We start from the raw sequence: 144179 nt of genomic DNA on the forward strand, positions 1-144179 counted from the left end.
TGTAGTACCTCATGACCTATTGCTAAATGTTAAAACACCACTTCGATATTTGGCTCCGTTTTCGAGTTATTAGGTTTTAAGTGTCATACAAAGGGCGTATCCCACATAAACTATCAGACCTAGATAAAAATAGGTATAATATTTGTAATCAGCATGTCCGAAAACCCTCATATACAGAGTTTCATCCAAATCGGTTAAAATTGTCATAAAAAGGGCATATGCCACATAAACTATAGGACCCAGGTAAAAATAAGTATGATATTCGTACTCAGCATGGTCGAAAACCCCCATAAGCCGAGTTCCATCCAAATCGGTTCAACGAGCGTATCCAATCGCTATGTTACATAGGTATTCATTGTCTTAAAATAGGGGTTGGAAAAGTAATTATAAAAGAGAACGAGTCCACCCCTAAAAGGGAGTTTTTGTGTGATACGTACTCTCAGTGTAATTTCTGCTATGTTCAATTAGGGGTGGAGAAAATGAATACACCCCCTGTGCTATGTCCGCCATGTTTCGTAGTCTCTGTCGTGTTGAAATAGGGGTTGGAAAATATGCTCATAAAAGGGAATAAATTCACCCCTAAAATGGAGGTTGTTGTGTTTATTATCTGCTCTACTATGTGTTCGTAACTGCTATGTTGCATAGTCTTATGCTAAGGAGTTGAAAACGAATACACCTCTGCTATGTATTCGTAAGGGTTGAAAAATATGATCATAAAAAGAACGAGTCCACGCCTAAAATGGAGGCTGTTTTGTGTTACGTAGTCTTATGCTCTGCTATGTGTTCATAGTCTCAGTGTAATTTCTTTTATGTTAAAATAAGGGTTAAAATATAAGCCATGTTCTTTTATTAGCTGTGCTATGTATTATCTGTTCTGCTGTGTGTTCATAGTCTCAGTGTAATTTCTGCTATGTCAAAATAAGGGTTAAAAAATAAGCCATGTTCTTTTATTAGCTGTGCTATGTATTATCTGTTCTTCTCTGTGTTCATAGTCTCAGTGTAATTTCTGCTATGTTAAAATAGGGGTTGAAAAATATGCTCATAAAAGGGAACGAGTTCACCCTTGTTATGTTACGTACTCTTATGTGTTATCTGTTCTGTTGTGTGTTACGTAGTGTCAGTGTAATTTCTGCTATGTTAAAATAGGGGTTGAAAAATATGCTCATAAAAGAGAACGAGTACACCCTTGTTATGTCATGTACTCTTGTGTGTTATCTGTTCTGCTGTGTGTTACGTACTCTTATGTGTTATCTACTCTTCTATGTGTTCGTAGAGGTTGGAAAAGTGCTCATAAAAGGGAACGAGTTCACCCCTAAAAATGTGCTCGTAAAAAAGAACGAATAAACCCCCTAAAATGTGGTCATAAAAGGGAATAAATTCACCCCTAAAATGGAGGTCGTAAAAGACCGTGGGCTCACGGTGCACGTTGGTCATTTTCCCAGGGGATTGTGAGTTGTTCTCTTATGTTCTATGTTGTTCTATTATGGCCCAGATCGATCCATTTTCTACTACTAACCTCAATTCGTTTTACAGATGCTTTGACTTTTCATTGTAAATTTAATATATCTCTTTTATGATTAATTTGAGATAGAATATCAACCACATGTTAATAGTGGCCTGGTTAGATTTGAGTTAAGTTCCAGGTTTTGTATTCATGATACGGTAATAAATATTATTTGTATGTTTGGAAACATTCTGAAATGAACTTGTATAATGTACTTCAACAACAGCTGTTTCCCACACTCCCTTCTGCAGTACAATAGGATGATATAATTTAGTAGTATAACAAGCAAGAGTATTTTGACGAAAATATTCCATAGAATTATTGCTAGGAAGTGTGAGATAAAAACTATCACTTTTCTCCATAATCAATCAAAAATATCTTTGGATCATTTTATCCGCTTCACACCACAACCGCTAAAATGAACTTTCTTTCTTTTTCTTCGAGATCCTACCAACACCGGATTTAATTTATTTTGAGCTTTGTTTTTTAAATTTGTTTTAGCTTCTTGCCACTGATCTTGTAAAGGCTCTTCAATAGGTCTATTATTATCTTGTACATCTCCTGCTATATTAATTCCTGTACGTATCAATTCTTTACCAACAGTTTTTGCACCTTGTTTTAATAACGGAAATACAGTACTGAATAATCCTCCTAGAAAACTATCAATGCCATAACCTTCTTGATATGCTGTACTTTTATACACGATATAACCACCTCCTGCTTGATGCGTGTAATAATTGAAGTACGGATTATTCATCTGTCTTTCTATATACTCAAAAATATCAATAGATTACAATAGAATATTAATATTATTGCTTATAAGTAAGCCATTTGCGTTTACGGGGTGGAGGACCATCCTCTTCGTTCTCATCATCATCCTCTTCGTCCTCTATTAGTTTTCTAATATAATCTATTCGTTGAGGATTACAAATGTACACTAAGGGTATATTGGCTTTTGCTAATAATGTAGCAAAAGGTTTCCAACCGCCAACTGAAATATATTTCTTACGACATGTAACACAATCGGATATCAAATCCACTATGTTTGCACCTGGAATTAATTTATTATTAATATTCACATTTCCATTATCGTCCCATTGAATATTTGGACTTTGTTTCAATTTACTTAATAAAGGTCTTGCTTTACGTTTACAAATTTCAGGGAGAGTAGATATTATTTTATCATCCTCCAATTCTTGTTCTTCCTCCTCCTCTTTATCAATAGTAGTAAAGTAGTAGTTTGTGTTGTTGTAACTGCTGCCGGTTTTTAAATTATATTTAAATATTTTTGTAAGATTTCAACACTTGTAAGACTTCAACACAACAAAATTGTATCTTATCCATTTTTCTTCTGCATTTGAACTTTTATTATTTAAAATTTCTTTCATTTCATCATCAAGATTAAATATCGTTTGATAATAATGTAATTTTTCTGGTGAGATTAAAATAGGTTTTTGTGCATTTTGCATAAATATTTAATTAAACTAGATAGTATACCTCCTAAAATAGGTGCAAGCAATGCAGTAAGAAAACCACATTTTTGTATAATTATTCGTTTTTTTCTTTTGTTTTAATGACGGACCTTTTTTCACCAAATATCTCAGTTCCTTTTTATATTTTTTAAATTTATTTATCTCTGTTTTATTTAATGGAACATTTTCCTGTAATACGTTATAGGAACATTCCCAAATAGAGCGAATTAAATCAGGATCTGAATTTTGTAAAATTGCCTTACGTGCTTTTGGTTTTGACTTTGCTAAAAGTTTTAACAAATGCGCATTTTCCTTACTTATCATTTTTTACGCCTACTAAAACACAAATAGTTATTAGAATATAAACCATATTGCAATTATTTTTTACAGGCACATAAACATAATTAAAAGAATCTGTTGGAAAGATATTTGTTCGAAGTCGTTGCTCATCAGGATTATTTTGTTTTAAAACAAAAAGTAAATAACCATGTGCAATTTGTGTTGCATCTTAATATGCTTTTTGAATAAATTTTGTATTACCTGGATACAATTGTCGTGAGAGATAATTAATTTGTGTTTGGACTCTAGGATTTTTAAAACAAACAATATAATGGCAATTTATCGAAAAATCCCGCATTCCTTTTTGTTGATGAAAAATATTCTGTGTTTTAAATATTACACTTAGCCCTATATTTCTATGATGGCTACCCTTAGTAAAAATATCTACAATCCGATGGTCACACTCACGCATTAAATCATCAATAATTACAAGATACGGACCTTCGTGTGCTTGAAATTCATCATTTTGAGGTAAACCTTCTTTAAACGTGCAGTCTGATACAGTATCATACAACGGCTGCCATTTACCATAACACCATACAATATTTTTAAATAACTGACTATAATGGCCAAGAAATGTTTTGACAAAATATGATTTTCCACAGCCTGTAGGACCTGCTACCACACATGTAAAAGGAATTTTCCATTCCATATTTTTTTCTCGATCTCTATTACATTTATTACATTTATTTCACAGATATATTACATTTATTTTAAATAGCGTTTTTAAATATTTTGCTTTCTTTTCTCCTTTACACAGTGTTTGTTGAAGAAAAAAATGATTTCATATACTGTTTACTTGTGATACTGATAGACCTCGTGATGGTGATGATGATGACAATTTAACTAAGCAACTAAAATTTACAGTGTTGCTAGAATTTAAAATATGAAATTCACCTTTTGAAATAACTGTGACGACATGCTTCACCTATAAATTCTTAACTTTTCTTTTTTTACAATATAGTGTGCTTTAAATCAATCCAAGAATTTTCACTTTTTGGCAGACCCAACCATTTCATATAGGCCTTATTATTTTTCTTTCGCAAAACTTTTTCAATTAAATAAGTTTTTGGAAATTTCGTTAATTGTAATTCGTGTCCGTAAAATCTCCCTTCAATAGGTTTATTATTTGAGTCTGCTAAGTGATATGTTCGAGGATTAATGAAGAAAACTTTAGCAATTCGAAAAATTTCTGTACTCCAATTGCGTGTAAAACCTTTATCAAAACTAGAACCTTTAAGTTTACTAATTCTTACATATTCACCTATCTTAAATTTACTTTTTCTTTTTATCACAGAAAACTTTTTGCAATAAATGTTTGTCAATAGATGTTTTTCATTTTCTTTTTTAATAGCGTCGATAGGTTTCATTTTAATAGTAGAATGAATAGTATTATTATATTTATGTAGTAATTCCGGCAGAATGCCAATCCATTTATACTTTCCTTGCAGTGTAAATTGTCTCCACATTAAATTACGTAATGTTCTATTACATCTTTCAATAATACTTGCTTGTTTTCATGTCACACTATTCATTGCACCTTTGTGTATTTCTGGAACTATTTGTTCTCGAACTCATTGTGACATTTTTTTTGTTTGTCAATACTATATATATATATACAAAAATTAAAATATATTTATAATATACAAATCTCACATGTTAAATTTTTATTATGATACCCTCAAGGAACAGTATGTATATTACAATTTAAATTTTTTTTAGTCATCATACGGATCTAGCGCTAATTTTGTTACCTGATTTTTTTGTTAAATTGTGATATTTGCTTTTAAATTCAAATTGTGTTTTATGAACAGTTTCGTTTTGAAATAGACATGATTTATAATCGTCAAACGTAATTCGTTCTTTAACTACATTTTTCTTGACCCCTTTACATTTTTTTCAATTCTTTATTTTCATCAGTTTTTATTGCATAATATTTTGCTCGTAAACCACCATATTCAACGATAGGAACTCCACTTAATTCATCTTTCATTTTACCCAAAACGAGTTTATTTTTGTGTTATGTAAAACATGATTTTCCGCATAATTAGAAGTATCAAAATACTCGTTCATGTCTTTTATATCTTTATAAATACCGTTGGTCTTAATGTAGTAAATGAAAGAGTCAGTATCCATGTAAGTAATACTACCTTATCTCCATATCGAGGTTTCATTATACTGTAATGGAATTCATACATTGCTAATTTTGTTAATTCTAAAACTGTAGCTCCTACACAGATCGGTCTATTTAGAGTTACAGATTTTTTTAACATATGGAATAATGCAAGATTATCTCCTAATTTTACCAAATTTTGAAAGAGATCTTACGCTACTTATTTTTTTACACATTTTTCATTATTAATTAATTTTATATCAATTCGTTTTCGTACATTCTCCATTGTCTTTCCGTAAAAGGAATTATTTAATAACTTATAGAAATCTTTTTCAAATTCAATTGTAGCATTTGCGCGACGCTGAGTATTTTCTTGTATATAAGATGCAAGCCATTTACATTGACGAAACCATAATATTTTATGTACTTCTACCAATATTAAACCTTGTTTTACATAAAATTGTAATACTCTATAATGCTAGATATAATTTGATTTCGATTTAAGTGTTAATAGTAATTTTGAGTATTTACCATTCGGTGGAACTTCATTAGTGGGAAATCAGAATGGTATTCCTGTAAATAATTTGGATACTCTAAGTCCACTTCTAGAATAAAAAAACAATCTCTATCAGTGGGCCAATTGATAATTTTATTCTTGTCTTGCCAATTGTCAATTTTGTCCTCTCACCGAAAACCACCATATTGTAAATTATCAATCATTGAGAGTCCGTACAGATTGTTCATACAGTAAATAAGATTTTTCTTTCTCCGCATCAAAATCATGTATGTATTGATTATTAGCTTTGGTATACCTAAATACAGCTTGTGTGACGCCTCCACGAATCGATGTTTCTACAAACATATACATATTGATATCTGTTAAAAGTTCAAGTTCAATTTTTGTTTTATATATTATGGCTTGCCATGCCAAACCAGGTGCTGTGAAACAATTAATTGGATCAATACTAAAAGCATTTAAACACGTCTTTCGAAAATTTTCCAATACATCTGCTGTGAGAAGTACATCACATTTTAAATATAGATCATGGTAGTCCCCTAAATTTTGACACTTAAACACACGCCAAATCAGTTTTGCATATATATAGCCGGTCTCGGAAAGTTGTGTTCCATTCAATTTGCTATCAAATGCCTCTCTTTCAGGAAATTCAGTTTATTTAAATATATCTAAATTTGTTATGTATTCATAAAAACAAATTCCCTTACGGGGAGATAAAGTAAAGTTATCATCAAAAAAATATAACCTTGTAAATACGAATTGCTCAGGTTTTAATTTTGACACCAAATTAAAAAAAATATATAAGTCTACAAAACGTAACTCGATAGGTCTACCATTAAAATTAAAATGTTTGAAGAATGTGATGTATTTCTCAGTGCTTTCAGCAATTACAGATATATTGCCAGGTGCGCAATCTAGTTCTTTCACAAATAAATGTGCATCATAGGCAGATAAATTATGGAAGAATACAGGGATAAAATTACTCTGACGTTTAATTTGCAAATTGCAATTATTGCACACCGTGGCAATATATGTTCTAGTTAAATGGTTATGATGTTTAACTTTTCTATTGTTACTCATATATTTACTATCGCAAACAGAGCATTCAGTGGATAGATTATACTTCTGTAACTGAGAACTATTTAATGGTATTATTTGTTTTTGTTGATCTAATATGTTTATTATTTTTCTTAATTCATTCTCCATAGAAGACATAAACTTAATCGATACATTTTCCCCCCGATAAATAACTAGATCTGATTTTATATATTTGTTACTACAACACACAATATAACCAAAACTGCATGGTATATGTTCATGAACTTGTATCGTATTAGATCCAATTTGTTTATTTATACGTTTTAATAAACTTTCGAAATCTGCAATTATTATGACATCATTCTGTAATAACAATTTCAGATTTCGAAATTTTAATACATCTTGTTTCGGCATGTTAATTTTGGTTGGAGTGTGTTCTTTACATGATTTCACATCCTCATCTAATTTTGATTTGTTATAAAAAGATACTAAACATCGTCTACAAATAAATATTTGATGAGTACCTAATTGATGTCTAACTAAACCATTTAAGTTTGTAATTAAACAATAGTGAGAGTTTAAAAATAATGAATCTATATGGTTACATACAGCTGTGTTTTCGCTTATACGTAACGGAAAAAATGTTTCATTATCATAATTAATGCCATATATATTAATAGAAATTTGTTCCTTAGTAAATACGGAATTATACATATGTTCAAATTTGCATATGTGTGCTTTTATATTCGTTTTTTCAAATAACCTTAATAAAGTATTAATATATTGTATGTAATTATTTACACGCAGTGGATTACCTTTTGCGGGATGTAATGCAGCTATAATGCAATACATAAACATTTATTATCGTTATTTTGAATATTTAAAACACCTTTTTAGATAAAATCCATTGAGGCAATTTTATAAAAGATGATGCGATCAGATCATGTTTACTAATTTTAATTTCTAAGAGAGGGTTTAGTTCAGAACATCACACCCTGATTTCTTAATTGCTCCCGTTTTTTGTTCAACTAAAATTTTATTAAAACTTTTTCAATTATAGCATGCACATCTGTACTCGGTAAAATAAATTCGTTACCACTATTTACAAAGAATCTACATGTTTCTAAATCTATTGGTTTTCAAAAGTTATAGCCAAAGAAAAAATTACTTTAAAAGATGTATTTTGTTGTCCCTGTTTTACTATATCGAAACAGTCTTTTCTTTTATTATTTAAAAAGCATCCATTATCCTCATTTAAAACAGTATCACATTTTAAAATGATTTTTTTTTCAAATTTTTATTAAATAGAGTATCAGTTGGTAAATCGATAGTATTTGGTTTAACCTTTTTCCTTGCCAATTTTTTTAAAATAACGTAACGTTACTATAATAATTCAGAAGTGAGTTTTTAAAATATGATATTGTTGTTATAAGATGTCTAACCTATAGACAACTAAAAAACAAAACCACACTAATATAAACACACAAAAAATCAGAACTTTACACCTGAAACACCAACAAGGAATTGAAAAAAGAAATAATCGATCAGCCTTTTATATCTTTGTAATTTGCATTGCGCAGTATTGCGCAATAGGGATGATGTCACCGAGTCACGGTCAAGGTTTAAATGACAAGACAAATCGCGAGCGATCAACATATACCTGTGTGATTGCATTACGTAATATTGCGCATTAGAGATGATATCATCAAGTCACGGTCGGGGATTCCCCCTTTTTTAATCCTATCGTTGAATGACAAGTTCAACTAGCTCAATGTTTTTAAAATTCGGATCAATGACGTAATGAGAATTATCCACATATGGCGGAAGTTATTATGTAACTGATAACAAAACACGGAAGTTTGCATTCCTTTGTAATCTTTAAGTAATCTCTGCTATGTTCAAATAGAGGTTAGAACAAGTTCACTCCTAAAATGACTATATTTGCTACTGCGGTTGAAACGAGTGCACCCCCTAAAATATGCTCATAAAAGAGAACGAGTTCACCACTAAAAATGTACTATGCTCAAATATGCCAACTGCTATGTTACATTGGAACGAGTACACCCAAGCTATTTCTGCTATGTTAAAATAAGGGTTGAAAAAAGGAACAAGTCTAAATCTATGTTATGTTCAATTAGGGGTGGAAATGAATACACCCTTTAATCTTCACTATGTTTCGTAGTCTCTTTGAAAAACAAGTCATACAGACTGATGTTTTGCTATGTGTTCGTAATTAAAATAGAGGTTGGAAAATATGCTCATAAAAAGGAACTAGTACACCCTCATTATTGTCTTAGTAGTCTTTGCTATGTAAGATATTAAAATAGGGGTGGAACGAATACATCCCTGCTATGTTAAATAGTTGAGTGTTTGTACCCCTTTGCTATGTTTATTGTCTGCTATGTTGAAATAGGTGTTGGAAAATATGCTCACAAAAGGAAACGAGTACACCCCTGTAATGTTTCGTAGTCTTAAGTATTATCTTCTATGTGTTCGTAATTTCTGCTATGTTGAAATAAGGGTTGGAAAATATGCTCATAAAAGGGAACGAGTTCACCCCTAAAATATGCTCATAAAAGAGAACGAGTACACCCCCTAAAAAGTGTTCATAAAAGGGAATAAATTCACCCGTAATATGGAGGTCGTAAAAGACCGTGGGTTCACGGTGTAAGGTGTTGAATTTTCCAGGGGCTTCTGAGTGGGCCGATATTGGCCCAGATCGATCCATTTTCTACTACTGACACATTTTCCGCTTTGAAAGCGGCGTAAGAGGAAAGAACGCAGGTGTAACTTAACATATGTATTGTCGAGTATATTAGTTAAAAATTGAATCGTATAGTTTATTCAATGTACGTGGACCGATGTTTTATCTTTCAATACTGTTAACGTTCTACTACTAAAGTGAGAAGCATTTTCATCCTTATGCATTTCTCTTAAATATATCCACATGCATTGTTGGGCAAATTTCAATTGAATTAGCAATTAACAATTAATCTGTAAATGTAATTGTTAATTGCAATTAACAATTGAAGTAAGTAATGGTTAGTTGTTAATTGCAGTTGGCCATTAATGATGGGGAATCAATTGCAATTAATAAATCCATTGAAAGTAATTTCAGTGGAAAGTAATTGCAGTTGAATTCAGTCATTCAATTGCAAGTACTTTCAACTGATTGATCAATTACAATTGATTGTCACTGATTAATTTTGAACACTGTAGTTCAGAGAGGCCGTGGGGCAATGAAAACTTAAGCCACGACCAATTGACTCACCACCCGTCGTGATCCACGACCCACCGTGACCCACTATGATCCATTACCCTCCATGAACCACTCTCATCCACTTTGACCCACAGACCCACGAAAACCCCTTGCCATCAACTCTGACCCATGATTCTCGCCCTCTTATCTGCTTAAAAAAGAGTTTAAACTTGTAACAAAAAGCCTATGAAATTATCACTCATCGGATTTCTACAATCAATCGCTCAAGCACCACTCTATTAAAATAACGATGGATCTGACCTTTCTAATATAAATAAAATAAAGAGTTTGTTCGTGTGTCTGTCTGTCTACCCTTGTGCGGCTTCTGGATCAGCCGAGTGGACCGAAACTTTTCAAAATTTGGTCACGAATAGCTTGGTCTAGGCCCCAGATCAAGAAGAAAAGCTTTTTTTTTTTTTAAATTTCGAACTAGGAGGTTCATGGGGACGTTTACCGGGACCGGCCTGGGGACCAGACAACTTGACCGAGAGTTACCAAATTTTGGTCTAAGATACGTTGGTCCAGGTCCCACACCAGGGCAAAGCGTTTTTGACAAAATTCGAACCAGGGTGTCTCAGGAGGTGTTTACCGGGACATGTAAAATTAGTGGAAAATGACCTATATCAGTGTCGATCTCATAGTTTTCGCGCTCGCTCAGATCAATGGTGAAACTCCGATTGCATTAACTTCCAAATTCACCCTAATTGGCTGTAGGCCGTGCGTCAACAGGGGGGGATACCGAAACGTAAAAGTAATCCAAAATGACCGATCTTAGTGTCAAATCCATAGTTTTCGCGCTTGTTTATATCAATGATGACACTACCCTTAGCGATGACTTTCAAATTCATCTTGCGGGCCTTGGGTCACCAGAGGGGTTAATTCCGAGACATGTAAAAATAATCGAAAATGTCCGACATTAATGTCAAATCCATAGTTTTCGGGGTCGATGAGCTCAATAGTGAAACTCAAGACCGCGTTTACTTTCACATTTAGCCCCATCAGCTAAGGAACGAGAGCATTATAAAGGGGATCACGAAGCATGTAAAAATAATCCAAATGACCGGTGTCATATCCGTAGTTTTCACGGTCGCTGAGATCAATGGTTATACTTTCGTTAACGTTAATTTTCGAATTTAGCCACCATTGTATGCGGGCCGGGAATCACCGGGGGTGGGGAATTACGAGACATGTAAAAATATTACAAAATGACCGATATTACTGTCAAATACATAGTTTTCGCTGTCGCTGAGATGAATGGTGATACATCCACAGGCTTTGACTTCCAAATACAGCCCCCATCTGCTGCGGGCCAGAAGCGTTGTTTTTTTCAAAATTGGAACCAGAGGATCATAGGGGCTTTTACCGGGATAGGTAAAAAGTATTGGAAAATGGCAGATGTTAGTGTCACATTCATAGTTTTCGCGGTATTGGTTGGGGGTCAGGGGATATTTTTTTCATAATTCGAAACAAGGGGGTCTGAGGGGGCGTTCACCGGGACATGTAAAAGTAGTAGAAAATGATCAATATTTGTGTCGAATCCATATTTATCGGAGTTGCTCAGATGTATAGTGACATTTCCAATAGTATTTACGTTCAAATGAAGCCCTATCGGCCTTCCCAATGAAACAGATTTACGTTGTTGGGTATATATTCACACAAAATATATCCCTTTTTAGAAAAGTTTCTTAATTGTTCTCCCGTGTTTCAGTTTGTTTACATTGATATTTTATCTGATCAGTGCGAAGAACGGGCATAACCGCTAGTACGAAATGGTAAATTGTTTGTTATGGATCAAATTACAATGAATTCAATTATATAGATAATTATTATAACTATAATTAATATTTATTTCCTTGTTGAATTATAGATACTTTTCAGTAGAAAAACGAATAAAACTTGAAAGTCCCAAATCAACGTAAAGTAAATCAACGTAAAGTAGACAAACGTAAAGGAAAAATGTATTAAATTTTCCATATAACTAAGCGTACCGTACATACTTAAAATTTCCATGTAATTAAGCTAAATTTCCATTTTTGTGTCGTTTTGTGCGCCTATTTCCTCGTTTTCAGCGTCAACGGAAGTGGGTCAATTTGACAAATATGACGGAACAAGCTAATGCTGTTCCGCTAGAAACGATTTCGAGGTCGTTTCCTTTACATCGTCTTGTGCGTGTTTTCTTCCGTTTTGTAAGCCTATTTCCACGTTTTGTGAATCAATGGTAGTAGATCAAAATGGCATTCAATGTGGGAAGAAAGGTGACCCACTCTCCCACCACTATCGAATTTCGAGGTCGCTTTTTTCGCATTGTTTAATGCATGTTTTTACCGTTTCTGCGCATATTTTTAGCGCATAACAGCTAGTACGAAATGGTAAAGTGTTTGCTATGGACCAAGTAACAATAAATTCAATTATATATATAATTATAATAATTATAATATTTATTTCCTTGTTGAATTATAGATACTTTTCAGTAGAAAAAAGAATAAAATTTGAAAGTCCCAAATCAACGTAATGTAGATCAACGTAAAGTAAACTAACGAAAAAGAAAAATGTAGAAACTTTTCCATATAATTAAGCTTACAAACTTAAAATTTCCATTTTTGTGTCGTTTTGTGCGCCAATTTCCTCGTTTTCTGCACCAACGAAAGTGGGTCAAAGACGACCTACAAATATGGCAGAAAAAGACATATGCATTCCACTTTCAAGGTTCATTTTGACCCACTTCCACTGATGCACAAAGCTACACAATTATGCATAAAAATGTGAAGAAAACGACCTCGACATTCGATGGTGACAGAACAGCCTTAAGTTATTTTGCTACTTGTAGGCCATTTTGACCCATTTTCGTTGTCGCACTAAAGTGGAAATAGGAGCACAAGACGGTACAAAGCAGGTACTATACGATGCGAAAGAAACGGCCTCCAAATTCGATAGTGGCGGATCAATGGCTCTTTCCTCACACCTTGATGGACCATTTTGACACATTTCTGGTGATGCTAAAAACGTGGAGGTAGGCGAATAAAACGGTACAAAATACACTCTAAACGAGGTGAAGGAAACGTCCTCCAAATTCGTTTGTGGCGGAACAGCATTAACTTTTTACATTATATTCGTAGATTCATTTTGACCCACTTCCGGTAACGCACCAACCTTTCAAAACAGGGACTAAACGATGCGAAAGAACCAACCCCGAAATTCGATAGTGGCGGAACAGTGAGCCATTTAACTCCCACTTTAAAGGCCCGTTTGACTCACCTCGGGTGATGCACAAGACAAGAAATAGGTGCAGAAAACATTTTTAGAAAGGCAATAAACGATTCGAAAGTAACGATCTAAAAATTCGATAATGGCGGAACAGTGGGTCATTTTCGTCCCATTTTGGAAGCCCATTTTGACCCACTTCCGGTGTCACACAAAACGTGGAAATAGGGGCACGAAACGACACGAAAATTCACTAGTCGATGCAAAAGGAAGGACCTTGAAATTTGGTAGTGGCGGAGCAGTGGGTCATTTTGGTCCCACCTTTGAGGCCCATTTTGATCGTCTTTCAGTGACGCACAAAACGTCGAAATAGACGCACAAATGCATTCGCGATATGAGATTAACGACCTCAAAATTCGATAGTAGCAGAACTCTTACACATTTCCGTCCCACTTTGGAAGCCCATTTTGACCCACTTCCGGTGATGCACAAAATGTGGGAATAGGCGCATAAAGCGACACAAATCACACACAAAAGATGAAAAACAAAGTATCCCGAAATCCGGTGGTGGCGGAAAAAGATAATGACGTCGTTAGCACCAATATAAGTATATACTATAGTTCTTACCAAGGGGCGCGGTGGCTCAGTGCTAGAGCGTTCACCTCCGGTCCTTGAGGTCTCTGGTTCGATCCCAGCTCGCGCTGTGTGGACTTCGTTGTGGACAAACACCGTGCTTGTGGGTTTTCTCGGGGATCTCCCGTTTCTTCCACTTTCTTCATTCCACCATTTCATTCATTTCCCATCACCACGGTCTCCTTTAGCATAACCGTGGGACGTAAAACTTAAGATTTCATTTCATCTTTTGTAGTTCTTACGATCAACGTTGAGAACTGCACGGTTCCATTTTTTTAGCCAAAGTATGATAGAAGCCCAACCGGGATAGTGATGTCAACCTGCTCGGCTCGGTTCAACTGAGCGTACAGCTTGATCTGGCTTGGTTTGGATGACCCATCGAGTGGGCTCAATTGAGCAAATTGCTTGAACCGGCTCGGTAGAGAGGAGTCATCGACTCGGCTCGATTGAAGCCAATGGCTCGAACCAGTCCATTGGTTCTAGTCAGCTCAACTGAGAAATGGCTCGAACCGGCTCAGTTGGGATAAGGAATCATCTCGGTTCGCTTTGGCTCGTGTGAGAAATTGGCTCGAGCTGCCTCGGTTGGATGAGCTGTTGGCTCGGCCCACTTCTCGGTTCGGCTTGATAAGTGAATGAGCTTAGAGTGAGCCGCTTAAGTCGTTGATAACCCTAAACTCGGGTAGAGCAGTTTTGAACATGTTTGGCTGGAGTCCTATAACTTTTAACAATTTTTGGCTCGAGCCCGAACACTTGTTCCTCCTGAACCCAAATCTAGAACCTCGTGACCGATGTCCTTTCCTCCTAAAGATTTCTTGACGGCCGAGATCGACAGTCAACTAATTTCTAGTAGTCAGATACAAACCGCATATATTCAATGTTTATAAAGGTACACGGTGTTATAATAATAATTAGTTATAGTAGTAGTAGTATCATTGATAATTATATTGTCTATGTAGGATACTTGAAGATAGTAGTACTTGGAACTACACAAAGGATTTAACTCGAATTGGCTCAACGCGACTGGAAACTCGGTACGAATTCGAGTCGAATTGGGGGAAATTTTTCGAGCCGAGTTTTCGAGTCGAGCTCAAAGATGTCTGCTTTGAGTCGAGTCGAGTTTGAAAGAAAATTTCCTCGAACTCTCTCGTGCTTATTCCTATTGTATGCATGACGGGCATATAGACTTCCTTCGAGGGGATAGAACCATAAGCATAATACATTTAAAAAAAGTACTTAGTTTCACGGCTTTCTTCCCAGGGGGCGAAGGGACGGTAGTTATCTAGGATTTCTTGGAAGTACCTTATTTGAAATATGTAAAGTGGACAACACAATATACACACATCTCCTTACCTTCAGTTCTAATTGATGATTTCAATTGCAATTAAAAATTACAATTAACAATTACAAGTTTCAATTGTCAATTGCAATTAACAATTAAATGTTTCAATTTTATCCTTTCCGATTGACAATTAACAATTAAAAGTTTCAATTACCTGGTGAACAATTAACAATTGACAAAAAATTAATTCCAAATTTTATGATTGAATTCAAAAGCAATTAAAATTAATTGTCAATTAGAAATTGAAATCAATTGCAATGAATTTTCAGAGCAATTACTTTCAATTGATTGATCAATTGCAATTGATTTAAATTGATCTTGCCCAACACTCTCCACATGGAATAGTGGACATGTTTCGTTATGAAGTTAAAAATATGTTCATTAACTTTTTTGCCTACACACATATTATTAAAGGTACTCATACTTACTGTTCATATATTACATTTGAGGACAAAAACAAAATAATGTAATTGTTATAAAATGCTTTGTAGAATATCATAGTACCACAAACTGGCTCAATTTTCGTATCTTAATTCCAAACGTTCATATCTTCGCTGCGACTGGAATAACCGCTATGTGATAAAATGCAACTTTCCAGGAGAAGCAAAAAACATTCCACTCTTAAAATTTTGTAAAATGTACACGGGAACACTTGAAAATATAATAAAATTGATTCTCGGTATATTGCGCACTGGACATCGTTGTAGTTTGCTTCAATAATATTATATAAGTGTTTTTCGTATTTACATAGTACATGTCGGTTTAACTTCTGTGTTTTTATAGGGGCACAGAAAACCAATAAGTACCTGGATAAAACTTGAAGCTTTTCTATTATTTTTTTCATTGTTGTGACAAAAGAATGGAATATTCAATTATGAAATTATGACACCTCTGCCTGGCAGTTTTGAGGCTTATTTGCACGGCATAACTCATTTTAACACTAATGTAACATAGCGGTTTTTCGAGAGGCAGAGATGATATGACATACAAGTGTAATGCAAAAGTTTGTTCTGTTACCGTACCCATATTATGATTATCAACATTAAGTGAAACACATGGATTGTAAATATCTTCTAAGATTCCGGAACATGTTTTCGCATTCGCTCTCGGAACCGGATTTTGTCTGAAAGCTTAAAATATGTTGACTACTAGCTCAAAACTAAATTTATACTGCTCGGGATGCAAATATTTAAATAGTAATTTGGAACTTGAAATATTGATTCCAGAATATTGGTTTCATTATCAACACTACTCGACCAAGAAATAAGAGAATGGCAAGAAATTTACACACTTTGACCCTGTTTCTTCGACGATTCACATCAAGAAATATGTGATTGTGATAGTATTATATATTGTCAATTATATATGTCAACAGTGACATTTATTACAGGAACCTAGTAGGTCTAATTCATAATGTTAAGATTTTATTGTTTGGAAAATGCTACTACCATGTTCTGTTTTGAAGATATAATGGTAGTTTATTAGATTCTACTTTAATATTACTATATGCTCAAAATATAGGAACTCACTTCACGCAAGTTAATAATTCAATTAAATGGATGAAATCAACATTTTTATGGAAAAAAATAGCTTATCTTTTTATCGTAGTTATTTTGTTATCAATGTATTCAAATATTATATATTTGACAACTTTCATGTAAGAAACAGCTGTACTAAGTGTACAATTTTCGCAATTTCAGGTCGCAGACCAAGAGGAAAGTCAGGTAAGAATTGTTTAAGAACACTTTCTCTTGCATGAATATGATAACTGCATCATCAGAATATACGACGACAACTAACGCGACATTCCGTTCGACTGATAACCGTGTACTTTCAGGTAATAAAGATAACTAACAAAAAAAACTTCTTCATGCTTCTCAAGTTCGAATGGTTACACAATTTGTTATTCTAGAAGAATGGTTACACAATTTGTTATTCAAAGTTCATTCCTTTGAGATATTCTTTTGATACATGTAATTCTTCTTTTATAATTTATTACACTAGTAGGGTATGTATGAAAGTTCTAGGACAGTTTTTCCCTCCCAATATTTTTTGAATAGCACACAGGAAAAAACAAATCATTTTACAAAAGGGTCAAACTAACTATACATAGCGCAAATACTTCCATAACAACAATGCTGAAGTGAGACTGAATAGACTTTTATGACATTTAAAAATCATAAAAACTTACAATCTAAAACTTATAACTTATAGTACTGTTTTTGATTGAAAAATTGTTTTTGTTTTATCCAAATCGATCCAAATCGGCTAAATGATGAGAAGTTAAAGTTAAGTATGCTGACTCGCTGATACATACATATATACACTTTCGCCTCACGCACACACATGCATTCAGTTAAAAGCAAGTTTCAGTTGAGAGAAAAGCAATAACATACATGTACATGAGATTTATGATCATTCTCTTTCTTTCTTTTTTTGAAGCGTGATTAACAATCCATTTTCATTTTTGTCTCCTCACGCCAACATACATATATACATTATTCTTTTCCTCTAACAGACCTTTTAGCTAGAAACCGTGAGAGGACGCTGTATCAATGACGTAGTCTCCATGGTCAAAAGAACGAAATACAGAGGCGTCTTTGAATCCATGACGAAATATCTCTTGGGTCTCTTTCTCTCTTTCGTTCCCATCAACTTTCAGTAATACTAGAATATTAGAATTAAATCCTAAGTTGTAAGACCATTTCTAAAAACATGGTTGGAAAATAATTCTTTGTAACAGGATTTTCCAGAATTGTTAAAATTACGAATTAAGGTTTGAAACCAATGAATTACCACCAAATAAGGTAAAAATGTTAACTTTTGAACACGAAAACCAGCCCTGTCATCAGTGGCGTATTGCGGGGTGCTATGTTTTTAAATTCTTATATTTCCGTTGTTTATTAACCGATTTTAAAAATTCAGTCAATAGAGAAATAAAATTAATATTTTTTGAATGTATTGCAGGTTCCATAACTCTAAAATACTATTTTAAATTTGTTATATCTCCGTTGTTTATTAACCGATTTTCAAAATTCAAACGACAATCACTAGAGAAATAAACTTGCTATCTACTGAATGTATTGTAGTTTGCACATCTCTAAGGACGTTATTACTAAAACTCAAATAACACTCTTATTTATATACGGATCTTTAAAATTCAAATGGCACTGCGTTCTGTATATCTAATGGACTTAGTTTTATAGCTTTGTAACCATGAAACTCTTAAAACCAATTAACTATAATTTAAAACACTTACAATTACAAGTTTGGATACTGATAATGGAATCTTCTGCTAACTTCGTTCTCTATGAGAAACAATGATTTCTTAAACTCTGTCCACTGATCATAATTCAAGATGAATAGGCAGCCGTTAATATCAAAAACTACATGGACTTCGGTTTGCACATTTTTCACAATTACATTGAAATTATTAGTAAGTATAAACTTATTATGGGAATCCATATTAACCGCTCCATTTTTTACTTTGGAAAAATTTAAATCATTTCTGTTACGTATTAGATTCATTTTAAAGTAAAACTGATGTATTTTATAACCATTATCTAAATCTTTCAAACCTTCATACTTAACAAACACCTTATATTTTTTCATATCTTTCAACATTGACTCAGTATCATCATTATATCCTTGTGGTAATAACGTCTTACATTTCTCATCAAAATTTACTAAAACTCTTTGACCATAACGTTGTGTTTGAATCCATTTCCATAATGTTATCTCGTTCGGTTTAGCTTTTTCTAACTCATCTATGCGAAGGAATCTCAATGCTTTAACGTAATTTTTCTTATTCAAATAATTAGCAATAGCTTATTTGTTATAAAGAAAATGTTCGTTTTATGAAAATTTCATAAAACCGTTTCCCGTTCGAAATTCACGTACAGAACTCAACAATTGGATAATAATCTTTTAGACCAGTGTATTTGATTTTTAATCCATCTTTAATGATCAATTTAGCATTTTATCTGTTTGTAAGAGTTTTGTAAGGCTAGGTGGAAGAAATACCTTAAACTCTTCGCATTCAACTAAAATGCTTTTTCCAAACTTCCTTTTCCATTAGCTTTTCCTTTTTCACAATCTTATATTCTGTATCTAATTCCAATTCTCTCAATCTAATAACTTTTTTGCTCAAGACTTCCAAGTTTATTTAAAGGCTCAATATGACTCGCCATCGTATTTATTATATAGAAAATCAATGACCACTCTTCAATTTTTATCTTTAGCAAAAAACGTTTTAGTCATTTTTGCTAATTTCGTTTACGGAAAACCTCCAAAAACATTACAAAAAATACATTTAGCTATCTAAAATTATTCTACTACTTTCTCATTTTTAGGGTGATATGTTAAGTTCTTTTGTGCAATTAAAATTGCATAACATATAGTATGATTAGCTACAGCTTCTGCAAAGTCTACTACAATCATTATGTTTGTTCTCTCATTTACCGATACATTCTTTCTCTTACTACAATTAACCACATACATTGGTCTGTTATCTATAAACTCTTTAGGATCATAGTACGTTTCGGTATTGCCACATGTTATTCTCTACAATGCAGTCTAATCTTCATACATCTTAAAGTAATCTCTGTTAGCAATATCTAAGTTTCTTGATTCTTTTGGAAATATCTCATTCCTTCCATTCTTAAGATATACACTCTTTACCTTATAATGATCGAACTTACTTGTATCTGCTGTTTGTTTACCACTTCTATCAGCTTGGAACATTACAACTACGAAATCAGGCATATCAAATTTTCTAGAATTAAATTGAGTAGTAACATCTAACTCCAAGAAAGAACAAACAACAGTCTTCTGAATACACTCATAAGTATGGAATGAAAACATGATTTTAGATTCTCTAAGAATATTCAGCTTTAACTTGTTTTCGTAATTATATTCTTATTCAATAATAGGCATTCTTATCTGCATATTCTTTATTGATATTTCTCCATCATGAGGAGCTGTTGCACCTGCTACTGTTCCAACCCATTTGTACAAGACATCGTTATTGTTATTAGCTTTTGTAAATGTTGCTCTCAATCCACCTTTCCACATAACCTCTTTATAATCACTCAAAAAGCCTGGAATTAATAATAATGGGTACAAAACGCTAATATTCTTCGTAGACCAAGTTTATAATCTGTTTGTAATCCTGCTTGTTTTAGATATTCATCTTCTGGTTTGGTAATCTTTAGTGTTCCGATAGCTGTAGGTGTTATTCCAGGTAGTTCAATCTTACCTATAACAACTCCATCTTTTCTAATCTCAATTTGAGAAAAGAAGAATGGTAAGAAGTTATCTACATGTTTTATAGTATCATTTGCACCAAATGTTCTTCCAGCTGATGCACCAACAACTTCAAAAGTCATAAGACAATCTGATTTTTGTGGATCTATAAACACATCCCCCACATAGAAATCAAACTAAATATCTTTGTTAGCTTCATTCAAATTGTTAAATATTCTTGTGTTAGGTTTAAAACTCTGTAACTCATAACTCTGAATACTATCCATTTATTATAATGAAAATCTTGAAACAACGCTTTTATGGGATGTACTCATAAAAGAATAAAACATAATAGCATTTAAAAACAAATAATCCACATCCTAACTTAACCTTAGCATTCATAACAGTACCAACTCCAAAAGCAGGAAATCGTTCTCCAGTTGATACATCACTTCTAAATGCTGTATTCTATGCTTTAGTTTCTTGTTCCTTATCTGCAATGTCTTAACTCTGTATCTTTATTGTCTCTATAGTATATATCGTGTTCTTTACAAGCCTCATTTAATTGGTTAATACCTTTATCGCCTCTTTCTAATCTATCTTGAAGCTTAGTGCCCGGACCACAGTACGAAAATCCTGGAATATGTGATTCGAATGAAAGTTTAGTAATCAAATCGTTTACTACTCCTTTTCGAAGCTTCTCATCATTCCAATATCGTGGTGGTAATGTATTTAAGATCTTGATCAAATAACCTATACCTTTCGGATCATTAGGAATACATTGCGAAAGCTTATTATTAATCATACTCACTATACCTACCTTATCATTATAAAAAATATTATTACCAGCCTTTTCTTCTCCATCTATAACTATTAACCGATCAATTAACTTTCTCATATCGTCCATCCATATGTATTCTTTAGGTAATTCGTTGTATATTTTTATTCATTCCCCAGGCTTTGATGTTTTCTTTCTTGTTGGTGTTGGAGGTAATGGCTTAATATAATCATTCCAAATAGGTTTGATAATATTATCGTATATAGAACCTCTATTACATGCTACTTTTTATCTTGATTATATTTTTGAAAGGCAGCATCTGATTCTATTATTATTTCCTTGTACTGTTCAAAATCATCATCATTATAATCTTCAATGGTTTTATTAGTATTCATCGTTAACAATTCCCATAGACCACCTGTTCCTTTTTAAGTTTTACCATTAATTATCAAATCATCACCACTCACTTTAACTTCAGAATTTCCTATCTTATTTATTATTTTTCCATCTCCTTCAACAGCTCTTATTCCAAATACACTATCATTTCTTCTACTATATAATTTTTTTGTTGCAATCTTACCAAATGATTGTGCTGTTGTTAAAGGTTCTACTCCTTCGACATTGTCTTTAATTTGTTTTTTAATTGTTTTATTTCTCATGTTATAGGTGTATCACTACATCTTGGAGGACTATCATAAGTTATCTTTTTAGGTGTTTCTAGTACACCAGGATCTATTGAAACCGTCTTATGTAGAGCTGGAACAAGTTCAGTTATAAGATTTTATTTTTTTCTGCTACTTCTTAGATCTCACTTACTAAATTTTGGATAGCATGAATTACATGTTGTTCTTGTGTCTTAAATTTATCGTATATACCTGCTCTTTCTTCCAAGATTTGAAGCCCTTTGTCAAGATCTCCTTTAACTTAATATTCTTATTAATTTCTTTCTCATCCATTTATTATATAGAAAACGAACAAACGTCAATAAACTTCAATAAACGTCAATAAACGTGAATAAAACGTCAAAAAACGAAAACCGTTAGAAGGTAAAAACGTGAAAAAAACGTCAAACGTTTAGGAGCTGTTTTATCTTGTTCCTATACTTACCATTGTTTACCTTCCTTGTCATATCAATTACTATAAAACCATAATCTTCTTGCCAACATTTTGAACATATATCTTTAAATTGATCATAAGACATATCTCCTCCAACAAACTTGTTATACACATGTTTAAGATTAGTATCATCTTGTCTAAATACGCATAGGAAATTAACGTTATCTCTTATAAGCTGTTTAGATACTTTTGAATATGTCTGTGTAAGACAGAAGCAGTCTAAATGTCTATGCCTACCTCTCGTAAAGTAATTTCTAAAAGTATCTTGGTTCTCCAAAATTTAATCATCAAATACAACAACAGAGTATTTTTGACATTCATCAATTGGTACAATACAGTCATTACTGCTTAAGAACGTTGCTATTTGCTTCTTGAACTTTAGTTCTGCTTTTTCAAATCGATCTTTTAATTGTTTATACTTTGGCTGATTCATGCTTTTAGAATACATGTAGATGTAATTATTGTTTAAGTAACCTGGCTGTAACAAGAAGTGAAATAACAGAAAAATCTTACGACAAGAAGATGGACCCACAATAAGACATCGAATATCACCAGGTATAAGTCTCCATTTCTTTTCTTAGCTGTTGTTTCTTTTATCATCTCTTTTAAATCCCAATTAATAGTTTTCTTACTCATTTATTATAAAGAAAATTTTGATTCAAACCCAATAAATCGCCGGATCCCTGGGTGTCAGCACCTTTTATGATCTTATATCTTTAAGTTGTTCTCTGATCTTATGCAACGTATCTTTTATATATTCTTCATCCATTTTGCCATTGAATGTTATTATCATCTCTAAGTGTTCTTTAAATGAGTTAATACAAGTGACAATGGTTTTATATTCATCTTTTCTTTTGGTTATGTTGAACTTAGAAGCCAAACCTGTTATAATAGCACTTCCAGTTGCAGGAGGCGTCGTTAGTATTAAGTAAATAGTTACAGGTATAAAAATATTAATAAACCCAGTTTTTGTAGAAAGTATAACCGATAACGTAATCAAAGTGTAGTATGCATATCTAACAATTCGTAGTTTTTTTCTATTTCTTCTTTAAGCTGTATTCTAACTTTTGAATGATATCTTCTATTAACTTGATCACTTTCTCTCTTGGAATATCTGTAGGTAAATCAAACTCGTTCATTTATTATATAATAAATGGCTAAGGTATTTAAGTAAACTTCTGTTTTAAGGAAGAAACTCGATTACGAATTAGACAACAGTAACAACTATTTAAGTATAGGAATAGTTGGGTTTTACAGCACATATCTAACACCAAACATCACAGAGAAAAATAATAAGTTAACAATTTGTAGTAACACTCCTGACTATCCTTAACTTACAAACCAACTTATAGTTCAACCTGGTCAATATAGTTTAAAAGAATTAGAAGAACATATTATATCAATTCTTCCATACACCGATGATTTTAGTCGCATTTTAAATATTAAATTCACCGAGGAGAAAAAAAAAGAGTTAAAATATTTAGCAGATTGTATGAGATAACCTTAGATACCATTAACACTATATTAAGTTTTATCGAATGAAACTTGACCAAAAACTCAGAACATGTTGGAGATAAGCCGCCTAGGTTCCACCCATTTGATAGTATATATATTCACTGTGATTTAGCAGAAGGTATGTTTGTTAAAGATACGGAGTACACACATAGAGAAACAGGAATTATAGTGTTAAAAATATATAGTGTAAAAAACGACATACTAAAATGTTGAAAATTGAATGGATTTGTTTGATAAGTACCATTGAAAGCAGTATTAGTAAAAAAACAATAATAATACGTTTAGGCACTATGCCTGAAAACAGATCTGGAAGTGTACTATCCATAATTCCTTGTGGCAGAGTTTCTGTCTTCACCTGCACTTTTGTTATATGATATTTTATTCTAAATTTAGGATTTTGTAATACTTTATTTTGTGCTATTTTAACTGCTGGTAATACATCAACATTTTTCACAAGCAATGTTGCATCTGTAATTACAACTTTTCCAACAGCATCTGCGTCACTCATTAGACAAAATGTAGGTTTAGCTGGAATTAGTTTAATACGCAGTTGTACACCATTCAGTAAAAATTTCTCCTGATTTAAAATATCAGCATGAATATAACCCAATAATTCAAATGACTGACTTAAAGTAGTGAGACGAAAACGTTGTTTAAATCCTACATTGCTATCGGCCACACTGTCCATATGCCCTGCAGTATCTTTAAACCACATTGATGTTTGAAGATGCGTTGATTTAGCATCAGCATTATAATTTAGTAGTTTTTCAATATACGATCGATATGGATAGGTATCTGAAGAGTAGGAAATAAGTTGATTATTCAAACATAATTGCACTTCACTGAACATTGCATTGAGAAAATTATTTACAGGACCAATTTTCTTATCGGCAGAAGTTAAATTAGAACCATCTGATTTAGTAATTTTACCTTTAATAAATAACATTGTGTGCGGTAAGTCTATATAGTCATCCCCATGACCGGGGACAACAAATTATATTGGTGCATTATCAGATATCGAAGCCACAGGCTTATATGCAACTATTTTATTACCTAAAATACTGGTTTGAGTGGGTAAACCAGCAAATAAATCTAATTCTGATTTCATACACTCACACTGCATTTTTTCTCTTTTTCTTACTATTAATATTCACACACGGGAAAATTTATAATACCGTATTACGTCTACAAAAATGTAATTTTACACATACACTGCCATATTGGAAAGGAAGTGGATTACCTTTACTATCTCTTAAATCAATAATAATTTGATCAAATTGTTTACGTTGCACGGGCACATAATGAGGATTATCAAAAATTTGTACATTATTAATACCATGCTCTGTAATATTTGTATTTATAATACGTAACAATGGAGCTATGGTGTCCCCTACCATTTGTGGTTGTATAATATTATTGTAAATATACATAAGTGTAGGTAGCGCTTTTTGTAAATCAGGTGGATAACGAGCATGATGAACAACATCTATATCTTCCTGCTGTATATGATCAAATCCTAGTATTCTGGCTAGTTCAGGAGATAGGCGTACTTCTATATGCTTCTCTTGATCTTTTATTACTCTATTAACCTCAATTCGTTTTACAGATGCTTTGGCTTTTCATTGTAAATTTAATATATCACTTTTATGATTAATTTGAGATAGAATATCATCAACATGTTAATAGTGGCCTGGTTAGATTTGAGTTAAGTTCCAGGTTTTGTATTCATGATACGATAATAAATATTATTTGTATGTTTGGAAGCATTCTGAAATGAACTTGTATAATGTACTTTAACAACAGCTGTTTTCCACACTTCCTTCTCCAGTACAATAGGATGATATAATTTAGTAGTATAACAAGCAAGAGTATTTTGAGGAAAATATTCCATAGAACTATTGCTAGGAAGTGTGAGATAAAAACTATCACTTTTCTCCATAATCAATCAAAAATATCTTTGGATCATTTTATCCGCTTCACACCACAACCGCTAAAATGAACTTTCTTTCTTTTTCTTCGAGATCCTACCAACACCGGATTTAATTTATTTTGAGATTTGTTTTTTTAAATTTGTTTTAGCTTCTTGCCACTGATCTTGTAAAGGCTCTTCAATAGGTCTATAATTATCTTGTACATCTCCTGCTATATTAATTCCTGTACGTATCAATTCTTTACCAACAGTTTTTGCACCTTGTTTTAATAAAGGAAATACAGTACTGAATAATCCTCCTAGAAAACTATCAATGCCATAACCTTCTTGATATGCTGCACTTTTATACAGGCTATAACCACCTCCTGCTTGATGCGTGTAATAATTAAAGTACGGATTATTCATCTGTCTTTCTATATACTCAAAAATATCAATAAATTACAATAGAATATTAATATTATTGCTTATAAGTAAGCCATTTGCGGTTACGGGGTGGAGGACCATCCTCTTCGTTCTCATCATCATCCTCTTCGTCCTCTATTAGTTTTCTAATATAATCTATTCGTTGAGGATTACAAATGTACTCTAAGGGTATATTGGCTTTTGCTAATAATGTAGCAAAAGGTTTCCAACCGCCAACTGAAATATATTTCTTACGACATCTAACACAATCGGATATCAAATCCACTATGTTTGCACCTGGAATTAATTTATTATTAATATTCACATTTCCATTATCGTCCCATTGAATATTTGGACTTTGTTTCAATTTACGTAATAAAGGTCTTGCTTTACGTTTACAAATTTCAGGGAGAGTAGGTACTATTTTATCATCCTCTTCTTCTTGTTCTTCCTCCTCCTCTTTATCAATAGTAGTAAAGTAGTAGTTTGTGTTGTTGTAACTGCTGCCGGTTTTTAAATTATATTTAAATATTTTTGTAAGACTTCAACACTTGTAAGACTTCAACACAACAAAATTGTATCTTATCCATTTTTCTTCTGCATTCAAACTTTTATTATTTAAAATTTCTTTCATTTCATCATCAAGATTAAATATCGTTTGATAATAATGTAATTTTTCTGGTGAGATTAAAATAGGTTTTTGTGCGTTTTGCATAAATATTTAATTAAACTAGATAGTATACCTCCTAAAATAGGTGCAAGCAATGCAGTAAGAAAACCACATTTTTGTATAATTATTCGTTTTTTCTTTTGTTTTAATGACGGACCTTTTTCACCAAATATCTCAGTTCCTTTTTATATTTTTTTAAATATATTTATCTGTGTTTTATTTAATGGAACATTTCCCTGTAATACGTTATAGGAACATTCACAAATAGAGCGAATTAAATCAGGATCTGAATTTTGTAAAATTGCCTTACGTGCTTTCGGTTTTGAATTTGCTAAAAGTTTTAACAAATGCGCATTTTCCTTACTTATCATTTTTTACGCCTGCTGAAACACAAATAGTTATTAGAATATAAACCATATTGCAATTATTTTTTACAGGCACATAAACATAATTAAAAGAATCTGTTGGAAAGATATTTGTTCGAAGTCGTTGCTCATCAGGAGTATTTTGTTTCAAAACAAAAATTAAATAACCATGTGCAATTCGTGTTGCATCTTAATATGCTTTTTGAATAAATTTTGTATTACCTGGATACAGTTGTCGTGAGAAATAATTAATTTGTGTTTGGTCTCTAGGATTTTTAAAACAAACAATATAATGGCAATTTAACAAAATATCCCGCAGTCTGAAACAGTATAATACAACGGCTGCCATTCACCATAACACCATACAATATTTTTAAATAACTGACTATAATGGCCAAGAAATGTTTTGACAAAATATGATTTTCCACAGCCTGTAGGACCTGCTACCATACATGTAAAAGGAATTTTCCATTCCATATTTTCTTTCTCGATATCTATTACAGATATATTACATTTATTTTAAATAGCGTTTTTAAATATTTTGCTTTCTTTTCTCCTTTACATATAAACACAGCGTTTGTTGAAGAGAAAATGATTTAATATACTTTTTACTTGTGATACTGATAGACCTCGTGATGATGATGATGATGACAATTTAACTAAGCAACGAAAATTTACAGTGTTGCTAGAATTTAAAATATAAAATTCATCTTTTGAAATACTTGTGACGACATGCTTCACCTATAAATTCTTAACTTTTCTTTTTTTACAATATAGTATGCTTTAAATGAATCCAAGAATTTTCACTTTTTGGCAGACCCAACCATTTCATATAGGCCTTATTATTTTTCTTTCGCAAAACTTTTTCAATTAAATAGGTTTTTGGAAATTTCGTTAATTGTAATTCGTGTCCGTAAAATCTACCTTCAATAGGTTTATTATTTGAGTCTGCTAAGTGATATGTTGGAGGATTAGTGAAGAAAACTTTAGCAATTAGTGTATAACCTTTATCAAAACTAGAACCTTTAAGTTTACTAATTCTTACATATTCACCTATCTTAAATTTACTTTTTCTTTTCATCACAGAAAACTTTTTGCAATAAATGTTTGTCAATAGATGTTTTTCATTTTCTTTTTTAATAGCGTCGATAGGTTTCATTTTAATAGTAGAATGAATAGTATTATTATATTTATGTAGTAATTCCGGCAGAATGCCAATCCATTTATACTTTCCTTGCAGTGTAAATTGTCTCCACATTAAATTACGTAATGTTCTATTACATCTTTCAATAATACTTGCTTTCACATCACTGTACGTGGAATAATGTTTAATGTTATTTTGGTTCATCGCCTTCTGAAACTCTGAATTATAAAATTCTCGATCCCTGTCAGTTGGTAAAAATTTAGGATTTTGTTTGCTTTTCTCAGTACTGTTATAAATGCTTGTGTAATTTCTTTCCCAGTTTTATTTTTTACAGGAATAGCCCAAGCATATTTAGAGAATGTGTCTATCACAGTTAATAAATATTTGAAATTTCGATTAATGTTTGCTAGACCTTTCAATTTTCCATTATTCATTTCAACTAAATCAGCTTGCCATAAATCATAAATACCTTTCGTTATAAGGGCGAGGATAGTTTCGCCTTGCACCTTTATGTATTTCTGCAACTATTTGTTCTCGAACTCATCGTGACATATTTTTTTTTGTTTGTCAATACTATATATATATATATACAAAAATTAAAATATCATATTTATAATATACAAATCTCACATGTTAAATTTTTATTATGATACCCTCAAGGAACAGTATGTATATTACAATTTAAAATTTTTCTTAGTCATCATACGGATCTAGCGCTAATTTTGTTACCTGATTTTTTGTTAAATTGTGATATTTGCTTTCAAATTCAAATTGTGTTTTATGAACAGTTTCGTTTTAAAATAGACATGATTTATAATCGTCAAACGTAATTCGTTCTTTAACTACATTTTTCTTGATCCCTTTACATTTTTTCAACTCTTTATTTTCATCAGTTTTATTGCATAATTTTTTGCTCGTAAACCAACATATTCAACGATAGGAACTCCACTTAATTCATCTTTCATTTTACCCAAAACGTGTTCATTTTTGTGTTATGTAAAACATGATTTTCCGCATAATGAGAAGTATCAAAATACTCGTTCATGTCTTTTATATCTTTATAAATATCGTTGATCTTAATGTAGTAAATGAAAGAGTCAGTATCCATGTAAGTAATACTAACCTTATCTCCATATCGAGGTTTCATTATATTGTAATGGAATTCATACATTGCTAATTTTGTTAATTCTAAAACTGTAGCTCCTACACAGATCGATCTATTTAGAGTTACAAATTTTTTAACATATGGAATAATGCAAGATTATCTCCTAATTTTACCAAATTTTGAAACTGATCTTACGCTACTAATTTTTTACACATTTTCTATTATTAATTAATTTTATATCAATTCGTTTTCGTACATTCTCCATTGTCTTTCCGTACACATAATTATTTAATAACTTATAGAAATCTTTTTCAAATTCAATTGTAACATTTGCGCGACGCTGAGTATTTTCTTGTATATAAGATGCAAGCCATTTACATTGACGAAACCATAATATTTTATGTACTTCTACCAATATTAAACCTTGTTTTACATAAAATTGTAATACTCTATAATGCCTGATATAATTTGATTTCGATTTAAGTGTTAATAGTAATTTTGAGTATTTACCATTCGGTGGAACTTCATTAGTGGGAGCACACGGAAAATCAGAATGGTATTCGTGTAAATAATTTGGATACTCTAAGTCCACTTCTAGAAAAAAAAACAATCTCTATCAGTGGGCCAATTGATAATTTTATTCTTGTCTTGCCAATTGTCAATTTTGTCTTCTCACCGAAAACCACCATATTGTAAATTATCAATCATTGATAGTCCGTACAGATCGTTCATACAGTAAATAAGATTTTTCTTTCTCCGCATCAAAATCATGTATGTAGGGATTATTAGCTTTGGTATACCCAAATACAGCTTGTGTGACGCCTCCACGAATCGATTTTTCTACAAACATATACATATTGATATCTGATAAAAGTTCAAGTTCAGTTTTTGTTTTATATAACATGGCTTGCCATGCCAAACCAGGTGCTGTGAAACAATTAATTGGATCAATACTAAAAGCATTTAAACACGTCTTTCGAAAATTTTCCAATACATCTGCTGTGAGAAGTACATCACATTTTAAATATAGATCATGGTAGTCCCCTAAATTTTGACACTTAAACACACGCCAAATCAGTTTTGCATATTGATAGTCGGTCTCGGAAATTTGTGTTCCATTCAATTTGCTATTAAATGCCTCTCTTTCAGGAAATTGAGTTTCTTTAAATATATCTAAATTTGTTATGTATTCATAAAAACAAATTCCCTTACGGAGAATAAAAGGAAACTTATCATCGAAAAAATATAGCTTTGTAAATACGAATTGCTCAGGTTTTAATTTTGACACCAAATTGTCGAGACTGTTCGGAAGAAATTTATATAAGTCTACAAAACGTAACTCGATAGGTCTACAATTAAAATTAAGATGTTTGAAGAATGTGGTGTATTTCTCAGTGCTTTCAGCAATTACAGATATATTGCCAGGTGTGCAACCTAGTTCTTTCACAAATAAATGTGCATCATAGGCAGATAAATTATGGAAGAATACAGGAATAAAATTAATCTGACGTTTAATTTGCAAATTGTAAATATTGCACACCGTGGCAATATATGTTCCAGTTAAATGGTTATGATGTTTAACTTTTCTATTGTTACTCATATATTTACTATCGCAAACAGAGCATTCAGTGGATAGATTATACTTCTGTAACTAAGAACTATTTAATGGTATTATTGGTTTTTGTTGATCTAATATGTTTATTATTTTTCTTAATTCATTCTCCATAGAAGACATAAACTTAATCGATACATTTTCTCCCCGATAAATAACTAGATCTGATTTTATATATTTGTTACTCCAACACACAATATAACCAAAACTGCATGGTATATGTTCATGAACTTGTATCGTATTAGATCCAATTTGTTTATTTATACGTTTTAATAAACTTTCGAAATCTGCAATTATTATGACATCATTCTGTAATAACAATTTCAGATTTCGAAATTTTAATACATCTCCTTGTTTCGGCATGTTAATTTTGGTTGGAGTGTGTTCTTTACATACTTTCTCATCCTCATCTAATTTTGTTTGTTATAAAAAGATACTAAACATCGTCTACAAATAAATATTTGATGAATACCTAATAAATGTCTAACTAAACCATTTAAATTTGTAATTAAACAATAGTGAGAGTTTAAATATAATGAATCTATATGGTTACATACAGCTGTGTTTTCGCTTATACGTAATGGAAAAAATGTTTCATTATCATAATTAATCCCATATATATTAATAGAAATTTGTTCCTTAGTAAATACGGAATTATACATATGTTCAAATTTGCTTATGTGTGCTACTTCAACAGGGAATTTTATATTCGTTTTTTCAAATAACGTTAATAAACAATTAATATAATGTATGTAATTATTAACACGATGTGGATTATCTTTTGCGGGATGCAATGCAGCTATAATGCAATACATAAAACATCTATTATCGTTGTTTTGTATATTTAGAACACATTTCTTTTTAGATAAAATGCATTGAGGTAATTTTACACAAGTTTTCTTTTTTATGACTTTTCAATAAGGCATTGAGATTTTTTAAAAGACAATAATGACTATTGTAATTTTCTTCACAATACAGTAAATCTATATGTTTGAATACAGATGTGTTTTCGTTTATACGTAACGGAAAAATTGTTTCATTATCATAATCAATGCCGTATATATTAAGAGAAATTTGTTCCTTAGTAAAGACGGAATTATACATATGTTCAAACTTGTTTATGTGTGATACTTCAACAGGGAATTTTATATTCGTTTTTTCAAATAACCTTAATAAAGTATTAATATATTGTATGTAATTATTTACACGCAGTGGATTACCTTTTGCTGGATGTAATGCAGCTATAATGCAATACATAAACATTTATTATTGTTATTTTGAATATTTAGAACACTTTTTTAGATAAAATCCATTGAGGCATTTTTATAAAAGATGATGCGATCAGGAGATCATGTTTACTAATTTTAATTTCTAAGAGATGGTTTGATTCAGAACATCACACCCTGATTTCTTAATTGCTCCCGTTTTCTTGTTCAACTAAAATTTTATTAAAACTTTTTCAATTATAGCATGCACATCTGTACTCGGTAAAATAATTTCGTTACCACTATTTACAAAGAATCTACATGTTTCTAAATCTATTGGTTTTCAGAAGTTATAGCCAAAGAAAAATTTACTTTAAAAGATGTATTTTGTTGTTCCTGTTTTACTATATCGAAACAGTCTTTTCTTTTATTATTTAAAAAGCATCCATTATCCTCATTTAAAACAGTATCACATTTTAAAATGATTTTTTTAAAATTTTTATTAAATAGAGTATCAGTTGGTAAATCGATAGTATTTGGTTTAACCTTTTTCCTTGCCGTTTTTTTAAATAACGCAATGTTAGTATAATAATTCAAAAGTAAGTTTTTAAAATATGATATTATTGTTATAAGATGTCTAACCTATAGACAACTAAAAAACAAAACCACATTAATATAAACACACAAAAAAACAGAACTTTACACCTGAAACACCAACAAGGAACTGAAAAAAGAAATACTCGATCAGTCTTTTATACCTTTGTAATTTGCATTGCGCAGTATTGCGCATTAGAGATGATATCATCAAGTCACGGTCGGGGATTCCCCCTTTCTTTAATCCTATCGTTGAATGACAAGTTCAACTAGCTCAATGTTTTTAAAATTCGGATGAATGACGTAATGAGAATTATCCACATATGGCGGAAGTTATTATGTAACTGATAACAAAACACGGAAGTTTGCATTCCTTTGCAATCTTTAAGTAATCTCTGCTATGTTCAAATAGAGGTTAGAACAAGCTCACTCCTAAAATGACTGTATTTGCTATAGCGGTTGAAACGAGTACACCCCCTAAAATATGCTCATAAAAGAGAACGAGTTCACCACTAAAAATGTACTATGCTCAAATAGGCTAACTGCTATGTTACATTGGAACGAGTACATCCTTGCTATTTCTGTTATGTTAAAATAGGGGTTGGAAAAGGGAACGAGTCTAAATCTATGCTATGTTCAATTAGGGGTGGAAACGAATACATCCCTGCTATAGTAAAATAAGTGTGATCCGCTCTGCTGTGTGTTCGTAATTAAAATAGGGGGTGAAAAATATGCTCATAAAAGGGAACGAGTTCACCACTAAAAATGTACTATGCTCAAATATGCCAACTGCTATGTTACATTGGAACGAGTACACCCATGCTATTTCTGCTATGTTAAAATAAGGGTTGAAAAAGGGAACAAGTCTAAATCTATGTTATGTTCAATTAGGGGTGGAAATGAATACACCCTTTAATCTTCACTATGTTTCGTAGTCTCTTTGAAAAACAAATCATACAGTCTGATGTTTTGCTATGTGTTCGTAATTAAAATAGGGGTTGGAAAATATGCTCATAAAAAGGAACTAGTACACCCTCATTATTGTCTTAGTAGTCTTTGCTATGTAAGATGTTAAAATAGGGGTGGAACGAATACATCCCTGCTATGTTAAACAGTTGTGTGTTCGTACCCCTTTGCTATGTTCATTGTCTGCTATGTTGAAATAGGGGTTGGAAAATATGCTCATAAAAGGAAACGAGTACACCCCTGTCATGTTTCGTAGTCTTAAGTATTATCTTCTATGTGTTCGTAATTTCTGCTATGTTGAAATAAGGGTTGGAAAATATGCTCATAAAAGGGAACGAGTTCACCCCTAAAATATGCTCATAAAAGAGAACGAGTACACCCCCTAAAAAGTGTTCATAAAAGGGAATAAATTCACCCGTAATATGGAGGTCGTAAAAGACCGTGGGTTCACGGTGTAAGGTGTTGAATTTCCCAGGGGCTTCTGAGTTGAGCGATATTGGCCCAGATCGATCCATTTTCTACTACTGAAACATTTTCCGTTTTGAAAGCGGCGTAAGAGGAAAGAACGCAGGTGTAACTTAACAAATGTATTGTCGAGTATATTAGTTAAAAATTGAATCGTATAGTTTATTCAATGTACGTGGACCGATGTTTTGTCTTTCAATACTGTTAACGTTCTACTACTAAAGTGAGAAGCATTTTCATCCTTATGCATTTCTCTTAAATATATCCACATGCATTGTTGGGCAAATTTCAATTGAATTAGCAATTAACAATTAATCTGTAAACGTAATTGTTAATTGCAATTAACAATTGAAGTAAATAATGGTTAATTGTTAATTGCACTTGGCCATTAATGATGGGGAATCAATTGCAATTAATAAATTTATTGAAAGTAATTTGAGTGGAAAATAATTGCAATTGAATTCAGTCATTCAATTGCAATTGAAATTAATTGACAATTAATTCAATTGCAATTGATTTCCATAGCAATTATTTTCAACTGATTGACCAATTACAATTAATTTTCACTGATTAATTTTCAACACTGTAGTTCAGAGAGGGCGTGGGGCAACGAAAACTTAAACCACGACCAATTGACTCACCACCCGTCGTGATCCACGACCCACCGTGACCCACTATGATCCATCACCCACATTAAACCACTCTCATCCACTTTGACCCACAGACCCAGCAAAACCCATTGCCATCAACTCTGACCCATGATTCACGCCCTCTTCTCTACTTAAAAAGAGTTTAAACTTGTAATAAAAAAAGCCTATGAAATTATCACTCATCGAAGTTTGAATTTCTACAATCAATCGCTCAAGCACCATTCAATTAAAATAACGATGGATCTGACCTTTCTAATATAAATAAAATAAAGAGTTTGTTCGTGTGTCTGTCTGTCTGCCTTTGTGCGGCTTCTGGACCAGACGAGTGGACCGAAACTTTTCAAAATTTGGTCACGAGTAGCTTGGTCTAGGCCCCAGATCAAGACGAAAAGTTTTTTTTTTTAAAATTTCGAACTAGGGGGTTCATGTGGACGTTTACCGGGACCGGCCTGGGGACCAGACAACTTGACCGAGAGTTACCAAATTTTGGTCTAAGATACCTTGGTCCAGATCCCACATCAAGGCAAAGCGTTTTTGACAAAATTCGAACCAGGGTGTCTCAGGAGGTGTTTACCGGGACATGTAAAAGTAGTGGAAAATGAACGATATCAGTGTCAATCTTATAGTTTTCGCGGTCGCTCAGATCAATGGTGAAACTCCGATCGCATTAACTTCCAAATACACCCTAATTGGCTGTAGGCCGTGCGTCAACAGGGGGGGATACCGAAACGTAAAAGTAATCCAAAATGACCGATCTTAGTGTCAAATCCATAGTTTTCGCGCTTGTTTATATCAATGATGACACTACCATTAGCAATGATTTTCAAGATCATCCATCGTTGTACGCGGGCCTTGGGTCACCAGAGGGGTTAATTCCGAGACATGTAAAAATAATCGAAAATGTCCGACATTAATGTCAAATCCATAGTTTTCGGGGTCGATGAGCTCAATAGTGAAACTCAAGACCGCATTTACTTTCAGATTTTGCCCCATCAGCTAAGGAACGGGAGCATTATAAAGGGGATCACGAAGCATGTAAAAATAATCCATATGACCGGTGTCATATCCGTAGTTTTCACGGTCGCTGAGATCAATGGTTATACTTTCGTTAACGATAATTTTCGAATTTAGCCACCATTGTATGCGGGCCGGGAATCACCGGGGGTGGGGAATTACGAGACATGTAAAAATATTACAAAATGACCGATATTACTGTCAAATCCATAGTTTTCGCTATCGCTGAGATGAATGGTGATACATCCACAGGCTTTGACTTCCAAATTCAGCACCCATCTGCTGCGGGCCAGAGGCGTTGTTTTTTTCAAAATTGGAACCAGAGGATCATAGGGGCTTTTACCGGGATAGGTAAAAAGTATTAGAAAATGGCAGATGTTAGTTCACATTCATAGTTTTCGCGGTATTGGTTGGGGGTCAGGGGATATTTTTTTCATAATTCGAAACAAGGGGGTCTGAGGAGGCGTTCACCGGGATATGTAAAAGTAGTAGAAAATGACCAATATTTGTGTCGAATCCATATTTATCGGAGTTGCTCAGATGTATAGTGACATTTCCAATAGTATTTACGTTCAAATGAAGCCCTATCGGCCTTCCCAATGAAACAGATTTACGTTGTTGGGTATATATTCACAAAAAATATATCCCTTTTCAGAAAAGTTTCTTAATTGTTCTCCCGTGTTTCAGTTTGTTTACATTGATATTTTATCTGATCAGTGCGAAGAACGGGCATAACCGCTAGTACGAAATGGTAAATTGTTTCTTATGGATCAAATTACAATGAATTCAATTATATAGATAATTATTATAACTATAATTAATATTTATTTCCTTGTTGAATTATAGATACTTTTCAGTAGAAAAAGGAATAAAACTTGAAAGTCCCAAATCAACGTAAAGTAAATCAACGTAAAGTAGACAAACGTAAAGGAAAAATGTATAAAATTTTCCATGTAATTAAGCGTACCGTAGAAATTAAAAATTTCCATGTAATTAAGCTAAATTTCCATTTTTGTGTCGTTTTGTGCGCCTATTTCCTCGTTTTCAGCGTCACCGGAAGTGGGTCAATGATACAAATATGACGGAACAAGCTAGTGCTGCTCCGTTAGAAACGATTTCGAGGTCGTTTCCTTCACATCGTCTTGTGCGTGTTTTCTTCCGTTTTGTAAGCCTATTTCCACGTTTTGTGAATCAATGGTAGTAGATCAAAATGGGCATTCAATGTAGGAAGAAAGGTGACCCACTCTCCCACCACTGTAGAATTTCGAGGTCGCTTTTTTCGAATTGTTTAATGCATGTTTTTACCGTTTCTGCGCATATTTTTAGCGCATAACAGTTAGTACAAAATGGTAAAGTGTTTGTTATTAATCAAATTACAATGAATTCAATTATATATATAATTATTATAATTATAATAATATTTATTTCTTTGTTGTATTATAGATACTTTTCAGTAGAAAAAAGAATAAAATTTGAAAGTCCCAAATCAACGTAAAGTAGATCAACATAAAGTAGACTATCGTAAAAGAAAAATGTAGAAAATTTTCCATATAATTAAGCTTACAAACTTAAAATTTCCATTTTTGTGTCGTTTTGTGCGCCAATTTCCTCGTTTACTGCACCAACGAAAGTGGGTGAAAGACGACCTACAAATATGGCAGAAAAAGACATATGCATTCCACTTTCAAGGTCAATTTTGACCCACTTCCAATGATGCACAAAGCTACACAAATAATGCATAAAAATGTGAAAAAAACGACCTCGACATTCGATGGTGACAGAACAGCCTTAAGTTATTTCGCTACTTGTAGGCCATTTTGACCCATTTTCGTTGTCGCACTAAAGTGGAAATAGGAGCACAAGACGGTACAAAGCAAGTACTTTACGATGCGAAACAAACGGCCTCCAAATTCGATAGTGGCGGATCAATGGCTCTTTCCTCACACCTTGATGGTCCATTTTGATGCATTTCTGGTGATGCTCAAAACGTGGAAGTAGGCGAATAAAACGGTACAAAATACACTCTAAATGAGGTGAAGAAAACGTCCTCCAAATTCGTTTGTGGCGGAACAGCATTAACTTGTTTCATTATATTCGTAGGTTCATTTTGACCCACTTCCGGTAACGCACAAACCTTTCAAAACAGGGACTAAACGATGCGAAAGAACCAACCCCGAAATTCGATAGTGGCGGAACAGTGAGCCATTTAACTCCCACTTTAAAGGCCCGTTTGACTCACCTCGCGTGATGCACAAGACAAGAAATAGGTGCAGAAAACATTTTTAGAAAGGCAATAAACGATTCGAAAGTAACGATCTAAAAATTCGATAATGGCGGAACAGTGGGTCATTTTCGTCCCATTTTGGAAGCCCATTTTGACCCATTTCCGGTGTCACACAAAACGTGGAAATAGGGGCACGAAACGACACGAAAATTCACTAGTCGATGCAAAAGGAAGGACCTTGAAGTTTGGTAGTGGCGGAGCAGTGGGTCATTTTCGTCCCACTTTTGAGGCCCATTTTGACCGTCTTTCAGTGACGCACAAAACGTCGAAATAGACGCACAAATGCATTCGCGATGTGAGATTAACGACCTCAAAATTCGATAGTAGCAGAACTCTTACACATTTCCGTCCCACTTTGGAAGCCCATTCTGACCGACTTCCGGTCACGCACAAAACGTGAGAAATACGCGCTCCAAACGCCAAGAAACTGGCACTACACGATGCGACCTCGAAATTCATTAGTGGCGGAAAAACAATAACTTGTTCCGCCATATTTATAAGCCCACTTTGACCCACTTCCGGTGATGCACAAAATATGGGAATAGGCGCATAAAGCGACACAAATCACACACAAAAGATGCAAAACAAAGTATCCCGAAATCCGTTGGTGGCGGAAAAAGATAATGACGTCGTTAGCACCAATATAAGTATATACTGTAGTTCTTACCAAGGGGCGTGGTGGCTCAGTGCTAGAGCGTTCACCTCCGGTCCTTGAGGTCCCTGGTTCGATCCCAGCTCGCGCTGTGTGGACTTCGTTGTGGACAAACGCCGTGCTTGTGGGTTTTCTCGGGGATCTCCCGTTTCTTCCAATTTCTTCATTCCACCATTTCATTCATTTCCCATCACCACAGTCTCCTTTAGCATAACCGTGGGACGTAAAACTTAAGATTTCATTTCATCTTTTGTAGTTCTTATGATCAACGTTGAGAACTGCACGGTTCCATTTTTTTAGCCAAAGTATGATAGAAGCCCAACCAGGATAGTGATGTCAACCTGCTCGGCTCGGTTCAACTGAGCGTACAGCTTGATCTGGCTTGGTTTGGATGACCCATCGAGTGGGCTCAATTGAGCAAATTGCTTGAACCGGCTCGGTAGAGAGGAGTCATCACTCGGCTCGATTGAAGCCAATGGCTCGAACCAGTCCATTGGTTCTAGTGAGCTTAACTGAGAAATGGCTCGAACCGGCTCAGTTGGGATAGGCAATCAGCTCGGTTCGGTTTGGCTCGTGTGAGAAATCGGCTCGAGCTGCCTCGGTTGGATGAGCTGTTGGCTCGGCTCACTTCTCGGTTCGGCTTGATAAGTGAATGAGCTTAGAGTGAGCCGCTTAAGTCGTTGATAACTCTAAACTCGGGTAGAGCAGTTTTGAACATGTTTGGCTGGAGTCCTATAACTTTTAACAATTTTTGGCTCGAGCCCGAACACTTGCTCCTCCTGAACCCAAATCTAGAACCTCGTGACCGATGGCCTTTCCTCCTGAAGATTTCTTGACGGCCAAGATCGACAGTCAACTAATTTCTTGTAGTCAGATACAAAACGCATATATTCAATGTTTATAAAGGTACACGGTGTTATAATAATAATTAGTTATAGTAGTAGTAGTATCATTGATAATTATATTGTCTATGTAGGATACTTGAAGATAGTAGTACTTGGAACTACACAAAGGATTTAACTCGAATTGGCTCAACGCGACTGGAAACTCGGTACGAATTCGAGTCGAATTGGGGGAAATTTTTCGAGACGAGTTCTCGAGTCGAGCTCAAAGATGTCTGCTTCGAGTCGAGTCGAGTTTGAAAGAAAATTTCCTCGAACTCACTCGTGCCCATTCCTATTGCATGCATGACGGGCATATAGACTTCCTTCGAGGGGGATAGAACCATAAACATAATATATTTTTAAAAAATACTTAGTTTCACGGCTTTCTTCCCAGGGGGCGAAGGGATGGTAGTTATCTAGGATTTCTTGTAAGTTCCTTATTTGAAATATGTAAAGTGGACAACACAATATACACACATCTCCTTACCTTCAGTTCTAATTGCTGATTTCAATTGCAATTAACAATTACATTTAACAATTACAAGTTTCAATTGTCAATTGCAATTAACAATTAATTATTTCAATTTTATTCTTCCGATTGACAATAAACAATTAAAAGTTTCAATTGCCTGGTGAACAATTAACAATTGACAAAAATTTAATTGCAAATTTTATGATTGAATACAACAGCAATTAAAATTAATTGTCAATTAGAAATTGAAATCAATTGCTATTGAAATCAATTGCAATGAATTTTCAGAGCAATTACTTTCAATTGATTGATCAATTGCAATTGATTTCAATTGATTTTGCCCAACACTCTCCACATGGAATAGTGGACATGTTTCGTTAAGAAGTTGAAATATGTTCATTAACTTTTTCCTACACACATATTATTAAAGGTACTCATACTTACTGTTCATATATTACATTTGAGGACATAAACAAAATAATGTAGTTGTTATAAAATGCTTTGTAGAATATCATAGTACCATAAACTTGCTCAATTTTCGTATCTTAATTCCAAACGTTCATATCTTCGCTGCGACTAGAATAACCGCTATGTGATAAAATGCAACTTTCCAGGAGAAGCAAAAAACATTCCACTCTTAAAATTTTGTCAAATGTACACGGGAACACTTGAAAATAGAATAAAATTGTTTCTCTATATATTGCGCACTGGACATCGTTGTAGTTTGCTTCAACAATATTATATAAGTATTTTTCGTATTTACATAGTACATGTCGGTTTAACTTTTGTATTTTTATAGGGGCACAGAAAACCAATAAGTACCTGGATAGAACTTGAAGCTTTTCTATTATTTTTTTCATTGTTGTGACAAAAGAATGGAATATTCAATTATGACATTATGAGACCGCTGCCTGGCTGTCTTGAGGCTTATTTGCACGGCATAACTCATTTTTAACACTAATGTAACATAGCGGTTTTTCGTGAGGCAGAGACGATATGACATACAAGTGTAATGCAAAAGTTTGTTCTGTTACCGTACCCATATTATGATTATCAACATTACGTAAAACTTATGGATTGTAAACATCTTCTAAGATTCCGAAACATGTTTTCGCATTCGCTCTCGGAACCGGATTCAAAACTAAATTTATACTGCTCAGGATAAAAATATTTAAATAGTAATTTTGAAATTGAAATATTGATTCCAGTATAATTATTTTATTATCAACACTACTCCACCAAGAAATAAGAGAATTGCAAGAAATTTACACACTTTGACCCTGTTTCTTCGACGATTCACATCAAGAAATATGTGATTGTGATAGTGTCATTGTTTGTCAATTATATGTGTCAACAGTGACATTTATTACAGGAACCTAGTAGGTTTAATTCATAATATTAAGATTTTATTGTTTGGAAAATGCTACTACCATGTTCTGTTTTGAAGATATAATGGTAGTTTATTAGATTCTACTTGAATATTACTATATGCTCAAAATATAGGAACTCATTTGACGCAAGTTAATAATTCAATTAAATGGATGAAATCAACATTTTTATGGAAAAAACATAGCTTATCTTTTTATCGTAGTTATTTTGTTATCAATGTATTCAAATATTATATATTTGACAACTTTCATGTAAGAAACAGCTGTATTAAGTGTACAATTTTCAAAATTTCAGGTCGCAGACCAAGAGGAAGGTCAGGTAAGAATTGTTTAAGTACACTTTCTCTTGCATGGATATGATAACTGCACCATCAGAATATACGACGACAACTAACGCGATATTCCGTTCGACTGATAACCGTGTACTTACAGGTAATAAAGATCACTAACAAAAAAAAAATCTTCATGCTTCTTAAGTTCGAATGGTTACACAATTTGTTATTCTAGAAGAATGGTTACACAATTTGTTATTAAAATTCAAAGTTCATTCCTTTAAGATATTGTTTTGATACATGTAATTCTTCTTTTATAATTTCTTACACCAGTAGGGTATGTATGAAAGTTCTTGGACAGTTTTTCCCTCCCAATATTTTTTGAATAGCACACAGGGAAACACAAAGCATTTTACAAAAGGGTCAAACTAACTATACATAGCGCAAATATTTCCATAACAACAATGCTAAAGTGAGAATGAATAGGCTTTTATGACATTTAAAAACCATAAAAACTTACAATCTAAAACTTATAGCTTATAGTGCTGTTTTTGATTCAAAAATTGTTTTTGTTTGACCCAAATCGGTCCAAATCGGCTAAATGATGAGAAGTTAAAGTTAAGTATGCTGACTCGCTGATATATACATATATACACATTCGCCTCACGCACACACATGCATTCAGTTTACAAGCAAGTTTCAGTTGAGAGAAAAGCAATAACATACATGTACATGAGATTCATGATCATTCTCTTTCTTTCTTTTTTTGAAGCGTGATTAACAATCCATTTTCATTTTTTTTCTCCTCACGCCAACTTACATATATACATTATCCTCTTCCTCTAACAGACCTTTTAGCTAGAAGCCGTGAGAGGACGCTGTATCAATGACGTAGTCTCCATGGCCGAGAGAACGAAATACACGACGTCATTGAATCCGTGACGAAATATCTCTTGGGTCTCTTTCTCTCTTTCCTTCCCATCAACTTTCAGTAATACTAGAATATTAGAATTAAATCCTAAGTTGTAAGACCAATTCTAAAAACATGGTTGGAAACTTATTCTTTTTAAAAGTTTTTTTTCCAGAATTGTTAAAATTACGAATTAAGGTTTGAAACTATTACCAATGAATTACCACCAAATAAGGTAAACATGTTAATTTTTTGAACTCGAAAACCAAACCTGTCATCAGTGGCGTATTGCGGGATGCTATGTTTTCTAAATTGTTATATTTCCGTTGTTTATTAACCGATTTTAAAAATTCAGTCAATAGAGAAATAAAATTAATATTTTTTGAATGTATTGCAGGTTCCATAACTCTAAAATACTATTTTGAATTTGTTATATCTCCGTTGTTTATTAACCGATTTTCAAAATTCAAACGGCAATCACTAGAGAAATAAACTTGCTATCTACTGAATGTATTGTAGTTTGCACATCTCTAAGGACGTTATTACTAAAACTCAAATAACACTCTTATTTATATACGGATCTTTAAAATTCAAATGCCACTGCGTTTTGTGTATCTAATGGACTTAGTTTATAGCTTTGTAACCATGAAACTCTTAAAACCAATTAACTATAATTTAAAACATACTTACAATTACAAGTTTGGATACTGATAATGGAATCTTCTGCTAACTTCGTTCTCTATGGGAAACAATGATCTTTTAAACTCTGTCTGCTGATCATAATTCAAGATGAATAGACAGCCGTTAATATCAAAAACTACTTGGACTTCGGTTTGCACATTTTTCACAATTACATTGAAATTATTAGTAAGTATAAACTTATAATGGATATCCATACTAACCGCTCCATTTTTTACTTTGGAAAAAGTTTAAATCATTTCTGTTACTTCTTAGATTCATTTTAAAGTAAAACTGATGTATTTTATAACCATTATCTAAATCTTTCAAACCTTCATACTTAACAAACAGCTTATATTTTTTCATATCTTTCAACATTGACTTCGTATCATCATTATATCTTTGTGGTAATAACGTCTTACATTTCTCATCAAAATGTACTAAAACTCTTTGACCATAACGTTGTGTTTGAATCAATTTCAAAAATGTTATCTCGTTCGGTTTAGCTTTTTCTAACTCATCTATGCGAAGGAATCTCAATGCTTTAACGTAATTTTTCTTATTCAAATAATTAGCAATAGCTTATTTGTTATAAAGAAAATGTTCGTTTTATGAAAATTTCATAAAACCGTTTCCCGTTCGAAATTCACGTACAGAACTCAACAATTGGATATAATCTTTTAGACCAGTGTATTTGATGTTTAATCCATCTTTAATGATCATTTTATCTCTTTGTAAGAGTTTTGTAAGTCTAGGTGGAAGACAGACCTTAAACTGTTCGCATTCAACTAAAATGCTTTTTCCAAACTTAGTTAGCTTTTCCATTTTCACAATCTTATATTCTGTATCTAATTCCAATTTTCTTAATCTAATAACTTTTTTGCTCAAGACTTCCAAGTTTATTTAAAGGCTCAATATGACTCGCCATCGTATTTATTATATAGAAAATCAATGACCACTCTTCAATGTTTATCTTTAGCAAAAAACGTTTTAGTCATTTTTGCTAATTTCGTTAAGGAAAACCTCCAAAACATTACAAAAAGTACATTTAGCTATCTAAAATTATTCTACTACTTTCTCATTTTTAGGGTGATATGTAAGGTTCTTTTGTCCAATTAAAATTGCATAACATATAGTATGATTAGCTACAGCTTCTGCAAAGTCTACTACAATCCTTATTGCTGTTCTCTCATTTACCGATACATTCTTTCTCTTACTACAATTAACCACATACATTGGTCTGTTATCTATAAACTCTTTAGGATCATAGTACGTTTCGGTATTGCCACATGTTATTGTCTTAAATGCAGTCTAATCTTCATACATCTTAAAGTAATCTCTGTTAGTAATATCTAAGTTTCTTGATTCTTTTGGAAATACCTCATCCCTTCCATTCTTAAGATAGACACTCTTTACCTTATAATGATCGAACTTACTTGTAACTGCTGTTTGTTTACCACTTCTATCAGCTTGGAACATTACAACTACGAAATCAGGCATATCAAATTTTTTAGAATTAAATTGAGTAGTAACATCGAACTCCAAGAAAGAACAAACAACAGTCTTCTGAATACACTGATAAGTATGGAATGAAAACATGATTTTAGGTTCTCTAAGAATATTCAGCTTTAACTTGTTTTCGTAATTATATTCTCATTCAATAATAGGCAGTCTTATCTGCATATTCTTTATTTTTTTTTTCCATCATGAGGAGCTGTTGCACCTGCTCCTGTTCCAGCCCATTTGTACAAGACATCGTTATTGTTATTAGCTTTTGTAAATGTTACTCTCAATCCACCTTTCCACATAACCTCTTTATAATCACTCAAAAAGCCTGGAATTAATAATAATGGGTACAAAACGCTAATATTCTTCGTAAACCAAGTTTATAATCTGTTTGTAATCCTGCTCGTTTTAGATATTCATCTTCTGGTTTGGTAATCTTTAGTGTTCCGATAGCTGTAGGTGTTATTCCAGGTAGTTCAATCTTACCTATAACAACTCCATGTTTTCTAATCTCAATTTGATAAAAGAAGAATGGTAAGAAGTTATCTACATATTTTATAGTATCATTTGCACCAAATGTTCCTCCAGCTGATGCACCAACAACTTCAAAAGTCATAAGACAATCTACTTTGTGTGGATTTATAAACCCATTCCCCATATCGAAATCAAACTAAATATCTTTTTTAGCTTGATTCAAATTGTTAAATGTTCTTGTGTTAGGTTTGAAACTTTGTAACTCATAACTCTGTATACTATTCATTTATTATAATGAAAATCTTGAAACAACGCTTTTATGGGATGTACCCATAAAAGAATAATACATAATAACATTTAAAAACATATAATCCACATCCTAACTTAACCTTAGCATTCATAGCAGTACCAACTCCAAAAGCAGGAAATCGTTCTCCAATTGATACATCACTTCTAAATGCTGTATTCTATGCTTTAGTTTCTAGTTCCTTATCTGCAATGTCTTGACTCTGTATCTTTATTGTCTCTATAGTATATATCGTGTTCTTTACAAGCCTCATCTAATTGGTTAATACCTTTATCGCCTCTTTCTAATCTATCTTGAAGCTTAGTGCCCGGACCACAGTACGAAAATCCTGGAATATGTGATTCGAATGAAAGTTTAGTAATCAAATCGTTTACTACTCCTTTTCGAAGCTTCTCATCATTCCAAAATCGTGGTGGTAATGTATTTAAGATCTTGATCAAATAACCTATACCTTTCGGATTATCAGGAATAAATTGCGAAAGCTTATTATTAATCATACTCACTATACCTACCTTCTCATTATAAAAAATATTATTACCAACCTTTTCTTCTCCATCTATAACTATTTACCGATCAATTAACTTTCTCACATCGTCCATCCATATGTATTCTTTAGGTAATTCGTTGTATATTTTTATTCATTCCCCAGGCTTTGGTGTTTTCTTTCTTGTTGGTGTTGGAGGTAATGGCTTAATATAATCATTCCAAATAGGTTTGATAATATTATCGTATATAGAACCTCTATTAGATGCTTCTTTTTATCTTGATTATATTTTTGAAAGGCAGCATCTGATTCTATTATTATTTCCTTGTACTGTTCAAAATCATCATCATTATAATCTTCAATGGTTTTATTAGTATTCATCGTTATCAATTCCCATAGACCATCTGTTCCTTTTTAAGTTTTACCATTAATTATCAAATCATCACCACTCACTTTAACTTCAGAATTTTCTATCTTATTTATTATTCTTCCATCTTCTTCAACAGCTTTTATTCCAAATACACTATCATTTCTTCTACTATATAATTTTTGTTGCAAACTTACCAAATGATTGTGCTGTTGTTAAAGATTCTACTCCTTCGACATTGTCTTTAATTTGTTTTCTCATTTGTTTTATTTCTCCTGTTATAGGTGTATCACTACATCTATCATAAGTTATCTTTTTAGGTGTTTCTAGTACACTAGGATCTATTGAAACCGTCTTATGTAAAGCTGGAACAAGTTCAGTTAAAAGATTTTTAATTTTTTTCTGCTACTTCTTTGATCTCACTTCCTAAATTTTGGATAGCATGAATTACATGTTGTTCTTGTGTCTAAAATTTATCGTATATACCTGCTCTTTCTTCCAAGATTTGAAGCCCTTTGTCAAGATCTCCTTTAACTTAATATTCTTATTAATTTCTTTCTCATCCATTTACTATATAGAAAACGAACAAACGTCAATAAACTTCAATAAACGTCAATAAACGTGAATAAAACGTCAAAAAACGAAAACCGTTAGAAGCTAAAAACGTGAAAAAAACGTCAGTCTTTTAAGAGCTGGTTTGTCTTGTTCCTATACTTACCATTGTTTACCTTCCTTGTCATATCAAATACTATAAAACCATAATCTTCTTGCCAACATTTTGAACATATATCTTTAAATTGATCATAAGACATATCTCCTCCAACAAACTTGTTATACACATGTTTAAGATTAGTATCATCTTGTCTAAATACGCATAGGAAATTAACGTTATCACTTATAAGCTGTTTAGATACTTTTGAATATGTCTGTGTAAGACAGAAGCAGTCTAAATGTCTATGCCTATCTCTCGTAAAGTAATTTCTAACAGTATCTTGGTTCTCCAAAATTTAATCATCAAATACAACAACAGAGTATTTTTGACATTCGTCAATAGATACAATACAGTCATTACTGCTTAAGAACGTAGCTATTTGCTTCTTGAACTTTAGTTCTGCTTTTTCAAATCGATCTTTTAATTGTTTATACTTTGGCTGATTCATGCTTTTAGAATACATGTAGATGTAATTATTGTTTAAGCAACCTGGCTGTAACAAGAAGTGAAATAACAGAAAAGTCTTACGACAACAAGATGGACCCACAATAAGACATCGAATATCACCAGGAATAAGTTTCCATTTCCTTTCTTAGCTGTTGTTTCTTTTATCATCTCTTTTAAATCCCAATTAATAGTTTTCTTACTCATTTATTATAAAGAAAATTTTGATTCAAACCCAATAAATCGCCGGGTCCCTGGGTGTCAGCACCTTTTATGATCTTATATCTTTAATTTGTTCTCTGATCTTATGCAACGTATCTTTTATATATTCTTCATCCATTTTGCCATTGAATGTTATTATCATCTCTAACTGTTCTTTAAATGAGTTAATACAAGTGACAATGGTTTTATATTCATCTTTTCTTTTGCTTATGTTTAACTTAGAAGACAAACCTGTTGCAGGAGGCGTCGTTAATATTAAGTAAATAGTTACAGGTATAAAAATATTAATAAACCCAGTTGTTGCAGAAAGTATAACCGATAACGTAATCAAAGTGTAGTATGCATATCTAACAATTCGTAGTTTTTTCTATTTCTTCTTTAAGCTGTATTCTAACTTTTGAATGATATCTTCTATTAACTTGATTACTTTCTCTCTTGGAATATCTCTAGGTAAATCAAACTCGTTCATTTATTATATAATAAATGGCTAAGGTATTTAAGTAAACTTCTGTTTTAAGGAAGAAACTCGATTACGAATTAGACAACAGTAACAACTATTTAAGTATAGGAATAGTTGGGTTTTACAGCACATATCTAACACCAAACATCACAGAGAAAAATAATAAGTTAACAATTTGTAGTAACACTCCTGACTATCCTTATCTTACAAAACAACTTATAGTTCAACCTGGTCAATATAGTTTAAAAGAATTAGAAGAACATATTATATCAATTCTTCCATACACCGATGATTTTAGTCGCATTTTAAATATTAAATTCACCGAGGACAGAAAGAAAAACAGAGTTAAAATATTTAGCAGATTGTATGAGATATCCTTAGATACCATTAACACTATACTAGGTTTTAGCGAAAGAAACTTGACCAAAAACTCAGAACATGTTGGAGATAAACCGCCTACGTTCCACCCATTTGATACTATATATATTCACTGTGATTTAGCAGAAGGTATATTTGTTAAAGATACGGAGTACACACATAGAGAAACAGGAATTATAGCATCATTTAAAATAGATGCTGAGTTTAAACATAGTATTATTTACGAGCCTACTTATCCATTATTTTTCTCTATATCAAAAGACAAGGCTGATAATTTTCAGATAAGGATAACAGATGAGATTGATTCCTTAATTGATTTTCTCTTACAATACATAAATAGGAAGATGTGTGCTTAGTATTCCTATGTGCTGTAGGAAGATTGGATATTAAAGATTGTATGTTTAGTGTTCCTTACAGTGAACTAAAGGACTTAAATATCGATCATGTATTAACAAAGAATCAACTTAGAGATAAATCCAAGAAAATTAAAGAAGGTAAAGGAATGAATTTAACTCTAACTACTGCTCAAATGAAAAAGATTAAAAAAGAGCGTATGGGTGGTTTTATCTTTACAATTCCAGCCATTCTAGCAGCTTTACGAGCAGTTCGTTCATTAGCAGGTGGTGCAGAAGCGATTACTAAAACTGTACTTGATGCTAAGGAAAATAAACAAGAACTTGAAAAACAAAGGGACACAATATGGCTAGAGTAGAAAAAAAAGAAGCAGGTAAACCAAAGAAGTCAAAAAACTAAAACCATGACGAACAAAGAAACACAATATGGCTACAGAAGAAAAACAAGGAGCAGGTAAACCAAAGAAGTCAAAAAACTAAAACCATTGACCAACTTCGATATAGAGAGGTTGGTTAAAGAATTAAATATAAAACGATTTAGAGGTGTATTTATGAGTGACCAACTTCCACAATAACCCTACATAAATGAGTGTGGTATAGTTAACTTCGATAAATCAGAAAACATTGGTATTCATTGGATATGCTATTGGAAAAATAATATCAAAAAGTACGTGTTCGATTCTTATGGCGGTGTTCCTTCTAAACAACTAGTACAATATCTTGGTACCAAAAACTTATTTTACAATGACGAACGAATACAAGACTCTAATTCAGTTATATGTGGTCATCTTTGTGTTAAGGTTTTAAATCTTCTAAATCAAAGGTATTCCTTTAGTGACGTTTTGTACATGATGAAAATGATTAAATATTATTAACTTTAACTGCTTGTATGGTTTCTATCCATAAAAGTTATGTTTAAGATAAATATGGAAGCTATACACAATAGTTTTTTAGATTATTTTGAGAAGCATAAGGATGAGCTAGATGCTCTAGATAGATATATTTTTTATCAGTATTTTGAGTATGTTAGTCAGATAGACTTAAAAGATAGAAACAAGGTATATAATGTTATTGATTTATGGAGAACGTTAATACCTAAATTTGTGTACACGGATGAAGAGTTGGAAAAGTCACGTCCAATAATTAACTTAAATGAGTTGTTGTCAAATTATAGCTCTAGACCATTACAATGGAATAATTTTGCTAGTAAAACATTAGCAAAAGGTATGAATAGCTACATTTGTAATGATTGTTCTGTAGAGAATGATTGGGTTTACAGTACTAAAGAAGAAATGAAAGCTGGTTGTGCAAGAAAACCCTGTTATGATCCTATAAAAAGATTTAAGTTACAGTTATCTCGTTTACAAACTTTACAGGATAGAATTATTCCTGAGGATGTATTCAAGGTGTTAAATGATGCATTTAGAGATATATCAAAACATTTAATATCAACAAAAGATGTTTTAGATATACTAAAGAAAAACAAAATATTATGGTGCTGTCTATTTAATACACTATCACGATACCGATCAAAAACCATTAAAATTACAACGTATGGAAGAAACACTTATAAACGAGTTCGAAAACTTACACGTGGTCTTTAAGGAACTGTTTCCGAAAAGAGTATTGTTTATTAACTTAAAAAGTTGATATTGATTTTAAACACTCACCTAAACAAATAGAGATGTTAAAGAAATGATTTGAAAAAGTAGGATGGAGATTTTCTTTATAATAAAATGAGCATGGATATATTTGCTAATGTTGTAGATAGAAAAGATGATGTTGATATTAGTGAATAGCTCAAACATCTTATTGATTTAGATGAAGTGTTAATATCAAATAATATAACATGGGTTGATTTTAAAAAGAAAAGACTTGTTACTGTAGCTGATGCTATTGACAAACAAGATGTAGTAACTTTTCATCAGCTTGGATCAATAAATAGTCAATTAGAAAGTGATAGAAAAAAATTTGATGATGTATTAAAATCATTACAAAACACATACATAAAGATAGATGATATTAACACTTTTCGGGAAAAAAATATGGAAGAAATCCAAAAGATTAATAATAATGTAGTTCTTTTGTTCAGTGCAAAGATTCCAATATCAGAATTCAATAAATACAAAGCAGAAATGTCATCGCAGTTAGAGAATGTTGTTAGAAAGAATGCTACAAATAAATTTGTTACAAAAGAAGATTTCCAAAAATCAAACAAAGAAGCAAATATGTTCATTATGACGAAAGAAATTTTAAATCTATTATGTCGATTAAGAACTAAGAATGTTAAAGACACAATCTGCAGAATATTTAATCTATCGAATAGTTATAAGTTTCTCTATAATGGGAAAATAAAGCATATGGAATTTATTCTAGAAAAATACTATCTACATATATTTTTAAACGATACTTGAGTTGAAACTTTTCTTTTAGACGTTAAAAACGGTGATATAATTACGTTCCAAGCAGATACAGCTGGAAGGACAATTACGATTCAGCTTTCGAGGAAGGACAATTATTATCTGTTATTATGTACGTAGAAAGAGAATTTAAATGACTTTCTAAATAATAAACAGGATGTATTGTGTTAACTGTAAGAAATCAATGGATACGAAGAAAGTTACCATTAGAATTGAACAAAGAATGGGATATCTCTAAAAAAGGTATATGTAGTATATGTAAAATTAATAAAACTCAATTCGTTAAAAAGAAAGATTGACTATATGATGATAAAGGTGTTACAGAAGACATTATAGAAGAAATCACAAACCATCTAGAAAAAACTTTGACAGACTATGTGTGGTTATAAAAGGTATCAATGATCTTTGGCAAGCTAATCTTGTAGCAATGGATAGTGGAGTATTAAAAGGTGTTTCCAAATTAAACAAAGGATATAAGTATCTGGTACCGATTATAGATGTGTTTTCGAAATATGAGTTTGCTGTTCCTGTTAAAGATAAGAGCGGTAGGAATGTTACAAAAGCATTTGAATCCATATTAAAAATGACAAAACCTAGTAACTTACAAACTGATCAAGGTAAAGAGTTTTACAATAAAGAATTTAAGAAGTTGATGGAGGAAAATAAGATTAATCATTACTCAACCTATAGTGGTAAGAAAGCTTCTGTTATTGAGAGATTTAATAGAACACTTAAACAAAACATATGGAAAAGGTTTACAACACAAGGGAATTAAAATGGATAGAGATATTACCAACATTGGTTTGTGAGTATAATAATAGAGTACATAGAACAATTGGTTTAAAGCCTATAGAAGTTAACAAGAAGAATGAACGAACAGAATTGGATAAAGTGTATAAGAAAGAATATAAACGTCTTAAATCCAAATACAAATTAAGTGATCATGTTCGTATAATTAAATCGAAAGGATTATTTGAGAAAGGGTAGACACCTAATTGGTCAACAGAAGTATTTGTTATCAGCGAAGTTATTTCATCTAGTTCACCTACATATAGAATTAAAGATTTAGAAGAAGAAGATGTACAAGGTAGAGGTTACGAACCAGAACTTTTAAAGACGAAACTTAAAGATGAATACTTGGTGCAAAAGGTTTTGAGAAAGAAATGTTACAAAGTGTATGTTAAATGGTTAGGACTTGATGACCCGCATAATAGCTAGCTAGATAAAATTAATTTAATGCAAATATGAATGTTGTCTTTTATGGAATAATAACCATAAAAGGTTAGTTTGAATGAGATAATGGTAACGAAACGTTACCTTTCAAACAACAAGAATCAAAAGAACTAACACAATGCTATAATAAAAAAATTAACCCAACAAAAAAAAAGAGCAAAGGAGCACTTTTGCTCTGTTGCTCTACATATCTAATAAAAGGAGAAGATAGAGAAACAGCATCGATTATTTCTGGAACATAGGTATATAGAAAATTTTTTCTTGCTATTGCACATTGGTTATCTAAAGAATTTTACGATAATTGTTATGATATCTGTTAGTAAACATATCAATTATTACAACGAAAAACTTAACTCCTATAATTCTAAAGACTTCATTATAGCAACTTACGAAATAAAACTTACGGGTAACGACGAAAAATAAAATTAAAAAAAATATTTTACATAATAAGTATGAGCACTATGGATAACTCGTATATTTTAAGTGATATTTGCTACGAACAGATTAAAGATAACTATTGGTATGGTTTTTTAAGTGATTTGAATTGATTATTCAAAAACAGGATACTTCAGCGCAAATAAGGTGAGTTATGATGGAGGAAAGAAATTATATAAATGGTTAGAAAACAAACAATCTAAAGAGTTAATTTCTTATATAAAGTCATTGCACCGAATTCGTGGGGATGACTTTAAGGTTGTCAAAGGCGGTCAATTAGATATAAAACGAGGAACATATGTTCCGAAAGATTTAATAATTGATGTATCAAAATGGATTTCACCAGATTTTTATATTACATGTAATGAAATTATTATTAATTACTTCACTCAAGAATTTAGACCTTTTCAACAAGACAATGAAAAACTACAAACAAGAAGAGAAGAGACTGAACACTCAATGGAAAGATTAGAGATTCAAAATGAGAGTTTAAAACATATAGCAGCACCATATACATACGATAATTCAAAAGATAATTGCCTAATCATATACAAGAAGAACAAACTTAATGATCCTTTCTCTCATTATGCTATCAAATACCAAAAGCGAAGCATATATAAGCCTCTTAATGAAGCAGAAGAAAAATATCCGAATCATGAGATAATATACGAAAAGTTTAGAGATCCTAACAGTATTAAGTTATTCTACCTAATGCAGCACGAACTAGATATTCGTAAAGGTAAGGGTAATGAGAGGTTTTGATAAATTTAAATGTTATGCCAATGAACACTATCTTTGAACTCTGCAATAAATCCTTGTGTTAAATTATGAAACATTGAAATCATCGCCTAATTTACTTTGTCAGCGTATTCTCTTATAAGGTTTTCTCGTAATTCCTGGGTCCCACATAAGCGCCACCAAGAAAGTTTATCTGCATGTTATCGTATAAAAGCTTCAGAGAGTTTGCTTCCGTAACATATAGCATCAAAATCAACTGTCTATAAACTCATTAAAAAATTCTTCAGATAGATTTTGATTTAACGATACTTCTTTCCAATGAACTCTATCTGCAAATTCTCTTACAAAGTCTTCTGATAAGTCTTGGCTTTGCGAAATGATCTCTCAATCAACTTTATGAGCCAATTCTCTTATAAACTCTTCTGATAACTTTTCCATGAACATATTTCGCTCAAATTAACTTTGTGCTGATATTTACGTATGAAGTCTTCTGTAATGTGATCATAGTTATATTATTCCTCATAATCATCATAACCTATGGATAACCATTGTTCATCAGCCAGTGAATCTAACATATCACCGGACAAGTTCATAACGTTTGCATAGAGAATGTTTTGTATAAGATACGAGTTCTTTTCTTTAGTAGCTTTCTTGAACAAATTATCTAACATACCTACAGATATGCTAAAATTTATGTTGTGTTCATCAGTATAGTCACCAATATCTAAATGGTTACATACACAATCAAATATAGGTTTGTAAGATAATATTTCCTTAGCACTAGTCATTATCACCTGTTCGTTTTATTCTTAGATTTTTTAAAATTTATTTCATTTCTGGTTATCTATATAATAAATATGGAGAAAGATTTTGATTTATTACATGATAGATTTAAACTAATTCACGAAGATTTTAAACTCTTACCAGCACTACTAGAGAAGCGAGCACTGTTAATAGAGAAGCAAATACTATTAAAGGAAAAAGAATTATTAATAACACAAGAAAAACACCTGATTTGGGTAGTGATAAATACGAATATGATAGTGATGATTATCACCATGAGTAAGTTTACAAAAATGATTCAGTATTAAAATGTGTATATGTAACTCTGATGGGTTATTCCCATGAAAGCTCTATAGTAACATATCAAGGAAACATATGTACGCAATGGCAGGCGCGTGCAGATGTTTAAATGACGTGTTAGAAAAAATGAATTAAAATGATTTAAAAATGAATGAAAATAATTTTAAAAATTTTGGTGAAGATAAAAAATTGAAGAGTGATAATAATGATTTTCTATATAACAAATAAGATGAGTAATTATAATACATTTACTATAATAGGGTTAAGACGACAATGTAAAGAAAAGGGAATCAAACGATGTTCCCGATTAAGAAAAGCAGAACTTATTGAGAAACTAATTGAGCATGACAATCTTACACAATTACCATTCTACAATGTAGAAAACTATAGTGACTTGAATGTAGCACAGCTTAAACAAGAAGCAAAGAAATTAAATATACGAAACTACAGAACATTAAGAAAAGATCAAGTTATAAGAGGACTAAACAATAAAAACAACAAAAACATTTTTCAAAATACAAAACTAGAACAACAAGAACCGAAAGTAAAAAGTAAACTTTTAAAAGGGATATTTCCATCTAAAGATGCTGTGATTGAGGAATCAAAACCAACACGTATACTTATAAAACTAGAATTAGAAGAAACAGCAATTAAAAAAACGATTACAAACCATTAAAGTTGAAAACACAGGCGGTTATAATGACCCAATAAAATTTTGAGATACAAGTGGAAGAGTTGCTATTAACAAAATCAAGGAACAATTAAAATTTTACCCTGTTAAAATTAACCTTGTTTTCATTTGTGATTATATTAAAGATAAAGAAATACAAGAACGCAATTTCAAAACATCAAACGAGAGAATATTAGAATCAACTGACTTAAATGATTATATATCTCATGCAAAACAAAAACTTCGTAGAGAAATGGAAGAATTTGAAGGTTGAGGATCAGGATGGACTTTACATCAAATTAAATACTTACAAATCAGTATGTACCATTAAGAGTTTCCTCCTATATTGAACTTCCTTAACCAATTAAAGATAAGAAAGCAGTGATTAATATTAAAAATAAAGACGATAAATGTTTCTTGTATTCTATTGCAAGCTATTTAAATTCAGGTGAATACATCCTGAAAGACCTTCGCATTATAAAAGGATTGTTAAAAATTACAAAAGAAATATTGTAATGATATTGAATTTCCTATACAATTAAAAGATATAGTTAACTTTGAAAGAAGAAGGAATATTTCAATTAACGTGTATAGCTATGGTAAAAATTTTAACATCTACCCACTTTAAATAACAAAAAATAAGCAGGAAACTCATATTAATTTATTATATGTAAAAGATGGAAAAAACAATCATTTTTGTCAGATAAAAAACTTGTCAAGACTAATAAGAAGTCAGGTAACAAACACGAGGAAAAACTATACTTCTGCGAAAGAATTAACAAGACCCTTTGAAAGGAGAAGCAGTTGCAAAGCCATGAGCTATATTGTAAAAAGCATGAGGCTGGTAGAATAGAACTTCCAAAACCATACGACAATCAAATAGAGTTTCGAAATTATAATCAATCATTAAGTGTTCCATTTATGATAATTGCTGATTTTGAATGTATCTTATGTAAGTTAAAAGTAGAGCATAATTGTAGTAAAACAGTAAAATATCAAAGCATGAGCCAATAAGTTTTTGTTACTATGTCAAATATTCAAATGGATACTATAAAGTCCCAGTTAGTTATATAAGTCCAGATGCCGCAAAAGTATTTATTGAAATGTTACAAAAAGAAGCAATAGAAATTATGGAAATATATAAAAGGATAGTTAATATGAATCCGCTTACCGAAGAAGAAATAGAAGCTTATGACAATTCGGATATTTGTCATATATATGAGAAAAACTTGAATGACTTACCACCAGCTGTTGAGAAAAAATATATTAAGGAAGAAAATACGGTTCTACGAGGATAGAGATGATAAAAGTGGAAAAAAAGAATGGAAATATGAATAAAGTAAATGCTTGTATAAGACAAATAAAAATAAAGTAAAAGATCATGATCATTTAACTGGAAAGTTTAGAGGTGCAGCTCACAGTTATTGCAATTTAAACTATAAAAATCCTAATTTTGTCCCAGTATTTCTTCCCAACTTATCTGGCTATGATACAAATTTGTTCATTAAGGAGTTATCTTATGATTCGCAAAAAATTAAACTGATCGCAAATAACGAAGAAAGGTACATGACATATGAAAAATATATAAAAGCAGGACCAAGAGATGGAATAAATTTAAGATTTGTTGATTCAGTTAGATTTATGTCAAAGAGTTTAGCAGAGTTAACTAGTAATTTAAAGCCTTAACAATTTCGGGAAACATTAAAGTTTTTCCCGATTGATAAACTTGATCTAGTTAATAATAAAGGTGATTATCCGTTTGATTATGTTGATTCATTTGAAAAATTAGAAGAACCTGTTCCAATATCTATAGACAAATTTACAGATTAACAGGAGAAAAAATGAGTTCTGAACGCCATAAGCTTCATGTACGAGTATGTAAAGAATTTAATCTGAAGTTGGTGAAAGGTTTAACTGAACATTATAACAAAACAGATGTCCTTCATTTAGCAGATATATTTGAAAACTTTATAGATGTGTGTTTAGGGGCATACGGATTAGATCCTGCATGGTATTATACAGCACCTGGCTTATCGTGGGATGCAATTTTAAAGCTGACTGAAATTAACTAAAAAAGTTAACTGATTATGATAAAAAATTAGTGATAGAAAAGGGTACAACAGGTGGAACTTCACAATGTATTATACGATATGTAAAAGCAAAAAACTAATACATGGCAAATTATAATAAATATGAGTGTTCAACATAAATAGCATATCTAGACGCAAATAACTTATATGGATGGGCGATGAGTCAATGCATGCCTTATAAAGATTTTAAGTGCGTTAAACCTTACATAGTTATAATGAACATTCCAGATGACTCAGAAACTTGCTACTAATTAGAAGTAGATTTAGAATATCCAAAGTTTTTACACAACAAACATTCTGATTTACCATTAGCTGCAGAAAACATGTTTCCACCAGAATCTAAACAATCAAAACTACTAACAAATCTTTACAATAAAGAAAGTTATGTAATTCACTATAGGAACTTAAAACTATATATGTCGCTTGCAATGAAATTAAAGAAAGTGCATAGAGTATTATAATTCAAGCAAACAGACTGGTTAAAGAAATACATTGATTTAAATACAAATATGAGAACTCGAGCTAAAAAATAGTATGAAAAAGACTTTTATAAGCTCATGAATAACTCAGTATTCGGAAAAACAATGGAAAATATTCGAACAGACAGACAATTAGAATGTGATCCTGAAAGACTGGAAAAATTAATTGCAAAACCTAATTTTGATTACAGAACAATATTTACAGAGAATTTGTGTGCTATACATATGAAAAAAGAGCAATTGACATTTAGTAAGCCAATATATGTTCGTATGAGCGTATTAGAACTATCAAAACTTTCAATGTAGGATTTTTACTATAACACTATGAAGCCGAAATATGGAAAAATATAGATTTTTGTTACATGGATACTGATAGCTTTATATATAAGATTGAGACTGATGACTTTTATAAAGATATGGCAAAAATAATTGACCAATTTGACACGAGGGAATACGAGGAAAATAACATATATGGACTACCACTAATAAACAAGAAAGTAATAGGTAAAATGAATGATGAGAATAAGGGTAAAATAATGACAGAGTGTATTGGATTGCGATCTAAGATGTATGCTTATAAAGTAGAAAATAAAAAAAAATAAAAAATAAAGGAATAACTAAAGCTGTAATATCAAAGGAATTGCAGTTTAATGATTATAAAGAAAGCTTATTTAAAAATGTCAAAACATATATACGGACATAAACCTCATTAGAAGTTATAAACATGATATATATAGTATAACCGTTCATAAATTAGCATTAGATTCTTCAGACGATAAAAGATATATATATTACTAAATGGTGTAAATACATTAGCTTGGCTATCATTATAAGATAAAGTAAAAATTGTATTTATGTATAGTGTATCGTAGTTTTAGATGTATGTTTTTATGATTTTTAAATGTCGTAAAAGCCTATGCGATCTCACTTTAGCATTGTTGTGGAAATACTTACCGCTATGTATAGTTAGTTGGACCCTTTTGTAGAATGTTTTGTGTTTTCTTGTGTGCTGGTCAAAAATATTGGAAAGAGATAAAGTGTCCTAGAACCTACATACATACCCTACTTACGCCTTATCATACGGATATGGTTACATCTTGAACTTCGTAGAGAAAATCTAAAGGATTCTCATATTTCATTAAATATATATAAGTAAAAATATTCGGTATTGTATATATAATGTTTATATACAGGATATATAAGCTCCGCGGACAAAAAATTAGTCACCCCCGCGCGAGAGCAAGGCTGCGTCGGCAAACAGGTACAGATAGCGTATTGCTGGAATCACATGGCCAAACGTGCATACTGCCTCGAGGCGATTAGAGGGCATTACTGTGGAGTGACACAGAACCAATCCAAACGGTGTGTGTTGAAAGATGGGGCAGAGCGTGGACGTTACGGAGTGACAAAAAAGGGCAATTGTGTTTGGCCGTGCACATGGCCACACACAGGTGGAAGTTGCCCGATTTGTTGGTGTTTCGCGGAAGACTTTCAACGTGTCTACAAGCAGTGGTGGAACACATGTGGGCATAAACCCCGAAGCCAGAACTGCGGTCAGAAAAACATCCTCACAGATCGGGCCCGAAGACAGCTGTCCAATCGAAAACGCTTCCAAACCCGAATGGAATGACTGTAGTCCGTGAATTCAGGCCCAGTCCAACCGTTCAGTGAGAGAACATTGCGACGGGAACTGCATGCAACGAACATATGGAGTCGGGTACCTCGCAAAAGGCCACTGCTGAAACATACACATGAATGCATATGGAATTGAGTTTAGATAAATACTATCTACATATATTTTTGAACGATACTTTTGTTGAAACTTTTCCTTTTGTCGTTAAAAACGGTGGTATAATAACGTTCCAAGCATATACAGCTGGAAAGATAATTACGATTCAGCTTTCGAGGAAGGACAATTATTATCTGTTATTATGCACGCAGAAAGAGAACTTGAAATCACAAAAAATAACTAGGAAACTCATATTAATTTATTATATGTAAAAGATGAAAATAAAAACAATCATTTTTGTCAGATAAAAAACTTGTCAAAACTAATAAGAAGTCAGGTAACAAAACACGAGGAAAAACTATACTTCTGCGACCGATGTTTAACAAGACATTTTCGAAATGAGAAGCAGTTGCAAAACCATGAGCTATATTGTAAATAGCATGAGGCTGGTCGAATAGAACTCCGAAAACCATACGACATTCAAATAGAGTTTCGAAATTATAATCGATCATTACGAGTTCCATTTGTGATAATTGCTGACTTTGAATGTATCTTATGTAAGTTAAAAATAGAGCATAATTGTAGTAAAACAGTAAAATATCAAAAACACGAGCCAATGAGTTTTTGATACTATGTCAAATATTCAAATGGAAACTATAAAGTCCCAGTTAGTTGTATAGGTCCAGATGCCGCAAAAGTATTTATTGAAATGTTACAAAAAGAAGCAATGGAAATTATGGAAAACTATAAAAGGATAGTTAATATGAATCCGCTTACCAAGGAAGAAATAGAAGCTAATGACAATTCATATACTTGTCATATATGTGAAAAAAACTTGAATGTCTTACCACCAGCCGTTGAGAAAAAAATAAATATATTAAAGAAGAAAATACGGTTCTACAAGGATAGAGATGATAAAAGTGAAAAAAATAATGGAAATATGAATTAAGAAAATATTTGTATAAGATAAATAAAAATAAAGCAAAAAAAAGATCATGATCATTTAACTGGAAAGTTTAGAGGTACAGCTCACAGTTATTGCAATTTAAACTATAAAAATCCTTATTTTCTCCCAATATTTCTTCGCGACTTAACTGGCTTATGGAGAAGTTAGCTTAATACACGCACAAAATTAAACTGATTGCAAATAATGAAGAAAGGTTCATAACATGTGAAAAATATATAAAAGCAGGACCAAAAGACAGAATAAATTTAAGATTTGTTGATTCGTTTAGATTATGTCAAAGACTTTAGCAGAGTTAACTAGTAATTTAAAGCCTTAACAATTTTGAGAAACATTAAAGTTTTTCCCGATTGATAAACTTGATCTAGTTAATACTAAAGGTGATTATCCATTTGACATGTTTCCACCAGAATCTAAACAATCAACACTACTAACAACACTTTACAATAAGAAAATGTATGTAATTCACTATAGGAACTTAAAACTATATATGTCGCTTGGAATGAAATTAAAGAAAGTGCATAGAGTATTAGAATTCAAACAAACAGATAGGTTAAAGAAATACATTGATTTAAATACAAATATGAGAACGTGAGCTAAAAAATAGTTTGAAAAATGCTTTTATAAGCTCATGAATAACTCAGTATTCGGAAAAACAATGGAAAATATTCGAAACAGACAGACAATCAGAATGTGATCCTGAAAGATTGGAAAAATTCATTGCAAAACCTAATTTTGATTACAGAACAATATTTACAGAGAATTTGTGTGGTATACATATGAAAAAAGAGCGATTGACTTTTAATAAGCCAATATATTTCGTATGAGCGTATTAGAACTATCAAAACTTTTAATGCAGGATTTTCACTATAACACTATGAAGCCGAAATATGGAAAGAATATAGATTTACATTAGATGGATACGTATAGCTTTATATATGGAATTGAGACTGATGACTTTTATAAAGATATGGCAGAAATAATTGACCAATCTCACACGAGTGAATACGAGGAAAATAACATATATGGACTACCACTAATAAACAAGAAAGTAATAGGTAAGATGAAAGATGAGAATAAAAGTAAAATAATGAAAGAGTTTATTAGATTGCGATCAAAGATGTATGCTCAAAAAGTAGAAAATAAAGAAAAGAAAGATGATAAAGGAATAACTAAAGCTGTAATATCAAAGGAATTGCAGTTTAATGATTATAAAGAAAGCTTATTTAAAAATGTCAAAACATATACGGACATAAACCTCATTAGAAGTTATAAACATGATATATATAATATAACCGTTCATAAATTAGCATTAGATTCTTCAGACGATATAAGATATATATTAGGAGATGGTGTAAATACATTAGCTTGGGGTCATTTTATGATAAAGTAAAAAATATAATTATGTTTAGTGTAGTGTAGTTTTAGACATAAGTTTTTATGATTTTTAAATGTCATAAAAGCCTATGCGATCTCACTTTAGCATTGTTGTTGTGGAAATACTTACCACTATGTATAGTTAGTTTTACCCATTTGTAAAATGCTTTGTTTTCCTGTGTGCTGGTCAAAAATATTGGGAGAGGGAAAGATATCCTAGAACCCACATACATACCCTACTTACGCCTTATCATTCGGATATGGTTATATCTTGAACTTTGTAGAGAAAATCTAAAGGATTCTCATATTTCAATAAATATATATAAGTAAAAATATTCGGTATTGTATATATAATGTTTATATACAGTATATATAAGCTCCGCGGACAAAAAATTAGTCACCCCCGCGGAAGAGCAAGGCTGCATCCGCAAACAGGTACAGATTTCGTATTGCTGGAATCACATGGCCAAACGTGCATACTGCCTCGAGGCGATTAGAGGGCATTACTGTGGAGTGACACAGAACCAATCCAAGCGGTGTGTGTTGAAAGATGGGGAAGAGCGTGGACGTTACGGAGTGACAAAAAATTGCAATTGCGTTTGGCCGTGCACATGGTCACACATTGATGGAAGTTGCCGATTTGTTGGTGTTTCGCGGCGGACTTTCAACGTGTCTACAAGCAGTGGTGGAACATATGCGGGCATGAAACACGACGCCATAACTGTGGTCTGAAGAAGGTCCTCACAGATCGGGCCCGAAAACGGGTGTCCAATCGAAAACGATTCCAAACCCGAATGGAATGACCGTAGTCCGTGAATGCAGGTCCAGTTCAACCCTTCAGTGGGAGAACATTGCGACGGGAACTGCATGCAATGAACATATGGAGTCGGGTATCTCGCATAAGGCCACTGCTGAAACATACACATGAATGCATATGGAATTAAGTTTAGATAAATACTATCTACATATATTCTTGAACGATACTTTATTTGAAACTTTTCCTTTAGACGTTAAAAACGGTGATACAATTACGTTCCAAGCAGATACAGCTGGAAGGACAATTACGATTCAGCTTTCGAGGAAGGACAATTATCTGTTATTATGTACGCAGAAAGAGAACTTAAATGATTTTCTATATACTAAACCGGATGTGTTGTGTTAAATGTAGGAAATCAACAGATAGGAAGAAAGATACCATTAGAATTGTACAAAGAATGGGAGATATCTAAAGAAAAGTACATGTAGTATATATGGAATTAAGAAAACTCAATACGTTAAAAAGAAAGATTGACTATATGATGGTAAAAGTGTTACAGAAAGCATTATAGAAGAAATTCACAAACCATCTAGAAAAAACTTTGACAGACTATGCGTGGTTATAATAGGTATCAATGATCTTTGGCAAGCTGATCTTGTAGAAATGTATAGTGGAGTAATAAAAGGTGTTTAAAAATTAAACAAAGACTATAAGTATCTGCTAACGATTATAGATGTGTTTTCGATATATGCGTTTGCTGTTCCTGTTAAAGATAAAAGCGGTAAGAATATTACAGAAGCATTTGAATCCATATTAAGAATGAGAAAACCTAGTAACTTACAAAGTGATCAAGGTAAAGAGTTTTACAATAAAGAATTTAAGAAGTTGATGGAGAAAAATAAGATTAATCATTACTCAACGTATAGTGGTAAGAAAGCTTCTGTTGTTTAGAGATTTATTAGAACACTTAAACAAAACATATGGAAAGGTTTACAACACAAGGCAATTACAAATGTATAAAGATATTACCAAATTAAATAGTGAGTATAATAATATACGTATATAAACGTGTTAAATCCAAATACAAATTAGGTGATCATGTTCATATAACTAAATTGAAAGAATTATTTGAGAAAGGGTGGACACCTAATTGGTCAACAGAAATATTTGTTATTAGCGAAGTTATTCCATCTAATTCTGCTACGTATAAAATTAAAGATTTAGTAGAAGAAGATTTACAAGGTAGATTTTACGAACCACAACTATTAAAGACGAAACTTAAAGATGAATACTTGGTGGAAAAGGTTTTGAGAAAGAAAAGTGACAAAGTATATGCTAAATGGTTAGGATTTGATGATTCGCATAGTAGCTGGATAGATAAAAGTAATGTTGTAATGTAAATATAAATGTTTTCTTTTATGGAATAATAACAACAAAAGGTTAGTTTGAGTGAGATAAGGGTAACGAAACGTTACTCTTCAAACAATAAAGGGTAACGAAACGTTACTCTTCAAACAAAAAGAATCAAAAGAAATAAATACAATACTATAATGAAAAATTTAACAACACAATGGAAAAAGAGCAATTAAGCACTTTTGCTCTGTTGCTCTACATATCTAATAAAAGGAGAATATAAAGAAAGGGCATCGTTTTTTTCTGGAACATACGAATATAGAAAAAATTTTCTTGCTATTGCTCATTGGTTGTCTAAAGAATTTTAAGATAAGTGTTATGATATGGTTAGAAAACATGCACAATAAGGATGTATGAGACTTTCACGTACATAAATATCATTTTCAATAGATCTGTTTGGATTTTTTAAATTTTAGATTGCTTTCCAGACCTTTGACTGATTTAGACCAGATTTCCCTTCATTTCTGTCTAACGGTTGTCAAGTATTAATGGTCACAATAATAATAGTAATTATTCAAAGTCTCTGCGCTTGTCGGACCTGAGTCATTTTCCTGAATTTACAGGGAATGTATTGGAAATTTCTCCATTCGACTTCTAGCAACAATTAGTGCAGAATTTTTAATTGTTGAATCTCGCCCCTGAATATCAAGTGTTGGTAGCCATCAGAGCCATGAAAGACTCAGCCATGAAAGATCTCACAGGTCTCAGATCAAATTCATTCATACCAGGATTTCAAGCGTCTTTTCTTGTCTCAGTACGTGAATCCTAAGGTGTGTAGGGCTCAATGGAGCTATCCTTTGTCCACTAAGTATAACCCCAGCATTCACGGGAAAGCTTCTGATTTTGTGTGGAAATTTTCTAAAGGTTTGAGGATGCTCAAGAATAACATGTCTCAAATAGAGTTATAGATAATCTGCTCGATACATTACCCCCAGAGTATCAGTTTAATTTAAGCCAGGTGGAAATTCCCTCAGTATCTGACCTTGCAGAAAGGTTAATGAGGCTTGAGGTGCCTGGTAAAATTAAGTTTTTGAACACCCCTTTAGTTTCTCTAGAGTCTTTTAGTGCTAAGCGAAAAGCAGGTAATGACAATGACCATTCTAGTAAAAGTAAGAACCGAAATGTTCATTTTGATGTTAATCATGCTACCACTATGATTAATGAAAATAGCAATGAACAAGGCAGTTCACGTGTAAATTCTGATTCTCAACATAAGATCTCTACTAAAGAGAAATGGGCTCAGCTAGGCTATGTCAACGTCAAGGATTATTTACTTGATAAGCCTCCTGATGGTAACAATAGTAAGACCAATGCTAACTTTAGGCGCAATAATAAAAGAAGGTTTGGATTTGGCAATCGAATAATAACAACAGTAATAATAGGTTTAATAATAGTCAACGTAATAATTGTTGTCAAGCTAGACAGAATAATCGTAATGTCAGAAGAGTTAATGTTAGAAATCGAAACATTAATAATGGTTCTGTTAGAAATAGTAATTAGTCAGCTATGCCGGTTCAAGGAATTTCTTGTGAACTAGCCGAATCTACTTCATTATCTTGTACTTGTGCTCATTGTCCTAATTTTAGAAATAATTATGAAAATACTGATGTAAATTCACAGACTGATTCTGAGCCTTATTCTCAATGTAACCCAGCTTTAAAATAACAGGGCAGATTCCTGACTGGTGGCCTGGAACCCGCCGATATTTTAGTCAGCGACCAGAAACTACGTTGTCTAATAGAGATAACTTAACATGGTTCACCCAGTCTCCTCTTCAGGTCTTATTTATTTTAAACGAAAACGCGAATTCTGTTACTAATGAACATAGTGCTTTCATAAACTCACGATACTTGTCATGTCGAAAGCAGGTCTATCCTTATCATGCATAATAGACAGCCGTCGTGAAGCCAATTTGCTAAGTTATGATAAGTGGAAAAGAATAGTACAAGCTTTGCCTAGTGCTAAATTAGTTTCTGCTAAGCATATAACTTCACAAGCCTTTGAGTGATAACAAACACCGAGTCTAGGTCAGAAAACTTTGTACCTGGAAATTTCTTGTCACGTTCTTGAAGTTCCCTTCTTTATAGTGGAAGGCATGAAGTCGGACGTCCTTCTTGGAACGCATTTTCTAAATAAATATAATTGTGTGGTGGACTTTTCTAACCGCATCCTTACCTTCAAGGATCTCGATGGTAAGCCAGAAACGTTAAATTTGAACTCTTTGTGGGTAACCTCAGTTGAACCATAACTTTTTGTACAAGAAGTAAACCAGGGGGAAGATTATCTTGTATCAGTGGATGAAATACGAGATACCATCCCTTCTAGGACCGATTTACCTGAAAATGTTAAATCTAAGTTAGCGGATTTTCTTATTTGTTATAGAGATCTATTTTCCGAGCAGCCTAGGCCAGTGAAAATAAAGCCTTTAAAGTTACAGCTCACTGACAACGAACCAATCCTATCTAATAGTCTATTCGATGCCAGAACCGTTCAGGAAACTCCTACAAAAGTGGCTCGAATGGGTAGTGATTGAAGAAATGATATCTCCTTATTTAAACCCCGTACAAATTGTGTACAAGGCCGATAAACAATCAATCAGGCCCACAGATTTGAGACATTTAAATAGGAAAATTATTACTGCTAATTTACGCGTGGAGCATTCGTACGTATTACTGCTACAAGACATTCTAGCTCGCCGCAAGGGTTCTGTTGTATTCTCCTCTTTTGACTGCAAGCATGGATTTTACTGTCTACCTCTGGAAGAAGAATTATATGAGAAGACAACCTTCCTATTTGAAGGAAGACAATACTGTTTTCGATACTTGGTAATGGGACTGAAATTCGCAACAAGTTTATTCCAGTTCATCATGAACAGCATTTTTGATCTATCTACGAAGCATTTTATTTCATGTTTTTTGGATGACCTATGTTTTTCGCCTTCCATAGATCAGCAGTTTGAAAATCTTGAATTTATCTTAAAATGAACTTTTATGTGAATTTCTAAAAGTGCAAATTCTTATTTCCTGAATTACCGTTTCTAGGACATATACTATCTGGTAGAGAAATTAAAGTTAACTCTAAGTTGAACGAAACCATCAGAAATCGTAGGCAACTACTTCAGTTTCTAGGTTAGCTAATTGGCGTTGCAAATCTATAAGGAATTACGCCGAGTTAACTAAAGATTTAGTAACTCTCTTACGTAAAGATATAAGTAGGAAATACATGTAGGTTCTGCAGACAACTTTCCCCCTTTCACCCCCCTAACTGTGAAAAAAATTATGAAGCTACCCCTGACTATTGTACTTTAACACAGAAGGATAACCCAAAGTGAGATCGCATTAGCTTTTATGACATTTAAAATCAAACAAAAATGAGCTACCTATTTTGGATATTTTATATTTAATAAATCATGAAAAAGTGTGTAATTTGTGGAGAATTAAAACAATTCCAAGAGTTTTCTAGAAATGGAAACAAGAGGTCTGATAACTGTAAAAGATGTTATAGAGCAGAGAATCTCAATAAAGAAGATGAACAGGGTTTAACATATTCTGGACCGTTGATAGATTATTCCGTCTGATCAACAGAACGAGTGATGGAAATACATAATAAAATATTAGAGCATGACTTTATAAAAATAATGTATCTTTTCTTTAAGGACATAGACACACGATTTTAGATTTTAAGACCAGCTACATTATCAGAATGTAAGTTTGTAGATCCAAGATATAACCCCGTAGGTTTTACATTACCGGCACCACAAGTTATTTTATTTAAAGATATAATACGTGTTGGTTTCCCACCATATTTTATTGGAAGGAACGAAACTACATATTGTTGTGAGTTAACTAATGAAAGAAATATTAATAATAAATGTGTTGTATGTGGAATTCTTGCATATTATAATGAGAACTTTGGTTCCATACCCCATATAAAACTACATGATTGGATAGAAAAAAGATTGTCAGAATTTAAAGAAAAGGTATATATCATCACTAACTACAAATCACCATTAGATGAATAACGTAATTACTAAGCACGTTCTTTCAATATCTTTTTTTTGCTTTAAAATTAGTTGACGCACATAAGGGACCAAGACACTAATGCAAAGTATTCCCATAACTACAATGTTAAAGTGAGATTGCATAGGTTTTATGACATTTAAAATCATAAAAACTTACATCTAAAATATTACAATGGAATCCTACACAAAATATATTTACTGCACCTTAATCTCCAGTTTCTAAGCTTTCATTTGACACTTAAATCATTAAAAGCCGTTTAAAATTAACTTTAAAAAGTTGATGAGAAGGAATGTATAATAAAATAGCATTTACTGGAATATGTGATCTGTCACTGATTCATTTGAACGATTCCAGTACCAGCACAGGATGGTCCAACCCGATTCTCTTTCCTTCTCCTCATGCCAACAGAACTTTTTAGCTAGCACTCATGAGATGGAGCCGTATACCGATAACGTCGTATAATACCTGTTAGACAACGTCATTTATACATATTCAAGCACTCTATTTGTCTTTACCAGAGAGCGCTGTACCGATGACGTAGTATAATAGCTGTTAGATGACGTCACTGAATCCACAATAAAATATCTCTCGAGTCTCTTTCTCTCTTTCCTTCCCATCAACACTCAGTGATAAACTACATGATATGTAACACAATCTATTGAGTAGGTGAGTAACTTCTTAAAATACCCACCTAGCTAGCAAATATAGCAAGAATGAAGTGCCATCTGACAAAGTAGAATAAGGAAAAAATCGGCAAAAAGTTCTGATATAAAACAGTTGAATATTTGATTGTAGTTGAAAGATAAACTGTTGAATATTTGTTGATTTCGGCTCCTATAGCCTATTATTTCGTGTGCTTGAGGAAACCGAAACGATGTTTTCGAATATTGTAGCTTTTGATATGTTAATAGTATTCAGTGAAGTCGGCAGAATTATCGCGAGGCTGTGCGGCTATATGGTCAACAGTTTCCCAATCGTGCTGGGCATTCTAGGATTATATTTCGTCTCTTGCACTTGGTGTCCTTCCTCAACACAAAAGACGTCAGCAGGTCAGGCGCCGGGTTGAGGATAAACGGTCTCCCGGCATCATTGCTGCAGTCCATGTGGTTCCCCAAATCTCGAAAACACGATTCGCCAGGGATGCTGCGATAAGCAATATGACGGTTTGGAGGATTCTGCTCAACAACGTGCTCCATCTTGACCATGTTCATCTGAATCAGGAACTCCGAGAACAAGCTTTACATATCCGCCTAGAGTTTTGTCAGTGGATGAGTGCCAGGAATCCCATGTTTCCACCGGGACATTGTGTGGACTGATGAATCGACCTTCAAGAGTAATGGAGATGTCAGCATACACAATGCACACTACTGGTCCAGTTTGAATCCTTTTTGAAGTGTCTACGTGCACTACGAACAGAGAAAAATGCCTGTGCTTGGTGGACTGATAGTAGCAATTCAACTTCAAATAACACACGTAGATCCCAAACCGCAGAGTTTAACGAAAAGTGTTTCCCGTTAAAGTTGTTTCTATTTCAATAATACTTCCAAAGAAATCGAAATTGATAACAATTTCTATTTGAACTTTTGGAGTTGACCACCGTGGATGTATCCCCGCTACGAAACTTGATATAGAAACATCACCATTGATTCTTCACGTACGATTTTTTTATTCAGTTTTTTGTTGTTGTTCGAAGTGTCTGCGTGCACTACGAACAGAGAAAAATGTCTGAGATGGGTGGTCTGAAGTGGCAATTCAACAACAAATAACATAAGTAGAGGCCAAACCGTAGAATATGACGAAAATTCTTTCACGTAAAAGTTGTTTCTTTATCAGTAACACTTCCAAAGAAGTCGAAATTGATACCAGTTTCCATTAAATATTGGAGTTGATCCTTTGATGGATTTCCGCTACGCCACTGGATATGTGAGTATCACCATTTTATTCCTCAGATACGATTTAATCACTCATTTTCTCTTTGAAGTGTCTCCGTGCACTATGAACAGAAAAATGAGTTTACCGGGCGGTCTGATAATAGCAATACAAACAAGTAACAGACGAAGATCAGGAAACCGTAGAATATAACGAAAAGTGTTTTCCGTAAAAGTTAATCCTTTTTCAATATTACTTGTAAAAAATCGAAATTGATACCATTTTCCATTAAAAATTTTGGAGTTGACCCCCGTTAGTTTATTTCCGCTACACAACTGGATATGAAAGTATCACCCTTTGATTGCTCATGTACCTTTTGGTCATTCATTTTTTGTTTCAAGCGTCTACGTCCACTAGAAGCTGAGAAAAATGCCTAAGACTGGTGGTATGATACACCTCTCCTCCACCCTATATTGCACCGTCAAACTAAAATGATAAAAGTCATCCCATGTCCGAACTTCATCCATGTTGAAAATTTGAATGAGACCGGTTTGGTGGTTCCAAAGTTATGAAGTTTTACTAGTATAATCCCGCTTCGTTGGGTAAAATGAAAATTTAAATGCAAAATTCCGTATCTCATGTGTTATGTACCCGTGAAATATGCTATTTTCGTTTTTAATGGTATCGAATTAAACGGCATCGGAAAGATCATTGATCACCTCGGCCACCCCGAATACCATGTATTCGACGCAATATTAATCATTTTCGATCATTTTATTATCTCCCCATCTACCAAGCTACGGGGCTGAGCTTGGTTTCAAACGGGATCGGAAGTGTCATTCTTCATCTCAGCGACCCTAAAACTACGGATCAGACACTAATGTCGGATAATTTTGAACATTTTGATATATCTCCCTCTCCTATTCTTTCATGTTGTGCGGCACGATATTGGATTTGTCACCGGTCTTCTCAGTGACCCCGTAAACTATGGATTCGACACTAATATGGGTTATTTTTATATTTCCCTCTCCCCCCTCTCGCAAGACGCGCGGCTGAATTTGGAATTAACACCATAAGAAGTGTCATTGTTGATATCGGCGATCCCAAAAACTATAGATTCAACACTAATTTCGAATCATTATATCCCCCTCCCCCATGTTGCAGCCCATGTCATCGGAAGTGTCACCGTCCATCTCAGCGACCCCAAAAATTTGTATTTAGCAATAATATCGGTAATTATCGACCATTTTAAAATTTTTACGCCCCCTTTAACCAAGTTGACGGTTTGAATTTGAATTTAAACGGGATCGAAAGTATCACTGTTCATCTAAGCCACCCAGAAAACTATAAATTCTACTGATAGTGGACATTTTCGACCATTTTTAATATATATCTTTCTGCCCCTCCTTCAACTTGTGGAGCTTATCGGAAATGTCACTGTTCATCTGAATGATCCCGAAAACTATGGATTAGACACTAATATTGGTCATTTTCAATCATTATTATATACAGCTCCTACTCCCCCTCAACCGTGCTGCGGCACACGGCATCAAAATTGTAACTGTTAATGTCAGCAAATCCTAAAACTATGGATTCGATATTATTATTAGCCATTTCCGATCATTTTTAATGTTTATTCCCCTCCCCTACGTTGCAGCGTCCCCCTCCCTAACTATCAGGGCTGAACTAGGATTGTTACAGCATCAGAAGTGTCACTGATTCTCTTATCGACACCGAAAACAATGGATTCAACACTAATATTGGTCATTTTGATTATTTTCAAATTTCTCCTCCTTCCCCCTCCCCTGCGTTGCATCATCAAGTGAGTAGCATAAAGTAATCCCTACCCGAAAACTCATACATGTTGAAAATTTGATCGAGATTGTTTGGGTGGTTCAAAAGTTATTAGTTTTATTAGTTTTTATTCATGTCCCACTCCCCACCCCCTTTCCTAGAATCTACCGTTAAAGTGAAATTACAAAAATATTTCCAGATCCGAACCTCATGCATGTAGAAAACTTGATTGAGATCGGTCGGATAGTTCAAGAGTGATGAAGTCACATACACAGTCATTTTTATTTTTTACATATATCTCCCTCTCCCCCTCACCTATGCTGGCTCGTCGAAGCGAAAGGATAAAAAGCACTCAAGGCCCGACCCTCATACATGTTGAAAATTTGATCGAGATTGTTTGGGTGGTTCAAAAGTTATTAGTTTTATTAGTTTTTATTCATGCCCCCCACCCCCTTTCCTAGGATCTACCGTTAAAGTGAAATTACAAAAATATTTCCAGATCCGAGTCTCATTTATGTTGAAAATTTGAATGAGATCGGTCGGATAGTTCAAGATTTATTAAGTTACCAAAATTGTCACTTTTAGTCTTATATAAATTGATTTTTATATACCTCCCCCTCCTTCTCCTCCCATACGTTGATCAGTCAATTTTAAATCATAGAAACGATCCGAGGCCTAAACCTCATCTATGTTGAAAATTTGATCAAAATCGGTTGAATGGTTTCGGAGATATTAAGTTTTATTTATTTTTATACCCATTCCCCCTCCCCCTCACTTTCCTCATCCAAGTGAATAGCCTAAAACTAGCCCGGCCTTGAACCTCATCCGCAAATTTGATCGAGATCGATCAGGCGGTTCAGCAGATTTAAAGTCACAAACATAGTGATTTTCAATTTTATATATATAAATATATTTTTATATACACACCTGTACCTCCCCTCTCCCTCTCCGCAGTTCTAATAAAAAACATTTTAGACATAGAGTTATTTTTACGTAATATTCATGTCCGAGTTCTTACTGTGAATAATTCCTTGCTATAGCTGCTAATTTTCTTTAACGTTTGAACAAATACTTGATTGGCAACAATGGTTAACGCAGCTGCAGGGAGTTTGAATTGCTCTAGTTCCTGCTTGGAACACACACGTAGATGACACTGCGTCGTAATACACACCGATCGAGAAACAAAATTTTTCAGTCTGAACACACACTTTACACACACAACCGGCTGTATCCGTATAAACAAGCGGAGTCAAAAGAACTCGCGGGGGACCCCTGTAAGGGTCCTGAACGCTTTAAAATTAAAAAACATTTCGAGCAACCACTAAAAAATGCTCGCTTTGCAAAAATTGCTCAGAGTGCTGCTGTGTAGACCGATCGACCTACAAAGATTGGCGGGTTCAGCAACGCATACACACACACACACACACACACACAGACACACACACACACACACTTACATACGTTTTTGCCTTAGACAATCATGCCTACCATAATCAAGGTCGCATGGTAGTCATAAAAAACATATCTCACCACGGTTTCAATACAAACATAAGGTAATACCTTTCACATCAAGACTTGGGAAAGTCATGTTTTATTTTGTTTATACAGGGCATCTCTATGTGTATATGACCGATTTTCATCCTACCTTCTGAAAACTTTTTCAAATGATATGGGAAGCTCCCATTATTAGATTATGTTCAATCAATGGAATTCAATACGTTTTAAAACAATCATATTCATCTTAGCAACCCAGGAAACATTCCCAGGGCGGGAAAAAATTCTCACACGTGATCCTAACACTTAGCAACATGATTTTGTATGTGCATGTGTTTCGTTATGTGATTCATATATTGCTTCTCATCCCACGTTTTAAAAAAATCATGAAATGCAATAATTATCTTAGCAACTAGGACCAATTTCATACAATCTGATGGAAAGCCTCGATCATTAATATCACACCTTCAATTCATAACGTACATTCATTTCTTGGGAACAGGACCAAGAGGCTAAATTGCTTATGCTCTTCAGCTTCCCAGCAGGCACGAGGTGGGGAAAGACGAAGACCAATCAATTGGGATGCTTCGATCACTGAATATGAAATGATTTGGGGTAAAGATCTAAAATAGCTACTCAATGCTATGAAAAATAGCTATTCAATACAAAACGAAAAGACTAAAACCAATCAATTGGGAAGCTTCGATCGTGATAACTAAAAGGACTGTGATAAATATCCGATAGCCGTCCAAGAGAATGAGCATAGCAACAACAGGTTCCCAGGACCCAAATTTTCCCATGCGCTCTTTGTGGGAGAGGCGGGGCGTTGGGATCCAAATTAGCTATTTAATACAAGCCGACTAGAAAAAGAAGACCAAAGGGCATGTTTTTCCATGAACCTATAGCTGGTGGTAGCCCTAACAGCCTATTTGCATAACAACTAAAGGCCTGTTGGAAGTTGCCTTCGAATTCTAGGAAAAGATATCGAATTCTAGGAAACAAGATAATTTTTGCTGACTCGATCTTCTATCCAGCCGGCATTCTACTACAGGATGTCCTATATGCTGTTTCAGTGCGAGGTAAAAGGACCTGGGACACTACCACTTTACTCAACCCCTAGAAAACGACATGGAGAGAGAAATAAGAGAATGTATTATTAGAGAATACAACACTATTGTTTCACAGACGGTACAGATTATGCATCAAATTTACTAGTCAGCTGAGGAAATACCAATTTATTTAAATCTGAAGATCTGACGTCTACTTGAGTTTTTATAGTGTCAATTATTTGAAAGAACATTTGCTTGTATTTTTCGCAGGTAGTTCCTGTTTCACGTTCAATGACTTTAGCTCGTTTCAAAATAATACCACCTTTAGTTTCTTCTCCTGTACACCAAATGTACTCACTAACTGTAATATTGTTCTCTAGCACATCAAGAGACTTTATACATTCTTTAACTTCACGAATACATACTTGAATATTTGACCTTTTTCTCTGAATAATGTTAAACAAAAACTAAACAAAAACAGTTTGTGCAAAAATATCTTTAAACACAAGGAGAAAAATGAATTCAAATTCTTTTAGTTTCCTTTTGTATCCTTTCGCATGCCGAATAGATTTTTCATTCCTTTCTACGGACATAATTTCTGAAAACACCTTCACTAAATTTGCTCTTTCGTTTGGAACGGTAGATATAATTTTCACGATTGAATGCCATCTTACTTTAGTATGAGTTGGTAGCCGCTTTCCTGCAACTCGTTCTAAAATTGCTGTTTGTTTCGAAGATTTGTGAAAAACGCTTGGAATTCTTTGCAGTGTAGAGAAAAACAGTTTTGCTGCATACATGTTTTTACAGCTCTCTTGAAGAATTAAATTCAAATGATTTGCCAAGCACTGGGCTAAAATAGCCTGAGGAGCAATTTCACGCATTTGACTCTGAAGACCATTTAACTCTCCTCATAGAACACTGGCTCCATCGTAAGTCTGTGCAACCATTTTTTTTTTTTGAAATCTATATTTATCAAGAACATCCACCAACACACTACTATTGGTGCAGAAGTCTTCTGTTTTCCTAGGTCGCGAAATCATAAAAAATGTTTCTGAATTTCACTTTCAGTAACCACAAATCGAAGGATCAGAGAACATTGAGATCTACAAGCTCTGTCAGTTGTTTCGACGACTTGACATGAAAAAATGTGTTTTTTCAATCCTTTCTTTAATTGCCTCATTCGGCTACGTAATCAATCAATTCATTCTGGGTTTCTATTCACAGATTATTAAAATGACCCAGTTTCTCCCATTGAGTTTTTATTTCTTCGTTACAACTTAGCATTAACTCAAAAATTTCTTTAAAATTTCCCCGCTTCGACGAGCCGATTCAGGATGCCCACGAAACGATAGGTCCTACTTACATAAGACCAGGCCCGTAGCCAGCCCAAAAATGTAGAGGGGCCCGGCTGAAGTTAGGCGGGCCCGATCCAACCATATTATAATTCATCACCATATTATAGTCGTTTTGGAAGCCTGGCGTGAAAATTTTAGAGGTCCACAAAAATTTACGGGGCGGCCCCCTAGATATCCTGGAAACGTGCCTGGATAAGACACACGTCAAATCAATGAATTTCTTAAAAAATTCTCTGTTTTTGTGACATTTTTGTTATATTGTAATTTTCTTTGCTTATCATGCTCTAATATGGCTGCAGCTTGTTTGCTAATTTGTTTTAAACCGATAAAATGCTTGATTGTTCTTGTGATTTAGAATTTTTTTTCTAAGCTCCGAGCCAAGTTCTTTAAATCAAAATAGCCTTCAGAACACCATACATTTTTCTTCTCACTTAAAAGCAAGCACGGCTAACAAAACAATCTACCAACTACAATACTACCGCATAGCCATTTATGAATATCATAACAATATTTCGTAAAAGCTCTAGCCTTCTTACCGTCTACCTAGATCAATGATAAATCAGGAGTAGCTGGTCCATTGTTAAGAATAGCTCGTTCAGCCAGTTCACTTCGCCTAGAAAATGGTATGTTTAACAATGAAACGATCACATCACAAGAACCGAGGGGTTCCATCATGTACACGTTATTCAGCACAAGATCAACGTTTTAAACACTGTTCCAAATCCTACACGCACAATGTCACTCGAAAACAACTCACTGTCTTAAACTCACGAAAAACACTACTTGCGTAAATTTGTTACAAACGCACAATACCGCTCGCTTGAAAACAAGATAAAACATGCAGAAAAACACGATGTTACACACGGTATCCGTCGATTTTCGCTCTCCTACTACAAAAATGTGTTTCACATTATTCCAATAACTGTTATAGTTTTTTCCGATTTTTTTTTTTTTTTTTTTTTTTTTTTTGCTTTTGCCATCAACATTTTTAGCATGTTTACTAGAAATTAAGTACAAACTACTATATATTTTGAAACCAGATATTAAAAATTCTATTTAAAGGAAATATACTTCCTCAGGAAAATGTTCTAAAAGTTTAAATGTTGTTCATATGAAGGAAATCGCAAATGTAATTGATTATTTCTTTATAATCAGGCTTTCGTTTATATTTATTCAATTTGCTACACTCCATGCCCTTATCTTGGGAGCAGCGGAGAGTATGACAAGTTTCCCTCTCTGGTTTAAGCATGCGCAGTGCGTGTTAGCGACACATTTTCATTTTGTCTCCCTTGAAACACAGCATATTGGAGTAATTCCTAATCCAAGATTATTGCCGTTAGGTTGCCCTTCTCTCCTTCCAAACTGCAAGAGGGAAGTTTTCGTTGCAACTGCTTCGCTGCTGAGAAGGCCCAATTTGTTTCAGGCCTCATAGAGGGTTGGAATTATTAGAACTCAAATTATAATGCCAAAGAATATACATTTTCACTTCTGCTTTTAATTTCTTTAAAATTCTGTAATATTTTACAATCATTTCCTACACTTGAGTGATGAATTTCAAGAAGTGTGTTTTGTGTTATAAACAAAACAATTTGAAATAAGTTTTATTTCAAAAATTACATAGCAATGTTAAGTTAATTTGGAATTCATTGCAAAAAGTTCATTTACTTTTGCTCAAATATATAGGCGAGGCCAGGCGTCATCTGCCTTAACTGACGAACCGATAGTGTTGGGTACACACAATATATTAAATTTCCTTCTTTCTTTAAATAAATAAAATATTTTTTTCTGCTGTAATTGTTAATGACTCTCTTGCTAAGAATGTCAAAAAAACGTTTAAACAGTCTGCGGCAGTGGTTCTCAACCTAATTCCCATCTTGACCAGCTCGTGCGAGTGCAAGTCCGAGCAAGTACGAGTCCAGTCTAGACAGGTGACCACGAGCCGCATTGACTGCGACTACGAGTGATTGTGAAAACAGTCGAGGAAAGTGGTCGGAAGCGCGAGCCCAATTGAGATAAGTGATCTCGAGCCGAAGTCAGTTGAAAGAAGTGAGCTCGAGCGTGAGGGAGCCTAGTACAAAATGTTCATCTGTGTTTTTTGTTCATGGGCTGTTTTCGCTCACGCGGTACTTGCATGTGCTATTTTTGTCCTTGCGTGGTCTTTGTCCATGCACTGTTTTTGTCCTTAACTAGGAAGTGTGCCTGTCCATTATGTCACCTGATTCACATTAAAGACATTTTGGTTGTCAAACTTAAGGGACTTATGCTGTAATTCTTTCCGACTGCGCTTTCTAAGGATGTCTATAAAAATTGTAAAGTCTGTGGCAGTGCTTCTAACCCTACTTTTCATCTTGACCCGATCTTGTGAAAGCAACCCCGAGTGAGTACGAGCCCAGGTGAAAGGAGCGAGCTCGAGTGCGAGCCAGATTAGTGCAAAATGTTCATCTATGGGTTTTGTCCATGGCTGTTGTCTGTTTTCGCTCACGCGGTATTTGCATACGCGGTTTTTGTCCGTGTGCGGTTTTTGCTCATGCGTTGTTTAGACCGGATAACCACACCGATTTCGTATTACATTACCCTGCTGTGTCATTTGTGTAAGTACTATTACATAACTTTCGAAAATTAAACTACTTTCTTATTTCGGTAATTTATTTATTTGTTTTTATCATTTTGATTAAAATAGTTATTTTTCAACCAACATGAATACATGTTACAACATATGTTAGGTTTTATCTACCAACTAACCTATAATGTATATGCTTCTATTACTCTTTCATGTTTTACAGGAAATAAGCAGTGTAAGTATATAACTTTTGAACATTAAAAGGTTTGTGTTCTAATAATAATAATATTAGTTTGACCACCAAAAAAGCTTTCTACATCCCAATTTCCCTTCGGAGCACCTCAACTCATTGTAGGCATTGTAAATGCTAATGCATTACTAATTCAAACAAGAGTTACTTCTATTCAATATGTGAAAATAAGCGCCCCTCCTCAGAATGGTTTGTGTTTCAACTTCTGTAATCAATGTGAAAAATAATCGAGTAAATGTTAAATTTATTGTTATTGCTTAACCCTTCTCCCAGCAAGACATTTTTGTAACGTAGACGGCAACCGAGACCTCTGAAGCCTACTACATATTTTAGGTGCAGAACACTAAAAATTCAATGTCTATTATAACATACTCGTCCGACTAATCTAGGATATATATTTCTAAAGCAGCAAAATTTTGTAATCCTTTCCTTAGCCAAACAGAATAATAAATCCAGTCCACATATTTTTTGTAACGTCCCGCTCAGCAGCGAGGCTATAAGTGACGTGGAACTACTGATTATTGTGGAATCCGAACCACATGAGTTCAAGCCCGGAATCGAACACGGGTTGCCCACGCCAAAGGCGCGTGTGCTAACCGCTCAGCCACGAAAGAGCTCGATTAATGGTTAAAGGGCGTGTGCTCCTGTTTACATAAACTAGTAATTCTAAACATATTGAATAATAATACATTTTTCAAATCTTTATGAACCAATTTCATGTATGCTTCTGTATAGTGTTCACGTGCAATTTGAGAGCCTTGAGTACATGGTACTTGGTCTTGGAATGGTTATTTTACCTAGCTAAAAAATAAGAAGAGAAGAAAATTAGAAAACAATCGTATGAAAGCTCAATTGTGTGTTTATTAATACAATTCACGTCAGATGCTATGAACCTCGATACCTTTAGAAGTATTCACGTTATATTTCATAGAGCTATGGACACTTAAAGGAAATCATAGTGGCAAAACTAATATAGAAGGAATTACTTAAGCGAAAAATAATATAAAAACGAAAGTATAATAAACAAAAATAAAATACCTTTTAAATTCAATAAAATAAATTCAATAGTGTGCCTGTGGAAAGCGACCACGGAAACCAGAGATGAGTCTCGAAAAAGCCGGTCCTAATGGCGTCCGAGCAACGTAGTAGAGGAATGGGAACAAGGAAAGACGTTCCTCCTCGCCGATTTTTTCCAGCTAGTTCGTGGTATGCAGGTCTCAGGGATTAGTAAGGCATAAGTTAGGTTCAGCGTGCTGCATGAGATTTACAAGGCATGTTACCCTTGTGCAACACGCCGATTGTGATAAGATTGCACACACATAGTGAAAATCAAAAAGAAGCGACGCATATTTTTCATATCGGCTAGCAAGCACACTGAAATAGTCAAATAGGGACATAAAATGGGGTAAAAATGAGAATATGTAGAATATAGTGAGAAGGAGAAGAGATATTGGAAAACATTAAATATTCTTATTACTACCCATAGTCGACGGAAGGCAACGATTTAGACACACCAATGCAAAAAAAGCATAATATCTGGAAATGGACCAATAGCGTGTACGACATTGTCACAATGTGTTATGGAAATGAGCGAAGAGGGAAATTAATCAGTAAGGAGTAGAAAGAAAGAAGAAACGAAAACAGAAAGTACATGTTTTTGTTTTGGGTCCATATGTTACCCGTATGCGAAAGAGACGCAGATTCATCTCAATTCACGAAAATGCGAAAACAGACAAGAAGGACGCAAATGCCATTCGTCTAGACAACCAGCGAGACAGTACTTCACAGTGGGTCGCAGTGGGTTGGAAACTAAAATGTGCAGGCAGTAGTAACACAAAACAAAATGTTACCATTACTGTAATGTTTTACGTGTATTTCGTAATGATAATATGTTGATACTCATGCGTGGTACTGATATTATTGTGACTATTTATCTTACGTATGAGGACTTCCTGCTCTACATTGTACTGAGCTATGCATTTTTGTTCTCATTATGCGATATATGCTACAAGCTTCGCACTACTATGTCGCTGGCTGTCTATACGGATTGTGTTTCCATCCTTCTTGCGTGTTCTCTTATCTGCGTGCATTATGATGAATTAACGTTTCTTTCGCATACGGGAGACATTTTGTTAGAATTAGGAATTGTATATTTTATTTTCAAGTTTCAAACACAACTTTTGCTAAAACTTACACTTGATCATTTCTAGGCTAGTATTTAATGTAACTTTATTTTTATATTATGAGAATTCACTCTGTAACTAAATGTCTTTATCACCTCCAGTCAGTACGTAGTCTACGTACTAAGGCCGGAGAGAATATATGAATAAGACGGTATGCGTGTATCGATTTTCGTAAAGCGTACTTCAAACACTAACCTCCTCTATATAAATCTTATTGTGACATTTTTTCAAATGAAATGCTTGCTCTTACGACAGTAGTTATTTCAGCTCAGCGATGTAATAAAGCCATCGGAGGTGTTCGTATCGTCACATATTATGTTAGACCGGTGGCGTGTAATAATCTGTTCCACTCCTGTAACATATCAGACGCCATGTAGTAAACAGTGGACCACCCCTTTATATAAAGAAGGTAACGGTAGTATAAATAACGAATACATTAATCATAATCGTGAAAATCGAATATAGAAATAACATAATTTAAATTCCTTGCAAAGCGTAAACCTTCTTTACATAGTCTAAACTACAATATAAGAGGAAGGCCTTTATTTGTGGCGAGTTACATTTTAAATTCCGTATGGCGGTCTGTCAAACGTAAGATGCAATAGGGTCAATCCATGCGAAGTATTCGAAAAAAAATGAAAATTCCGCTCGACCTTTTCAAAAAATCTTTGTTTTTCAGAAATGTTGAGCCGATATAAGTCCACTTCGAAACCACAATTTATTATTTTTAACAACATGCAATGGCGATACAGCGACTGCTGCAATTTTGATTTTTTCGATTTCCGGAGTTTACGTTGTTTGAAACATCTGAGTATGTATTTGTCGTATTAAAATGAAAATTGCTTTGCATCTCCAAAGTGTGCGGGGCAAAAACTTTAATTTCTTAACATTTTACCCAAAGCAACACGAAAGGGGTTAAGCCAGGGCCTACAGTAGCAACATTTTTGGACTTTGAAAAGTTGTTTGGTAAGAGGAAACAAATGACGTAAGTGTTTGAATTTGTGTTTGCACATAGTACGGGGACACAAGTTTGTACAAAAAACAATTGGCGATCTGTAGCTTTTTTCAAAAGACTTGGAAAAAAATCATAAAGTTAGGGAATTCTGCGATTTGGCAAAATTTCAGTGTCGAATATCTCCAATGGGCCCTAATAAAGAAAGCCTGAAACTTTTGGAGTAGTTATACCTCAAAACACAAAACAACTTGTTTTGTGTTTCTGACAGAAGGGAGTGAAATTATTAGGGATTCACGTCATACTCTTTAGAGGTTTTGTTCACAAATTAAACTGGAAAGTCATTGTTGAGAAGTAAAATAAAGTAGCATAAATGGTTATTATAAAATACGAACCTCAGCCATCAGTAGGGAATATTATTTACTGCAGTACTTTACTTAAGTTATACTTCACCGATATTGCCCAAAACACCACTATCATCGCTAATGTAAAACACAAACTGCTCCAAACCTTCTATTAAATATACCGGTGTAAAGTATTTTACAGAGAGAATAACATAGAATCTAGTTTATGGTAAAATCGATTTGGTTATAGCAGTTCCGGACTACATAAACTCCCACATATATTTGCATTTCATTCAAATCGATTTACAGATTGTTTATTAATCAGAAGATGAAATTTCATAATGTATATATATGTATATATGAGAGTTGAAATGCCTTTTGTATATAGATATGAATTACATGATGTCTGGAAGCTTGCAGAAGCACGTTTTTCCTTTCTTTCTTGCTGCAAACAAGAAATTCTTTAATTTCTGCCAAATGTATCTCATGCCTCTTTAATGTTTTATATCAGATTGAGAAAGACTAATCTAGGCCGAAAAATGTGTCTGTTTATTTTAGATTCAGAATCTTCTATTATGCAATTTTCTGATAAACGAATTTATATATGTGAATGAAAAACGTTTCACGTTATCCAGCTAGCATGAGAGTGAAACTGTTTATAGAAGCTTCCACTACATAACAGCCAACGACAGTTAAATGTAGTTGATAGGGAGTGTCTAGGATTACTAACAGTTTAGGGTTGGAAATTCATCTTCCATTATTGCAACCAAAAAAAATATTAATATGTTGCATAACAAAATAGGGATATTTGAACTAGTTTTATTGAGTGAATTTATTTGAAGTACATCTGTAGGTAGACTAGTAGGTAAATTTTTAGATTATTTTTTTATAATTCGAAAATTATTAATCTGAAACATAACAAAGTATATATGTCTTCACTCCTCACTGACCGCAGTACTTTACTTAGCCCAAATTTTTTATAGTTACAATCATAAAGTATACTTACATCTAAAGCTACAACTAATATTTCTACACCTATATCTTCTTCCCTTCTATGTCCCTATGGCAGGATAGTTATCCCATTCCTTTAAAACAACTTTTATATAATCTACACAACTTAATGGTAACGAATTTACTTCTATGCTATATATATCGTGCTCATAACTCCTAACTAAATGCATCTTCTTATATTACTCCCTTTAATTCAACAAACGGTCTTTGTATTCGTAACTGTCTGTTCTTTATATACAACACTTTTTTAAACCTTTCGCTTTCTTAAAACTTTCTTTGTTTTTCGAACTTTCCTTTAGAGTCCTTGTTCGCCAGTTCCATTTCAGTTGCTTTAATAGAGTACATCTTACTTCTTTCACCTAGAACCTCTTCTATAAATGTGTCTTTATCCTCATCTTTCATCATACCAATATTTTCTTATCGATCTGTGGTATCTTGTATTCTTCCTCGTATTCATCCTCTGTTTGAATATGGTAAATATAACTATCTGCGTCTGCATTACATATTTCGAATTTGTCTTGATGCTTTAGCTTCGTCACATTATACCTGAAGTTCTACATTAAATACTTTGATATGACTAAGATACTCATACAACGTATATCGGTTAATTAAAAGTCAATTTGGTTTTCTTCGTAATGATCGCACATAGATTCTCTGTATAAACAATTCTATCTTTGAAATTCGGTTCCTGTACTCCAGCTGAATCTTTATAGGCTTAAATATTTTTAAATATTTTCCATTGTCTTCCTGAATACTGAATTATACATGGATTTTTAATTTTAAAAAAAAAATCATTTGTTGCTTTAGGTTTCATCTGTATGTTCAAATCTGTGTATCTTTTAAGCCAATCTGATTGTTCAAATTGTATTACGCTAAGTATGTTTTCTTAATTTTAATCCAAGTCATGTACATTGTTTTAAGTTTCGATAATGTATCACGATTTTCTCTTTGTCATGTAGGGTAGATAATAACTTTGATTGTTTGAACCAGTTATGCATATATTTTGAGGAGATAATGTATGATATTTGGGATAGTCATGTGATTGTTTCTGATACTCAAGATGCACTTTCAATATTTCATTTCATTTCATTTCAATATAATCAGTATCATAATTATTAGATATACTTGTGAAATCTTTAACTTTCTTCTTTGCTCTACCATCTAAGTCAATTATACCGCAGATATTCATTCACTATCTATCCATAAAGATTATTGGCGCTAAGTACATAATGTAAGACTCTTCTTTATTCTCAACGTAAGCTTTTTTGTTTCCTTTTACATATCGTTTCTAGCATTGACTAATTCCAACTCTTATTACTTTCTTTATCGTTAATACCATATCATAATCAGTTAGTAAGTGTGGTTTTTATTACCATCTAGAACAGTGAATTCGAAATTAAACCTCCATATACAAAGCTGAATATATAAATCATGGTATTGCCCTGGATTATTAACTTTAAATACTTTCAAAATATTATTTGCATGTTCATAGTCCACATCACTAACTACGGATGATTCCTTATCGGAGCAAAGTACCTGGGAAAAAATAAATATCGTCTAAAAGCTATGGGAAGTACGAAACCGTTTTCAAATTGTGGAAAAACCCACAACTTGACCCTATAAGGGGCCAGTTTGTAACGCTATTTATGGCATTTTCGACAGAATAAAAATTAATGTTACGCATAAGTGCCTGAGGCCATCATGTTCCTTTTTGGCTCATAGCTAGAACCTGACTCGAACAATAGTTCGTTGGCAACACTGACAAAATGGGTATGTCTGGGTGCAAAGTAATATTATCAAAGAATTTCCGTTCTCACGTTCCAGCAATCAGCCAAAAAGGAACATGATGGCTTCAGGCACTTACGCGTAAAATTCATTTTTATTATGTCAAATATGCCATACATAAGGTCAAAAACACTAACAAACCGCCCCTTATAGGGTCAAGTTGCGGGTTTGCCCGTGATTTGAAAACGATTTCGTACTTCTCATAGCAAGAGCTTTCAGACGATATATATGTTTTCCCTAGGTACTTGGTCTCGATATGGAATCATCCCTAGTAATATGCGTGTTGGTTAGCTTGTTAAAAAATAATTCCTTTGCTGGTAATTCTCTATGTCAAAACTTATACCAGTCACTAACATAAGCAAGCATATAGATAAACAGCTTTTCTTATTACAAGTTTGAATTGTTCTTCATCAGGATAGAAGTATTGCGTATGAGTCGTTCTTTCTCTCGTTAGGTTTGATGATAATAGGCTAAACTACATGCCATAATTCTAAATGAATCTATGAATTTTAATCTGACAGTGCCAACCTTCTCAGTTAATCAGTATCGATGCTCGTTGTTAGGTATTAAATGTAAATGCAATTACATTATTACATTATAGCTCTTTTATAAATAAGTGGGAAACATATCCTGATATGTTGTGTATAATCACTGGCACAAATTTAGGCACTCTAACTTAAATTACAATTATTACATAAATCAAGTACAATCTCTCCAATTATATAGTCGTGATGTTTAACTTTATGATTCTCTGGTGTATATGTCCCTTTACAGTAAGAGCAAGATTCAGATATGTTGAATTCTTTCATCTGTTCACGTGTTAAAGGTAATTCGTTCGTTTGTCTATATATGCTTAATATCTGTTTAGCTTCCTCCTTTAACATTCCTATGAACTTGTTAGCTGCATTTTTAAATCTATACACAACCGGATCTGTTTTAATTCCATAACTTTTTACAACAGAATAACATAAAAAGCAAGTTTATGCTGTTTATATTTTCCTTATATCATTCGTTTTCTGGATAGCCTTCTTCGCATGCCATAACCTAAACAGTAAACTTTTGAAATCAGCGTAAATCACATCACATTTTCATCGTATATTGGTAAGTTCTCAAATTCAATTCTAGTGGCATTTGAGTTTTAACAACTTCGTGAGAAGAACATACTTTCTTATGTTTATTTAATGCATCTTGTGATTAAACTTGTAACAAAAATCTATCACATAAATATTTTTGAAGTCGACTTTTATTTGTTTGGCTACTAACTAATCTACTCAAGGCTTTAATCAAACAATGATGGTTTTAGTTTATTCTTTCAAATATAAAAGGTTCACATGAATGGCCTTTTTAATTTGAGTGTAATATAAATTACACCATACATTTTTAATTGTATGTATAAACATTAAACGATACATCAAATCATCTTTCAATTTTTGGGATTCACATAGATTTACAGAACAATCAATACCTTTCTATGTTTCTTCCAAGTCAATAAAAGCATTCTCGTACATTGGGTGGCGTTGTGGAAGTTTTTCAACATGATACAGTACTGAGAGAATTGAATATAAGGAACATTAATCATCTTTGTTTTTTACATTAATAACAGCATTTTTACTTTTTATTTCATTTGGTGGTTCTATGTATAATGATCCTCAATACGGGGCATATTTACTAAGAGCTAACATTAACTAGTTTTCATTCATAAGAGCCCATCCGGAACCTCTAGCTTGGAACTCATCCATTTTTATTCTTTGTATTTATTAATTATTTTGGATTGGTTTATAGGAATACCTCATTGTTATTAGTGTTAAGTAAACATCTTGAACATGTCTTCATTTCTTATATTGATAGGCCATCAAGAGATTAGCTTTTAACGAACCATGTTTGTGTAAACTGATCTTCATTCCATTTATTAAAGCCTTTGGTATTGGAGTAACATGTAATTCCTTAGGATCATGTTCTTATAATCTGCTTTCAATCTCCATGTTTTTAATACTGAATTAAATTCTGTGTCTTAGAGTTTTACATCAATTGGTAGTGATTCAGGTTTCACTCTTTGTTCTTCATTTATTTTTAATTCAAACTGAAAAAAATTTTAGCGCTATGTTCATACTTAGTCTTTTAGATTTAGGTTCTCCAGATATGTTTTCTTGCAATGGGAATGTGTTCTGTCTTCTAAGCCTATCTTTAAATGTTTTATAATCCTCCTTTCCTAGTAAGTAAATAAGTTTGGCTTTCCGCAGTTAGGAGTAACCTTTAATACTCCTTGCTCTGTAGAATTGCTTCAACTCTTTAACACTATATCTATTATACTTCATCTTATTTATTCCAGCAAGTAAATATGTCTCAAGTATCATATTTATGAATACCATAATGGTCTATGAAACCCTGATGACCTCATCTACAACTTTGCTACGAGATCAATCTGCACCTAGTTCTTTCATACTGAATACATGAACATAATAAAATTAAAAGGTGTACATAATAAAAAGTTGCATTTTATTTCAATATTTTTGCGAAACTGTAAAAGCTAAGAAATCTAAACTTAACATAAACTGTTTTGAGTGAATTTAATGACATAAGATAGAGTAAAAATATATATAACCAAGTTATAGTGTTATATAAATTTTGGAGATTGCCGCAAAGGTCCTTTTAGAGGATTCGTCGAAGTTCGGTAGACAATCTCCTAATTTAAGTGTACAGATTCACTTTAAGGTCACATAGTTTTGATAAAAACAAATATCAATACGGAGTATACATTATTAAGAAGTGGCACTAAAATTTTTAGAACTATCAAGATGAGTCGTACTTACGCTGAAAATGCAACCGAATCAATGTTAATAGGGAGATGGACCTAACTGACATAATTAAACAACAGATTGGAAAACTGAGACAAGATTTTGGTGTCCGAATGGATCAACAAGTGTAACGAATCGGCCAACTTGAAGGACAATGAAACAAGATTTTGGTGACTTCATTGATCAACAAACGGAACAAATAAAACAACTCCAAAGTAAAATAGATCAACAGATCGGATAATTAGAGCAAGATCTCGGTGAACAGATATCGGAACTCAATAGCAAAATCGATGAGACAACTCTACGAATCGAGCAAAGTAATCTCCAAATGGAACGAATAATACATAGATTTGCTGAAATACAAAATCACATCGAAGTGGTAGAAATTTTAGTTAACGACCATTCCGCTCGAATAAATGAACACCACAACTAGATTAGAGAATTGGAAGACTTGAATTCTATAAAATAATTATAGTTGCTAATTAGAATCCTTTTGATAATCATACGAATGATGATGAAATTCTTACTGATATTAGGCAGGCATCCCAGTATCATCCCCACCGGATAATCGTGAACGAAAGTGATGATTCCGCTGAATACTCCACAAGTATGGATAGTAACATTTTTTAGGGCGGGCGTCGAAGAACCAACCGTTCCTCACATCGTGGCAGAAATCGTTCCGTGAATTCCCGGCAGGTGAAGAATAGAAGGAAAGAAAAATTATTTAAATAGAAACTAAGGTTAGCACAATTGTAGAAAAAAGATGAGTGTGAACTAATAGCGGTGGGTAAATCTAAATTTTTAAAAGTATTCCGCTTGTTCTATTGCCTCCGTCCTCCAACTGGTTAAAGGCTATCGAGGATAATCTACGTAGTTACTCTGATTTCAAGAAGGCATTACTAGCCAGCTTTAAAAATGACTTTATGCTAGCAAATAGGGATTCATTAATTCGTAACCGACATTACCACCCTAAAGTGGACAGGAGTATTACTGATTTTGTAATATCAGCTTATAACGAATTAAAATCTATTAATCCTTTTCATCCTGAATCCAGAATTATAGCATCAATACGTATTTTATTACCTTCATATTACAGCAAATATTAATTTCGGCCCAGTGCGTCAATTTCAAACATCTTATCATCATTTTGTGACCGGCCAGTTTCGATTCCTCATGTTCGGGCTATTAATTTTTATATCCAAAGTGGACTTAGTAGTCAATAAGAACAAATACTTAACCCTGCAGGCAGCAGTGTATAGAACAAAAGATAAATGTGGCTCTTAATCAAGTCATAAACCAAAATAAACTCATGCGGAGGTTGCCTTCGTATCTACGCACCATCCTGAACGCTTCAATTGTCGAGGCGAATTGAGTATGTATGTATACCAACACAAAATGCTAAGAATTCCTGTAATGATTTATGTAAGAAACGTGGAAAACATAACTGAAAACAAAATAAATGCGTAGGATAAATTTTACTTGATCAGTAGGTAATTTACATTTCACACTTACTTGCGTGTATCTTTTACTAGTATGTTTTTATTGATACATATATATTTCAATATATTTTCAGAACCTTCTAGCCCATTTAGTCATAAGATGGATTTTTATTTTCAATGCCGGCCAATATTATGATTAGTGGTACAGCACCACTTAGCACACGTTAGTTCAGTGAACACTTCACCACTTTTCGCATTGGTCACACGGGGTTTGGGTCATTTTGTGAAATTTCATAGAGAAGAATTCCTTCTTATTCCAACGATGATTTTAAGACCTCAACTTGCATCTTTCCATTATGAGTTTACGGTAAAATCACTTAATATACGATAAATTGATAGTACAACGAATGGATTTGTCTTTCACATAACTTTTACTATTTTACTATAAATATTGACGTAATTAACTGCGTATATTAAATTTTCTTATTGACCAAACAAGCACGCAATAGATTTTCACAATGTGCGCTCACTTGATTTTTGGTAAGTTTTATTATTTTTACAAATACTCACTAACTTTCACCTTAACATTCATGTCTTGGGACTGCGTTAACCATCAAAAATATTTATATAGTTAATATTACAACACTGTGGACGATTGCTTGTGTAATCACAGATTTTCTTGACATTCGATTTACATATTTGTTCCTGTATCTTACGATAGCGTCCCTATGCCAACCCTTTCCGCCTTCGACACAATGTGTTCGTCTTCGTACGCGTATTAATGGCAGTGAGTAATATTGAAATATTATTAGAAAACGTTCATTTGTAGGTATTATGTTTACATCATAGCCTCTTCACGTCCCTTTGTTTGCTGAGCACGTAAGACGAGTCATCACGGTAAAGTGTTGCCAAAACGTTAAAGAACAGCACCATTATATAAGGTTTGCGTCAACGTATAGTGCATAGAGCTTTATTCCAATTCAGATGGGACTGACGGGGACAAATGGAAAGGGAGTGAGGGAGGACACACGCTCACAAATGGCGAGCAGGGAGGACGATGAGCTTCATCGAAGATTATCAGAATCCTGGAATCTTCAGTTATTCCTCTTCTTAAAATATATTTTTCTGATTATTATTTCTCTTCTTTCTTGATATATTATAGTTCACTAACACTTCACACAAACGTAAATGGGCTCTTTTTCTACATTGTACAAGATAATATCTTTGTTTGTAACACAATAGGTTAACACAAATTGAATAACGTATTATTAAATATTTTTATATTAAATAATCTATATATAATTGTCATATATTTATTGATACTTAATGACCTATATAGCTTGTGACAATAATATAAATCATAAAATTTCAATAAATTTAATTGAATTTAATTCAATAAATTCAATAATTTCTGACTAGTGTTATTATATCTTAAACTGAACATTTTCATTATATTACTCTAAGTATATTTAATTTTGAACATTATAAAGAAAATGAAATGAAAAATGCAAAACTAAATATTTTCTTGCGCATATGTTCTTACTTATAGCTAACTTCCAAAATAACTTTTAATAAAATATTATTTTTTTATTCAAACATTCAAAATACTTCATTTAATCAACATAATATCAACTTATTGGTTAACTCCAAAAATTAGGCAATAATACAGTAACAGGAAAGTACGAAATAAATTTTCTTATTAGTAAATAAATTTTCAAAACACATTACATATGAAAAATTTTATTTTCAACATTGCATTGAATAAATATACTTTTGTCGAGATTTAATAAAAAATTATCGGCCCATTCAAGATCCGCAGCTAAATTTTTACAATGTAATAGTTCAGTTATGCTTCTCTCTGACTACTTGACGGGGTTTGCCTCGCTAAGTTTTCAAGATACCTACCCGCAATAAATCATGTTTTCCCTTCCCGAGATGAGGGCAGAACATAGAACATAAGGTTAAAATCTAAAATAATAAAGAATGGGACTTACCAAAATTGCTTACTAAGAGCTTTAAATAAATATTTTACTACCCAAAATACATGGAGGAAACCTTATCTCTATGACTTCGTATACACTTTAACTGGCTTTTCCATTACTTTGAAAAAAAATTCAACGGGCATCTGGAACTCGCATAGCTGGTCACAGATGCCTGCTCTCATGATATCAAAAATTAATTATTATTATTATTATTATTATTATTATTATTATTATTATTATTATTATTATTATTATTATTATTATTATTATTATTATTATTATTATATGTTTCTTGAACTTGTTTATTCAATGACACGGAAGGATTTTGTAAATTTACCAACGTAAATTCCAATACATCGGATGAACATAGATTTTTACAGTACAAAAAATTCAAATATTTGTCGATATCTAACAATTGTTCTAGAATTTCGTTTATCCGTTTAGTATTACTTCTTGACTCAACCTTTTGAGACAAACATACAAGTACTGCGGTTAGGGCATTGTAAAGAACAGTTCTAACACTACTTTCTAAATGTGAATTTTTAAACACACTTGAAATTACATCGTTATACTTTTCAGAACTGTGTTTCAAAGCTAAATCTAACCAAATCTTTCGAGTTGATTTCGTAGGTTTCCACACCTTAAGTCGATCTAGAGAATACGAGCCAATCCATTTACCAGTTAAAGGATCTATCAATTCGAACACCTTTTCTGAATTTGATGGTTTCTTGACACAGAGATAGTGTCCCTTAAATACATTAAAGAACTTCGAAATTTTCTTATCTGTGGGAGAACTTAAATTTGTTTAAAGAAAACAAATCATTTACCTTTATTTTGTGTTTACTCTCCTGTTATACCTCTGTGAGTTATATCTCTAATTTTGATTTCGGTTCATTTTTTCTTCTATAATTTACCATTACCAGTTTATTGTGCCAACTTTTACTACTATTTTCGCTTGTATCATTCGTGAAAATACCAAAATCTTCGATGATTCATTTTTTCAGCCTGAATGTTGAAATGTAAACTGGCTGGACTCGCGCCTAGACTTGAGATTGAATAATATAATAACACAACAACTTGCGTGTAACTTTCTATTAAATCAATATTTGTTACATACTTTGCACCCTGAAATTTCAACAACAACTTATCTATTTTGTTTACTTTCAATTGTTTTATTTTTACATGGAAATTCAAAACCGTTAAATCCACTACTACACGCATCTTACTAGTATTTTTCTTCGGGACACAGAAAATTCTATGAGATTGAATTGATACACAAGGTTCTATTACTCCACATCGTAACGACTCATCAATTTGTGAATCAGCATGTTCTTTGAATTTGTATGATAATGTATATTGCCTTTTGACTAAAGGTTGATCAGTATCTACCTCAATAGCATACTCAAATTTAGTACAGCGTCCGGGAATATTTTTAAAAATTTTTCTATGTTTCAACTACAGCTTGAACATTTTTCCTTCTCTAAATCAGACAGTTTTGCTTCCTTAACGTTTTCGCGTATTTCTGAAATTGAAACAAATTCACTTTCTTTTTTACTGTCATTCGTATTACAAACTGCAACTATATCTAACGATTTACAATGCGATTTTTCAATCTCACTATCAATCCTTTAAATCTACTGTAAATAATAATCGAACAAAAATTCATCTTCATTGGCAATTTCTAAATTTAAAACTTTCATTTTTTATCACTCGAATTTTATCGTAAGTTTGGTTAGAAAGAACAACGTGATTAACCCATTCGTTATCTAATTTATGCTTTTCACGTACCAAATTATTTACTGAGACATTCTACATTTACTTTTCCAATCTCATATAAAATTTCCGATTCATCATCACTATCGCTAACAACATTTGCATTAGTTTCATTATCAGCTTGAGACACAAAGTTTGCCTTTTGGTGTACATCACTTTTAGTTAAAATTGTAGTAACACTGACATTGTCAACTTAATCACTTAGCATAATTACGTTTACGACTTCCCCTTCTTTCCCATTCGTATCAGAATTGCTACCAAAATCTATTTTCGCCTTGGATTGAATAAGGAAATTTGTACCCAATAAGCAGTCATCGTTTAAATCGGAAACAACTAGCACACGTACGTCAAAACAAACTTTCCCTATTTCAATACACAATATCAATTCATCTTGCACCTGTTTCTTCTTACCTGAAAAATCCTAGATCAAAATATGTGGGGCTGGTCGCAAATGAGCATGGGAAATTATTGATGCTACCCGTTTCCATGCCTCTAAGGACCAAAAACTAACTGATGCCCCAGAGTCACACAAGGCTACTATTGGTTGATTTAAAATCTGTACCTTTATCTCAGCTGAACTACACTGACTATTGAACTTTTGGTTTTCATCGCTACTTTCACATGAATCGATGTGCCAGCTTACTACATTAACTACATTTTTCCAATCACAATAAACTCGCATCGAGAATCATTTTTGAGTGCATTTCCACTTTGAGTACCTTGTTTACCATTTGCATTACCAACTCTGCCTACCGCACTCGCGTTGCAGAGTGACGTTAGTTTAAATTTTGATCTTTATTTTGTGGGAACATAACTTTTGGGTTAAAGTATGAAAATTGTAGTGCCGATTGACCTTATGTAGGCATTGACTGTGCTCGGTTCATACCTTCAACATAATTACTATTTACAAAACTAACTCTGTCATTATGATTCGAAGTTTCATAGTCATAAACACCTTCATCATTATTGTGTTTCTTACCTTGACCCTGATTACGATCATTACTCCCAGCATGACTATTCTTACTTTTCTTCCAACAAAACCTTTTCTTGTTTGAATTTCCTTTCTTATTCGGTCCTTTAAACTTCCCTTTATTTATATTTGCACGGTTTTCATTACTATAATTCCCCTTTTTACTGTACTTCTCATGGTTGTCTTGCACTTCTTCTACCTGAATAACACGTAAGGTCCTACCGTGGGAATTGCTCCTATCATTAATGTTTCTACTATCATAATACAACGCTTCAAGATTTTGTATGACAGTTAAAAATGAATTAAAATCTAAATTTGGGAACAATGCCAACTGTCGTCGGTGAGAAATGGGTATCAGCTGTTTAATCGTTTTCACGATTAATGTTTCCGTTATACCAGACGACAAACCACGCATCTTATTGAATGTTTTATAAACAAAATCTGTAACGGGACCGTCGGTTTTTGGGTTAAACGCTGGAGATTCCAACTCCGACAATTTACTCGCAATAACTTGTCCGGAAGCAAATTGAGCTTTGAGTTATTCAGTAAAGTCCCGGAATGAATGAAATGTACATAATTTTGAATTATACCACTCACGAGCATTACCAGTAAAAATAAATCCTAGTACATCTAAGTATTGGGATTCAGGTACATCTACAGCATGCGCCGCGTGCTCAAACTGCTTTCAAAATGATGGTGACTCATCATCTTCTAAACCTGAAAACTTTGGAAACAACTCAATGTTACCGTGACGTAATATTATCCGTTTAGCATTTTTCACATCGCCCCTATCTGCTTTTCTTACTTTGATTCGTTTCTTTTTCAACCTTGTTAGCTCGCTTGATGTCGAGGAACTAGAATCCGTTTGGTTATAACTATTACTTTCTTCCTTACTGCACCTTAACTTATAGCTACTCGTATTATCATCCGATATACTTGATCTACGCGAATTACGTTCACTCCTCTCTTTGTTATCGCCCTCAGCTAAGGAAGTCAACTTCGTTCGAGTTTCATCCACTTTTATTTCCAACCCTGACAATCTGTCCCTTCTAAAGCAATGTCTTGATTCATATTTATTACATCAACACCTTGAGGAATAGTGTTGTATGACAAATTATAAAATCCTACAGTGCAATATATAACACTTCTTTCCAACTTATGAGTCGTGTCACTCAATGCTACTAACATCTTTTCTTTATTGTCTCAATTACTTTCAATATTATTTACAGACTCCTCAATCGATCCAATTTTTTCGAATGCTCGGTGCGCCTTTTCCTCACATTTACCCAAATCAACCGTAATAATCTTAAGTTCTTTACAGCTTTGAACAGTTTTTCTCCATATTTTCTTACATTTCTCGTCTATATCCTTAGATATTTGTTTATATCTACCAGCACATGCATTCCTTACTAATTCTAGTTATAAGTCGAGTTTATCGTCAATTTGTTTTTTTGTTGCTTCACTGATTTCTAACATTTTACTTTCCAAAGATTCGTTAACCCTTTCTATTTTGCTTTCTAAAGATCCGCGTACCTTATTAATTTTATTCACTATTTTATTTTACTTTCTTTCTATTTTATTTTCCAAAGATTCGCGTAAAATTGCATTTCATCTTTATTTGCTTTAATTGCGTCCAACAATAACTTGACATTACTTTCATTCACTTTGCACGACTAAAAAAATCCTAACCACGAGTCAGACTTATATTTTACCTTTACATTTCTGAACATAAATCACTACTTCAATTTAACGGTGGCAGAATTCTGTCGTTGTTCGGAGCGCCATTCTTATGAGCGGCCAGGTTCGATTCCTCATGTTCGGGCTATTAATTTTTATATCCAAAGTGGACTTAGTAGTCAATAAGAACAAATACTTAACTTTGCAGACAGCAGTGGTTAGAACAAAAGACAAATGTGGCTCTTAATCAAGTCAAAAACCTAAATGAACTCATGCGGAGATTGCTTTCATACCTACCCATCACGCTGGACGCCTCAATCGTTGAGGCGTACAGAGTATGTATGAATACCAACACAAAATGCTAAGAATTCCTGTAATGATTTATGTAAGAAACGTGGAAAACATAACTGAAAACAAAATGAATGCGTAGGATAAATTTTACTTGATCAGTAGGTAATTTACATTTCGCTCTTACTTACGTGTATCTTTTACTAGTAGGCTTCTATTGATACATATATATTTCAACATATTTTCAGAACCTTCTAGCCCATTTATATAGAATAAGAAAATAAAAAGAATATGAAGAATTAATTTATGATGAAATTATATTTTCATTTCCGGCCAATATTAAGATTAGTGGTACAGCACCACTTAGCACACGTTGGTTTACTGAACACTTCACCACTTTTCACAATGATCACACGGGGTTTGGGGGCTTTAGTGAAATTCCATAGAGAATAATTCCTTCTTATTCCGACGATGATTTTAAGGCTGTTTCCGGATTACTTTAACTTGCATCTTTCCATTATGATGTTTACGGTAAAATCACTTAATATACGATAAATTGATAGTACAACAAATGGATTTGTCTTTCACATAACTTTTACTATTTTACCATAACTATTGACGTAATTAACTGCAAAGATTAAGTTTTCTTATTGATCAAATAAGCACGCAATAGATATTCACAATGTGAGCTCACTTGATTTTAAGTAAGTTGTATTATTTTGACATATACTCACTAACTTTCACCTTAGCATTCATGTCGTGAGACTGCGTTAACCATCCAAAGTATTTATATAGTTAATTTTACAACACTGTGGGCGATTGATTGTATAATCACAGATTTTCTTGACATTCGATTTACATATTTGTTCCTGTATCTCACAATAGCGTCCCTATGCCAACCTTTTGCGCCTTCGACACAAAGTGTTCGTGTTCCTACGCCTATTAATGGCAGTGTATGTTTACTAGTAAGTTTTATACTTATACCATTTAAATAAAGTAATCAAAATACCAAAGACAATAGAAATAAATGTCGATTACAATAAGTTTTACGAAACTTTTTTTTAAAACATCATAGCCATTTCACGTCCCTTTGTTTGCTGAGCACGCAAGGCCAATTCATCACGGTAATGTGTTGCCAACACGTTAAAGAACAGCACCATTATACAATGTTTGCGTCAACGTATAGTGCATAGAGCCTTATTCCACTTCAAACGGAACTGACTGGGGTATTTTAACAAATGGAATGGGAGTGAGGGAGGTCACACGCTAACAATCTTTCAAACTTTTTAAAGCCAAACTGTGATGCAAAACGACAATATAGGGCAGGCTACTCTTACTCGTAATCATGTTAGTTATAACTATGTTCGAGATATTAATGTCGAAGGAGGGAGTATTTCAAGCGTACGAAGCAACGATAGCTTTCATTCTAATAGGAGAACAAATGCATTAAATGCTACCGGTACTCAAACTGAATCTAATCGCAGGAACTATAATAGAAATAGTAAACGTGGCACTTTTTCACGAAACAGGTTCATAGCTGGCAGGAATTACCAATATAGAAATCGGAATACTGTAACAGTATAAAGCTGGCAAGAAAATAACAGAACTGTGGAATACAGTGGAATATAAAAGAATTATCAGATTGTCGTAATTTAAACTAGATCCAGCTGTCATAGAGGGGATCAAAACCACGTCAGCGTCTGAAGCAATTGAACCTTTTTCTTCAGAAAATGAAACTATTCTTAAAATTTTAGATACTAATGATAAATATCAATATATTCCTATGGCAAATTGTCATAGGATGTTTGATGGTGAAATAGAAGAGGTAGGCACCTCTGAATATGTTATTGTTTTTCTAAAATCATTTAGTAGTGCTAAAATACATGTCAAAGTTAATGGAATTCCTCTTCGAACTTTAATTGATACCGGAGCTAGAGTATCACTTCTGTCGCATTCATTTTGGCGTGAACTTGCCAAAGATTTTTCTAATCCCAAATTGCAAAAGATAGAATCGATATTAATCTATTATACAGGCAAATATAAGAAAAGGGTTATGAGGAAAAGACAAATAGTAGACAATAAGCAATCTTCTATTTCATCATTACACATCCAATGATAATTTGCCATAAGAAGATATTGATATTTATCATTAGTATCTAAAATTTTAAGATTAGTATCATTTTCAGAAGAAGGTTCGATCGCTTCAGACGCTGACGTGGTTTTGATCCCCTCCATGCCAGCTGGATCTAGTTTAAATTAGGACAATCTGATAATTCTTTTATATTCCACTGTATTCCACAGTTCTGTTTATTTTCTTGCCAGCTATATACTGTTACAGTATTCCGATTTCTATTTTGGTAATTCCTGCCAGTTGTGAACCTGTTTCGTGAAAAAGTGCCAAGTTTACTATTTCTATTATAGTTCCTAGGTTCAGTTTGAACACAGGTAACATTTAATGCATTTGTTCTCCTATCAGAACGAAAGCTATTGCTACTTCGCGCGTTTGAAATTTCCTCTTGTTCGACATTAATATTTTGGACAAATTCATAATTAACATGATTACGATTAAGATTAGCCTGCCCTCCATTGTTGTTTTGCATCATAGTTTGGCTTGAAAAATTTTGGAAAATGATGATAAGGTGGTTGAAATTGACGCACTTTTGACGCAAATTGACGCACTGATACCAACAGCATATACCTTTTTTTCTGTTGTTATATTGTAAAAAGTTATGGAATTAAAACATATCCGGTTGTGTATAGATTTAAAGATGCGCCTAAGAAGTTCATAAGAATGCTAAGTGAAGAAGCTAAACAGATATTAAACATTTAGGGGAAGGTCGTCTGGTATCGGACCCCTTAGCTTTTTTTAGTTTCTCAGGTTACAAATTAGCTATATCAAATTGTTTCATGCACAAATTGATACCTTGGTGTCTTACACACAACGTGCTAAAAGTGATTTGACAGGTAAAAACTAATAATATATATTTTTTGTAAAAAATCAAAGGAACATAAATTAGCGTTCTTAAAAAGTGGAGGGTGGTATCGGACAAACATAAAACTATAGTGAATTGGTCTTTTGAAGTAATTTAATAACAGAAAAAATTCAAAATATTAGTTGTTTACTTACAGGACTGTGAGTTAATCGTATGCATTTATATACCTGTTTACTTACTTGTTGACTGTGTCGTATACATTATTAAATTTCATCTTCTGATTAATCAACAATCTGTGAACCGATTTGAATGAAACGCAAATGCATGTGTGAGCGTATGTAGCAAATGGAACTGCTATAATCTAATCGATTTTGTCATAAGCTATATACTATGTTATTATCTCTGTAAAATACTTTAAACTGTTACACTTTATAGAAGATATGGATCAGTTGATGTTTTACATTAGCGATGATAGTGGCGTGTTGGATAATATCGTAGGTGTATAATTTAAATCAACTACTGCGGTAAATAATATTCCCTATTGAAAGATGTGCTAGACAATATAGATACGGTATGGTAAGTGAGGGGAGGGGAGGTGTCCGCTAAAACTGGCGTTCGTATTCTACACTAATCCTTCATCCTACTTTATTTTACTTCACAACAATGACTTTCCAGTTGAATTTGTGAACTACTATAATGACAGAGTATGATGTCAATCCCTAATAATTTCACTCACTTCTGCTCAGAAACAAAAATCGAGCTGTTGTGTGTGTTGAGATATAACTATTCCAAAACTTTCAGGTTTTCTTTTTCAAAGCCCATTGGAGATATTCGACAGTGAAATATTGAAAACTCGCATAATTCCCCAACAACGATTTTTTCCACGTCTTTTGAAGAAGCTGCAGGTCTACAAACTTTTGTGTGTAAACCTGTGTCCCCGTGCTATATGCAAACACAAATTCAGACACATACGTAAGTTGTTTCCTCTTACCAAACATGTCTTCAAAGTCCAAAAATGTTGCTACTGTAGGCCCTGATTTCACCCCTTTCTTGTTGGTTTAGGTAAAATGTTAAGAAATAAAACTTTTAGATTTGCACACTTTGGAGATGCAAAGCAATTTTCAATTTGATAGGACAAATACATGCTGTGAGGCTTAAAACAACGTAAACGCCTGAAATCGAAAAAACGTAAAATTGCGGTAGTCGCTGTATCGCCATTGCATGTTGTTAAAAAGAATAAATTGTGGTTTTGAAGTTGTCTTTAGCGGCTCAACATTTCTGAAAAAGCAAAGATTTTTTTGAAAAGGTCGAGCGGAATTTTCAGTTTCTCTCGATTACCTCGCATGGATTGACCCTATTGCATCTTACGTTTGAGAGTCCGCCATACGGAATTTAAAATGTAACTCACCACAAAGTTAGGTCTTTCTCTTATGTTATAGTTTAGACTATGTACGTAAGATTTACGTTTACAAAGAGTTTGAATTATTTCAATTCTATATTTGATTTTCACGATTATGATTAATATATTAGTTATTTGTACTACCGTTACCATGTGTATATAAAGAGGTGGTCCACTGTTTACTACATGGCGTCTGATATGTTACAGGAGTGGAACAGATTATTAAACGCTACCGGTCAAGCATAATATGTGACGTTACGAACTCCTCCGATGGCTTTATTACATCGCTGAGCAGAAATAACAAGTGTCGTAATAGCAAGAACTTCATTTGAAAAAGTGTCACAATAAGATTTATATAGAGAAGGTTAGTGTTTGAAATGCGCTTTACGAAAATCGATACATGCCTTAGTCTTATATTCTTTCCGGCCTTACATCTAGCACATTTAGTGCTGGTATATTATGTTGTCTCGCTTTAAGTATGTCACCTGCCTTTCTTGAACAATTTTCAGTGGAATTCGTTGTATCAAGTATACTGCGTCTTCCTCTTTATGCACAACAATACACGGATGTGTACATATACAATATTGTATAAAAATATTATTCGTATGAACTTGGTTTATAAAGATATTTTTGATGAAATTTTGTGTATGTTAGAACATACTGAATTATATATGTATATGCTCAATCAATATCGTGCAAGGAATGGGTTTCGTATTTCAAAATATTTAATTAAAATCGGTATAGCATCAGCAGGTACTAAAATTTATCACTATAATAGAGTTAACGCTGATTTAAGAATAAAAAAATATCTCACGGGAAAAGTGTGTTATGAGTTTCGTTTTACCATTTACGAAATATATAATAGTTATACTATAATGTGCTCGGTTCTTTCTCTTTCGCAGGGGATTGCGACGGTAAGATTTTTTTATGAGTTAGTATAATAATTGTAACAAGTTTAAAGAAAAAATATTTTTAATGATATACAGAGCATTTAAAACATAGCTTTGAAATTGTGTTATTTTTCAAATTGCAGGTTTCCTTTATAATATTGTGTAATACCTTATAGACATATACGAGATAAATTCGAGTTACTGATATGTTTATGTCTGTTAAATGTACTTTACAAATAATGAGTTTTCAATACACACTGAATATTTTGGTTTATTTCAGTCACTGTAAATTTATTATAAATATCTGACGTAAATACGAAAAACTATACAATACTTAGAGATCATCAAAATCTTATATTTGACAGTTTCACGAATTTTGTGAGTTAGTGGGTGGCATGGCGTTATATTACCTTCGTCGTTTTAAATAAAAAAATGTAATTTCATTACACCATATAATTTGATGCGGACACAAAGACATAACCGAAGCATTAAATAAGATAAGCATTCCAAACGTAACATCAACATTATTTGAGTAAAATAAATATTTAGCACTAGGCCATGCGCGTAAATTTTCTACAATAATCCTAACCGAATTTATTATTTTGGTCTTAAGCATTAACCTCGTATTACACATTGTGTGCCTTGATCTACACCTTTAGCCCCTTAATCTTAATGAAACTAAGACAGCATTTGATACATGAAATAAAGGTTCTTTTGTGTTTTATTAATAAGAAAAGAGATTACTACTATAAGACACAATGCCATAATTTAACTTTAAATAAACTTTAGAAAATGCTGAGAGGGGTCACGTAAGCAATGCAAGTACTTTATAAGAAAATATATTAAAGATAGAAAGTATTTTCTATTGCTTCCTTTTTTAAGTAAACAGCTTTGTGTTTATTTCTAAAGTGGTTGCCATTATTGAGTACATAAACAAGACGAAAAAAATACAAAGAAATCTTTTTTGCCTTTGAAGTACGTAGATAAGTATATGCCTGAGAAATGCTCTTTGCATTTATATGTTATCATCAAAATTGGAAACATTCGGATTTGTTAGTTGCTTCTATTATTGTTACTATTTGATTTATGTGTTTATACTCCTTATAACATTACAACATATATTACCTACAACTTATTACATTCATAAGCACTTCCGTTTTCTCAGTCACTCGTTGTGTCGTTTTCTAAACATAACTTGAATTTAAAATAGAGCATTGCGTTTTATACTATTGAGGTTTTTCCTCATTCATTTGACAAAACAACTTATTCTACTTTCATTACTTACTCCACGAGTATGATCAAGAAGACAAAATATGGAATAAGATTGAAACATAAGATAAAACTCATAGATACTGATGGAAAAGTAGAAAATTTACATGCATAGGCGCAAAAGTAGCAATTCTTCACATAAAACAATTTACTTATTTCTAACTAGAAAAAATGTTAAATCTTAAGTAAGTGGTTACATATTACAGTTATAAAATTGAAAAGACAAATTGAATGGAACTTTTTGATTATTCGGCAATTACGTGGGGAATATACTATTCTGCTATTTATAATACTCACTTAGAGTAGATGATTACATAATATAATTTATAATTGTACAACGATATAAGAATTGATATATCGTATTTGGTTAATTGTCATTTTGTTGACACTCTAAGTGTTCACTATGCATTTATCTTCTCCAAGAGATGGCAGTTTCAGTTATTAAGAACAGTACTGCCAACTTTTGCAAGGAATGTGTTTTATAGAGGTTGTTTAGTTTTCATTTGACTGCTTCTCATTTGTTAAAATGACATAAATAGAAGTCATCTTGCCAGTGCACTTTCTATGTTTACCCTGATGTGTCATTTTGATTTACGATAAGTCATATTACGGACAAAATATTTTCCATACTTTGGTTTGTCAAAATGATATATTAAGCGTCCAGGTGACACGCCAATGCCGTCAGAAAGGCATTGTCGTTATCATTACGACATGTATGTGTATCATATTACGGACAGGTTTGACATATTTTTATGCCAAATAAACATATATCGGACTCTGTGTGTATGACAACACGTTTACACCGTAATAAGAAATGGGACTTAAGACTCACTTCGCAAACAAAAATTTCAAATTTAAACGTAGTTTATTCTAAGGTAAAATGGAAAATTGATCTTTGTACACTTTAGGGTGTTTCATTTTCTAAGGGGAAAAAATAAAAAGTTAAATAAATGATTGCACATTTGGCAGATTTTGCCCCGATTCTCAGAGATATATAGATAGTATTATATACATATATGTAGTCTTATATACTGATATATATCACATTTGAAGAAGAGTGTATAATAATTAGAGGTTTCAGACTTTAATTGGTTTTGTAGAAGTATAAATTGTAAACTTAAAATAATACCAAAAAAAGCACAAAAGTTCATAGGTAAAGAACTTTAATAATTACTTTTAATTATTTATATTTTTAATTGGCCTAGAAGTCTCCATACAACTCTACTTTCACTTATAATCAGAATTCTACTGACATATTTTTGACATATATATTTATGTGTATTAGCCTTTGTTTAGGCATGTTTTATTTACTTTGATATCCATTAACCAAAGTTTTTTTATATCTTAAGACATATTTTGTGAATGATATTCAAAAATTGCATTATTCTAGAAATTGTAAGGCTTAAAATTACATCAAATTAACCAAGCAAAAGTGAATAACAATAACATAGAACATAAAGTATCTAACGATTTAACAACAAGAATCGTCTTTAATTTTTAAGGAAATCAAATCAATAATGCCCTCTCGTGATATTTCGTTAAAAATTTCAGTTTAGGTACTAAAAATTAATAAGTTATTTAACTAAGTGTCCACCATGCTAGCCTTGAGGCAATTCTTACCATTTTTGATACGGCTTCTTGATTCTTACCATGATTCTGTCAACTTAACAACTTATTACAGACTGAAAGCAGAATTCTCCTGATGAAATTTAAGTTTGGAAATCCCGAGAGCTGCTCTAAACACCTGCATGGTTTAATAAAATCTCCGTTAGTCCAGAGCATTGGAGTTGTTTCATCAACTTCTCGCACATGTAAATCTTTTTCTTGAGTATCTTCTAACTGGGAAAGATATCCAACTCCTCAACGAATATCGCATTGAAACTTGCACAAGTGGAAAGACACGATGAAAGATGGAAATATGCTTAGTTCGAAAATTCAAAAGTCGTTGAACAACACACATCATGATCATTCCAAATTGTCCCATTGACTGCTCGTACATCCCTTGGACAAGGTATAAATCTGATACATTGGAACTTACTTCCGCAAGAAGACAAATGTTGGCAACTCAAGATAGTAACATTTGATTATGATTTTGACCTCTGGTATGTCATTTATGCGGATCGATGTCAAGTGGAACACGATACACGAAGGTTAGTTCCAAACGATCACATTTAACCGGTAGAGAAAAGGCACAATCTGAAACCACAAAACGGCTTTCTATTATTTTTACGATTATGATCGTTATTATTATTATCATTTGTGGTAATAAAATGATTAGTGTTATGAATATTAGTAGTATGACGGGTAATAATACTAACAATAATAATGAGAAGAAGAAAACCACGGTATTGTAGGGGCCCGTTCAGTAACGAACATCGTGGGTATTCTCTAGCATTGCTATGAATGTTTCAAACTCCTCAAATAACCGTACCCAAGCCGGTATAAGAAGTCCGGACCATTGAATTATTGTGGTTTGCATATTGATACAAAACAACATTCTTCATCGAAAACTCCTTGTTCGAGAGCTTCTCTTATACCACAATATAATTATCGTTTCCGTACCTGCCCTACCTGCCTTATTCTTCTCATTAAGAATTCATACTTTCCCATGAAGATGAAGTTAAAGATAAAATGTCGCCACTTTCACAATGTTACCAAGATACAACGCGAATCGCCAACAGTTTCGGCTTTGCTCACACAGCACCACTTCGAGGCCACATTGAGCAGTAGCATGAACACCGGTACCCCTTCATTGCTGTCTTACTGCACGAGACATTTCGTCGCGATAATGTTCAACATTACGTAAATTACAATATTTTCTATCCACAGAGCTATCCGAGAATTTAGTTTTCAGTTCTCTCCAACACAATTTCGTACTATTACCCGTGCATTGTGTACCGACCATTAGTAACCAATGTAACAATGTCCTGCTTATATATTCTTATAAGCTAACCCGATGAACGTAAGTAAGTAAGTGTCCATATTGTATTCACTTGGTGCTTAACTTCTACCCTCCATTCATATCCGGAACCGGACTTGCGATCGCAAAATGGATTGCATGTTTGGAAGCATGATGGAATGGTTTGATTCGGGAAGTCACGTCCGGACGGAAGTAGCCAAATTGGGATCAAAATATATATTGGATGTCCTCTCAATCCGGTCAGGATTCAACATAAGCAATCCAATTTCCGATTCTCTTCAAGTTCCGGAGACCAACAAGAGGTGAATTTGACCATTCCTGGTTGGAAGTGACCACACGGATATTGGGTTAATATATACTCGTACTCCTTGCACCCTATGGACCTAAAATATGTGAATCCCGCTGCACTGCAATCACTCCTTTGTAGTGAGTTCTAACCGGAAATGAGATCAACCTGCTCAAAAAGGATTGCAAATTGTTTGGCCAGCAATGCCACCTTATTTTGCTGCTTAGAGATCATTTCCGGTTAATTTGACGAAGATGTAGATAGCTCTACAGGCCCTTTTATTTGCCGTAAATTCCAGTGTCACGTACAAGGATATTATTATTATTATTATTATTATTATTATTATTATTATTATTATTATTATTATTATTATTATTATTATTATTATTATTATTTCTTCCAATTCTTACCAAACTGGTGATCGTGCGGGTTGAAGTATTAAGCCAGGGATTACAAGGTCCCGCCTTGGAATTCAGGCCGGGATATGGTGGTTTATAATGTTAAAACTTTCATATCAGTGTTAGAGAGTAATCAAGATGGTCCAAAGTTCTTCATTACTGGGCTGGACTAACAGTACTACAACTACTACTACTGCTACTACTACAAGTACTATTACTACTACTACTACTACTACTACTTATAATAATAATAATAATAATAATAATAATAATAATAATAATAATAATAATAATAATAATAATAATAATTGAAAGCTATTTCCTGGTTTTAGCTTGTCACTTTTCTTGCATAAAATGACGCACCAGAGATGACAATCACCATCAACTGTTGTCATCTTCAGTTTGCAGCATTTGTCTTCTTGCGGTAATAATTCCAGTGATTCAGATTCATACCCTGTCCAAAGCTTATATTATGACCAGAGTACATACCTTTTAGGGATTATGGGGAAAACACATGAAGCACGTTTCCATCTTTCACCATGTCCTTCCATTTGTGCAAATTTCAATGTCATATTCTTCGAGGAGTTGAACAGCTTCCCTTGTGAGTCTAATTTACTATTATTGTTCTGGTTTTGATTGGCAATCTTGGCCTTTTTAATTTGGGCAATAAATCAGTATGTCTCTGTTGTGTGCATAGGAATGAAAAGTTTTCTATCTCAGCTACTGTTTCTTCACTATTAATATGATAGATGATCCACAACTTTTGTATCATCTTTGACGGGATACTTTCAAAAAATCTCCTCAGTTCATCATGAAAAAAGAAAGCCTTTAGCGAATTTAAGGCCACGGATTAGTTTCAAAGACATTAATTTCTCAATAATGTATCTAACCCTGAACATATTATTGCACAACTCATTATTTCTTAGTGAGTCCGGAAAGTCCACCTGTTAAATATTGAACGTGATAGTATTCCAACATATTTTTCCTTAGAATTTAGGATTAGCAATTTTCAATTCATTTACTCTTGCCTTACTTCTTTTTAACAAAAATAGCCTTTTATTTCAAAATTCAAAATTTCTAATCCTGCTTCAATTTGATATATTATATTCTTAAGTTTAGGATCTTTTATTTGGAATTATATATATGGTTCACTAACAATAGGCAAATTCCATTGATTCACCATAAGAAATTTCCCATATTTTCCCTATCACTGTGATCTAATTTAATCTCATAATTCATTACATCATAGGTCCTAGAAAGAAAACCAGTTATTTGCTTATTCGCAGTTCTAATATGTTGGATTTTAAAGCTGTACTGAGGTAACTGCTCTATTTATTTGCCGTACTAAAAGACCCTTTGTGAATTGTAATCTGTTATGTGTGTGTGCACACTATTATCTGTGTATATATAAAATTCCTTAAAAAATGAGATTTGAACCTGACAATTGCTTAAACTAAGCTCAAAAAGTATATTGCATTAATAGATCCGTGACGATGTCGTACGCTTAGTTTCCGGGAACAATTCTCAACAGGTCTGATTTCCCTAGTCTTATCAACTTGCAAACTACACCAGCCAAACCTAAACTAGAAACATCTAAACGCACATCAAAACACTTATTTAGGTCTGGAGTTTTTAACACCACGTGTTCACTAAAAATTTTCTTAATTTCTTCAAAGGCCTTATTGTGCTCCTTACCCAATTCAATTTTTTTGTTGTAGATCTCAGTTTATAAATCGGAGAAATTAACTCCTGAAAAAGCGGCATAAAACAAGTATAAAAAATTTACATTCCAGTATATTTTGAACAGCCTTTCTGGTTTTGGGAGCCGGAAGCTTTTTAATACCTTCTATTTGTTTAATATCTATAGAGACATGTTCCTTGTCAACTACTTAACACTCCAGATACTTAACACTCTTTTTAAAGAAGAAAAACATACCTAGAAAAATAGCGGAAACTTCATAACGAGGAACTACATAATTTATATGGTTTACCCAACATTGTTAGAGTTGTCAAGTCTAAGAGGCTTAGGCAGGCGGGTCATGTAGCTAGAATGGAAGAAAGTAGAAACGCTTTCAAAGTTTTGACTGGAAGACCAATCGGAAGACGACCATTAGGAAGACCTAGGCGCAGATGGAAGGACAATATTAAGATGGATCTCGCAGAGATTGGAATAGAAAGTAAAAACTGAATGCAGTTAGCTAAGGATTGAAGTCAGTGGAGAGCTTTTGCGAATGCGGCATTGAACCTCTAGGTTTCATAGGCCATAGTTAGTTAGTTAGTTTTATCTGAAAAAATTGTGTGACCGTTTTCCCTAATTCGTTCTAAGACTACTCCTATAGCCTTCTTACACTCGGCACGCGGTTCGGTCGCAATTAGTATGTCGTCGATGTGACGAATATACTATAATGTTCAGGATCTCCTAGGACCTACTTCATGCATTTAGCTTAGTATTACCTGCTGGTAATTTTTATATTGATAAATACCTTTACGAGTAATCATTATGGTTAATTCCCAACTTTTTTCCTTCCAATTGCAACTGAAAATTGACCTTCCTTAATTCACAAGAACTGACAAAGAAACTGCCTGATAAATTATCTATGCACCTTTCCATATGGGGAATCGGAAAATACCGGCAGCGAACAAATTGTTTAACTTTACATAATTCGCAACAAGTCTATATATACCATCTTCGTTCTTAACAATAAAACAAGAACTACAATAACTAGAATAATCACATTCTGCAAACCAAACCCTTATCTCATACAACCATAACTAGAATAAAAGCATTCTTATTCAATTAAATCCTTAATAACTTCTTCAAATACTACCTCTCTTGTCTCAAAATTGGGAACTTATTAAAGTATTTTTTCTCTAATATACAATTGGCATTTACAATTCTTCAAGCATCCTACTCGACTGATAATTCTATCATTACGCTTCTTTTATATCGATCTAGCAAAGGACTGCTAATGTATCCAACTAATAATCATCATTTTCTGTTACTTCGAAATTATCTTCACTTATCATTTCATTACTTTCAAAACCTTCAGGTTGCTTTTCCCCACTTTGAATAACCACATAACTTTTACTCCACACCCAACTGTCGTTTTAAGTTATGAAACCTCTGGCAAAATTCTTCTTCAAATGATTGTCCAATTATTGTTGATTTCATTGCCCGGATGCACAATATTCTCATCTTGGCAATTACAGCCCAGATTCATAACACAATCTTCCGGATTATGATTGTAAATCAAATAAGTAAAACACACTAATTAATGGAATTAAATGATTGACAGGTTAGGTTGTTTTAATTTATTATTGATGTGTGTTGTTCTTCTTCTTCCCAAAAATATCGCACTGCTAACCAGCTTCCCTTGTTTCTGCAAGTAAATTATACTGTACTTCCGATAGATAAGTTCAAGACTGCGATGAACATAGGCTACCTGTTTAGCTGTTAATTTCAAAATCTGTCACTATGTGCGACGTCTCACATATTTTTTAACGGCCAGAAATACTATTTGACCACGATGTATCCTGAATATCAATCAAATAAATCCAGACCGAATTTACAACCCATTCATTAACTGATAGCAATTCAATCTTAGATTTATTATTAAAATTTCTGGGATTACATCGTTAATCCGCATGGGGACAGACCTTTTCAATTTAAGAAATCCCAACATATGATTACAAATGTCCAAAATGTCCTTATAACGTTGTAAAATGGAGTACCCATAACAAGGTCACATGGTAAAACACTAACCACCATCAAATCAATTTCGAATTAAGACCCCCCATTCGTAACGGTGGAGTAACTTTCAAAGATTTGGATTACGTTGAGTCATCATAAAATTAAATTTGACTGGTTCAATGTCCTTTCGCTTAATTATATACTTTGCTAATTTATTAACCAATTCGAATGACACCAAACACAATCTACCTCCAATGACAACACAAGCAGCTACTATATCATCTCCAATATCACCCAATATAAAAGCTGCCGAGGCATTCAAATCACTTGAAGGAATTTTCAAAGTCCGGCCACTTCCTGCTTCTCAGGAAATCGATAAAATTTTTCACTGTTACAAACACGCCTTTCATACCTTTATTATATGTATCAAATATATTATTCATTTGCTTCGATTCTTTATTTCCTGCATTGGACGGAAATTCATTTTTTTGCAACTGTTGGCTTATTTCGAAATTCTTACTATCATTCTTAAAACCAGAACTATTTCTTCCCCCATATGGTGCATATTTGGTATTCGATTCCCAAATTCGCTCTGACTATTATGTTGTTTCAGGTTTTTAGCTTCAGTTGTCTCATATTTTACTTTATCACACACAAAAGAATCTGGCTTCCTACTTCCTGACTTACCAGCACTTATGTGTCTTCTAGAATCACTCAAGTCTATTCTAGATCTTAATTGCGTATCATTAATTTTGGCATGAGACAAGGCAACAGTTATTTCTTAAATATCTATAAGTACAATTTAGTTTTGTTTTTGTTCAAGTTTTTTCTACAAAGTTAGGATAAAGAGAACATTTTTTATTCTCAAGCATACCGTGACGAAATGTATTTCCAAAATAGCGTCATAGTTACCTTTATGAATCCTTAAATCCGAATATTTGAACCTTCTTAACTTATTTATATCATTAACCCTGTTAATATTTAAAAATAATTTCAATTAGCATAACAAATTAGTTGAAAACCTCACCAAATTATTCGGGTATAAATAAAAATTCGTTTCCAATTCAAGCCTTTTAATAATTATTTTGACTGCTAAATTCAAAACATCCAAATTAAATGTCTTTCAGAATTTACTAAACTTATAGGTAGAATTGAGCAATTTAAATACAGTGAACATATTATCAAAATTTGTAAAATGTCTCAACTCTGAATTGAAGCAAATTTCTTCTCAAAGATTTTACGTTTAAGAAGCACCTTGAGATACAATGCAAACTACTCTAGGAGGAATCACTTAGAGTAAATTATAAGTTTTAATTTATTCTTCAGGCACAAATAACTCAAATCAATACGAAAGTTGAAAATGTTTAACGACTTTGCAGATTAAACTAATTTTACACCATACTGCGCCCTATCGTTTTACATTTACTAATGTTTTAATGCAATATGTTACAAACAATAAGTTATTAATTTAGAATTTTCAACAGATTCAAACAATTATAACGACAGATAATCGTTACTCTTTTATCCTACGGCAGCACTTGACAATCCTGCATTACTTATATTGTAATTATGTGTTTGTATGTCTGTCTGTCTGTGTGTGGAATGGGGACCAGACGAGTAGACCGTGAGTTACAAATTTTGGTCAGGGTTACCTTGGCGCAGACCCTAGCTGAAGACGATGCATTTTTTTTAAATTTCGAAACAGTTGGGTGTCAGGGGGCGTTTACCGGAACCGGCTTGGGAACCAGACAAATTGACGGAGAGTTACTAAATTTTAGTCACGAATAGCCTGATCCAGGCTCGAGACCAGAGTTAAACGTTTTTGTCGAAATTCGAACTAGAGTGGTCTCAGGGGGCGTATACCGGGACATGTAAAATTAGTAGAAAATGACCGATATTTATTTAGTTATTTAACGATCATCACATACAGCTCAGAGGCCATTTTACATTTGACATCCAGAAACATTAACAATGGAAAGGATTCTGGAAGGTATCGGCCATGGCCGGTTTAGTACGTGCCATCCCGGCATTTGCCTGGTAGGGAAACCCAAGAAAACCTTAGTCAGGATGGTAGTCAGTGGGATTGGAAGCCACGAACTCCCTACTGCGAAGCGAACGCTCTACCATTTGAGCTATTAGTGTCGAATTAATATTTTCGCGGTCGTTGAAATAAATGGTGAAACTCGAGTCGCATTAACATCCAAATTCACGCTATTCGGCTCCGGGCTAGGTGTCACCGGAGATACCAAGACATATAAAAGTAAACCAAAATGACCAATATTAATGTCAAATCCATAGTTTACGCGGTCGCTGAAATCAATGGTGACGTTTCCATTAGCGATGACTTGCAAGTATGCGGGCCGGGAATCAGCGGGGGTGGATACCGAGACATGAAAAAAATAGCCCAAAATGACAGATATTAGTATCAAATCCATGGTTTTCGCGATCGCTGAGATCAATGGTGATGCCCCCATAGGCGTTGACTTCCAAATACAGCCCCTGTGCGAAGCATGTGTATATTCAACTAGTTTTACAATATATTCGTTTCTTTCTATGTGGAATCAACTTCTAACAGAACTTTCTTTCATTTTTTTTTGTTCCGTCAACTACTGTCGCTTCCGAATGACAGGTTAAAGGTGCAACAGAAAATTGTCCTTGAAATAACATGTTTGATACTGCAAGGATTCGATGACGAAAAGTTATGATTAAAAATGTCCACACTGTTACACAACGGCACTTACGTTTTCCAAAGCTTGAAATATCTCTGACTAGTACCAGGAATTCTGAGAATTCCATAACTTTTCTTGATTTTTCAAATTTTCTGACTCTTCCAGAATACCTCGCTTACCTCGCCACCATATTGCAAGTAATACAAATCTCCTCATAAGAAAGAGTAAACAAAAGCTTCGTGTAGTTTCCTTTTTAATTTTTAAAGCTGATTCTTCTTTTTGTCATTTCATTTTGTTTTATCCTTCCTTATTTTTTTCATTTCTTGACTCGAAGGGGGTTCCGTACCCCCCAGACCCCTCCTTGGCTACGTGCCTGAGAGTTGATTACAGATTTTCTCGTGGAAGAATTTAATTACACTATAGGTGAAAAGTAGTAGTGCAAAAATTCAAGTAATTCATATTGAGCGCGATAGGAGACAATGTTCATTTTAGATTTTCCAGTGCGGGGGGATTGAAAAAACGATGGGTGAATTAAGTACTATGAAAATTCTGGTAACTCAGATTAAGCACGCTCGGGAAATGCCCTAGAGGGAATTTCGAAACACTAGGCCCAAGAGCCACCTCTATAATCATCATTGACTGCCATTTCAATAATGTGTTTTATGGTCTTATGTCCGTGTTCCCATCCTTTCCCTCCGTCTCCAACTGGATACTTGATACTTTTTCGATTCCATATTTTTGTGCTAGTTTTCTGCAGAAACCTTGAGTTTTGTACTCTCATCGTTTTCGAGTTGGTTAATTACTTAAGTTTAGGATTCCCTTTCTGCATCGAGGTTATATAAGACGTAGACTCAAAGATTATAATGAAATTCAAACGCAGTAATCGTTTAAATTTTGTAAAATACTCCCAATCGGAATCGAACTTGTGACTACGTGCACAAAAGGCGCGCGTGCTAGCTACTAGAACAGCGGAAAGGGAGAGACCCGGGTCCGATTCCCGGTGGGAGCTCATGTGGTTCGGATCCCACGTTAATCAGTACGTCCACGTCTCATATAGCGTCGCTGCTGAACGGGACGTAAAACTCAAAATCAACTCTAATCAACAACGGAAAGGGCGTCACCATTTTGAGTCTCTTAAAAATTAAGTTTTATTTACATCTTACAAGTTGTGAGTATTTGCAATATAAGAAACTAACATAAATTAAAATTATAAAAACATCTTTATAAACGTTTAGGAATATGTTGAAAACGCCAGAAATCTCTCAATCTCTCTCCCTCCCATTTCGTGGTGCTATTTAAAAAGTTTACTTTAAAATAATAATTAAAAAACTCTACACTCACACCTACAAATTTGGATGGCAAATAGTCTACTTTTTTAATGCATAAGTTTACATTAATTAATTTCAATAGTTGCATTCTAACTTCTTTTTAAATTGTATCCAAAGTACCACTGTTCGTCTTAGCACTAGGAGGGCGTGGTGGCTCAGTGGTACAGCGTTCACCTCTGGTGCTTGGGGTCCAGGGTTCGATCCCAGCCTCCGCCAAGTGAACTTTCTGGTGGACAAACGCTGTGCTCGTGTGTTTTCTCGGGGTTCTCCCGTTTCCTCCCACTTTCTTCATTCCACCATTTCAATCATCTCTCATCATCACCGTCTCCTTTAGTCTAACCGGCATAACCGTGTGTCGTAAAACTTAAAGATTTCAGTTTTTTTCATTTCCTCTTAGCACTAATGAGAACTATGGGTTCGCCTTAATAACCGTCATTTTCGATTACTTTTAAGATGTCACTCTTACCGATTCTTCAGTGATGAACTTGAACGGTATCGAAACAGTCATTATCCATATCAGGGACTGAACAAGAACTATGGATTCAACATGAATATCGATCATTACAATTACTTTTAAATTTGTCGGCTTTCCCATCCCCACTACTTAGGATGCTCTGGGTTCCTTACACTCCCGAGTATTTCTTTCCAGATTGTAAGACATATATGTATCAAGGTCAGTAGGAATTAAATCAAGTGTTACATAATTATGTATGAAAAATGTTTTAAAATTAGTGGAGCCGACTCTTGAACTGGGAGTGGCAGAAATCAACGACTTCCGGTATAAGATTGATCACTATAAAACAAAAAACGTTAGTAGAAAGCGAGAATCTGTTTCTGAAGATCGATTAAGCGTCCTAAGAATGCATATTATCTCTGTTCTTAACCTACAAGTAAAACAAGAAGTGGTAGCTGTTAACTATCTCCTGTTTTTAACGTTGATTGCTATGGAAGAAAAACTCTAATAGATATGAAAACGCTGTTTTCCATAATCGATTAACCGTCCGTTCACATCTCCATCCTTAACCCTATACTAAAACCTGAAGTGGTAGACATAAACACTTTCCGGTTTTAACGTTGATGACTGCAGAACAGAAACCGTAACCCGGTTTTCTACAATCGACTAAGAATACAATTCATCTTCATCCTTTACCCTCTACTAAAACTGGAACTGGTAGATATCAACCTCTATACGGAAGTAGATAGAAAGACGCAGTTTTCTGCAATCAATTAAGCATCCCAAGAATATAAATGTGTCACCAAACCAATCCGTCTACTAACACCGGAAGCGGTATAAATCTACTATCAGTTCCTCTTTCATTATTAATTAAGAAAATATTGTATAAGCCTCTTTAGTGCCTTCATCAGGGTTTATTCAATACAAGCCTTCGTCTCGCTGAAGGCTTTGCCCTCAGACCCGCAAATTTGCTTGGTCTATCGGTATGCATCTCAAACGTGCAATCATCAGTGTTTGTTCGGCTTAGGTCCTCGCACCACACATACCTGCAAGTATACTGAATTTCAGTTGAAATACCTGGGGCCTTTGCTCCCAGCCCACCGTGTTTGTTTGGCCTATGGCCTTGCACTTTATATATCTGGAAGCATACCAATTTCAGTTCAAATACAACGTTTCATGTCTTCAACTTTACGGGATCCCGAGATATAAACATCTTAGTATAATAATAATTGTAATATCCACGTCTATTCTCTTCCAAACCCTTTTCTTCCCTTCTAAATCACAATCAAAAACGCTGAAATATGTTTCTAATTATTGGGATTACAGAACAGTTAGTACTTTGAAAAATGAAATGAAATGAAATTTTTGAGTTTTATTTCCCACGGTTTTGCCGGTTATGTTAAAGGGGACGGTGATGAAAAGAGGTGAATGTAATGGTGGAATGAATAATGTGGGAGGAAACGGAAGAACTCCGAGAAAACCCACGCGGACGGTGTTTGTCCAAAAAGTTAGTACTTTGGTCCATCCCGTTCGTTACTCCCCACGAAACTCTTGAACGAAAGTGAATTTGACATCTGTTGTTATTATTTTTTTTTTTTTGCAATTGATAGCTAGAGTAATTATCTCGAAAGAGTTCGTTAGTAGAGGATCATAAACCAGGAGGTTGTGGATCAGAAACGAGGAGTGGTAGAAATCAGACATTTTTGCTTTTAACGTTGATCCTGTATACCAAGAAGTGTAAGATTGCATGAAATTTTTTCCGGCAGTCGATTTAGCATGCCAAGAATACCTTTCAACTCCATCCTTAATACTGTATTGAAACAGAAATTGGCAGAAATAATCTAGTTCCCGCCTTAACATTGAACGGGGGAAAACGGTAATATATAGCGATAAGCAGTTTTGGGAAATCGACTAAAACATTCCAAGAGCACCTTTCATTTCTATCCTTAATATTTTGATAAAACTAGAAGCGGTAGAAATCAACAATTTTCGGTTTACTTCTCATTACTGTGGAGCAAAAGCTGTAATAGATAGCGAGAAGCTGTTTTCGACAATCGATTCAGTATCTCAAGAATACATTTTGTCTATCGATAACACTCTAATAAAATCAGAAATGACAGGGTGTCTACTAAAATTCCAAAATTACAATTCATGACCTTTCCTTTAACAAACCATTAAATTTAGTAACATTCTCAAAAGCGAATTTGAGTGCGACTTGGGCAAATTTCCATGCACGTGATAGAAGCGTGCTTTACTAGTGATTTGGTAGTGTCTAAAACCAAAGTCGTTTTGGGTGGTGAATTTTGACATTTTATAGAACAACATTTTCCAGGATGTACTTATATTTGTACAGATAAAATAATTCGTGACCCAAAAGAAAACTTTCGTGACTTTTTCTTGACTTTCATGACCATTTTCTGATTTCGTGACTTTCTTTAATCCTTTTCGTAACCAATAGACACCCTGGTAATTCAGTATGACTTCCACTTTCAATGTAATATACATAGAACATGACCTATAAGAGACAGCGAGAAGAGTTTTTTTTTTTTTAAAAAAGGTTAGCGTTATTAAAATAGGTACAATCTCTTCTTTTACAATAAATGACGTAATTATTAGAAATCAACCACTTCCCGTTTTAACGTTCAGTCTTGCTCAAGAAATCTTGATCATTCACCCTGCTATGAAAGATGATATTCTTGCAACCGCAAAAGGAAGTTATAATGTTGTGGCTCTATATAAACTTCTTAATCGACTAAACAAAATTCACATCTATTTGATTTAATTCTAACTGTAGGTAAGACTACAGCCCTTTTCAAAGAGAGGTGAGTGGCAAAGTTTTCTTGAACAAGACTGTATATGACAAACGGCAATAGATAGGCACGGTGTTTCTATTCGATTAAGCGTTCCTAGAATATATTCCATCTCCACTCTAATCACTAGTCTATAACACAAACTGGTAGATATCTACTACATTTTCTGGTTTCAATTTTAATTGAAAAAACATTGGGTGGTTCTGTTTACTGTCTTTAAGAGATTTTGTTTTAAATGAGAAGTCCTAAATCCAAATTTCATGTAAGTTTCAAAGATTATGAGATACCGATATGCTATTATATGAGTAATAATTCCTATTCTCACATTTCCTTCCCCTTTATTACGAAGATATAAAAGAAATGCTGAAACTCATATTAAATTATTTTAAATTGGAAATGCAAAGACCAAATTTTAAGTTCCGAGTCCTATACGTTTCGGAGGTAAATGCATCTTTTTAAAATAACTCTCACGCCAATTCCTTCTCTTTTCGTGAATTTTCAAAAAATTTTCTTAGTGGTACTCCACGTCAAAAATCCTATGTAAGTGTAAATTCAAAGTTTCTAGGTAGTCCCTAGAGCAGTGGCTCCAAATCTAGGGGAGCGATTCTCTGACAGAACTAAATTTAAAATTACAAATTTTACGAATGTTGTAACAAACATTAAATTAAATATCATTTAAACACGATTAAACTATTGTGTAGGAACTATGGTTCCATTAAGGATAAAACTGGTAAAAATATAATATTCCACTGCACTACAACGCTATGCAGGAGTCTAGCTGGAAATAAATATAAATTTGTGAGAATATGACTATCACTATTTACTATTATTATATGCAAGCCCGTTCTTCGTACGGGTAGAATAGGTTTATGGGAAATATTATGAAAGAGGCTTAATGGATGTTTCAAACATGCTCTGTATATTGGAATAATCCTAAAAAATATAAAAACAAACCTTATATCTATATTACTGTTGGATTTCTGGAGAGAGGGGGTCTGTTTATTAGACACGATTATGTGATAAGAAGGTGTATATTGGGTGGACTAGCTGCACGGCTTTACCTTTCGCATTTTTTTATGCGGAGTGTACAATCGGATGTAGTGCAGTGGCGGTCCTAGGGTGACTGGCAAAGAAACTGCAGTATTAGTTCGGGTATTTCATCAAACATTGAATGAGAAAAATAAAAACAATCAAGTACAAGATTTTCAACATTCAAAAGCAATATTACATAGTAGAAATTAGAACACCAAGACATTGAAAGAAATAAAGATATAATTTTAATCATTTGTTTTTCTTAGGACAAAATAAACTCTCGGAAGGAGAATTTAAATGAAAAGAGATCTCTAACGTACCGCAGTTACATCTTCAACGCTAGTGGTAACGGATGATAAATGAACGAATTCCTGTCCAAGGTACGAGTGTCTGAAAATGACAAAAATAATTTTGATCCAGATTAGGTTTGAAACGACTGTGCATAAGACAATCAGGCGGCAAATATCATTTATGATGATCTGAAGTACAAGGGATTCTTCAAATGACAACAGAGATTCCCACTAGGTATGTGAATTTAATTTGGGCGAAAATAAGCTGCATTAAAAGATTTTCTTCTGGTAATACAAAGTTCCGCGGAAGGTAATAATTCCGATCACAGAAGCAATGAAACTCGACGAAACACAAGCTATTGCGCATATTGTACAATGATACAAAGACATACAGTTTCAAACTATCGATTTATTCTGTTTCGTACAAAGTAAGATAACTATGAAATACTCAGAGGTACCTTGGACAGTATTTGTGTAATGCAGTATGCGTACACGAAACAACTGTGAAGAATAAAAATTCACAGACTCATATTGTCGACCGTTGATCGCATTCAATATGTGTCATCGGCGAAGCAAACTTTTCCCCGTACGGCCAAACGCACCTGAAATTTCGGAGATGACTGCCACAGCTATATTAACTCGAGGAACAAGTTTTCGGTTTTCGTTGCTGAGAAAGCGTTTCATGCCCGTACAAAAATCAAATCAAGGGGTGTGAGATAGGGTGAAGTAGGTGGTTACAACTGAGGTCCCTTTTCTCCCAATCCAACGACGTTTCATATAGATAGGTCTGCACATTCCTATCCAACTGTGCAGGTGCACTGTCATGCTGGGATTACATCTGCTGTGTTATGTTCAAGGTTACGAACATGTTCGAAAAATTTTCGCTGAACATTACGTAAAAATTAAAGACATGTACTCACACACAAGCGGGCCGGTTATAAATCAGGTCCTACACAAAATTATCAACCAAATCGAAAACTTACACTAAAGCTCTGTTGCTGATCGCTTACTAGAGTTTCATGTGGAATTTTATGACCTACACATGACTACTAAACTCTCTCCAACAATGGCCCCTCTCTCTCGAACCGGCTGCTGAGCAAAGACTGAGCGGCGCAGCGAAGGATGGTCAAACGGAATCAAGAGGAGGAGAACAGCCGCGCGCAACAATTTTACCGATTTTCGAGTAGAACCTTCACGTGCGCCCGGAGTTCTTTGGGAGCCATATTTCTGGATCAACCCTGGTGCATAGTATTTGAAAAGTGATTGTATTGTACTCTTTAACTCTTCTCTCTCAATAGCACATTTATGAATAAATAATACAAAACTGGTACACAGGACAATTTTAAAACATATTTATGTGATATTTCTCACACCTCCTTTTATAAGCGCGTACTGTATCCTTCATAGCTTCTGTACCAACAACCACTATATGATTTTACTACAAAGAAATGGTATACAGAAGAAAAAATAAAACCTCTTATCTATAATGTAATGTTCCGCATGGCGCACTCTACCTCCCACGGTTTCATATCAACAGGGTTCTTTAGCAACAATAATAGTATGTATTCACTGTACAGAACTGTCCCTTACATAAGAATAAATAGCCCGTTTGATGTGTTTTTGCAAGGGCGCACTATGTTCCTCACAGGTTCTTCACCAACAGTAATAGTGTGTATTCATTATACAGAATTGTGCCTTACGGAAGAATAAATAAAACCGTTTATCTTTGATGTGGTTTCGGAAGGGTGAAATGGGTAACGAGCACACTGTACTTATCACGGGTTCTTTACCAATAACAACTGTAAGAATTTGTACCTTTATTTATAATAAGATATTTCCTAGAGCGCACCGGGACATGTCCAGGAATCCCGGTGGGTCAGCACGGGCCTGCACAGTAGGTTCCCCATTTTAATCCTCTACACAATAATCATGTTGTTTCGCAGTTTGATTGAGAGACTCGATTGTTAGAGTTTGCTTTTGGAAATGTTTCTGGTATCAGATACCGCATATTGAAGTATACGTTACTTTCACAGAAGCCTTTCGTACCACATATTACATTGTACGCCATATACAGTATTTGGACTAGTTTTATAATAGTAATGTAAGTTCTAGTTGCTTATTTTTAGTTGCATTTTAGTTGCATATTTTTTTCTGGATACACCTGGAACAGCTAAGTACAGATAAAAAGGTTTCAGTTAGAGATAATTGATTTGTGCATATAGAGGGTATAATGTTGATGTTATACGAAGCAGGGCTTAGTGGCAATTGCAGTGAAAGAAGTGGTCCTATGGATGATTCCGATGCTCATTCGGAGTATGTACTCCCATGCGCAAAAAATATTGCGCGTATACTGTAACTCACGATTTTTCGCAATTGTTCCATTTTCCTTATGTTTATGGGTAAGATTCAGTTATTAGTATGTGGAGATAATAGAAAGCAATCCACCTAAGGAGATATTTCCAAAAAATATAATAAAATAATAAAAATATAAGCAAAAAACAAAATTATGTTCGGTTTTGTGTATACTGGCAATAATGTTTTCGAGGGATTTTTTGCAGTAGCACAGCACGATTGCAGAGGGAATAACTTTAGTTGAATCAAGGAACTGGAAAGTGGACTAATATATTGCATTTATTGGCTTAAATCTAGGGTGTAAATTGTCTACCAAATATAAATTAGCTTCTGTAACCAAGATGTTATACGAAAGTATAGAAACAAAGAGAAAAACTGTTGTCTTAAGTTTGGAAGTGACATGCTCTATAGCCATGAGCATTTATTTGTTAAGAAAAAGACAGGCAACAAAAGGTAGTCTGTGTGGTCAAGTAGGTAGAGTGGCGGACTAGTAATTCTTATATTGTTTTGACACCAGATCGAATCCCATGCGATCCCATCCAATTTTTTCTTTAAAAAACATTGTAGAAAGTGTATAATTTTTATGTTAATAAGAACCGACACAATATAATAATGAAATAACTTTTTGTTTTTTCTGATGACGTATTTATTTAGAATTAGTGTATGCTGTTGTATAGCTTCTTTTATCATCCTCTTTTCTTGAAAAAAAATGTCTCCAATAAAGTATGAAAAATATATATAGACAGAAACAGACATCTTAGTATCAAACGTGATTAATCGTGATGAATTAAACAAGTTTCCCGTTGTAAAAAAAGAAAACTATAGAAAATTGTTGAATTTGGTCTTTAGGTTTTTAGCATGCTATATATATTCTTTATAAGACTATACTTTATAAGGGAAGATGTGCGATCATACCCACAAATTTAGCTAGTGAGTGAAAGATGTTTTCGGCACAAATATTCTACAGGTTTACGTGCATGAGACACCAATACGCCATGGTCTCGACCTTCGTTTATTCCACATTATTATCCGACATATCATAGTAGGTAAAAAGCAGCATCAATTGGCAAGAAGAACTGCAAGTTGTGGTCTGTTTTCGATGCTCCGGACTCGATCGCCTAGCACGCCCGTCTATACCATGACTCATACGTCTATCATTCAGTGCAGGAACGTATCCAGCTTTTCTTTTCGGAGGGGGCCCAACACGAATTCTCGTAAGCATGCAATTCTAATGTTTCAAAAATATCAATAATAATAATAATAATAATAATAATAATAATAATAATAATAATAATAATAATAATAATAATAATAATAATAATAATAATGCAAAAGTTCTGTATTTCTCTTAAACGTTTCTTACTTTTCATTTATGAACCGGTCAAACTGCATTGTAACACAAACGAAATCAAAAAATATTTTCTAGAGACATGTAGGGAAAACTGTCTGCTACGTATATCACATAAAAAATAGCAAATGGCTATGAGTGTATCGTTCTAATACAGTAATGTTATAAACAAAACGGAAACGAAATTATAATCCCATTTAAAAGTGTGCTTTAATTCCACCTGGTTTCAATGGCATTACGGTATATTCTTACAAGTAACACTCCGATTTTGATAAAATTTGACAGGTAGATACTACACATAAAATAAACGAATACATGTTTCTTTTTTTCTGCGGAAAAACGATTTTAGGGGGCAAAAGACCCCACCCAAAATTTTGAAAATTGACGCCCGAAAGGCAAAAACAAGTGGACCAAAGTGAACGAAATTGTGCACAGATATGGCAGACGTAAAATGAAGGAATACGTGTTTTGTATTTTCCTGGAAAAACGGTTAGGTGGGGCACAGACTCCTCCAAACCTTTGATCACGAAATATCAAAAGTGCTAGTAACAATATGTCAGATGTGTGTAAAGGACGAAGAATTCCAACGACACTTTGTGTATATACGATACGCAAAAACTAAACGAATACCTGTTTTTTTTATTTTCTGGCGAAAAAATGGCTTTTGTGGGCAAAAGCCCCCATCCAAATTTTTGAATGTTGATGCCCGAAAGGCAAGAAGAAGTGAATCTAAATGAAAGAAATTGTGTCCAAATATTGTAGACGTAAAATGAGTGAATACGGGTTTTGTATTTTCCTGGAAAAAAGAAAAGAAAAACGTTTGGGTGGGACACAGACCCCTCCAAAACTTTGATCGTGAAATATCAAAAGTGCTAATAACAGTATGTCAGAAGTGCTTAAAGGACATGAAGAATTGGAACGACACATTGTGTAGGGACAATACACAAAAAACAAACGAATACGGTTTTTTTCTGCGAAAAAATGGTTTTAGGGGGAAGAATTCCCCACCCAAAATTTTGAAATTTGAGGCCAAAAAGGCAACAAGAAGTGCACCGAATTGGATGAAATCGTGCACACATATTCTAGACGTAAATTGAGGTAATTGTGTTTCGTATTTTCCTGAAAAAAAAACGGTTGAGTGGGGCACGGATCTTCTTAGCTGGTTATTACGAAAAATCAAAAGTGCAAATAAGTATACGTCAGAAGTTCCTAAAGAGTATGTAGAATTGCAACGAAACTTCGTATAGGGACAATTTGCAAAACAATAAATGAAATGTGTTTTAATTTGTACGGAAAAACAGTGTTGGAGCCTAGAGCCAATCCGAAAAAAAATATTACCGTAAAAGTGGAGGAAGGAGTGGACCGAAGCAAATGAAATTGTGTGTAGATATTGTATAGACTGTATGTAAAATAAGGACTTTCGTGTTTTTAAGATGTCCCTATCAATTTTAGCACATCAACAGCAAACAGGAAATTAATCGGCACGTGTTTTTGTTTATGCGGAAAATCATTGTAAGGGTTAAAGTTGCCTCGTGAAATACTATAAAATACGCTATACTGTTTGTGATTGTTGTTGATCTACCAAATTTGAATAAATCTGATGGAGACACTTGTGAAACAGGAGAGGCTTTATTTATCATATCCAATATCTATAGACAATTTCATTGGCTTCGGTCCACTCCTTCCGACACTCAACACCACGGTCCACTCAACAGTATTTTTCTTTTCAGGAAAATACGAAACACGTATTCCCTCATCTTACCTCTACAACATTTGTGAACAATTTCATTCAGTTCGGTCGATTTCTTCTTCCCTTTCGGGCGTCAAATTTCAAAATTCTGGGTAGGACCTTTTGCCCCCTAAGACCGTTTTTTCACAGGAAATAAAAAAAGCCGTATTTGTTTATTTTTTGCTTATTGCCCTAACACAAAGTTTTGTTCCAATTCTTCATGTAAATTTGGGCACTTCTGACATACTGTTATTATCACTTTTGTTATTTCATGATCAAAGGTTTGGAGGAGTCTGTGCCTCACCTAACCGTTTTTTCCAGGAAAATACGAAACCCGTATTCCCTCATTTTTCGTCTAAAATATCTATGCACAATTTCATTCACTTCGGTTCACTTTTTCTTACCTTTCAGGTGTCAACTTTCAAAATTTTGGGTGGGGGCTTTTTCCCCTAGAACCATTTTTCCGCAGAAAATAAACAGAAACCGTATTCGTTTATTTTTTGCGTATTGTTCATACACAAAGTGTCGTTGCAATTCTTCATGTCCTTTACACACATCTTACATGTTACTAGCACTTTTGATATTTCATGATCAAAGGCTTGGAGGTGTCTGTGCCCCACCTAACCGTTTTTTCCAGGAAAATACAAAATACGTATTCCCTACTTTTACGCCTGCAATATCTGTGCACAATTTCGTTCAATTTGGTCCACTTGTTTTTGCCTTTCGGGCGTCAACTTTCAAAATTTTGGGTGAGGGCTTTTACCCCCTAAAACCGTTTTTCCGCAAAAAATAAAAAAAGCACTTATTTGTTTACTTTATGTGTAGTATCTACCTGCCAAATTTTATCAAAATCGGAGTGTTACACTGGGGAAGTGTTACTTGTTAGAATTATAACAACAACGCATTGCCCACAGTTTGAACACTGACTCAAAGTAATCTGATATAAAAGAACCTCAAAAGGAAAAAAGTAGGTTTATTAAAAAGTGTTTGAGGTTTGGAAAGGGACAGCTTCCAGGACCTCACGCTGGATACGTCCCTGAGTCAATGCATTATATTTGTTTCTTGCAAAACATGATTATTAGATGAGTAATATGTAAAATTATATCATAGTTTGACTTTTAATAGGTCTTTCCTTAACACACCCATATTATCCGGCATTCTGCCTGTCTGTTTTATGTCGGATAAACGAAACTCTACTGTATTTCCAAAGATAACATATACACAGGGGCTAGCGGTCTGCACGGGCCGGAATTTTTAGAACGGACCCTGCCCGTCCCCTTTAATTTATAATCTATAGACATTAGCGGATTAAGGGCGGAGCCAAGGAGCCCAGGCTTCGGGACCCCAAGCTCAGGGGGCACATTAAAATCCCTCTGTTTAACAGTAAAATATAGTAATCAACTTATATTATAGGCTCCAGACCGATGCTAATTTTTTCCCGCTCGTTACGCTCGCGGTATCGCTAGATTTAAGTCTTTCCATCAGCAGCATTTAACTGTTAATAATGAATGCAATTATTTAATTGTTAATAATGGATTTAACTAAACTAATTATTGTAAACTTGGAGCACATTCAAATATTACAGCATAGTTCTCGGTAGTTCCATAAACCTATGAGGCTGTGGAAGGCAGCAAAGAAAATTTATGCACTGGAACTATTCTTAACATAGGGCCCCCTTAAAATAGTCGGCTCTAGGTCCTCAAAAGCCTTAATCCGCCCATGTCTATAAGCAATATTTCACGAAAAGCATGTATTTTTTAACAAATGTGTTTGTCATCAAGTTTTCATAAAGTAGTCCCTTTCTCCTTTAAGCAATTTCAGAGGCCACGGTGTTTCAGTGGTAGAGCGTTCTCCTCTTGTGCATGGAGTCCCTGGTTCGATCTATGCTCGCGCCAAGTGAACCTTGTGCTGGACACTGTGTGCGTGAGTTTTCTCGGGGTTCTCCCGTTTTATCCCACTTTCTTCATTCGACCATTTCATTCATTTCTTATCATCACTGTCTCCTTTAGCCTAGCCGGCATAACGTGGGACGTAAAACTTTAAGGTTTCATTTCAAATCATTTCAATCAAAAAACAGTTGTAGGAAGTATGTAATTTCGAATAAAACAAACAACTATATACAATTCTGAGTATATTATTCTTTTATGAAATTCTCGCGAACCTTATATCTAAATCGAAGGGTAAGAAGACTAAATTCACTCTCTTATTGTTATAGATCCATTTCAATTGAAGCAGTTGGAATAGTTGGAAAAAATTAAAAAGCCATACCCTATATTCCAGTGTGGCACAATTGGTATAACGCGGCACACTGGTGTGTCTAGCAAAGTGAACAGTGTGACGCAAACTGTTTCCTATTATTTGCAAGAATATTTGTCGAGTTTCTGTTATTTATTTATTTATTATTATTATTATTATTATTATTATTATTATTATTATTATTATTATTATTATTATTATTATTATTATCAACGGTTCTTCCATGGACAGCTGTCTGTATACGGTTAAGCAACCACAAGTATCACATTGAGGGATAATGCAAAAGTCTCTTTGCTTGTATATTATATCGGGAATAACTGCATCCATCTAGAAAGCTAGGACTAACAACAAAGGGATCCGATGTTCTGACCGCACACCGCCCCAAATCGTGAGTGCTACAAATTCTCTTCTACGCCTTAGCACAATAAGGGCTGTTGCGTTAAGGGAGAGACAGAATCAACTTAATTCCATTGCAGTTATATGCTTATTAAATGTTAACTTATGTTTATAAATTATGTAAATGATCGTATCGTTTTCTGTTTATTATTATTATTATTATTATTATTATTATTATTATTATTATTATTATTATTATTATTATTATTATTATTATTATACATTTTTTAATAGGTTGATTGCCACGTGTATGGAATTCCATACACACGGCTCTCCTGTGCAGCAGAACGTGATGATTTTCCATTCGCAAACAATGTAGATATTCCAAGTTTGTTGCGTTCGTTTTATAGGTGTGTATGTAATTAGATACATATGGCGTAGAAACCAAAATTTAATATCCATGCCACGTATATGCAAAACCATACACAAAGAAATTTATGAACAAAGACATTGAGTTTCAGTTTAACGTCTCGTTCAGCAAAGAAGCTATATGAGACTTCGTCCTACTGATTAACGTGGACTCTAAACCACGTGAGCTCTCGCCGGGAATCGAAGCCGTGTCTTCCACGCCAAAGGCGCATACGCTAACCGCATATCCACTAAGGAGCTCATGAACAGAGACATTTATGGGCTAAAACAAAGGCGAAAACAAAGATGTGTGATGTGATTTTGAGTTTATCGTCCCTTTCAGCAGCGAGGCTATATGAGACGTGGACCTACTGATTAAAGTGGAATCTGAACCACCTGAGCTCCCGCCGGTCGAAAACAAAGAATGTTCATTTCAATGCAAACCTATGTAGGCCTACGGACTTCAATATTCGCCCTCAAACGAAAGTGAAGACTATCCATGATTCGCAGTATTAAACTCTCTCTCACCTCTGTATTCTCCTAATATGAACAAAAACACCAGAGGTGCAAAAAGTGCAGCCAAGTTCGTCAGCCTCAAAAAGTGTTGAGATGAGGATGGATGAGCCAAGTTCCTTGGCCACTGCATCTGAAAGGAACACTGGAATTTCGCGCGAAGTGTCTAACATATTCGAATACATTAAGATGTCTGTTCCTAGTTTCACGGCCGGGACATTTCAGCCCTAAGGCTAGTGGTGACCCCCAAATCCACCACGCTCACAAACATCATCCCTAAGGCTTGTTAGCATCATTTACTTTGACACTTCGTAGAGGAATATAAGTTTTCCTTGTCTGGGTTTCGAACCACCAATCTTACTGCATTATACTGTATATGTGCCTTAGCGCATTAGCAAAGTTGATATTCATAAGGTTGATGGTGGTCCCAAACCCACCACGCCCACCACCACTATCCCTAAGGTTCCTTAACATCATTTTCCTTGACACCTCGCGCCAAGTTCCAGTGTTCCTTTCAGATGCAGTGGCCAAGGAACTTGGCTCATCCATCCTCATCTCAGCACTTTTTGAGGCTGACGAACTTGGCTGCACTTTTTGCACCTCTGGTGTTTTTGTTCATATTTCACTTCTTTTTGTAGTTCACCATGTCAATATCGCATATTGGAATTCTCAATTGTGGCATATTGCTGCATTTAAATTTAAAATTGTACATTTTCAAGGGAGTCATAGTGTGTCACATACAACATTAGTTCCAAAGGGCTCTCCCACCTGGAATCGAACCCAAGACCTGTACAAGAAAAGCGCACATGCTAGCCACTAGAACAGCGGGGAGGATTTACTCTATTAAATATATGTTAGAGCGTTATGTCCAAACGAGATTCCAATTCATTTACACAAACTACAAAATCACGATCGCTAACATCTCATTTTTCATTACCTAAATACGAAGAGTATCAACAGGGCCCAAAACCCTTGATGCTAAATCCTCGCTGCTACATCACTAGACATAGCTGGTGTTTCAATATACCTAGTTGTTCTCTACCTTTTCACATTGCGAAATTACGGAGTTCATTTCATGACGCGCATGTTGCGCAGTTTCATACTGCCAAATGTTTAGGCACTTCCGGCAGGGTTAGAATGATGAAATTTGGCATGATTGTAGCCTCCCTGGACTAACTAACAGGAAAATTGCTAAAATTGAATATTTTTAATTTTTAAGGAATCTAAAGGGAGATGAACAAATCACCATGTTATTTAAATAGGCGCTTTCCTGGAATACAAAATCTTATCTTTTAGATAATTGAAATAGGAAAAGAAACTTGAAATTCGGGAATTGTAAGCTTAAGAGGTGTGATGAAGTAGGACGAGCAAAGGTGAGGGTGTGGGGGCGAACCCCCGAAGGGCAAATTCAGGAAATATGAAGAGCAAAGGCACGAAATTCACTGTTGATGAAAAGGATGATACGTAAGATATTCTCACACTGTTCACAGATGGAGACACGAAGTATCAAGAACATTTTTACATAACGACTGTGGTAACTATAATATAACTCTGGTACCAATATATTTACGAAATCGGTTACATTTTGTTGCTAGTCTCACATAAATTCGAACAATTGGATTTCTCATTTCTTCGAAAACTACATTAATTTTAAACATTCTCACCTCAACATTATCTTACTTATCAAATTAATTTTAATATCTATTTAATACCAATGACTGCAACAAAGGAAAAATATTTACCGAAAAAAGAAAATATTGGCTTTCCTTGTCTGGGTTTCCAACCACGAAATTTACGGCAGTATGTACGTGTCTTAGTCCACGGTTTTAAAAATTAACTGATTCAAAGAACGTGCCTCATTAACTTGCTTAACTAGTTAATACTAGCTCTCACTTATTTTACTCGCACACTCAGAAAAACTCTATATGGCGTACGTAAAAACGTTTGTTACATGTGTAAATCCTGTAGCTGTTGGACTTAATGTACACTAAACGTATAACTGAAAACGTACATTCCGTATAAGTGTTCCGAATAAACGTACTTTCTACACGAACGAAAAGACTTTAGGCGGTCAGGATCTCACAAACAGATGGCCGTATGTAACTTATAGCTGACGTACGTAATGTACGGAAGACTGTTAGATGTCAGACATCCTGCAACGACATTGTGTAACATCTAAGCGGGGAAAAGGGCAGTACGTATGTAGCATATGGATAACGTATGTTGAGTATTGATTTCTGTAGTAAACATAAGGATCCCGTATATTTGTACACTATAGCCCTATCCAGATAACGGATTTTTCTCAGTGACCTTAGCTAATTTTTCTATTAATCTAGAATGACAAGGACACGGACACAGAAACATCGAGGAGAGTTAAGATTCCAAAGGCTCTTCCACCGGGAATCGAACCCAGGACCCCATACACCAAAGGCGCACGTGGTAGCCAATAGACCAGCGAGGAGGGCACCAACTCGACCACTCAGACGATTGACAACATTATCACTATGCACATGATGTGTTCAATAACGGAATCGTTCCCGATTTCTGATTGTAACGACAGTTTTTTTGCTAATGAAAAAAATTCCATAGCAAATTCCTCAAATTTCATTTTCAAGCCGTTATAGTGTACCTTTATGGAGAGTTTCGCATCTTTACTTCATTAAGAAGTACCTAATGACTATGGACAGTTTTCGCCCATAAAAAGTACCCATAGTACATTCCTTAAATTTGGAACCTTTACTTACACAGGCCTTCCCGATAAACACCACCTTTACGAAGACACTTATGTGTCGGGTGGGGAAGATTGCGTGCTACAGTGAAATTTAGAGCTGTGTCGGTGGTAGTTCACTACCAGAAGGGCCACCCCTACCGAATTGGTCTAAATGGAGTAGCCAGACGAAGAGTGTTCTGGGAGAAGGCAGCAGTTCTCCGGTAGCCAAGTTGGCGGAAATCATAGTGATTGTACGGCAACTTGGACATTAGTCCTAGACGTGGTCAGAATGACTTTAACGGCTGGGATACTGCGGGGTGGAAGGCAACGGGAAACCACCACTCTATGGTCCCTAGTTTGCTGGCAGCAAAAATAGAACATATGAACAATGGTCTTTCGCAGGTCAAAATGTAGTTCCGGAGGTAAAATATCCTCCCATTCGGATCTCCGGGAGGGGGATGGCTTGGGAAGGACTATTGGACGAGAAAGTAATAATGGGGGGAAGACAGACAGAGAAAGAAAGACAGGGTAGAGCAAAAGGTTTAGGAAAGGGACATGGAACGTACGTACTATGTTACAGGGAGGAAAATTAGAAAATCTTAAAGAAGAAATGAAACAAAATCATTTAGATTTGGTAGGCGTTTGTGAAGTTAGATGGGAAGGTAATGGGGTATTGAACAGCGAAGGATGTAGAATGTTTTACTCAGGTAATGAAAAGGGCGGTCATAATGGCGTAGGAATAATTCTTGGAAAGCGCTTAAAGGAGAAGGTAGTGAAAGTAAAATGTATTGATGATAGAGTTATGATGTTAAGACTTAAAGGGAAAACGAAGGATCTAGTGGTGATACAGACATATGCACCGACGACTTCGCATGCAAATGAAGAAGTAGAGGAAAATTATGAGAAAATAGAAGAAATTATAGATAGGGAGAAGAAGGGTGCATGCATAATTCTAATTGGAGATTTCAATGCAGTTGTGGGAGAAAAACAGGAAGGTAGTAACGTAGGCAAATATGGTTTAGGCGAAAGAAATGAAAGGGGAGAGGGACTAGTGAATTTCTGTAGACAGAATTCACTAGTAATTGCGAACACTTGGTTCAATCAGCACAAGAGAAGAAGATATACATGGAAATCACCAATAGACGGCGGAAGATATCAGATAGTTTGTTATGATTCAGGACAGGTATCGGAATAGCTTAAAGAACGCGAAGACCCTTCCCGGAGCTGATATTTTCTCTGATCATAATATTGTGCTGGCCGAAGTAGATATTCAACTGAAAAATGTAGGCAGAAGAAAAGTAGGTAACAAAGTATTGAATACTGAAAAGTTGAAAAACGAGGAAATAAGAAATCTTTTCGTTGAAAAATTCGAAGAAAAATGTTCAAACGAGGAAAGAATAGGCGCAGGTAGTAACGCACGGTGGGAACATATTAAACGTTGCTTACAGCAGGCTGCAGAAGAAGCAGTAGGTTACCGCGAACACAAAACTGCTAAAAAGCCATGGGTTACAGAGCAGATGTTGCAAAAAATGAGGGAGAGGAAGATGTGGAAACAGGTTGATACAGAAGAGGGCAGAAAGATGTACAGAAAGTTAAATAATGAATTACGAAGAGAAACAGACCGAGCGAGGGAAGAGTTTTACAAAAAAAAAAAAATGCGAGGACATAGAAGAATTAGAAAGAGTTGGGAAATATGAGGAAATGTACAAGGTGGTGAAATCGATGGAATTTCGGAGGAAACAAGGGGTTATTATGATGGCAGCAGAAAATAAGAATGGAAAGGTAGTCAGCCAGAGAAATGAGGTCATAGGAAGGTGGAAAGAATACGTTGAAGACCTATATGAGAGTAGGGATAGACCGTGTAGCCTAAATGTTGAAGTAGAAAATGAAGTAGGCGAGGATGATAAAGGATTTAGTATTCTTCGGGATGAGTTTGAAAGGCTATATCCGAGATTAGGAATGGAAAGGCAACCGGAATAGATAACATACCAATCGAATTCATTAAAAGTATAGGAGACAAGGGAAAGAAAGAATTGTTGCGACTATGCAATGAAATATATGAAACAGGAGAATGGCCAAAAGACTTTCTGAAAACGATCATGATACCGATGGCTAAGAAATCGAACCCAAAGAGATGTGAGGATTATAGAACTATTAGTCTCATATCTCATGCAGCTAAAATTCTGCTCCGAATACTGAACACAAGGTTATATGGAAGAACAAATAAAGATGTTGAGGAAGAGCAGTTCGGGTTCAGAAGAGGCAAGGGCACAAGAGATGCTATTGGATTATTAAGGGCGATCGGTGAAAGATTTATAGAAAAAGGGAAAGAGGTGTATGTTGTATTTATTGATCTAGAAAAGGCTTTTGACCGCGTGAATTGGGAATTGTTGTTGGGAGTTCTAACAAAGATAAGGTTGGAATGGAAAGATAGAAGGCTCATAAGAAACTTATACATGAACCAACAAGTAAGTGTTAGGATAGGGGAAGAACTGACTGAAGAGAGTGCAATTGGAAGGGGAGTTCGACAAGGATGCTGCCTCTCACCAACACTGTTTAATGTCTATCTAGAAGAGATAGTGAAAAAGAGCCTACATGATGATGATGGCATTTCGATAGGAGGTAGAATGATTAGATGCATAAGATTTGCAGACTATATGGCGCTTCTTGCAGAATCTGAAAAGAAAATCAATAAAATGTTAGAAAAAATGAGAAAGGGCTTTGAAGAATATGGGATGAAAATAAATGTTAGAAAGACAAAAGCCATGGTGATTGGAACGAAGGGGTCTGTGTCAAATATAAAAGTAGGAGGGGAGAAAATAGAACAAGTGAATAGTTTTCGATACCTGGGTAGTATACTTAGTAATGACATGAAATGCGAACGTAAAATAAAAGCAAGGATAGGAATGGCGAAAGAAACCTTTAGGAGGAAGAAAAGTCTGTTTTGTGGGACCTTGTATAAAGAGTTGAGAAAAAGACTCATAAAATGCTTCGTGTGGAGTGTTGTACTGTATGGGGCGGAAACGTGGACATTACGTAAAGGTGACGAAAATCGACTGGAAGCCTTCGAAATGTGGGTGTGGAGAAGAATAGAAAGAATTAGTTGGGTAGAGCGGAAAACGAATGAGAGAGTGTTAGAAATGGTGGGTGAGAAAAGAACACTTTTAGATATTATTAGGAAGAGGAAGAGAAACTGGTTGGGACATTGCTTAAGAAGAGATTGTATCACGAGGGACGTCCTAGAAGGTATGGTGGCGGGAAAGAGAGGGAGGGTGCGAAGGAGACTACAATTAATGGATGATATTAAAACAGAAAGATCATACATGAAGACGAAAAGGTTAGCGGAGGACCGTGGAACATGGAAGCTTCTCAGCTGCAGCAAGTGACCTGCAAATAAAGACAGAATACCTATGATGATGATGACTTACACAGGTCATTACAAAAGGTAGGTACCATTATGCAGAGTTTCAATTCTCTATCTCATTTGGAAGCACCTAATCAATGATGAGTGAGTGAATGAACCGATCTCTGTTTGAGTAAGGACAATTTCTTGCCCATAGAAAATTCCATAGTACATTCCTTAAATTTCGGATATCTTTCATATTCAAGCTACCTTCGTGTAGACATTCACATCTTCATCTCATTGGGAAGTACCTAATGGCTACGGACAATTTTTCGTCTATAAAAAATTTCCCATAGCACATTCGTCACATTTCGGACTTTTTCCATACTCAGGTCATTATAAGATACCTTTATGCAGTTTCACGTTTCCATCTCATTGGGAAGTATCTAATCAATTTGATGAGTGAGTGAGTGAAACTATTTTTTTCCTGGCTAAGGACAGTTTTTTGCCCATAAAAAAAATTCCCATAGCACATTCCTCATATTTCGGACTTTTTCCATACTCATGTTTTTGTGGGGTACCTTTATGCAAAGTTTCAGGTTTCCATCTCATTGGGAAGTACCTAATCAATTTGATGAGTGAGTGAGTGAAACGATTTTTTTCCTGGCTAAAAACAGTTTTTTGTCCATAAAAATTTCCTATAGCACATTCCTCATATTTCGGACTTTTCCATACTCATGTTTTTGTGGGGTACCTTTATGCAAAGTTTCAGGTTTCCATCTCATTGGGAAGTACCTAATCAATTTGATGAGTGAGTGAGTGAAACGATTTTTTTCCTGGCTAAAAACAGTTTTTTGCACATAAAAAATTTCCCATAGGACATTTTTCAAATTTTGGACTTTTTCCACACTTAAATTGTTATAGGGTACCTTTATGCAAAGTTTCACGTTTCTATCTAATTGGGAAGTACCTAATCAATCTAATGAGTGAGTGAGTGAAACGATTTTTTTTCATGGCTAAGGACAGTTTCTTGCCCATAAAAAAATTTTCCCATAGCACATTCCTCAGATTTCGGACTTTTTCCATACTCATGTTATTGTAGGGTACCTTTATGCAAAGTTTCAGGTTTCCATCTCATTGGGAAGTACCTAATCAATTTGATGAGTGAGTGAGTGAAACGATTTTTTTCCTGGCTAGGGACAGTTTTTTGCCCATAAAAAATTTCCCATAGCACATTCCTCACATTTCGGACTTTTTCCATACTCATGTTTTTGTGGGGTACCTTTATGCAAAGTTTCAGGTTTCCATCTCATTGGGAACTACCTAATCAATTTGATGAGTGAGTGAGTGAAACGATTTTTTTCCTGGCTAGGGACAGTTTTTTGTCCATAAAAAATTTCCTATAGCACATTCCTCAGATTTCGGACTTTTTCCATACTCATGTTATTGTGGGATACCTTTAAGCAAAGTTTCAGGTTTCCATCTCATTGGGAAGTACCTAATCAATTTGATGAGTGAGTGAGTGAAACGATTTTTTTCCTGGCTAAGGACAGTTTCTTGCCCATAAAAAAAGTTTCCCATAGCACATTCCTCAGATTTCGGACTTTTTCCATACTCATGTTATTGTAGGGTACCTTTATGCAAAGTTTCAGGTTTCCATCTCATTGGGAAGTACCTAATCAATTTGATGAGTGAGTGAGTGAAACGATTTTTTTCCTGGCTAGGGACAGTTTTTTGCCCATAAAAAATTGCCATAGCACATTCTCAGATTTTGGACTTTTTCCTTACTCAGGTCGTTATGGGGTACCTTTATGCAAAGTTTCAGGTTTCCATCTCATTGGGAAGTACTTAATCAATTTGATGAGTGAGTGAGTGAAACATTTTTTTTCCTGGCTAAGGATAGTTTTTTGCCCATAAAAAAATTCCCATAGCGCATTCCTCATATTTCGGACTTTTTCGGTACTCATGTTATTGTAGGGTACTTTATGCAAATTTTCAGGTTTCCATCTCATTGGGAAGTACCTAATGAATTTGATAAGTGTGAGTGAAACGATTTTTTTCCTGGCTAAGGACAGTTTTTTGCCCATAAAAAAATTCCCATAGGACATTCCTCAGATTTCGGACTTTTTCCATACTCATGTTATTGTAGGGTACCTTTATGCAAAGTTTCGGGTTTCCATCTCATTGGGAAGTACCTAATCAATTTGATGAGTGAGTGAGTGAAACGATTTTTTTCCTGGCTAAAAACAGTTTTCTGCCCATAAAAAATTTCCCATAGCACATTTCTCAGATTTGGGACCTTTTCCGTACTCAGGTCGTTATAGGGTACCTGTATGCAAAGTTTCAGGTTTCCATCTCATTGGGAACTACCTAATCAATTTGATAAGTGAGTGAGTGAAATGATTTTTTTTCCTGGCTAAGGACAGTTTTTTGCCCATAAAAAATTTCCCATAGCACATTCCTCAGATTTCGGACTTTTTCCATACTCATGTTATTGTGGGGTACTTTTATGCAAAGTTTCAGGTTTCCATCTCATTGGGAAGTACCTAATCAATTTGATGAGTGAGTGAGTGAAACGATTTTTTTCCTGGCTAAGGACAGTTTTTTGCCCATAAAAAATCCCATAGCACATTCCTCAGATTTTGGACTTTTTCCGTACTCGAATTGTTATAGGGTACCTTTACGCAAAGTTTCACGTTTCTATTTCATTGGGAAGTACCTAATCAATTTGATGAGTGAGTCAGTGAGTCAGTGAGCCTGAAAACTGCATATTTTGAGGGTCCAGTACTCAAACATGGTTCTTGGTACTTTGGCACATGTGTACATCTGTGGGATATCTCCTTACATTCTAAATTTCATGTTTCTACCTTTAATAGAATCGTTTTTACAAAGCCTCGAAATCGGCGATTTTACCCAAAACTCTTGTTCGTGTATAATATGCTTACGGCAGTGCAGGCCAGTTTTCATTTTCTTCGCGGAACTTGGCTGCCATGCACTGCCGTGCATGTTGACATGTCTCCCAGCGATTACAACATTTTTTGGCGTCTCAGTCACTTCTTATGTTAGTAGGATAGCTTTACCTAGAGGCCACTGATAAACCTGGCATTGTATTTTTCACTTTTTTACCTTTGGAATTGACAATCATCGTTTGGACATTTCAGTCGCACCTACCTAATATTAACAATGTTTCTACGATAATTTCGTAACATTGTATTATTTCTTTGTTGATTAGCTTGGTTAGGCTTATTTAAACACTTTTTTTCTTTGCACCGACGTGTAACATCTCTTGGACGAAAATACACTAGCTCTCACTGGAAATCAAATCCAGAACCAATGCACTTGAACCATTTGACCACAACAAGGCACATTTAAAAAGAGGTTTCGATTTTGTTCGGAAAATTGTGATTAGGTGTAACATTAAAATACATTTAAGAAAGGGTACGGAGCAAACGCACTGTACTTTCTCGCTTGAATTTCTTACACTGAATCGTGTTAGGCTGCAACTATTATGGAAACATTTATTTGGGAAATTGCGAATAAAACAATATTTTGGAAAACTTTGCTAGAAGAAACTTCAGGCCCAAAAGTAAAGTACCCATAGGTCATATTTTGGTTAGAAATAACTTGATCCATATATTAGAATTATTAAGGATATAATTGTATGCGAACTATAAGCAAAAGCGTCTGAGTAATTTCTGAGAAAATCATGAAAAAAGTCACCCCAAGAATAAATTGTCCTTTGTGGATCTTTTCAGGACAAACAAGCTATGCTATATTGTTAGTGTTTTCATAAAACATTTATTTATGAAATACGAACACAATCGCCTGAGTCGTTCTTGAGAAATTCGCAGGGTAAAACTTACTGTCAAAAGTATTATACCACTTGTAGATTTTCCGGATGAGGGAATTATACCATATAGCTAGCTTATTTATGTAACATGTATTTATAAAATATGAACAACAAACATCTCCTGAGTTGTTTTTAGGAAGGTCATCGGGAAAAGCTTACCCCCAAAGGTAAACTCTTCTATCTGTAATTTTGACAATATATCGAATAATTTTTGAGCAAATCGTCGGGAAAAATTTCACTGTCAAAGTAAACTCTCTCTTTTGGATTTTTCTTTTCGGAACAAGCGAGTTATGCATATTGTAAGAGTGTTACAGACAATATTTTTACTGAAATTAGAAGAAATTTGTCTCAGGTATTACTGAGAAAATTGTCAAAAAAAAAAAATTCAACCCTTGAGAAAACCACTTCTTCTGTATGATAACGGAATAAACGATTTATGCTGTATCTTAGTTTATTAATGAAACATTTCTTTACGAAATATGAACAAAATTGCCTGAGGCAATAATGGGAAAACCATCGGGGGAAAGCTCACCCTAAGAGTAAACTACTCCTTCGAACGAGTTGTCATATTGTTAGGTTATTAATAATACGTTTATTTATGAAATGTGGTTGAGAAAATTGTGGAAAAAGAACGCATACCATACAGTAAATTACACCATATATATTTTCTCAGAAAAAATATTCATATACGGTGGATATTTGTTATAAAATATATATTTATAACAAGTAAATAAAATCGTCACAGATTTTTTTTCTTGAGAAAATTGGATTATTTTAAATGTTAATCCTTCAGTAAATTACCCTTACTTTTAGGTGTCGAAGGATATAAAATTCGAAAGATAGTATGTTATTAAAACGTTATGTCTAGAATTCGGTCCAGATACGTTGAACAGTATGGCCTCTATTTGAGTGCATGTAAAAGCGTGACGAACCGAGAGACGAATAGATGGACAGACATCGAAAAATAATTTTTTCGATATGTAGGAGCATTGTAGCTTGAATTCATTGAAATCTGGTATTCGGTTTTTATAACTATCACTACACTTTCTTCTTTCGTCGCTCGACTGTGAAAACGAATAGGCCTATACCGACACGTAAGGTGATAATTTGTAATCCCAAAAATTTAATTTGTTATGTTTAATGTGTTGTCACGCTAGAAAAAAAAAGCTTATGCATGTTACATCATTTTATTATCAGTTTTTCACGCTACTGTATAATTCAGTATGATTATAATTAATATCCATGGCATCTTTTGGAAGCATTCGTGTTCCTCACAAATAGAGCTGTTAATTTAGTTTTGTTTAAAGAAAGCATCCTTTATTTCCTTACACAGACTTATGATTGCATTTGTTGCACTTGTGGATATGAAACAAAAGGAGAGAGAGAGAGAGAATCAATACTCTAAAAAGAAACACACACACTGAAACACTAGAACAGTAATTTAACATCAGCTTTTTTTTTTTCTTCATGACAACGAGCTATCGCTGTGACTGTGTTTGCCACGCTGTGTGTAAGGCAGCAGGTCGCGCATGTTTTGTTTCTTTTTACTGTTCCTGACTCACAGACACTCGCAGTGAGTTGAAGTTACTTCTGCTGACGGAGAGGGAATGATTAAGCATATCATACCATAAACTGAAAACAATCGCTATTAGTAATAATACACTAATTCTAAATAAATACGTCATCAGAAAAAACAAAAAGTTATTTCATTATTATATTGTGTCGGTTCTTATTAACATAAAAATTATACACTTTCTACAATGTTTTTTAAAGAAACAATTGGATGGGATCGCATGGGATTCGATCTGGTGTCAAAACAATATAAGAATTACTAGTCCGCCACTCTAACCACTTGACCACACAGACTACCTTTTGTTGTCTGTCTTTTTCTTAACAAATAAATGCTCATGGCTATAGAGCATGCCACTTCCAAACTTAAGACAACAGTTTTTCTCTTTGTTTCTATACTTTCGTATAACATCTTGGTTACAGAAGCTAATTTATATTTGGTAGACAATTTACACCCTAGATTTAAGCCAATAAATGCAATATATTAGTCCACTTTCCAGTTCCTTGATTCAACTAAAGTTATTCCCTCTGCAATCGTGCTGTGCTACTGCAAAAAATCTCTCGAAAATATTATTGCCAGTATACACAAAACCGAACATAATTTTGGTTTTTGCTTATATTTTTATTATTTTATTATATTTTTTTGAAATATCTCCTTAGATGGATTGCTTTCTATTATCTCCACATACTAATAACTGAATTTTACCCATAAACATAAGGAAAATGGAATAATTGCAAACAATCGTGAGTTACAGTATACGCGCAATATTTTTTGCGCATGGGAGTACATTCACAAGGAGAAACACGGAAAACCTCAAGTTACGTTTGCAATAGTATAGATGAAAATGAAAAAGATTAAATGGAATGTTAGATACCATTCAAAACTAGGCTGCATCTTAAGAGCACAAGAGAAACAAGAATGGTCCACCATATCCATGATGCACATGTACCTTTTCGTGATGGTTTTGTTATAAACAAAAGTTCTTAAGGCATACACTTATTTTTTTTCTGTTCCATTTCTTTATAGGTTCGTCTAATACTTACAAGTCATAATACTTCATGTATACGTGCTAGTAAAAAACGACATATACTAAAGAATTTCATTCACTAAATATGTTAAACCTTTTATATAACTTTAGAAAGAATAAGATAAAAATGGTTTTTAAATAAAAATATATGTAGCAGTCTCACAGACCGTGTATTGCAGTTAACTTTTCGGATGTTATGTTACGGTTATTATTTTGTTATTAACAAAAGTTCTTAAGGCATACACTTATTTTTTTCTCTTCCATTTGTATATAGGTTCGTCTAATACTTACAAGTCATAATACTTCATGTATACGTGCTAGTAAAAAAACGACATATACTAAAGAATTTCATTCACTTTTAATATGTTAAACCTTTTATATAACTGTAGAAAGAATAAGATAAAGATGGTTTTTAAATAAAAATATATGTAGCAGTCTCACATACCGTGTATTGCAGTTAACTTTTCGGATGTTATGTTACGGTTACAGTTGTAAGAGCATTGTTTTCCTCTCTCTCCTAGATTTCCAGACGTTTTGGACTTTGGGACCGCTCATCGACGAAAAGTCTACACAAGATCAGTATATGGAAACACGCCCTTAGGCTGTCAGAAATTTTGAAAAGGAAACCATTTTAATTACAATACTTCTTATAATAATAATAATAATAATAATAATAATAATAATAATAATAATAATAATAATAATTACTATGATTATTATTACGATTCGATTAACAACTAGCTCCCCTCAATGAGTCTTGCATGCGAGTGGGGCAAGACTGTCACGCTACTAGTGTCTTTCATTCCATGTTTGTCATTCTTTCCGTTTAGTGAGGATGTTTATCTTTGTGCTGTTATGTTTTAATATTGTAGTGACTTGATAGAATCAATAATGGTCCGAGTTTATCAAATTCACCAATGTTTATAAAAATTGTTAAATAGAATACGTCTTTGATTACAAAGAGTAAATAGTGTCTATCTCGTTATTTTCCAAGTAAAATTAGAATAGGTGATTTTTGCACGGGGCCATTTCTCTCAACGCAGTCTCCAAGCCACCTGCCGGTTTCGGTGAGTCTGGAAGGATAGCCCTCTCAGCTCAAGGTAGCTTCGCGAGGCTTGGTTGTAGAAAGGACCCCTAGTTTAGTGCGACCTCGGAAGAGGATAGGTGTACCCTAGTCCAGTGCGACCTCCGGGAGGTGTAAGTCATTCGATCAGTTGGACAACTGATGCTGGTTCCCTCGGTGGTCCTCCTTTTATTTGTCCACTTCGGGTCTTTCCGTGAGGTCCGTTTACTTTCAGCGTTCCTCGTTCTGTTTCGTGTGGGCTCCTTATCTGCTATGTTGTTTATAATCAATAGCACGTGCGTCTGTCGTGATGTGGGGATCCTTACAATATTAATCCTTTACATTACGTAACCTTTTTCATTTTCTTACGAAATTTTTCTTTTTCGAAAAAAAGAAACTGCTTTCCTCTGATATCTATTTCTTATCACTCGTCTTGTTTAAACTTCTTAAGAATATTTTCGAACCTTTTATGTCATCCATTGCCTTCACGATAAAAGGACCTCAATCTTAACAATTTATTTTATTCCCTTATTTTCAGTTTATCACACTACTATATTTAAAACAAAATTGACATTTGGTCCAACGCCTCTCTAATTCTCAACCACCCTAACGCCAAAGTTTTTGGGTTGTCTGCTTATGTAGGATAGAGAGAATTTCAGGTGGCAATCTACTTTTGATTTGCCCATACATTTCGTTTTGCTTCGTGGCTAATAAATTTTCCAGATATTCAAATTGTAAAGGTCTTTCAACAATTTTGTTCTCTTTTATGATGCTTTTCAAAAATGATAATCATGCCTGTTGTTCTGAATGGTTGCGAAAGATCGTTGCTTCCTCTGAGGAAAGAACATAGACTAATAGTGTTTGTAAACAAGAACCTGAGATGAATATCCGGCCCAAGAGAAACGGGAATGAGAAAAATGGCGGAAACTTAATAACGAGGAATCACATAATATATACGGTTCAGTTAACATTGCTTGGGTCATCAAATGTAGGATGCTAAAGTGGGCAGGGCATGCATGGAAGAAAGTAGAAACGGATTCAAAGTCTTAATTGCAAGATGAATCGGAAAACGACCCTTAAGCAAACCTATGAAAATTTAGGTTTCAATGTTTTAAGTTGGAAAATTTGGTATTGAAAATTTTGAGTTTGAAAACTCTTACACTTCTTTACGAAAGAATACGAACTGTTTAAAAGAAAAAGATCTGGCCACATTGTTTCATATAACGTATTGTTACATTGGTATTTCAGATACCCATTATCTGTAATGGACGGGACCAATGGGGGGTCTAGCTATGTGTTTGGCTGTCAAATATAAAGAAAATACCTGGGTTGTACGTTTGTTAATTGTTCATAATTGTAGAAACTTTATTTGTTAACTCCATGATCACTTTCTAAGAAAATAGTCAGAAAGAACAAGAAAAATAAGTTAGAGCTGGCAATCTTCAAGAAAAGAAAATAAAAGATTTGTCATTTGTAGGCAGAAACTTCCAGGTGATAATTTGTCAACGTTAGTGAGGGAAGCATGTCTTTGTCTAAATTTTTTTTTTCCTGTTGGTCTTGTCTGCCTCTTTGGAGTGGTATGTTCAGTGGTTTAATATTGGTGATTAACACCCACACAGCAATGAAATATTTTCAAAACGTTTCTAAAACGTGCCATCATTTTCCTTCAGAAAATGTATCCTACTTCCCTTAAGGAAATATATTCCATATGTTGTTGAAAACATTTTCCACATAATACTGAGAATATTCTTTAAATACACTCAAAAACGTTGTAGAAATATTTGATACGCCGTTAGAAAAGTTTTCCTAAAAATGTTTCCTGTACGATTTCCAAACATTACTGAAAAAGTACTTGAAACGTTTTATACAATGTTCACGGAATGGTTTTTAAAATGTTTCTCATAGAATATTTTAAAATTATTTACCAATAACGCAGACAATATTTTCCTACATATGCCAAAATATTTTCTTTACATGACAAAATATATTTAGTGAATATTTTTTGTACATCACAGAAAATATTTAAAGAATAGTTTCTGTGCATGACAAAATATTTAGGGAATATTTTCTGTACATGACAAAGTATTTACAGAATATTTTCTGTACATGATAGAAACCAAAGCCCATAGGCCAATTCGGTTACTACTGCAGATACGAAAACAAGGTAAGATACAGAAGGAAATTTTTAAAATGCAGCAAATTTTGTTTTTATATTAGAATACCGCCCAATAGTAACAAAAAGTACAACGCTGCCACTGCTGGACAACACCGAATGAAAGAAAGTGTGGTTTGAAATTATTTGGACCAAAGGGAACGGAAAGACACAATGAAAAATATAGTGCAAGACCCAATTTCGCGTCCTTCGTATCTGCTCCCCCCCCAACACCGTGGTTGCTACGCCTCTGGCGTGGATGTTGCATTTGCATGTTTATCCTTCACTGTGTCTCCTTTCAATTCTTCTCGGTGTAGCTAATTTCAAACCACACATTATTTCATTCGTTTAGCCCGACATGAAGTATGGTGACGCATTTTCTTTATTGAGCGGTACACTAGTACAAAAACAAAAGTGTTGCTGGAATTTAAAAGAGTCCTTACATATCTTACCGTGTTTCCATACCTGCAATAGTAACCGAGTTGGCCGATGAGCTCCGGACTTTTGCGTCACTCTGCATATACGGTGTAACGGCTTCTTGCTGGGAACAAATAGTGGGTTGAAAACAAGGCGGCCAGGCTGTGACATAGCAGCTGGAAGAAAACATAAGATTCTTCTGTACAATTTTACCTGCATAGACGTCTTTGCCTCACTCTGTCTTCATGACGAGGAACCATTGCGGCCCACAGACTCAGACCAAAAAAATAAATAAATAGATAAATAACTAAAAACAAAA

The 144179-nt window shown here is 33.8% G+C and overlaps 1 long non-coding RNA gene across 1 annotated transcript; it reads left to right on the forward strand.

The window, feature by feature from the left end:
• Positions 1 to 17115: 17115 nt before the first annotated feature.
• On the forward strand, positions 17116 to 79204 carry LOC145683307 (uncharacterized). Its single transcript, XR_014131008.1, has 3 exons — positions 17116 to 17139; positions 42166 to 42189; positions 79192 to 79204. It is a non-coding gene; the product is annotated as an uncharacterized LOC145683307 (long non-coding RNA).
• Positions 79205 to 144179: the final 64975 nt, after the last annotated feature.

This window comes from Thermobia domestica, chromosome 4, assembly GCF_964235325.1.
Source record: "Thermobia domestica chromosome 4, izTheDome1.hap1.1, whole genome shotgun sequence".
In the NCBI taxonomy this organism is placed as follows: domain Eukaryota; kingdom Metazoa; phylum Arthropoda; class Insecta; order Zygentoma; family Lepismatidae; genus Thermobia; species Thermobia domestica.